Here is a 121,507-nt window from a genome sequence, read left to right on the forward strand (position 1 = left end):
GTTATTGCAGCCATTCCTGCCTGCAACAACGACTAGCTGACACACACACACACACACACACACACACACACACACACACACACACACACACACACACACACACACACACACACACACACACACACAGATGCAGAGCCTCCTCTTCCTGACAGGTGGTATGCTGAAAGGACCTCCATGGCAGAGCATCAACACTCAACGTCTCCCGGGAGGAGGAGAGGAAGCTGAATAATGAGTGGTGATCAGCAATGCAAGTGATGGCGTTTAGGGGATGGTCTGAAATGTGAAATCTGTAATGGTTAATAGTGAGCATAAAGCTACTGTTAACACCTGATGACTCATAAATTCACATTGCAATAACAGTGCTGGGACAGCTATACCCTCTGTCAACCTCTACCATTCACGTAAATTATCAGTTGAGTTATCAGTGTCCTATTCTGTTGACCAAATCAGACATTAATTTTACCAGCAGAATAAATCTATTAAGCGTAAGAAAAGATTAGTTCTTGATAATGGGCAACCTGAACTACTTGCCTTGGCTCGCCTACATACATTTGGGGCTAACAAAATACTGACACCTAGTGATGGAATATCAGAAGTATAACATGTGCGGAACTGAATGTTTCAGAGCCAACCTTCAGTGGGATTTCTTAAAAATAGGACCGGATATTGGCGCGAGTGTTACGTTTTTATTGGTCCTTACATTTGATGACATTTTGTTGAGTTAGCAAATTGGCCTTGTGGGTTGTTGATAAAAATGTATATCACCTAGATTGCGCAAAGATTGCGAACACAGACATTTTGTAATTGGTTAAAGACAGTACAGGGGGTCGCCATGGTGTCTAGTCAACAGAAACGTGTTTTGAGATACGTGGAGGAGGGAAGTTTAATGAAGCTGAAGTCCTACTTGCGTAAACACTCAGACGTCGACCTCAACTTTTCTCTGGGCAAAAAGCAGAGGACCCCCTTGCACTTGGCATGTTCACAGGGTGACGACGCCACCCTGCGGCTTTTGTTGAAGCATGGAGCTGATATTCTTCGGAAGGACCGTAAAGGGGAGACACCTCTACACATTGCAGCTAAGAGGGCTCTCAAATATGGTAAAAGAGGTGAGGATGGTGGTTAGATGTGCGAACGGTACTCTATGATGTGTCTAATCTAAGATAAAGTTGTCGGTATTAGCTAAAATATATTTCTAAACCGTTATCTTCTCTTTATCTTCTCCTGCCACTCAGCATATGATGACCTCGTCGTGCCTCTACGAAAGAGTTGCCCAGATGCCATGGAAGCATCAAATATTGCTGGAGTCACACCTCGGGACCTGCTGCAATGGATGAAAGATGAGAAGGTACTGGTGTCCACTTTGTGTGTGTGTAATATAATTTGTTGGATGGTGTGTCATGATATTGATCTTATTTTATGTCCATGATCTGTATATCTGCATAGAGCTGAGAGGAGAGGTCTATACTTCATCTCAACAATGTGATATGTATGATTACATTAAGATCTGGTGACATTTTATCAAGGTTGGATAATAAGTGGTTTGGTTCATTATAACTAGGCCAAATCAACATTTGTATGCTATTTTGCTCATGTTCCAAAAGCCTGCTACGAACTCAAGCACTTCCCATGACAAAGACCCTGAGAAAGATTGGAGAGACAAGCTCTTTGGTGAATGCCAGGATGAGTTCTTTGAAACCTTTGGACAATATGATGGTAAGGGTGCAGGATTCTCACTCCTAAAGTATGCAATTTGATCATAGCATCATCCAGCACATCCGGTTGTTATATTTGTAACATTGCTGTCTTTCCCTGACAGAAGATGATATCCCTCTGGACGATGATGACGAGGAGGGCTTTGGGGACTGGGCGGATCGAATTAGAAAAGAATATGTTACTAAACAAAATTCTGCTCAGGCTGAAAGACTAGCCTCAGGCTTTGGTGCTAAGAAGAAGAAGAGTAAGAAAGAGGCTGAGGAGGAGGAGAAAAGTCACAGGGAGCTGCATGAGAGGCTGCAGAGGGAGCATGCGGAGTACCTGGCACGTGCCGCACGGAAGGAGGAGGAGACGCGTCAGGGGAGGAAGAAGCGATATGAAGAACGGTGTGCGGCTACTTTCCACAGTGACACTGCGGCCGCCGCCACAAAGCTGAGTTATAGGGACATCCCCTGGCCGGCACCGCAGGGCACGGTGGTGGAGATGGTGGAGGTGATGTTGCATGGCACAGACCGGAAAGACGTGGCAGTGTTCCGGAAACTGCTCCGGAAACAGCAAGCCACCTGGCATCCGGATAGGTTTGCCCAGCGCTGCGGAGCCCGGCTACAGCAGGGAGACAAGCAGAGGATCCTAGACACAGTCACTGCACTGTCACAGGAGCTCAACAAGCTGGCTCAAAGCCTGAGGTGACATATTCAGAATGGCATGTGACATCTGAGAGGTTGTGCTGTCTGTCATCAGCTACTCAGTCAGCACTGGACATGCAAGGCATGTGCTGTTCGATTTACAGGCTCTGTAAAATTAAAACATTAAAATTTAAATGATCTACTCATTTCTTGATCATATTAAAACCATATTTATAGAATAAGACAGAAACTGTAAAGCCTCTCCTTTGGTTGCTCTGGGACTATTTGTGTGTTCACCTCAGCATTAAGACGTGATGTGATAAATGATGGTGTTTGATAGCCTAAATGATAATGTCCACCATATTGCATGTTCACCTGATTCTCTTTTTGTACTCACAAATAAAAGTTGAAACCAGGTTGTATAAAGCCCACTTGAGAGAATTACAAAGCGAAAATCATGCAATGAGAATTCTATTTTGAAGGGAGCTCCACTGTTTTCCCACCTGTGTCTATTTATACGTTTCATTGTAATGACATTGTTTTAACCATGGTTTTTTTCATGATCATGGTACCTTAACAGAATAAAGGGACAACTGTCGGGAAGCAGTGTCTGTTGCCCTTCTCACTCAAACTAGTTAAACATGTTATCCATTTATACAACTCGATGACCTCCATGAGTTAAGCATTGGGAATATTGGCAGGGTACCCACTGGACCGTGATACAAACAAAACAATGACACCCTCTCTCACCCTCTGATCATAAGAACAGAACAGAACAGGAGAGTGCATATGAAGTCAATCTGGATCAGAAAAAGTGCACAGTAATATTTTTTTATGGTCAAGCAAGGTGTTAAAATTAGAAACAAGTGGAGCAGGACAGCAAGTATGAATCTGCCACCTCCTAAAATCCTGCAAATACACAAAGAAAGGGCAGATGGTCGGCCCCAATTTCAGTGATGGAATAGAATAAATAAGATGATACTCTGGTTGCCAGATTGGGTATAAATGCACCTTTCACTTATGGAAGCAGAATATTGTCATGCTTTTCAAAGGAGTTTGCTGAGAAAATGTACACTGTAAATGATATTAAATGTTTATTAAAAAGATTAAACCTATAAAAATATGAGGTAATTGAGCTGGTGATATGATAAAGAGTCTAAGGCATATTTATCTTGCCACTTCTGCTGGCTTTTTGATTTGGCTGCAATTGGCTTTTTAAGTTCAGTGATCTGTAGCCTACGTAATGGATGAAGTCTACCTTTTGTTCGTGGATAGTAAACTACCCTGCTTGAGGTTGGGTTTATTATAGCCTTCAGCCCATTGGCTTCAAGCCTGCCAATTTCATCCCAGAGCATGCCCTATCCGTCAATTCACCGCACAATATATTGTCAGTAATTTGAATGAAGTGGTAGCTCGGCCTATCGTGTTGGACTTTGTTATTTATTTATATTGATTTGTTTATGTATTTAATATTTTAGTAACTCAAAATAATGCACGATCGTATAGGCGTAGGCGACGTCTTCAGTGGTGGGGAGCACAAGGAAAATATCTGGCAACCCTAAATCTGTGTCAATAGCCGGGTGGTAGAGTAGGGCGATTTATAGAAAGGCTGTATTTATGACTAACCCAACTGTATGATGTTCATGGCTCTATTTAGGGGGTGTTATTTTCATTAGGCATTAGCCATAATGCATGTATTACGTTTTGGCATATGAGTCGCTTATTCTTCTACAGCATTTCGCGACCCTGCGACGCCGTCGACTCGTCGTGATAGAGACGACGATAGCGGCAGCAATTAAAGGTACAGGCTGACGCGTTATAATACCGCTCGATAAAATAGGTGCAATTGATTGTCGGCACGTTTCAGGCTATTCTTTGTTTTCTCACAATTCAAGCGACCAGACCACGCGCTGTTATCGATCATATATGACACGAAAGAGGGATATCACAGAAGGCTGCAATACATTATTTCAAATTGAGAGAATCTCATTTGTCGACAATACATTTATTTTCGGGACCTTTTGTGCGTGGCATGAAAGCCACCGAGTTTGCGAGTTGTGGGTTCGTATTGTTAAATAAATGAACTAGGTGCTGCTGCTGCTGCTGGTACTTCAGTCGTCGTAGTGTGAATCAATAGGCCTGAGGAGATTTCGTCAGCAAGGTGGCAGATAAGATGGGGTCGGTGTTCCGAAGTGAGGAGATGTGCTTGGCGCAGTTGTTCCTGCAGTCCGGTTCGGCATACGATTGCATAAGTGAGCTTGGAGAAATGGGTCTGGTCGAGTTTCGAGATGTAAGTATTCCACCTGTCTGTAATGCGCACTTGTATAACCTTCCTACTTATATGACCTGCAATGTAGGCTACATAAAATCACTGTCTGTCTAATTAGTGTAACATTCTGGAGATGGGGGGGGTGTTTGGGGGGGGGGGTGGGTGGGTGGTTGGTTGGGACTGACCAGTGCATCCAGAGGTAAGTATGCCAATCAGTCCAATTGGACTGATGTCCTACTCAGTGATAAATGATTTATCAAATAGTAGAACAAACTGATTAAGCAAAGCTTTTAAAGCCCGGATATGCTCACAGATAATTCCTAGCAGTTGTCCCTACTGTATTAGGGAAATCTCGATTCAGGTCTGTGCATCTGGATTTGCTGGTATTGCAGGCCTTTACCACACAGAACCTCATAAATCAACCTTTTCCCTCAGGTGCTTCTGCCAACATAGTTGTATTGTAAGCCCGGACCTAACCTCATTAAACCATTGGAATCTTACTGTACCTACAGCATGCAACTGTGATAAATCATTTAACTGACTTTTCTTTTGTTTTAAACCATGGATGTGAGCATGGTGTCCTTCTTTGATGGCTCGGTCGCCTCACCTCTGTGCTCCTCTGGTTTCAGCTCAACCCTAGTGTCAGCTCGTTCCAGCGCCGCTTCGTCAGCGAGATCAAGAGGTGTGAGGAGATGGAGAGAATTCTGGGTGAGACAACTGGGAGGCAGCATCTCAACGCACACTCGGCCACAGTAGTCCAGACCGTTGTTATGTGTTGACACTGATTGTTTTATGATTTGACAACTGTATGCTTTTCTCTGTGTGTGCTTTTTCTTTGGACAGGGTACCTTTTGAGGGAGATCAGAAAGGCAAATATTGCTGTTCCAGAAGATGACGCTAGTCCAGTTGCCCCTCCTCCAAAACACGTTCTAGAGATCATGGTAAGTCTGTTGTGTGGTAGGCCAGTTAAGGTCTGCTGTGGTTGATGACATTTATTCACGAATGATTTATGGAACGTCACTGTCTCCTTAAAGGGTTTGTGAAGGCTTCATAAATGCATAAATATGTAATTCATTCAGTGTGTTTGGGGTTTGGGGTGTTGATTGTGCTTTGATAGTTTAGAGGAACTGACTATGGTACAATAGTTATGGTCAAGGAGTGATGACTGTTTGTGGTCTACCTGCTGTGGTCCTCAGGAGCAGCTACAGAGGCTGGAGGTGGAGCTTAGCGAGGTGGCCAGGAACAAAGAGAAGCTGCAGAGGAACCTCCTGGAGCTGACAGAGTACACGCACATGTTGAGGATCACACGCACCTTCATACACCCCCGCTCCCGGGTTAGTCTGCCCACACACACACACAACCTTAACACCAGCTCAACCATCCTCATGCATGCATCCATTTATCAGACAGCATGTGGTCCTCTGTGGCTCAGTTGGTAGAGCATGGCGCTAACAAAGGTTAGGTTGTGGGATTGATTCCCGCTGGGACCATATATATTGAAAAATGTATGCACTCACTGCTTTGGATAAAAGCGTCAGCTAAATGGAGTATATTATTATATTATGCCCAACTCCAATTCATTCTCAGACACAACTGTCTGCTAACATCGTATCATGCTGGCCTCTCTCCTCATGTGGGTTCACCATAGCCTGGAGTCAGACAGGGTGAAGCAGAGGGAGACTGCTGACACTGATTACATGACAGTTACACAATTGGTATTGAGAGTATCACCTGACTCTTACTGGCTGTGGTGCTAAAAGGGGACTCAAACGAACAGACAAAAGTATTTTCAACAATGTCATCTCTGCGGGAGAAGGCACAGTGTTTTCATTTTACAACATCAAAAACATATTTTTACTCCTCAGCTTGATTCTGCTTTGTGGGCTTGTCGCTAGTAGCTTGTCACCTACACTCGGCGACATCATTTTAACTTAAAATTAAATCCAGACATCATATCATGTTTGTGTGTACAATAAATGATTATATATGATTGTCTTCTCCTTGTATTTAGCACGAGGCCCTGGGCCCACAGTATGAGGAGTTCACCACTGTGGAGACCGACTCAGTGTCTGGATGCACCAGTATGCAGAGGCTGGGAGCCAAGCTGGGGTGAGTCTAAGAGACTAGCATGCCTAATACACAATCAGACAATGGTATGCATAGCTAATCCGCAGCGAGTGTTGAACTCTCTCCTCTGGCTGTAGGTTTGTGTCAGGTCTTATCCAGCGGGTGAAAGTGGAGGCATTTGAGCGCATGTTATGGAGGGTGTGTAAGGGCTATACCATCCTCAGCTATGCCGAAATAGACGAGAGCCTCGCTGATCTGGACACGGTGGGTAAAAGAACTTGGAGTAATGGACAGGACAGGAATATTAGGAATAACAGGAATCTATGTACATGTAGTCAGGTCACTGGCACATACTACACTCACCGCTCAATACTTTTACATCAACAAGCAACGCCATTTACAAGACACTCTCGCATTGTGACTGCCAATGGCCCCTGGTCCTAGCATAGATTTGTTTTTCTTATGATGACTGATGTATAGATGATTTGCTTACTTTAGACAAATGCGTCTGCTAAATGTAAAAAATGTAAATGTAAACGTAGTAATGTTACTTACTGTATTATTATACTGTAGTTTATTGTAATGCTATGACAGGAATATTATCTTGTGTTCATTACCTTACCTTACAGGGTGAGATCAGCAAAAATGTGGTGTTCCTTATTTCGTTCTGGGGAGAGCAGATTGGGACGAAGGTTCAGAAAATCTGTGACTGGTAAGTGTGCCTATCATTATGACACTGACATAATAATCCATTGCAAATGCATAGAGTGGCAACATCTCTCACAACCTATCTTAGAGATCTTTATCGGTGATCATTAATCTCTCTTTTTTTATGTCTCTTTCTTGTTGTCCACCAGCTATCATTGTCACATTTACCCCCACCCTGAGAATGACGAAGAGAGAGCAGATGTGATGGATAGCCTAAGGACTCGCATCCAGGACTTGCACAATGTAAGTCTGGGACTTGGGAAGGGCTTAAAACGTGTAAATCTATCTCTGTCCTAACTAGGTTTGATATGTAATGGCGAGATGATATTTGACTGTATGAAGTATGTGCACTTACAGAGACAATAGTAACAACACATTTACTTGTAATGTTCCCTCCTCCAGGTGCTTCACCGCACTGAAGACTACCTGAAGCAGGTGTTGCAGAAGGCCTCTGAGTCAGCCCTCACCTGGGTAGTGCAGGTGAAGAAGATGAAGGCCATCTACCACATCCTCAACCTGTGCAGCTTTGACGTCACAAATAAGTGTCTCATCGCTGAGGTGTGGTGCCCTGTCAACGACCTGACCAACCTGCGGGGGGCGCTAGAGGAAGGCTCGGTGAGTGAGCAGCCACAGAGCCTCCCTGCTGTGGAGGGTAGTCCTACAGAAAGCATGTGGTGCCATTTCTAAGATTAATGTATTTCATGCAGGCTTTTTTTTTCTTTCTTTTTTTTACTAGAGAAAAGGTGACGCCACCGTACCGTCCTTTGTAAACCGTATCCCAAGCAACGACACGCCACCCACCCTCCTCAGAACAAACAAGTTCACCTCTGGGTTTCAGAGCATCGTAGAAGCTTATGGGGTCGGAGACTACAGGGAGGCTAGTCCAGGTGAGTACGCATACAGACAGAGACCTACAGGTGACTGACATGAGATGAAGGAGACATTTCAGAAGCAACATTTAAACTAGTGTAGCTGTCTTGGCAGCACTACTAGAGAACTAGTACGACTAAAGACATCAGATAGCCTGGTCAGGATGAACATACGATGTGGGACTACATGTTACTAGCTGGTACAGACAGATACCACGGACACAGTTCTTCACCTGATAATAGTATACTCTAATTGGCAGCTCCCTACACCATCATCACGTTCCCCTTCCTGTTTGCGGTCATGTTTGGGGACCTTGGTCACGGTGTGGTCATGACCCTCTTTGCCCTGTGGATGGTGCTGACGGAGAAGAGCCATAAGCGCAAACGGTCTGACAATGAGGTAAGAGTCCCTTCCGATGTCATTTCTGTTTTGTCGTAGTGTCGTTTTTCTCGTTTTCCCTTTGTGTTGTTATGGTTTGTCTGGTCTTCCTCAGATCTGGGTGACGTTCTTCGCGGGACGCTATATCATACTGATGATGGGGATTTTCTCGGTGTACACTGGGCTGATCTACAACGACTGCTTCTCCAAGTCACTCAACATATTTGCCTCAGGCTGGAGTGTGAGGGCGATGTTCACCGATCAGCAGTGGACGTGAGTCATCAAAACAAACACTGTCAACACATGCGCCTACGCCTGCATATGCAAATCCTGTATTGTGATTGTATTATGAATATGAATGTTTGGTTTTGCATTCTGCTATGACTGGCTGTGGTAATTGTGTTCATATCCACATGTTCATATCCATCATCTTTTATTACAGAAATGAAACCCTCCAAACAAATGCTTTGCTCACTCTTGATCCCAATGTCAGTGGTGTCTTCAATGGACCCTACCCATTTGGCATTGATCCTGTGAGTATACAGTGTACACACACAGAGGACACACAGATGTTACACACAGAAACACACAATCACACATAGCTTTATATCTTGCCTTTACTGAATAATTGTTTCCAATATTATGTTCCTGTTATGTAATGTTGTTTCACATTCACAGATATGGAACCTGGCTGTGAATCGCCTGTCCTTCCTCAATTCCTACAAGATGAAGATGTCTGTCATTATAGGGGTCGTGCACATGAGCTTTGGAGTGGTGCTCAGTGTCTTTAACCATCTGTGAGTGAGCAGTCCCTAACTATAGTTGAAGAAAACATTGTAGGTTTGATAGAAAGAGGTGACACATCAGTGTGTCTCCATCTCTCTTCCCTCATCCTCTGCCATCCATTCAGGCACTTCCGACAGAAGTTTAATGTCTACCTGCTGTTCCTCCCTGAGCTGCTGTTCCTGCAGTGTCTCTTTGGCTACCTGGTCTTCATGATCCTCTATAAATGGCTGGCATTCAGTGCGCGTGACTCCCGCCTGGCCCCCAGCATCCTCATACACTTCATCAACATGTTCCTTATGCAGGGAGGGGACAACACTCCTCTCTACCCGGGACAGGTGGGTCCTGATCCTGAGTGCCTGACTCTGTGTATCACTGTGATAAGTGAATGTATTTTACCATATTTTCCCACCTAGCTCTTTTTGACCTTGACCCTGTGTTTGCATGCTGCTCCATATTTCAGTCCCATTTAGGAATCTCCTGGTCGTAATCTGAATTAATCCCGCCTGCTAATATGATTGATAAACCAGCTGCTGCCTCTTTTTCCCTGTACTTTCACATCTAATCCACTGTGTGTGTGTGTGTGTGTGTGTGTGTGTGTGTGTGTGTGTGTGTGTGTGTGTGTGTGTGTGTGTGTGTGTGTGTGTATGTTGTGTGTGTGTCCACAGACAGGGCTGCAGGTCTTCCTGTTGGTGGTAGCTCTGCTGTCGGTGCCTGTGATGCTGTTAGGAAAACCTCTCTACCTCTATTGGCAGCATCGTGGAGGAAAGGGCCTGCGAGGGCGCAGGGTGAGTTTTGTGTGTGTGTGTGAGAGAGAGAGAAAGAGAAAGAGAAAGGGGGTGGGGGGGTGATTAGTCTGCCAGTTGTTTGATGTGTGTGTTAAGCTGTCGGAGACCACATGCATTGCCCCCCTGTACTGTGTGTGTGTGTGTGTGTGTGTGTGTGTGTGTGTGTGTGTGTGTGTGTGTGTGTGTATTCAAGTGAGTATATGTGTTTTTGTCTATATTTAGGGCTATGAGAGAGTTCGTCGTGTGAGTGAAGATGACATGTCCACAGCACCATCTTATGATGATGATGAGGAGGAGGGGCTTGATGACCTCATGACCAGCCGAGAGACTGTGCCTAAGGAGGTCAGAACCTCGACAGTAACCACACCCAAAAGCTAACCCATTAAGAGTTGCCTGAATTTCCATAATGTTGTCCATTGTGTGTCTGCTTAATGCTTTTCATTGTTTCTTCATCTGCCAGTTTGACTTTGCGGACGTGTTCCTGAACCAGGCCATTCACACTATAGAGTATTGCCTGGGCTGTATCTCCAACACTGCCTCCTATCTGCGTCTCTGGGCCCTAAGCTTGGCCCATGCTCGTGAGTATAAGACCCACTCCTGGAAACCTAAATGGTCACAGGAGGGAAATTACTTTGCATCTTAAATAAATAATGTAAACTAATTTGTCTCTAGGTTCATAGAGTATATTGATCATTGTGTGTGTGTGTGTCTGTCTCTGTCTCTCTCTCTCTCTCTCTCTCTCCCTCTCCCTCCTCAGAGCTTTCAGAGGTACTGTGGGCCATGGTGATGCGACTGGGCCTGAGGATAACCACCAGACTGGGGGTTCTGTTCTTGGTGCCTGTGTTCAGCCTGTTCGCTGTACTCACTGTGTCCATCCTACTGGTCATGGAGGGGCTGTCAGCCTTCCTCCATGCCCTTCGCCTGCACTGGTTAGTCCCTCTCTATGCATAGTGCTGTCTGACTTACTTGTTCATTAAATCCTTCTCTTACTTACATATTCAGTCGCTCTCGTGCTTGTTCACCAGTGGCTGCCCTCTCATTTGAGTGAAATGATGAATATCTCATTCTCCCCCTCTTTCTTCTTTTTCACTCTTATGGATTATACTGTTAATCTAAGACTGCTTTCATTTCCATTTCTAGGGTGGAGTTCCAAAATAAATTCTACCACGGGACAGGTGTGAAATTTGCCCCCTTCGACTTCTCTCTCCTGCCCTCTGTCTTTGAACAGGATGGCTTACTGTGACAGAGCCAGATTCACTGGGTTTGAGTAGGACAACATTACGTTATTACCTGGATGGATGTTCTGAGTTCAAAAGAATGGTGGCACACTCACTGTGATGATGATGGCAAACCCTCTGCATAACAGATGGAAACTGATGTGGCGGGACGACTTGTAGCAACGTTTTGCACCATTGGACTTTTTACACTATTGGCTGCACTGACTGCCTTACATCAATGCGTTCATATCCAGCTAACCTCTGAGCACAGTGGGGCTCAAGACTCTCAAATAGGTCTGTTAATATTTTGTAGTATTGAGGTATTGCTGCATCTCATGTAATGGCCATGTAATGCCAATTTTGTGAACATTTAATTTGCTTCTTGCGGGATATAATAGTTTTTTATTGCTAATTTATTCTTTAAGATTCATATTTATCTGAGGCAACTTTAATGTGCAAAAATGTTATAGCAACACTTTTAACATGTACAGGAGGTCATATCAATCATCCTGAGTTCTAGTGCCATACATTTCTCCCCAATAATCACAGGTAAATACCACAGGTAAATACCACAGGTAAATACCACATGCAAATATCACAGGCAAATATCACAGGCAAATACCACAGGCAAATATCACAAGTAAATACCACAGGTAAATACCACAGGCAAATAAAAGGTATAAAAGGTGACCACAACAACTTAATTACTTATTTTTGCAAAGAACATTGTCACAGAGCACTTTTCAAAAAGCAATGCAGAAATGATTGTACAATAAGAATCAGCATTTTCACTGATGACATAAATACTGTGGTGATGCCAAATATGATAGGTGCTATACAAACGAAATGTGTGCACAAGCTTTGAGTATTTTTAAATGTTTGATTTGATATTGTTATGATAAATGTCCGTTTATCATGAAAATTAAGTTTTGAGGAGTTAGAGTAAAATGCATCATATCAGGTAACACCTGAAAGCAGGCAACCCCTCGGTTGAGGTTGCTGAAACCTCACCTTCGTTGGGGATGTCTTGGTATTGATCATAATGATAATTGTTTATTCCTGACTGTGAGAAGTAGGTAGTATTTGAATCTTATTTATAGGTCGCATTCTCATGTGATACATAACGAAGAAATTTCAATACATTTCTTCCAAGAAATACCAGCAAATAAAGAGTCCATGCTCAATGAATTATTTGTGAATATTTAATAAACACAGGTCAATGAATTCAGCATTTGGAAATGTCACTTAATCGAATTATTCGGGCTCAAAGGACAATTGTCTAACTGGTTGTCCAATGAATTCAAATGAACGTTCAGAAGTGGTTGGGACCAATGAGTAAAAGGAGGTTGGGACAGTCCGCCCACAGCTCAAGTGTGTTGGTACGCCCTTCACTGCTTCTGAGAAAGCCATTAATTGTGAAGAAGACCCACGAAATGGCGTCAGCCGCTGGTAAGAAAAACGAACCCTCTCAATGTTGTACACATCTATAAACATTATATTGTCTGTTGCGTAAATACAACAGGCTTCATGAAGGTAATTAATTTAACGGTTTAATCTATGGCCGTTAAGTGCGTAACCTAAGTGCAGGGGGAAGGGGTTGGCGAACATCTTAGTAAGATTGTGGGTCTGATTAATACCTGCAACAAAAACATACTTGGAGCGCTCCGTGTTATAAATAACGTCGTATTGGGTATCAAAGTGTTATCGTCTATACATTCTTCAATGGTCTTGAGAAAGAAAAAAAGAATATGTACTGGGAACTTAACCCATTAGCACATACGTTAACACATCTAACCGGAATCTTAATTTATATTCCAGCATTTAGACAGGCCCTTGCGTGATACAGCCAGCTTGCTAGCCACGAGTGATGATGGCAAGATGATTATATGATGGCATTTAAACGGCTTTGAAAACGTAAATCATTTGTTATGGAGGGAATTAAATGATTAGACCCAATGTGCACAGCTGGCTTGCAAATACATTCAAGGAACAGTTACCCGGTGTAGCTAGTAGTGGCTGGCTAACATAGCATGCATAGGAAAAGGTTCAAATGTATCAAATTTAATTTGAAAGACTGCTGGGCGCCAACGGTGGACCTTATTGCGTTTTAACTGAGGCCAGATGTATCATTTGGTATCTATAGCCCTATGCCACTAGATGGGAATACATTTCTTAAATAAATGTTATACATTGCATGTGATTTTTCATGAATTGCATGCCTTACGTAAAACGTTTATTAAAGTCACCCATGGCTTTTGTCACAATTGTCCTCTGACTTGGTTAAAGGTTGGCTTTTTCTTTACTTCTGTAGACTATAACACCTATGGCCAGGCAGGAGGTCAACAGGGGTAAGTGTACCAGTACTGCTGCTGTGATGTATTTATTGTGAAGTTAGAGATTAACATACCCCCTAGTCCACTTGTCTTACATAATGGTAATCATATTATGATTAATTAGTGCTGAAGGTGGATGCATGATGGTTAACCAAGGTTGTGTATGGTTTTTAGGTATGGATCGTATGCAGCCCAGCCCTCTCAAGCTTATGGACAAAACGCACAGGTAGGCTCATCAGCCATCATGGGGTGGGTGATGTTCTGCCCTGCATACCTTAGTAGGCAAATGACACCCCATTGATTACGTTTGTGTTATGTTTTGCAGCAGAGTTACAGCCAACAGCAGGGGTATGGGTCATACAGCCAACCGGCCGAGTCGACCTATTCACAAGGTAGTAACTCTTCGAGCGGCTACTCCCAACAAGGCTATGGGTCCTCCTACAGTCAACAACCTCCAGCTTCAGGTGAGAACCTCTATTCACAGTTAGAAAGTGACAGAGACATTGCTAAGGACGGGAGAGTATTTTCCTTTATTTAAAAAGTCAAGGTGAACATATCCATAGATGGTACAATTTGAGGCACATTTAAATATACGCTAGGTTGCTGTGGAACAGCTGGGACTTTCCAACAAAGGTAAAAAAAAAACAACAACAACTTTGTTTTCTCCTCAGCTGGATACACAGCTCCAGCCGCAGCTCCGAGTTACAGCCAGCCAGTGCAGGGATATGGAGCTGGAGGGTACGATGCCAACCCCACTGCCGCCAGCACCACTGCCAGCAGCAGCCAGGGCTCCTATGGGGGGCAAGCTGGATATGGAGCCCAGCCTTCATACCAGGGATATGGACAGCAGCAGGCTGCTGGACCACCCCCCAGGTACATGTCTATGATGGTTGTATTCTTGTATGAATCTGAACATTGTGTCAATGTCTTTCTGAAGATGCTTTGTGTAGGTTCTGCCTGATCTTGCCTCTGTCTTGAAGAACTCTGCTTTAGAGGTTAAAATGTGTCTCGTAAAGACAAGTTGCACAATACAACTGTTTGAAATGTTTACATTCCTAATTGTATGGTCTTCCTGAAGCTACAGTGCCAGCAGCCAGCAGCCCTCCAGCTATGAACAGAATTCCTACTCCCAGCAGCCTCAGCAGAGTTCATACTCCCAGCAGCCTCAGGGGGGATACCAGAGCCAGCAGGGTGGCTACAGCCAACAGAGCACCTACAGCCAGCAGGGCAGTTACCAGCAGCAACAAGCCCCTCCTCCCCAGCAACAGGCTCCATCCTCAAGCTATGCTCCTCCATCAAGCTCCTATGGTCAGCCACCTGCAAGTCAGTATGGCCAACAGAGTGGTGCTGGAGGCAGCTATGGACAGCAGGGTGAATACAAACCACCAAGCCAGTACAGTAAGTCTGCCTGCCTTTTTGTTTGTGTTTTGACTGTTTTAACTTCATAGTGCAACATTTTGATGGTATATTGGTGGTATAGGTGCTCATTCTAGTCCTTTATTTTGCTTGTGCATGTAGAGTTCTATGGTGTGTTCTCATTATTGTTGCTTCTCTCTCCAGGCAACTACAGGCAGGATAACTCCAATGGTGGCGGAGGCTACTCTGGGCCAGAGTCTGGTGGATATGGGGGCCACGGTGAGGGCCGAGGCATGGGTGGGGGGGAGAGCCGGGGACGAGGCCGTGGGGGGTTTGACCGCGGCGGGATGATACGTGGTGGTGGAGGCATGCGTGGTGGAATGAGCAGAGGAGGAATGGGGTAAGTCCTCGCCCATCCTTTCATGTCATCACCCTTGTTCCCTTACAGGAGCAGTCAGCCAGCACAGGGCTGAGAGCCGCACACCACCCCTCCCTGAGTAGGGCAGGGAGCCAAGTTAAGCTCAGCAGATAGATTATAGACATATTTACAGCTTGAAATGCAATTGAGTTGAAGGCATTGGGATGTCTGTAATATTTTTAAATGGCTTGATGACTACATCCTGTGTATTACTCATATTACAATATGTTGTGCGGCTGGTTGCTGCTCTCAGCCCTGCCACTGCTTGGCCAAAGGTAAGAAGGTAACCTCAATCTAAAGACCATAAGCAAACATCTCCCCTTTGATCCTCTACTCACTGATCAAGTTGTCTTCTCAACTGACCTTTTGTATAATTTAAATACCAGTTTGGTTACCTTTTTAAGTACGCTCAGATTTAATCACATGAGCACAGAAGAGAGAGCCAAGGTCAGTTGAGACATGAGTTGTTGGGAACAGGGTGAAGATTCTGCTTGTTTTGGGAGGCTGTTACTACAGAGCTTTTATGCTACACGACCATTCTATTATGGTGTAGGCACTTTATTTTTTAAATGAGAGCTCTTCTGGTCACATTCAAAATGATCAAATGGGTTTTATTGGTATTGGAGGAATTGCTGTAGCATCTTGAAAAAAAAAAAAAAAACTCAAGCCAGATTTAACCATTTCTCATACGGTGGTATACAGTGGGCCAACATTGCCACAACCTCTATGTATACTATCACTAACACCATCTACTGTATATTTATATTTTTAGGCATGTATAGCTCCAAACATACATGGATACATGGAGTCCAAGTAGCCTGTTTACAGTTAGTGTTAAGTGTAGTAGTTGTTCTGCTAACAGCAACAAATTTCTGTCTAACATGGATGAACCATACAGCTTTGTTGAGGGGTTGTTGTCAAGATTTTGGGGAATGTATTCAACATTTGTTTAAAAAAAAAAAAAAAAAGGTGAATGCATTGCATTGGTGCACTTCAAGGATAGAATTTCCAAAAGTATTCAATGTGCACTTTTTGCATTTGTAGAGTCAAGGCAAGATTGTTTACTTGCAAGCGAGTTGATGGTACGCTTTAAATGACACGGATGGATAATGCTTAGCTCTGTGCTCACAAGTGCATCGCATCCACCTTTATTTATCATATACAAATATGACGGACATAACTGTCAAACTGGTTTAACTTAAAATGTTTTGCTGAAGTGATTTCTGAACACTTTTCTTTAACATGCTTTGTCGCATTTATATGCTACAGGTAACAAAGTGAGAGCCATGTAAACACACCAAAACTTTTACAGTACCGCTACTCAGTTCTGAGTCTGGGCCGGCAGTCTTTTGAAAGGGGACACATGAGATGGTGTCATCATATAACGTGAAGAGGTGTCCAAAAATGACCAAATGTCACCAAGAAATAAACGAGTTGTCTTTTTGAAAGGAAAATGTTACTCTGAATATGAATGGTAGCTTCTTTTTTTTTTAAAAACAAACAAAAAAAAAACTGTGTAATAGCTGCATTAATTTTGTTAAAGAAGAATGTTAAATGGTTGATTTCTTTTACCTGAAATGGCTGCATGCAAGAGATACGTGTAACACGATTGTTTGAGATGCAGCTCAGAACAGTGGAGGCTGCAATGTGTATTAACTGTCATGTCAGTCATGGCATTTTGTGGGTTGAGGGTGAAACTTGTATTATGTATTGACCTTATCCATAAAGGGGTTCATGTGAGTTAATTATGGTTAGGTAGGGTCCTTTTGAGATCCAGCTAGTTCACTGGTATGTAACTCGAGCTGCATCTGAAACAATTTAAACATTTCCCATTGTGTAAAAATCTGGAGTGTTCTACCCCAATGGTAATAAGCCACCCCATTCTACCCAACATGATACTAGAAAGTTAGGCCGACTGATTTTAATAAAGATTTATTCAGCAAGGGAACCCGTAGAGCTGTGTAGACAATGGCCCTTTGCTTGTATAAGATTCAAATAGATGCAAGTTAGTTTCTTTTGGGGGCTTAAGAGCGAGCCAGAGCTGTGCCCCAAGTCTCCCCCCCCGTCCCCATTGTGGTTCAGAAGTGGCTGTTTAAGGGAAATCGTCTTCATATCTCCGCTTATTCCCCCAGCATCGCTGGAGACAGAGGTGGCTTCAGTAAGCCTGGTGGTAAGTTTAATGAGAATTACCAGACAATACATTAGAGTTTTATACATGCATACATTTTCTCTACTTGTCATGTTGTTCAGTCTTTTTTATAGTCAAATGGGGGGAAAACAAAGCAAATATGATATTGCCGGATATTCATTTTGGGGTTTTATTATGGGGTCCCACTGAAATGTTCTGTGACCACACATACACTAAAGATGCTTTAGGGGGATTTTCAATCTATGAATTTCAAGGGTCTGCTCAGTCACTTACAAGTTATACACAAAAGTAAAGTACATGTTCCCACTTTTATTCTATTGGTAAACATTCCGAAGCCATTTGGTTTCTCACCTTTTTGTTTTGAGTAGTAATATTTCTTTGAGCAGTAAAATGGTCGTTACATATAGCTTTCAGATGAGGTGAATTTTCATTGGTGTTTTGGGTGTTCAACGGTAAACCACTTTTTATGACATTGGTTTTCCAAGGATCCAACATTTTTTCCACTTCAATTATTTTCTGAATTATAAGGTTGCAACACCTTTTTGTGTTTTTTATTTTTTATTATTATTTTTTATTTACTCAAAACGGAATGTTCAGAGGATCAAGTGTGCCTGGGGAAAGTGAACCTGTTGCAGCATTTGTAAGGTAGATGACTAGGCAAATGTGCATACTAATGTTGTCTTTCTTCTGTCTTCTCCTTTACCCCTCCTCCTCTGTGGACGGACATAGGACCAGACCCAGACATGGGTAAGTACAGCTTGAATGAAAATAATATATTTGTGTACCTCCTGATACATTGAACCTGTGTTTTAACGAACCTTCAAATCTCGGTAGGCCGCCCAGAGGAGCAGGATGACTCTGAGAACAGCACCATTTACATCACTGGTCTTACTGAGAACGCTAAGCTGGAAGAAGTTGCTGAGTTTTTCAAGCACAGTGGTATAATCAGGGTAGGTACCCCAAGCCTCTTTTTCAACTAAATATTATCGTTATATTAACAGTTCTGGGAAAAAATATGGTATGGCTGGATTAATTAATTAATTAAGTATGTATACTGGCTCTGATCTTTCAGATAAACAAGCGCACAGGTCTGCCTGCCATCAATATCTACACAGACAAAGACACAGGGAAACCAAAGGGTGATGCTACGCTGTCCTATGAGGATCCACCAATTGCCAAAGCTGCAGTGGAGTGGTTTGATGGTGAGTTCCGCAGTTCCCTCTTCAGTTACTAACAAGGACCCTTTTGAATGTCTGTATCTTTAATAATGGCATGAAATGGCCTTGGTGTGAGCTTGATGAGCTGCATCCATAAGCTGGGCAGTGCACCTCAATGACACTGAATAAGTACCTATAAATCATCTTGACCTTGTTCTGTCCAGGCAAAGAGTACCAGGGGAAGAAGCTGAAGGTGTCTATGGCCCGCCGTAAGCCCATGATGGGGATGATGCGTGGAGGCATGCCCATGAGGGACGGCAGGGGAGGCATGATGGGCCGTGGCGGTATGTTCTACAAATCCCATTTCACAGATCAGGAATTTCAATATTTCCATTGAAAGTCATCCTATTGATAGTTTGTTGCAATATTTGAGGATATCTTGTTGACAAGAAAAGGCTGACATGCTACATTGCTACAATCATGGCAGTTAGTGGCTGCTAGTATCTCACACTTATGGTCTGTATGCTGTCTGTCATCCCCTTTCTCACACAGGAATGATGAACCGCGGTGGTATGGGGCGTGGTGGAGAACGTGGAGGCTTTATCCCAAGAGGGGGTCCCAGAGGCATGGGCAGGGGTGGACCTTCGGGGGGCAACATGCAGCAGAGAGCAGGAGACTGGCAGTGCCCTAATGCGTGAGTACTAAATTATTAGGATGTTCTATACCATGTATGAATGACTGTAATACATACTGTTTTGATGCATCTTGATGAATGCTAAGGAAATTGCACATTGATAAGCCTGTGACTCTGATATTCTGGTCTGGCCTTCAGAGCTTACCGACAAAAAACAATTGTAGACTTTGACACTTTTGGATGGTGCTGATTGAGGTGTGTGCTTGTAGGGGCTGTGGAAACCAGAACTTTGCCTGGAGAATGGAGTGTAACCAGTGTAAAGCACCCAAACCAGAAGGTTTTGGACCACCACCGTTCCCCCCTCCAGGTAAATGCCTTGCTAAAATGACGTAATTGCTTAATGGATTTAATGACCCACTTGAAGAATTTTGCATTAATTCCGAAGGACATGCTGTGCACTTGCTTTTGTAACACATTGAGATGCGTTCATCAATTATCATCTCTTGATGAGCAACAGAAACTTGATTACTTCCTGAAAACTGTGATATGTGGATTTTACTGTTCAAACTGTCTGGCTGAAATTGAAGCAAGCGAATGCTGATGTATTCAGAAGGATGAAGTGGTAAGAGTAGTGGGTTGATCCTTGTGTTGTGTCCCCAGGTGGTGACCGTGGTAGGGGTGGCCCAGGCATGCGCGGGGGCAGAGGAATGGACCGCGGAGGAGGAGGAGGAGGGGGCCCTGGGGGACCTGGAGGACCTGGAGGACCTGGAGGCCCAGTAGGCTTCCGTGGAGGAAGAGGTGGTGATCGTGGAGGTGGATTCAGAGGAGGGCGTGGTGGCATGGACAGAGGAGGATTCGGAGGGGGCAGGGGCCGTGGTGGCCCTCCCATGGATGACATGGGCAGTCGAGGCAGGAGGGGCATGGGCCCCCCTGGCAAGATGATGGAAATGAAGTGAGTTAACACCTTTTGGTTTTAACATCCATTACCCCTCACATAGCTGTAGTTTCATTCATGAGATAATCACTCTTAATGCAATTATACTCAATTTAAACTCTACAATGAGTCTAAATTGAGGTTCTGAAAGCTGCCTTGGCTACTGTGTTGACTAACTGATTGCATTTCCTCTCTCTCCAGGGGAGACCATCGCCAGGACCGCAGAGATCGCCCCTACTAAAGGACGAGACTACTGCATAGATTCCCATTTCACACAGGGTTTATTTTTAAAGGACCATTTTAAACTTGTTATTCCATAATTGTTCACGGTTTATGATGGAAAAATGTGATGGCTTTATGACTTTATGTGACAGTTTATTTTTTACCAGTTTTATTAGTTTCTTCAGTTTTAATTTCTGGTCATACACTTGTTACCCAGTTGCAAACGCATGCTGTTTGGTGTACAGACTGATTGTTGAAGGTGTATTTGTGAATCCTTGTGATAAACAATTAAACATGTTTTGTTTTTATAACTATTGCTCCTGTCCTCATTTCACTCCTTTTATGATGTTGAATAAATAAATAAAAATGTCACATCTTGTATTTTTTTTTCAACAGTGGTGAGAGGGGATTGTGTATATTAGTTTTACCAGAGGGGGATGGGCAATAAAGTCAACAATCTTTGGTATTACCACAGCCCTTTCGGGATTGGTTCTTTGGTATTACTACTAAGATTTGGGGAATGATCATTTCACTGAACTATTGTCCTACTCCAGATGTGGAATATTGTGGACATGGCTAATAAAACAAACATGGATGTGGATCAGTAGTGCAGTGATGCTGTTTAATGATTTTTGGTGACCATGGGAAAATAACAGGACAGAGAAGACCAGTGAAGAATCACATGTGGAAAGAGTATGATGAAGGTTAAGTGACCCAGTACCAGTAGTCAATAGTGACCAGTCTTGCCTGTAGAGTAGGAACCTCATTCACGAAAGAAAATGTGGCCATAGTCGCAAAAAGAATCACACTGATTTTCAGTATAATTTTAATTTGGGATTTGATTAAAAAGAAAAATGCCAGTGTGATTTTAGCGTCGATTCATACCATCCACACAGTATGTGTTTTTACCAGACCACTGGCCACTGCCCTGGCATGTTCGCTCCTCTGGCCCTTCCAGGACATAGCCGGGATTGCAGGACAGCTTCACCGTGGCCCCTTGGAGATATGTGGTGCCCTCCTTATTTCCATTTTTGGGCGGAGAAAGCCAGCCGCAGGACACCACTTAAGAGGAAAAAATAGGCTTTTTTATGTTCAGCAATAAGGATTCTTAGAAAACAACTATGTGGTAATCAAACCCCTGATCTCAGTAAATGTTAGGTATTATTATTGTCACAATACTGAAATTCAAATGATATTATGGTTGTGTATGTCCTAGTTTTGTATATATTGTGAGAGTTGCCTACCTGGTTCCAGATGCTTTACTGTAGATCTGTGGCTTTGAAAAGATACTCTGGTAGCATTGCCCATCTGCAGACTGCGAGCCATCAGGGTATCATACCTACAGTATGGATTGAAATGTTGATGTATTCAAATACATGTTATTATTGCAGAATAGGAATGTGCCTGTTTAGTTAGAAATAGCGTTATACTGAAGAGTACATGGTAACAATGAACAGCAAACATTGTAATCCCTGTATCTCTGATCAGTGTTTATCATACCTACAGTACAGAGAGCCCTCTCCAGAGCACAGCTCAGTGGCTGCACTGATGAGAGGATCATCTGGGTCCTCAGGGACAGAAAACACTGGAACAAAACTGACGTCATGTTTGGGAGCATGGAGATATGTGTTCAACAAGTGCTCTGAATCATATGTGAAGAGAGAAGACTCGTTCAAGATAGCCCCTGGAATATATACAAATAACAAATATGTTTTACTCAATAAGAAAAGTATTTGCCCACTGAGGAATGGGGAATAAATAACACTGTCTGCTACAGCTACAGACTATATATATAACTTTGTATGTACTCACAGCTTCCCCCAAATTTGAACAGCTCCTCTGCATTGCTCTGATCAGTTAAAATGTGACCATCACTGGTAGTAAGGTCATTCTTGGGGTCACCGTTCATCTTTCCCAGCAGACCACGTGTGGAATCTTTGAACTCCTCTGGGAGGAGCACTGTGGTTGTCATGGTTCCCTCTCGTAGTCGCAGTTCCACCCCAGCTCCAGAGGGAAACATTACCGTCACATTTGTAGGGATGGGCGAAAATACAAACACACCTGGGAGAGAAAGTTTGATAGGCAACTTAGAATGGCACATTTTTGCATATATCTGGGTGCAGCTTGTGTGCTCCCTGTGTGCTCACCTGTCAGATCCATCCAGCTCTGCTCAGAGAAGGAGAGGGACTTCTGGTTCTGAAGCACCTCCAGGTAGTCCTGTCTGTCGCTAAGTCGCACTTCAATTACATCAGAGACCCTCTCTCTCATGGCAACTGCTGACAGCTTTGTTGATCTTACTGTTGTGCCTGTCAGATTTAATGATTATTATATCAATAGGTTTCATAGTTAATAGTAAATTAATCAATAATGCCCTCGAGGCCATGATTTATTACAATATTGTCACTAGTAGTGGGAGTTGTTAGGCACGACAGGCAAACCGCTACCAAGTGACAATATTGACGATAAATCAAAGCTACGAGGGCATTAGTGCGTTTATACAGTTACACAACAAATCAGAAAATTGTGACGAAAACAATGCTTTAAGTATTTATTTTGTGATAGATTGTGGGGATTTCTGTCCTGCGCTGAGAAATGTACTTCCCAAAACCACAAATGTTATCAAGGGAACGTGATACACAAATCTACTGTGGCGTAGGAATATTACAATAGGTGATTTAATCAATAGGTGATTTAATCACAATGCTTGTTTTCATCAATCCGTTGTATAGTAATAGGATCAATAATCAACCGAAGCCAACGGAAGTCTCTTTCATTCTTCAGTGTTCTTAAGAACTCACCATTTGTCAGTTGTACTGGCTCTGTTCTTCCCTGGATTGTCAGTCCTTTGGTGTCTGAGATCACAAGGGAGTACTCCCCCTTTCCATTGAAGGAGTAGCTCATACCATCAAAAGTTATGAAATGGGGGTCTCCAAACACCATGGCTAGGGAATTAAATCATCACTTAGAAAATTGCACACTTGAACTGAAATGTTATTAAAAATAGAAAAACAAATGGACCTTGCAGACATTAAGGAATAACTCTAGTTGTATTAACACTCTAGACCTACTTAGATTACCAACCTCACCTAGAGCCTTTAGTGAGGTTATCAGCAGTGGCCTACATGATGACTTTAATTAAAACAGCCATACTATTGACCTGCTTTTGGTGCTTGGTAGGTCCTGCAGTCGCTAGAGGGGCGGTGTGTGAAGTAGGACTGACAGTTGTCAGACCACAGGCAGCAATAGTAGAAGCTGAGGACGTCAAATACCCAGTGGGAGAACCCAGGGATCCTGGGGGGCTTTTTGTAGGGGGGTGAGCCCCAGTCATGGCTTCTGTCTGGGCTACTCCCTCCGTTAGAATCCGCTGTCAAGACCTGGGCCCCTGTACTGTCGTAGCAACACTGCTGCCCCGCTGCGTACTTGGGGCTGTCAACAATAAATATGGCAGTGGTTACATACAGTACTTAAAAAGGACCCACTGACGTAAAGCTGATGAGAGTGAGTTGTCAGAGACTCACCTAGCTTGTATGGCCCTCACACAGTGAACACTGCCAGGGTGGTAGGTGCACACACTGCCCTTCTCTATATCACAGCCATAATCTGTCTGAGGGAAGAGATAAAACGCAAACTCCTGTGTGCAAAACTTTGCGCACCAATATTTAGCCAAGTGATCCCCCATTGATTATGTAAAATAAAATGTGCATGTTGTGCTTCCCTGTATCTTGTGGTCGCTCACACACATATTAACCCTAACCCTATTAGCTCAGGTGTTACTGCCCACACTTACATGGAACCTCCCGGTGTCTGCCCTGGCTTGGGCCAGAGTGCAGGGACAGTCAATGATCTCACTGAGGAAGTTGGGCAGCCGCTTCTCCTGCTGGTCCCAAGCCAAGCACTTATCCAGTGCCCAAGCTGCTGAGTCCTGCCTGAACTTGTCCTCCAGATGCCAAGCCAGAGCATGGTCCTCACTCCACACTGCATGGACGTTCCTAGGCCATTCAGACATAGTTGATCAGTTTGTTTACTAGAATAGGTACTATACCTATGGCATGTCTATGTTCTCCAAGTATAGTATGGTGTATATACTGTAAGCAACTGATGTGTTTTCTATCTGTTTACATGTGACTCCTAATTTCTTGACTCCTATGCATTACCAGATCCCATCTGGCTGAGTGCTGGGACTGACTCGCACACATCCAAGCTCCCAGTCTGAGAAAGGCTTCTGTGTTGGCTTGGGAATAAAGCTAAATGAGCCACTATTGGGCAGGTCCTTCGCCAGGGAGTAGAGGTACTTCCACTCAGCCTGCCGGGATGCTGAGTAGGGTTCCCCTAGAAGATAGTATTCGACAGAAATCAATCTATGGAATAAGACTTTTGAACTGATACTCTGAGCTGGCCAACAGCACTACCTGCCGCTCACCTGCTACTTGAATGCACTGACAACACTTGTCAGAGTGCAAATAAGACTGGGCAGCGCTGCTCTACTTACAGGTATAAAAATAACAATAAACAGTATCAAAAGGGTGCTCATTGGAAACAAGGTCTACATAGACTGAGAGCAAAAATATGTTGTAGCTTGAGTAGTATTGTTTCATGTTTTTTCGACTCAAGCTAAAACATATTTTGCTCTAAGACTGGACAGACTGTGTACCGTGACTCACCTTGCTCCATGTATCCCCACAGCTCCACGTTGACCATCTCCGCTCTAACCAAGGAGATGTTCCACGTCATGCTTAGGGAACCTCCAACATTCGGGGTGCCGTAGTATTGCCATTGTGTTGAGTTTCCCAAAGCTACTTTGAAACGCGGATCTACCCTTCCTGGATGAACTGTATAAAACCACATGAATATTAGTGTATTTCAGAGCAAACTGGAATGGTTTAGGAAGGTGTATTGAGATGTGTCTGTTTGGACTGTTGTTGTGCTGAATAGCTACTGTGCATGATCACTTATACTGAAGTACAAGCCCACTGTACCTGATAGCCATGTTCCATGTCTGTTGAATGTGGTGCCATTGTCTGTGGAGATCTGAAGAGGAACAGGTCCTGTCTCATACAGCAAAGGTGAGATGCAGTGGGTTCTGCTATCTGTGTCCACGTACCCCACAGTTTGGATTTCATCATTGAACCTGCCGTTATCAGAGTACAATAAAAACAGCTTATCTGGAAAATGTTTCATGTCTCAATCTCAAACATAAACCCCACATTGTTCAACGAGCACACATTAACTCTAAAGTTGTATGGGTTACATTTCAGATCAAGAGCACAGAATGTCTGTTCGCGGCATAGCATACAGAAACTCAGCAACATGTGATGTTGTGAGGTGACAGTAAATATTGATCCTTCTAGCATTGCGACAGCCAATGGCCCCTGGTCCTAGCATAGATTTCTTTTTTTTTTAATGATGACTGATGTATAGATGATTCACTTACTTTTGACAAATGTACTTTTGATAAAAGCTTCTGCTAAATGTCAAAAAAATAATAATGTAAATCCTACCTACAGATGATATGGGAACTCTGGTTAAAAGCTGTATTGAGGACAACAAAGTCTGTTCCGCCGAACACTGTTCCAGAATAGGGAGAGACCTCCACACAAAATTGTCTGTAGTCTCCACAGCAGTTCTCTAGAGAGAGGCATGTAGGATGGCAAGAGCATGTTTCCAGTTTGTCTCCACATTGTCCCTCACATGTCTGTCCTGTAAGAGATTAATGCATTGAGGGTCGTTGACACATTGAGGGTCATTGACACAGTGGTTAAAATAGATCCCGCAGCACAGTATGACACTTACTGTGACACAACAACGTTTTTACTGTATTACTGTAGACATTCAATGTATTTTTATCTTGTGTGGACCAACTCACAATGAATCGCAATTATAATGTTAGTCGACTCACCTGATATCCAGTTTATGTTTGAAACCAAAAATATGAAAATCACAGCAAGGTGAGAGGCTCTTCCCATCCTGAGCTGGGGCTTTTTATGTAGTAACAGTTTGTCCTTTATTCTGTTATATCATGCTATAAGACGTACATCCAAATATGTGCAATTTCTTGAATGCAGAGTTATGGAACATGCCTAACAGTCCATCAGATGATCCTTGACTGGTCACCAGCATTTATAAACACCTCTACTGGGTAACGGTAGCAAAGATCATTGCGATTTCACAAGCACGCAGCCTGTCATGCTGCCAAATCCACCTCCCAAATCCACCTTCCTCTCTAACCAACTGTCCACCAGACAGTTGGTTAGAGACAGCACGTTCAAGGGTTTTAGATAAGAAGGAGAGAAGGGATACCGGTCTGTAGTTATGGACAGCAGACGGGTCAAGAGTTGGTTTCTTGAGAAGAGGCTTGACTCTGGCTGTCTTGAAGGCAGCTGGGACAGATCCTATGGATAGAGAGGAATTGATTAAGGTGGTAAGGAACGGAAGGAGGTCTTTGGAGATGGATTGGAGAAGGGGGGAGGGGATAGGATTGAGGGGGCAGGTGGTTGCCCGCTTGGATGTGACCAAATCAATTTATTCCAAGCCTTCATTGTCAGCTACCTCCACATCATTGGCAATGGTTTGTGCAGATAGCAGCAGTGACAGCACATTGCCTGCTTTTGGAGATATATTCAACCTTTTGGGAAGTTGTTGCCTTCAGCAAAGAAATATAACCCTAACCCTAATTAACCGTTATTATATGGAAATCTACAATATGTGGATACAGTAATGGAATGGTTACATTAAACAAGTGTGGTTCACAAGTTTAAACAAGTGTGATAGACTTGACAATGTTCTGTAGAAGATGACTTATTTGATATTTTATTCTATTTTATTAATCTATTATGTGTAGTATGTTATTCTGAACTATGATATGAGCATATCAACACAAACTTCAAGGTGTTACCTATCAAATGGCATCCTGCTTTTGCATCTGATCATCATATTTCTAATGTTATAAGCAGTTTAGTTTGGGTATGGTTTTTAGGCGGACATTAGTCAAATAGGGCCTAAAGCTTAAGAGGTTAATACGTTTTGAGAGGGCCTTATTATGGTTATTGAATAAAGGGACCATGACCAAAATTTAAGATCGTTTCCCCAGTTTTACATTCTTTGGTCACAGTTCTGTCCAGTCCTTATCCTCTGGCGACATCATGCGTCGTTGGGGGGAATGACGCACAACTACATTTTCAAGGATGCGCTATCCTTCTCAATTTTACAGAAAAATCAAGACACCGTGAGTTATTATGTGGCTCAGTACATTGAATCGAGTCATAGGTTATAACGTCTTATAAATAGAATTCATCATATATATTTTTTTCTTTACACATAAACCCTGCTCTATCTACGTCACACTTCACCCCTAGCCCTGGTACACTAACATCCCCATCACAGTGCAAGGCACGGCTGGGTATCACTCAGGGGAGTCTGTTTGGAGAGCTAAACGCGCACTACACTTTTCCATAGCTCCCTCTCCGCATTTTTCCGTCTACTTGTGGGGCTACCTTGTTGGTGGTACTTATGGGTGAGGCAGATGCGGCGCCGTTCCATTATCGGGACTGCAAGTGCAAGGCAGCAACATCATCATACCCCAGGCAGCGGTAGCTTAGCTAGCAAGCCAGCTAGGGTAGCTGCTACTACAGCTGTTGAATCCACTGACTCCATTGTACGGCTGACAGTGGGGCAAATGAGCGAACTGGTGAAGACTTTGCCCTCCCCTACTCTGTCAGGGGGCCACGCTCCTGGATCGGACACCTACAAAGGCTGGCTCTTTAAATGGACCAACTACTTGAAGGGCTACCAACGCCGATGGTTTGTCCTTAGCAACGGCCTTCTGTCATATTACAGGTACTGCTATGGGGGGCTAGCAAGCTAGCTAACATTTCTGGCTGTGGTCTACAGCTGATATGTGCTAGCACTGCCTACTAGTGAATGATTTAATCAACCTGTACTGTCATTTCATATGTGTTGTTGACAGTGTTGTTATAGCATGTGTTGACGTTAAAGGCAATCATTTAGTTCAGGGAAGGTAATTGGAATTGTTTTACAGTCGATGAAAATGGGCACAAAGTTGACAACACACACACACACACACACATACACTGCATCTGACTCTTCTTCAGTCTATGTGTCTGTCTGTCTGTCTGTCTGTCTGTCTGTCTGTCTGTCTGTCTGTGTCTGTGAGCAATGGCATGCATCACACTTGGACTCTCTTTCCTTTCCCGACAATCTCTGCTGTTACATCATTCACTCACAGGCACTGAGAGAAACACAGCAATGCACATGACTGATGAGGCTGGTGGCAAATACAAGTCACATCCATTTCCTCTGTAGCTCAGAATGACACACTAGGAGCAGCCATACTAGAGTTGCATCCTCCCCCCGACGCTCCATTAGGGGGTGTACTATTTGAGCACATTGGACTTAAAGCTTAACGGAGGAGCTGTCATGTTCACTGTGTGTTTGTTTAGAACTGGATGGGTTTTATACACTGGTGCTTTGTAGAATTAGCACTACTCTCTCCCCCCCACTCTACATTGTAGAGTGTGTCTTTATGTAACTGTACTCTGGAGTACAAGGACAGAATAAAGAGGACCCTAACCGTGCAAACACGCACATACACAAACACACTTACATAAGCACTCACATCAGCTATGCATAAGTTGATGATGGTGAAACAAACCGGAAGACAGGCCAATTGTACTTCTATGAAATATTAAGTATTGTGTGTGTGTGTGTGTCTGTCGTGTGTGCGTGTGTGTGTATGGGTGTGTTCATTTATGTATGACTGTGCATGTACTGTTTGCATGCATGCCGTGTGTGATGTGTCATACTGTATGTGTCTCTGTAGAACTAGATTTAGCTAGCAGCCTCTTCTCCCCTGTATGTGTGTGTGTGTGTGCGCGTGTGTGTGTGTCTCTGTGTGTGTCTGACTGTCTATACTGTAGGACTCAAGCAGAGATGGCCCATACTTGTCGTGGGACCATCACCCTGGCGACGGCACACATTGAGGTGGGTGACACCTGCCACCTTGTGCTGACCAGTGGAGGGCGGAATTACCACCTGAAGGCTACCTCAGACGCCGAGTGTCATCGCTGGGTCTCTGCTCTCCAGCAGGCAAAGGCCAATGCCACTCACATGATGCACCAATCAGGTGAGGGCCAGAAAGGGGGGCATGTTATTGTGTATGGGATTGTTATGGGAAGAGTGGAGAGAAAGTTACTAACAGGACTGATGCTCCATATAGCTTCAGATAAAGAGTCTGCCAGATATGTTTAGAAATGAGAGAACAGGACCAAACTGTCGGAATTTTTACACCACTGTTTTGTTATTGAGGCCGGACCACAGTGATCTGTTGATAGGAGTGGACCATCTATTATGAAAAGATGTTGGGGACCAATATGCTGGCATATAATAATATTACATCTAGTCTCTATTTCAGCTTTTTATATGCTGTTTTTTTCTTCGTCTTTTTCAAGGTTAATGATACCACAAATAATCATACCAGTGCACAGGAGGTATTTTTATGCCAAGGTTACTGGTGTGTTTCAGACAAAGGACCACAAGAGGGTGCCCTTGTTCAATAAATGCTGGCTCCACTGGACAAGTGTTCTACCTTCTCTACAATTCAGAATTTGAATATCCTCATACTTAATCACCTTTACAGTTATTTTACTGTGTATATATTGGTTGATTCTAATTTTGACAAGCTGCTGCATTGCCTTTGCACACCTGCAAGTGCCCATTGTCTGTTGTGGTGTCCTTGAGAAGCACGAGGCTCCATTGAACTGTGTAGTACTGAACCATGTCTCCACCAGTTCCCACCAGACATTTGCTGGTTCTGAATTGCACTTTGTAGGCGTGTGGAAATGAGGGTGACTGCCAAGGATGGTGCAACTGGGTAGGGCTTGTAATGGCAACCCTGTTTCTCTCTCTCTCTCTCTCTCTCTCTCTCCCCATCTCATTGTCCTTTTCACACCTCCTCATCTGATTTCCATCCTCTCTCATCCACTTGCTCTGATCTTCCTCGCTCTCCCCACTCTCTCTCTGTCTCTCCCCTCCCTCCCCCGTCTCTCCTTCCCGCTCCCTTCTTCTCCTCACTGTATGACGACAGCCAGAGCTGAATGAAGTGACCTTCCAGCATTTAAACTCCTCCTCCCACTCTAGTATCGGGAGGGGGAGAGGGAAAGAGAGGGAGGAAGCAAGAGAGGGTGAAGAAGAGAGAGGTAGGGGGGAGAGAGAAAGAGAGGGAGTGTTTCCATTGAGACAATTTTGTCTCCGTCTGCACTGTAAGGAGAAGAGAAAGGCATTGAGTGCAGCCTCCTTAAAGAGTTTGCCTCTGTAAGTATTTATTACCTGTAATTATACTGAGGAAGGGAGGATCAGTTAGATATAGTGGAGGGGTGTGTTTGTATATGTGTGTTTTCTCTATGTGTTAGTGAGTGTGTGCTCATGTGCAGTACCACAAGGTGTTTTTCCTTTGTCATGACTTTAACAGTCAGTGAGGCAGGCTCATGTCTAAATTTCACAGTAGTATTGTTAGAGACAAACCTTAGTACTAATTGTCCTCATTGGGGCCCTTATTTCACTAGGCAACTGAGCCAATGGGACAAATGTGTTTACCTGCTTATTTGTTATTTGGCATCTTTTGTACTGGCCTCTCTGTAAGGCAATGTTCTGTCAGAAGTCTCTATTTGTATTTATTTGTGTAGTTAACCTGGATATGACAGATGGTGGTTGTAAACACGTTGTAAACAGAGAGGGTTAAGAACTGTCTATGCTGCCAGAAGCTTCATTGGTAGAGGGGTGTGTACCTATAGTGATCTCACCTTCCGGAAGGTTTGTGTCATACAGTGTATAGTGTGAAGCCCCCTGTTTCTGCTTTGGAAGCCAAAAGATACTTTGATCTATGAGTGTGTTTGTTTGTCTCAGTCTGAAGAGGACAGGCCGTAGCCTAGCCTGGCCAAACACATAGTGATTAAAGATAAGTCACTAAACAGGATTTGAAGGTGTGAGCCCATTTGGATGGTTTTATAATGGCTTGTTTCCTTGCTCTTGTCCATGGGTCAGGAAGGCTGCTACTTACAGTAGAGGGGAGTGGTAACTGCATTCTTCTCACTAAAGATGTGGGTTTAATTAAGTAAACTAATGGACTTTGCTCCAATTCCTTGGTTTTGGAGTAATAGCACCATTCCTTGCTTCATCATCTTTAAGGAGCTCTTTTTCTTAAATAGTGGCTAGTATTGTACAGTCCCTTCCAGCTTGAGGAGCTTTACTGATTTATTGTAGGCTATTACACTGTGTGTGTGTGTGTGTGTGTGTGTGTGTGTGTGTGTGTGTGTGTGTGTGTGTGTGTGTGTGTGTGTTTTCATTTATGTATGAATGTGCATGAATGTGTCGTGTGTGATGTGCGTCTCTTTAGAACTAGATTTAGCCAGCAGCCTCTTCTCTCTCGTGTGTGTGTGTGTGTGTGTGTTTGTGTGTTTGTGTGTGTGTGTGTGTGTGTGTGTGTGTGTGTGTGTGTGTGTGTGTGTGTGTCTGTGCTTGTGTGTGTGTGATCAGATTACTGATGATTGTAACAAAAGGATTTGTTAATGAGATTATTGGTGATAATAGCTGGCCACGCTGATTGGCTGAAGTGTATTGTAGTCATGAAGCGAGCCAACATCACTTTCAGTCAGTGACTTATTGTATCCTAGCACCTTGCACAATGTTTTATATTTCCTGACTTTGTTTTCCTGGTGTCCCTTTCTGGCGTTCTACCTTAATGCCCTCTCCATCACCTGTAGGCACGGTTGTGTAAGTCACAGATGAGTCATTCGCAGGGGAGGCTGGTAGAGGTAGAAATCAGAAGACAGGCTCATTGTAATGCATGGAACGGAATCAGGAATGGTATCAAACATACTAATTCCGTTCCATGCATTACAATGGCCGCGTCCTCGGATGTCTACCTCCACCAGCCTCCACTGGTCATTCTCATGTCTCAGGGTCAAGGCCAAGAAGGGGCACGCACATCAATCCATTTTCCTCTGACGTGATTTCCTTCTGACACCTACTCAACATGATGGATAACTCACCCCTTCTCCTTCACCTGCAGATGTCACTCACCGCTCCATATACCTCCTGTAATGTGTTTGTATGTCACTTTGGAGCGATGATGTCCCTCCATGTGGACATCATCTACTGGAGGTAGTTCCATCCCTACCTGGTGTCAGGGTACGGTACCCGCTGTCTGAGCCGGTGTCTGGGTATGAAAGATCTCTCTCTCTCTCTCTCTCTGCTGTATATGGGTCATTAAACCATTGCAAAAGCTTGAAGGAGTTTTCAATCTCTCCTTTTAATCTTCTCCTCCTGGGACCTCACTAATCCAGTTTCCCCTGATTGTTTTTCCCTGTAATACGGCAGGGGAGTCTTTCACAGTGCTCTTGTGCTCCCAAGGCTGGCCTAGATTCAGTGAACCTGCTTGGGTGATTTCAGCCTATCTTCATATGTAGCCTGGACCCGAGAATCTGATGTTGAGAATTTATGATAGCTGGTTTGTGGTGACATTTAGTTTGGACCCCCGTGGAGTCACACAGCAACAGTGTTTACCCAGTGCTGCAGTAATAAACCTCCCTATATGCCTATATTTATTTTATTATATATTTGTTTTTAAATCTTTATTTTGTATGATTCACGGTTAGCAGCCAAGGTGTCAATATTCCAGAATGAAAGGCTCCAGGTGACTAGAGCGCAGGTGGTGGTGTGCCTGAGATCCAGATGGCAGGCTCAGCTTTAGACCACAACACTCAGGTGTGTGTTTCTGCTACCCTGCTCTCTCACTGAGCGGTTGTGTGAGCGGACGGCTCTTCTCCTCTCCTCTCCTCTCCTCTCCTCTCCTCTCTGTGTGTCCCTCTCTCCAGGCACTCCAGGGACCATGTAATGATTATCACTCCCGAGGTGGAATATGTCTCCCCTGGTGTTTGCCTTTTTATTTCCTATCTGTCTCTCTCAGCTGCCTTTGACTGACGACCATGCTCACGCTCACCCGGGAAGGGAGTGAAAGTGAAGTGCGTCATCCTTTTTCTCCCACCGCGGCTAAAAATAACCCAGCCTCCCAATTGCGTGGGCTTGTGTTTCCAGGGCAACCATGTTCATTCACAGCCATCGACTGGTGGAAGGGGGTGGGGGGTGGTATGTATGGGGGGGGGGCGGCATTGTCAGAATGTATGTTGAGTTATTATCTCTCTCTCTCTCTTTCACTTCATCCCCCACTCTCACACTCCCTCAGTCTATGACCATGCATAACTTCACATACTGTAATATCTCTCCCTCTGCTTTCTAGTTTCTCAGACCGCTAGAGATTATTTTTCTGTCATATCCTATCAATCATAAGTGTTTGCAGTGTCTCTGCCTCGCCTTCTTGTAACATGCTGTAATTAACACGTGACTGAGGGCAGTATGATTGTATGTATTACATACAGTATATCATTTGTATTACATACCTAATTATTGGTCAATATTTATAGAGAATAATAGCCGACACCGCTTCTTTTCCTTCCCGTTTAATGACAGATGTAAGAATCATGGTAATCTAAAAAAATTCCCCCCCTCATATCAATCATAATCCCATCAACAGTCTTAATCAATCTCCTGCTTTAACAATCTCACCCTATAAGTAATCATAGTTGATGGGTTCAAATCCAGACCATGCCCTGCTGACATACCCTCCCACTCCAAATATGTGAGTGGGACTGTCCCACTCCAAAAAATAACCAAAAAAACAAAAAAAAAGTAATCACAGTTGAGTCAATCTAACTCCCGGTGCTTCTTTGACCCTCGTAGATGACTCAGGAGACGAGGGTCCCGTGCCCCAGCAGGACCGCGCTCTGACCCAGGGGGCGCTCAAGACCCTGGCCAGTAAGCTGGATGACCTGAGCACCTGCAACGAGCTGATCGGCAAACACGGCGCTGCCCTGCAACGCTCCCTCAGCGAGCTCGAGGACCTGCGCGCCCCCACCGAGGGCACAGACAAACTCAAGACCGTCAACGAGCGCGCCACGCTCTTCCGCATCACCTCCAATGCTATGATCAATGTGAGCGCTAGCGATTTGCTATCCAATATCCCAAGTCACTTTTGATAATGCAACTGATGAGGAAGTACTGATTTAAACAGGGTCGCACTCTTCACCTCCTGGTGTAACTGGAGTTACGTTGGCTGCTTTCATCAATCAATCCTTCACTGTGACCACAGCGAACCACCCTAATACCTACTCAATACAACAATAAGCAGTGTAATGCTATGATCAATACGATTGGTTATTATACACTGTTTGACTGTGTAAGGTAACTAATGTGCTCTGTTGGTCTATTGATGTGTTTTCACCTGGCTGGCTGGCCCCTCTGTGACAGGCATGCCGGGACTTCCTGGACGTAGCAGAGACACACAGCCGGAGGTGGCAGAGGGCCCTGCAGTATGAGAGAGAACAGCGCCACCACCTGGAGGAGACCATCGAGCAGCTAGCCAAGCAGCACAACAGCCTGGAGAGGGCCTGGAAAGAGGCCCCCAGCACACACACAGGTTAGAGGCGCATACAAGCACACACACATACATGAACACAAATAAACACACACACACACACACACACACACACACACACACACACACACACACACACACACACACACAGGGTCAGGGACGGACACACACACACACACACACACACACACACACACACACACACACACACAGACACACACAGACACACACGCACACACAGGTCAGGGACCAATACACATACCAGACACACACTCACTTAACGGTTAGACACACAATACAATATACATCAAGGATTTCTGACAGATTAAAAAAACAAAGGGGCATATTGCATATTTCTTATGCCACTCACAAACATGACCACATTAGAGATATCCAATTTCCCAAGTCACATTTGAATTGAAGTACTGATTTAACCAGGATTCCACTCTTCACCTCCTGGTGTTACTGTACTCTGCTGTGTACTGTGGTACAGTGTGGGGCCTGGTATGGCCCTCCTGTGGTCATTCCTGGCACTGCTGGTCCCTGTGTCTTAGAGGATTGTCTGTTGCAGCAGTAGTAAAACACACACACACACACACACACACACACACACACACACACACACACACACACACACACACACACTGAACTGAACTGAACCTCTAAATGTGTGTGTCTCCAGCTGAGGGGGGTGAGAGGACTCAGGAGGGGGACGCCAGCGATGAGAATGAGGACGCAGAGTTCTTTGACGCCATGGAGGAGTCCCCTGCCTTCATCACAGTGACTGCCACTGACCACACCCAGCACAAGTGAGTCAAGCTCCCTAACTGTACAGACAAGTACAGAACATGCGATTCATAAATGGGATATAACATGTTTTTTTGTTGTTGTGTATAATTGTTTTGTTTTTCTATCAGACGCTCAGGAAGCAATCAGAGTATAATGAGTGGAGGCTTACCCTGTGACTGGAGCCATGATGAGAATGTGAGTCATCTTACCTTGGCCTACTGCACCTGGACATACACCAGAGGAGGTAGAAATCGGAGGACTGATGGTATCCCTCATTCCGTTCCATGCATTACAATGAGCCGGTCCTCTGATTTCTACCTCCACCAGCCTCCACTGATATACACAATACAGTGCCATCCGAGGGTGTCTCAGCTCACCTTAGCCATGTCAACAACTCCCCTGAGGTTGTTTATTCAGAGCTACTGTAGTTAACTTCAGCAACCCTGCTGGGTGTGTCTGTTCTTCAGGACTCCTCTGGCTCCAATCATCTGCAGCTACGCAGGACTAGGCGCAGTCGCATCCCGGACAAGCCCAACTACTCCCTTAACCTGTGGAGCATCATGAAAAACTGCATCGGCAAAGAGCTGTCCAAAATACCCATGCCTGTGAGGACAAATCTTCCACTGTTCATACTGTTCATGCTATTTCTATGTTTACGAGTGTGTGTGTGTGTGTGTGTGTGTGTGTGTGTGTGTGTGTGTGTGTGTGTGTGTGTGTGTGTATTACATGCAACGGTCCTCACAGCTCAAACTTTAAGATGTGTGTGTGTGTGTGTGTCTGACTGTAGGTAAACTTCAATGAGCCGCTGTCAATGCTGCAGCGTCTGACTGAGGATCTGGAGTACAGTGAGCTGCTGGACCGGGCTGCGCGCTGCGACTCGTCCCAGGAGCAGATGTGCCTGGTGGCGGCCTTCTCTGTGTCCTCCTACTCCACCACTGTCCACCGCACTGCCAAGCCCTTCAACCCCCTGCTGGGAGAGACCTACGAGCTGGACCGCCTGGACGAAAGCGGCTACCGCTCCATCTGTGAGCAGGTTAGACATCCAGTACCACACACCCAAACGCACACAGGCACACAGACACATGTACACACATGCACACACACACACTCGAAACACACACACGCACACACACACATACACAGACAAACACACAGACAAACACAGACTAACATAGAATGAGGTTGTGATGATGATGTCTACTGTATTTGAGTGTTAATACATCTTTGTTTAATGTTATGCTCTTGTGTGCAAGACACATTTCCCTTGGGGGCAAACAAGTTTTCATTCATTCAATATAACAGAATAAAATACAATGAGAGTACAACTCAAAGTTACGTCGCACAAATGCTGTTTACATACAGTATAAACAGAGTGACTAAATCTAGCATGTAATCACAAACTGCTGTTGATGCTTCCCCAGGTCAGTCACAAACTGCTGTTGATCCTTCCCCAGGTCAGTCACCACCCCCCGGCCGCTGCCCACCATGTGACATCACAGCGAGGCTGGACCCTGTGGCAGGAGATCACCATCGACAGCAAGTTCCGTGGGAAGTACATCTCAGTCATGCCATTAGGTGAGCCCAGCCTGCCCAGCACATGGACCATTCCAGTATGCACTGACCATTGATGACACTGATGAAAGCAGGACCATAACATATGGCTATATGAAATCCATCATTAGCAGAGAAATGTGAGCATTTAGATGAGTCATTTTGGAGTACGTATTGTGTCATTCAAGGGACCTTGTATGGTGTAGCCAGGTATGGTGTAGACAGGTATGGTGTAGACAGGTATGGTGTAGCCAGGTATGGAGTAGACAGGTATGGTGTAGACAGGTATGGTGTAGCCAGGTATGGAGTAGACAGGTATGGTGTAGACAGGTATGGTGTAGCCAGGTATGGAGTAGACAGGTATGGTGTAGACAGGTATGGTGTAGCCAGGTATGGTGTAGCCAGGTATGGTGTAGACAGGTATGGTGTAGCCAGGTATGGAGTAGACAGGTATGGTGTAGACAGGTATGGTGTAGCCAGGTATGGAGTAGACAGGTATGGTGTAGCCAGGTATGGTGTAGCCAGGTATGGAGTAGACAGGTATGGTGTAGACAGGTATGGTGTAGCCAGGTATGGAGTAGACAGGTATGGTGTAGCCAGGTATGGTGTAGCCAGGTATGGTGTAGCCAGGTATGGTGTAGACAGGTATGGTGTAGCCAGGTATGGAGTAGACAGGTATGGTGTAGCCAGGTATGGAGTAGACAGGTATGGTGTAGACAGGTATGGTGTAGCCAGGTATGGTGTAGACAGGTATGGTGTAGACAGGTATGGTGTAGACAGGTATGGTGTAGCCAGGTATGGAGTAGACAGGTATGGTGTAGACAGGTATGGTGTAGACAGGTATGGTGTAGCCAGGTATGGTGTAGCCAGGTATGGTGTAGACAGGTATGGTGTAGCCAGGTATGGTGTAGACAGGTATGGTGTAGCCAGGTATGGTGTAGACAGGTATGGTGTAGCCAGGTATGGTGTAGACAGGTATGGTGTAGCCAGGTATGGTGTAGCCAGGTATGGTGTAGCCAGGTAGCAGGTTTGTTTTTCCTGACGCTGATTATTGTCTCTCCTTCTCACCTCACTCTAGGCTGCATCCACTTGCAGTTCCACTCCAGTGGGAATCACTATGTGTGGGGCAAGGTCACTTCCACAGTGCACAACATCATTGTGGGCAAACTATGGATTGACCAGGTGTGGCTCTCTCTAATGCGTGCGTGCATGCATGCGTGTGTGTGTGTGTGCGCGTGTGTGTGTGTGTGTGTGTGTCCTGCTGTTTGTCTGTGTCTGGGGCTTGTGTACTGTAGAATTTGTTTGCATAGTTTGCTCCTTATCCTGCCTTCATTATGTGGCATGACTCATCCAAACTCTGTGTTTGCCAAATAAACAACCCAATCTGTTGTCTCCCATCTGTCTCCATCCCTACCCCTGCTGGTGTGCTGTCCTCACACTCCCTGGACTCCTCCCCATAAGCATGATTAATAACCATACAAATGACTTTGACATATACAATATATGCAGCAGTGGACATGCACAAGATGAAAACATCACCACAGGGTTACCCTGACGATGTTGAGATTAATAGTCTTTCTGTCTCTGTCGTCTCTGCAGTCTGGGGACATTGAAATAGTCAACCACAGGACAAAAGACACCTGCCATCTCAAGTTCTCCCCTTACAGTTACTTCTCCCGAGATGCCCCACGCAAGGTAAGTGCTTCTTCCCTTCTGCCCTGTTATGCTAGCAGAGCTATCCTGTTCCCCTTGGGGTTTGTGTTCTCCACATAGCATCACCTTGTCAGTGGCCACAGAAACTGGACCATTTCAAGACTGACAGACTGGTGACCTTTCCTTTCCTTTCCTTTCCTTTCCTCTCCTCTCCTCTCCTCTCCTCTCCTCTCCTCTCGGCTCCTCTCCGCTCCTGTGCGCCCTCCTCTGGTTTCTCCAGGTAACAGGTGTAGTAGTAGACAGCGAGGGAACAGCACACCACATCCTGTCAGGGACCTGGGACGACAAGATGGAGAGTGCCAAGATTGTGGACAGCAGCCGGGGGTGTGGAGGGTCCGAGGGCAAGCAGAAGACTGTCTACCAGACCCTACAACCCAAACTGCTGTGGAAGAAATACCCTCTCCCGTAAGAACAAGCCCGGCCCCCAGCACATTATCATGTCAGCCTTATGTCAGCAGACAATGCTAAACAGATGGCACTTGTTTTTGCCGATGGCACTTGTTTTTATCAAAGGTTTTACTCACAATGACTGTTGTATAGTTGATTCACTTACTAAGACAAATGTACTTATTCTAAGTCACTTTGGATAAAAGTGTCTGCTAAATGACTTAAGTGTAAACGATAATACCTGTGTCATTCCTATTTATCTATTCTTCCGCTTACCTTATTCTTTTCACTTTTTACTCCCTCCTCTCAACCCGTTCCAGCTCTCTCTCTTCCCTCTCCGTCCATCCTCTGTCTCATGATGTGTCTTCTCTCCTCTGCTCCCCAGGGAGAATGCGGAGAACATGCACTTCTTCTCCTCCCTCGCCCTGACCCTGAACGAGCCGGAGGAGGGCGTGGCCCCCACTGACAGCCGCCTGAGGCCCGACCAACGGCTGATGGAGGCGGGGCTGTGGGACGAGGCCAACGCCCACAAACAGCGCCTGGAAGAACGGCAGAGGCTGGAGAGGAGGAGGAGGGAAGCACAGGCCACCCAGGCTCTGGATGAAGGTGAGGGGCAAGGCATGGGAGAGGAGGAGAGGAGGAGGAGGAGGAGAAGGAGGAGGGGGGGTATATTAAGAATGTGTTGTGTCTATTGTCTCCAATAGATTGAAAATGTGACTTTGTGATACAGTGCATGGCAAAATGAGAACAACAGTATTTGTGTGTGTCTGCCTCCTCAGGCCAGGATATTGAAGGCTACCAGCCATTGTGGTTCGAGAGGAGGACAGATGACGCAACAGGGGAGAGCACTTACGTGTACAGGGGTGGCTACTGGGAGGCCAAAGACGGGCAGGACTGGAGCCAATGCCCTGAGATCTTCTAAGAAGGCCACACCCCTAGGACTGTGACATCATCACTGGAGAGCAGAGCTGTGTGGCTGATGGACAAGCAGTGGGAGGGTCCACATGCTGCAAACATATGGAGATGTGGACAGCTCTTTGTCTGTCCGTGTGTGTCCGTGTGTGTCTGTGTGAGAGTGTGTGCCTGTGTCCGTGTGTGTGTGTGTGTGACCACTCAAAAAACTTCAGGCACTGAGATGTACACATTATTTGCACCCTTCTAATGTACCACTCTGATCAAACATGTTCTATATCTTAGCACCTGCGTGTTTCCCAAGCATGGTGTGTGTGTGTGTGTGTGTGTGTGTGTGTGTGTGTGTGTGTGTGTGTGTGTGTGTGTGTGTGTGTGTGTGTGTGTGTGTGTGTGTGTGTGTGTGTGTGTGTGTGTGTGTGTGTGTGCGTGCGCGCGTGCATGCGTGTGTGCGCGTGCGTGCACGTGTGTTTGCGTGTGCACGTGTGCGTGTTCTGAAGAGAGTGAGTGATTGAGAGAGAGAGATATAACTACGTGTGTGAGAGAAGAGAGTGATAGAAAGAAAGGTAGAGACACTGCATGGAAACCCATATTTATTTGAGGAGGTTTGTGTGGTTGTGCCAGGTACCACAATGCTCTGATAAAAAGTACAGAATGTATATTTTCTCTAAGGCAAATGGTGCCGAGGTACAGTTGTATGGAGAAAGGTAAAGAAGCCAGGCCCTGAGCCAAGAGGAAGGGCTAGGAGAGGGGGGAGGTAGAGGGAAGGGGTTGGCTTTGGAGCAAGCATAGGATGTCCTGTTCTTGAGCTGAGTTGGTTTAGAACACAATGTTCGTCCTACTGGAGATTTAGGGATTTTGCATCAATGTTGCACTTTGACTGGCCTCCACCCCACCAATAAGAATCTCAGTACATGAAGTTCCCCTTGGTTTGCATAACCGAAGGTTAACAAAGAGAACACACATGGAAATACTGTATATAGAGAATGGACTGGACTCAAATGTCAATTATCGGATATACTTTCCATTTCTGTACCATTTTGCAGTGTTTAATTACTACCATGGCACAGTGGGTGCTCCCCAGGTTTCTAACAACTTGTGCTCTACTGCAGTGCATGCGAAAGCACAGACAATAGAGGCTGGCATCATTACCATCTGATTAGGAACATGTACAGAGCAAAAGCAGCAGGTTCATATTGTGGACATAATCACTTATGATCATATTGCTAAAAGATATTGCACAGTTATATAGCATAATGTTGCTGAAATATCTTAATTTCAAATTTTGGTCAAATATCAATTATGGCAGAGATTTTACCCCATTTCATGAAATGTTTTAAGTGATATATTTTTTTGAAACAGTATAGAAATCACATTAATGATAGGATGTACAGTATAATGGGGAGTTTGACGGTGCATCTGAGGTGTGTTTAATTACATGCACATCTTTGTGTTTGACTGCAGGCATTTAAACATGCACCATCATTGAACTCAAACTGATTGCAGTTTTGTGGCGCCACATGTAGCTGATGCATGGTTTAGTGTGCTCAGGCACAGCTTAGTGTAAAGCCTCATCAATTAGTTGTTTCTCGACATCCACAGAACATGGTGTGAATTCACCTCTTGTGCCCTAGGGTCCTCAAATATGGACATTTTTGAGTTCAAATAAAAACACAAACCATCTCAGTGTCCTTTTTCAACCACTCCTCTACAGGTTCATACACATATCAAATGGCATAGAAGAGAAACGTACCAGACAAGACCTCAGAAGGGATGTTGTTCTCTGTGGTGGTCCAAAGCCAAGGCGAGACTAATTCCCTCTGGGACTTCACCTCTTAGCGAGGAAGGGTGGATGAGGCAACCCAGGGTCTCATAGGGCAGTGGAAGGACGCTGATGTCACACTCAACATTACTCTTCTGTGTGATATTTATGCATTTAAGGAAACTCAATAAAAAGAAAATACATATCTGTATATATCAGTGTATGAGAATATGTGCATTTTATTGTTTCTCGAGAATTGTAATCTTCATTACCATTTCACTCTCTGAACTGAATGAAAAGTTGACTTTTATAAATTGCTGCAGTAGTACTTACGTCCAGCAGGTGGCACTAGCTGTCTGGATTTTATTAGTGGTGCTTTAATTCTATGTCTTCACTTACAGTGAGGAAACTATGTACCATATGCCTGTGTGATAAGCCAGCTACGATTGCCTGGCCCAATTCCATTTCTAACCCAAATAATTTAGTTAGTGAAATAATAAATAATAAAACTGATCGTAGGATGACACCAGTGGAGGCTGGTGGAGGTAGAAATCGGAGGATGGGCTCATTGTAATGCATTGAATGGAATGAGGAATGGTATGAAATACATTCCAATGAGTCTGTCCTCCGATTTCTACCTCCACCAGCCTCCACTGGATGACACACAAAATCATCACACAGCAGTCAAACTGAATTGGCACAGGGCTTGGATGACTGAATGCCATGTAAGTGTTCAAGCATACTTAAAAGTGGTTTCATGCTATGATAATTGGATAAATGTTGAGACAAGCAAATTTCACTTCAATCAAACAAGTGTGTCATGAGTTATATTTATTACTCTATTATACTGGGAAGAGGAAATACTTGTACTGAAACAGAATCAGTCACTTTCCTTTTTCTTCTGCTGATATTACAGGATATTACCCTGGCTGGCTCTGCAGACAGGTGCTGCATACACAACGCGGCACAGCCCTGAGGGTTATATAATCAATGGTTACTTTAGGTTAGAATTATGCAACTGTTATTCTTTACTATGAATATTTTGCAATTCTGCATATTACTTGTAACAAGTCGTATTGAACACATTAATTGAGTGTGCACAGTTTGTTGCTGATCAATCCAGAGCATACAGAAATGTACTGTCGGGGCAGAGTGGTGCACTCAAACAAACAGAAGTTCCTGACTGGACCCCTTCTCTGTGGTGTACTCTATATTCTACCCAGAGAACAGCATGTTCCACACTGAGGCAGAGTGTCACACATTCCAGTTCAGTTTGCAGTTAAGTTTTTTTCACAGACAACTACTCACGTCTGTGGGACCTATATGGGACCTATATGATTTCTATACGATTTCTGTTTCATAAGCAATGTTTGCAGACATGTCGTCTGTAGCCTAAACGTTGTTCATGTTGTACTTTGAATATACTGTTGACTAGGTTATGTAAGTCATATTTGTGCAGACATGTTTTAACAAGTGTTCTATAAAACATTATGTCTTTTAGACTAGAGGAGGTTCCCTGAGTCTGACACTGCTGAGGTGTTGTAGTAACACGCCTTCTTCCTCTGCTATTGCATTTCAGTATCTTAAGATAGTCATACCATTCAGACATATGTTTTACTGCAGCCCTACCCTTACTACCCTCACACCATATGTCGGTTTTTAGGTGAAGTCTATTTCTAGACATGTAGTCATGGCTCTTAGGTTGACATTTAGACACTGCATGGCCTACAGTATGCAGACTTGTTACACAGGAATAGAACAAGGCCAGGAGTCATTTGTTGATTTACCTTGCTCAATGCCAACTGTCATTCGGCTACTCATTCGGATGGAAATACATTGAAGAGTGTTTAACTATTTCTTTAAAGGGGCAATCAGGGATTGGTACATCAATTGTGGGGCTTTTAAATGAATGATATACACCCATTGATTCTTAAAGAATAAAACTTCTTAACGCCTCGTGAGCTTTAGTTCAACTGTCTAACCCCATCAGAACCCAATATATACTATTGATTTATTCCATTGTTGATAAAACAATGTCATTGTAAACAAACATAGCTTCAAAACCAGTCTCTGCATTCATAGCTCCATCTATGAATTTGAAAGTGGACTGTAAAAAGCTTGTCCTAGCCGAGGTCATATTTTCTTGTGACCCAGTGAATGAAGAACCTATGATGGTGATTGCAGTGACGTAAGAGCGGCACAGCTGATCGGACGAAAGCAGCGGTCTCTTGCTTGATGTGCGGCGGGTATATGTGATGTGACTCACCATTACGAAACCAAAGACACGCAACGAAAGAGGTAAATGTTAGGGCGTTATGTATTGTCGTTCATTACGTTTTGGGGGTAGGATGTATGCCAAATAACGGCTCTTGTGGTTCGCGTCATTGTTTGTTTATACCGTGTAGATGGCGTTGCAGTGGCTGTGGTTTTTAGCATCGCGAGGCCTTGTCAGGGTACCGCACTGACCGATCTGAAAACGACTGTGACGACAAGCTAAAGTTAACAAGTGTTGCTAGGACCTACTGCTGAATTAAATGATTTCCCAAATGTTTGTGGGCCTATTGAACTTGTTTATGACCTGTATAGTCATCATGCGGCATAGGCTCGATGATAATTAAACGAACTGCATCCGCGGTATCATTTCGCTGTAGGCATAGTTATGTCCACGAGACCTAGCCTTTCGCTGTCAATATATATTTATAGCTTAGTGAACACAACAAACCAATGTTGTGAAATATTACTCCCGTTGCTTGTGTGTTGAGTCAGTGGGTGAAACTGAAATGAATCGCTCTAGTTCTCCTGCCTGGAGAAGACCCAGTATGAACGTAAGCTTCTATTATGGAGCTGCAGTTTTTTTTTTTTTCAAGCGACGTCATTCAACAGTCGGGAGTAGGACACGTTTTTTTTTGTAAGGTCAAAAAACTGTTCCGCTACTTTTGGAAACAACTTGGCTCATTAAAAAAAACACGTGGTTTTAAATTTGTTATGGTTACCCAACCTAGTCTCACTGGAGGAAGTAGGAGGAGGAGAGCCGCGGTTTTTTTCCGAGAGATGTGACACAGCCTCCCTCCTTCCCTCGGCCCGCTTCAGCCAGTCAGTCAGCCGCCACTTAGCAAAAGCATCTGTCGTTTTACTTACTGGTGGGTTACACAGCCCGAAATGCTAAATAGTAGCACGTGTCTCGGCGCAGAAAATGTCCTGTTTACCGAACCAGACAAGGAGAAGTTAGTGAACCAGGACGAGTCTTCGTTTGCCAGCTAACTAGTAATTAAACTACTGTACGTTACGTTGGCGAAACTGTTTTTCCAGCTAACGGCGTTATTGTTGTGTGGGAACCTTTTTGTTTGGCTGCGTTAAAAGATTACGCAACTGAGTGAGACGAGTATCGCTGTATCGTGTGCTGGCTGTGATTAACGTTTGGCTGGCTGTTGCTGCCTTACGAAGTCAGGATATGTGTTTGCCTTACAGAGACGAGGATGAAACGAACATGATCAGCACCGATGGCCTCTCTAAATGTGAGGCGACCCGGCGGGCGACCGGGACTGGGAGAAGGCCACCGGCTGAGATGCTGCACCTACTGTCCGCTGTCGTCGTCTGGCTGGTGACGGGAACGACCATCTCCAGTCTTAATAAATGGATCTTTGCCGTGTACAATTTCAGGTACCCTTTATTGCTATCGGCTCTGCACATGCTGACGGCAATAGTGGTGGACTATGGGCTTATCAAGCTGCGAGTGCTCCGCCAGAAAGGAATTGGCGAGCAGCAGGAATTGTCCTCCAGCGCCAAATGTAAGGTGTTCCTCCTGAGCTTGACTTTCTGTGCTAGCATCGCTTTCGGCAACGTGGGTCTGAACTATGTCCAGCTGTCCTTTGCCCAAATGATCTACACCACCACTCCAATCTTCACCCTGGCCATCTCCACGCTAATCCTGGGCAAGCAGCATCATATTCTCAAGTATACGGCCATGATGCCCATATGCCTGGGGGCTTCGTTCAGCATCATGGGCGAGGTCCAGTTCGATCAGACGGGTTGCTTCTTCGTGTTCGCCGCGACCATGTTGAGAGGTGTCAAAACCATCCAGCAAAGTGAGTAATGTGATGCGAATCTGCTGCCTGATACCCAATTGTATTCTATTTTATATTAACCTTCATCTAACATAATAAGGGAACATTAAAATTGTTGTCATCATTAGGTATTTTTTAACCAAGTAGATGTTGCAAATAAACCCATGGGAAATGGTTGCTCTGACTGTTGTCAGAGCAACCATTCATGTGTATAAAAACTTCCCTTCTTTTCAAGAGAGTGGAAAATATGGCTCCTACAACCCAAAGTCTGTGACATCAGTGAGTGTATTTTGGTGTTCTCTGACTTCCCTCCCATGGCCATATTAAACTCACCACAATGCACTCAGAGTCCTGGAACTTTTTAGTGGTGGACTGATTCAGTTCTACGTAATACCCAGTCTAGAGGTGGTGTGTGATTGGCACATTGTCAATGCTTCTCATTTTTGTCCACATACATGAATATTATACTTGAGTGAGGAATGGTGATGTTCTTGTTTTGTTGTAGCCTGGTTGTTTTCATTACCTCTTTGAATTGATGTCAGCTGGGCTGTGTTATGTTAAGTGGAATCCTCACTACAACAATTTAGCCAATGTCGTACGTTCAGAGACGGAACATTTGGTTCAGGAATGTCTGTAGTCAGACCCGGAACGGTGGTCTGACCGCCTGTTTCCACCAATTGGAGGGACAGCAGTGTGTGTGTGTTGTACTGCAGATTATTGAGCCTGTTATCCCACATAATAAGGCAAGTGTTCAGGGAGATGGAGACCTCCCGAAAAGTAATACCCCAAAAAGTTCTTAATTGTCTTACATAACAGATGAACAGGTACTTCATTCCAGCAATATGAAATTGTTCCTGTTATGTGCACCCTACTTTATTTGTTTTCAGTGTATGGAATCATGCTCAAATGATGTGCACTCATGACAATAACTGGTAGTCTGAAACATGCGTAAGCTCCTAACAAATTAATCAGATGCCATTGGAGTTGTGGCCCATCCACAGAACATTTGATTTGAAATGATTAGGGCTACTTAGGGTCTGAATCTGTCTTCTCACTGAGGCCTACCATGCTGAAATACTGAACTAGTTTTAACTGTCGTGCCATATTTCAGCATGCTATTTTCAACCTCCCCCTTGTAGTTGTGAAGGTCTCCCTCCAGTTGTTTACTTTGTATGACACACATCCATGCACGTGTCTTGTTATTCCGGCTCCCACAGGTGGCTCACTCCCTCGGTATGCAACCATGCAATCGTCTGTGCTGCAATCACATTCTTTTTCCTTCTCTCAAAGTGTGCGCTTGCTCTCACTCCCCCTCATGGATTTAAAAGGAATAGGATGGTTGTGTAAGACATGGTGGAAACTCAGCAATAGTGTTGTGTTTTGTGAATATAACACATTGTTATAACATGAATAGAACTGCATTTGAGAGTACTGTAATTTATGATGTTTTATTTGTCTATATCCTCTCTTTGTTTCATACACACGCGTTTACCTACTTGCATTATGTATTGTATAATATTGTATTTTTGTTAGATTGTTTATGACCATTGTAATGATGTTTCTGATATTGAAGAATAAGATGAAATGATGCATGGAAGAAGGGAGATACTCAAATTGAAAGTTGAAGAAAGACAATTTATTAGTCAAGTCGACTTGGGACACCAAACTACTGTCCAAGAGAATGGTCAGCAGGGCAGTGGCAACCACAAAGAGTTTGCAGTCAATTTTATAGTAAACAGGAAACCAGGACATAAGGCTCATCTCAGTTAGGCTTGCCGCCAGTGAGTCTGACATGTTATCAACAGAGATCTTGGGGTCTGGTACCCCTGGTTGTAAACCACTAAGGGTCACTCAGGAAAATACATTCTAACAACCATGTTTATGATTTTGTGTTTTGTATTTTTCTTAGGTATCCTGCTCCAGGAGGAGAAGATCAACTCTGTGTTCCTGCTCTACCTGATGTCCATCCCCAGCTTCTGTATCCTGGCCGTGGCTGCACTGGCCTTGGAGAACTGGGCTGTGTTGGAGTCACCACTCCACTACGACCTCCACCTGTGGCTGTTCATTCTGCTCAGCTGCCTGGGCTCGGTCATGTACAACCTGGCCAGCTGCTGCGTCATCACGCTCACCTCCGCCGTCACCCTGCACATCCTGGGCAACCTGAGCGTGGTGGGCAACCTGCTGCTCTCTCAGCTGCTCTTTGGCAGCGAGCTGTCTGCGCTCAGCTGTGTGGGTGTGGTGCTCACCCTCTCTGGCATGCTCATCTATCAGAACACCGAGTACCTCGCTGGCTACCTGGACGCCCGCCGAGCCAGAGCCAAGATGGCGGGAGACGGGGAGGTCAGCAGCACGGGAAGTGAGGAGGATACAGACAATGTGGCTGGCCCTTCAGAACTGGCGCCCCAAGATCAGCAGGAGAGGACGGATGGCAAACGAGAGGACAAGATGGACTGAAAGAGGGAGAGAAAAAATCTTCAGACTGTTTACAGCAACCCTGTCCATGGGGGTTGGTGTAGTCATATGAGACTGTGGAGAGGTTCAGGAGATGGACTGTGACCTCATGAGGTCTTTGTCGATGAACTTGGGTTTGGTGGTTGTTTTTTTTACCTCTTCACTGTGCCAATAAACTTCAGCCATGGTCTCATGGAATGACAAGTCTGTCCAGGGGACTGACTGAGAAAACAGATGCCTTTTATGAAAGTGACAGTTGATGACTCTCCTTTACCCATACAGTACATGCACTCATACATATACTGGTATATGCATGCATGAGCAGACACAACTATTGGATATCTCATGGAGGTATCATGCACTATCACTCACACTACTCCACTGTGAAAATGTTCTCAATGAGAAAGTGCTCGTTAGATTTTGCGTTTGTGGATATTTTAGGCGAAATGGATGGTCTCCAAACAAAGGCAGGACTGGGAGCACTCTCTTGAAGTATGGCACAAATAAAAAATAAATAAAAAAAAACTCATGGTACTGTTACCCAACCTTCCCCTTGACTTGCTATTGGAGGGAAAGGGGTTTTCTGGCAGCTTTTTGTGGAGGGTGGGGGTGGTCTTTGAAATGGGAGCTGCATTTGTTATCGCGCTATAGCTTTCGTCTGGCTGACGTTTACAACAACGGGAGACATGCAAGTTAACAGGGTCTAGATAGCATTTCTGTTGGCTGTTTGTTGGCATGGCGGATTTTCCTACTGCACCCTGAAGCACAGATCTGAGAGGAGACCTGGGTGCTTGACTTTGTCCAGCCCGATGCCCGCTACAGAACATACAACATACCCAATGAGTGTTTTAGAATCCACTAGAATCAGTCCAATTAGAATAGAAACCACTAGAATCCAACCTGTATTACAGAGTTCTCACTGCAGGCCTCTATTATTAGGCCCTTCCACTCTCTAAGGAGTCCCACTCATCTTTAGCACAGCCCCCCCCCCACCCCCCCACCCCCCACCCCCCCACCCCCGGAGAGAGATCAGAAAAAGGATATTACGATCCTTCCTGTCTCTGCTGGGCCAACCTGAAATGTGCTGCTCCCAGGTCTCATGTCTCCACTCAGAAGGTGCCTCGGTTTTTAATCAGTTTCCATTAGAAGTTTGTTCTTCCTTTCAACTGACCTCTGCTGGACTGTGTTATTGTGACTCCATTTGGATGTTTTGAATTTATTCTTATTGGGTTAAAGCAACACTATTTTTGGTCTATGGTTAAATGTGTTTTTGTTTTGCTACCTGATGTATTGAATTTAGATCACAAGCTATATAACAAAAAGCTTTATATCTGGTCCCAGAATTGACCTTGATCAGAAACTAAAACAATGTAATTGAAGTTTGAAACATCTTGCATCTTTCATAGCACTGACCTATCAGAGGTCAATAGAAGCTAACTGGTATATCTAACAGAATATGTCTGGCTACCTGCTCTCTCTGACTGGAGGTTTTTATGTAACTTTCTGGCCCAGGTGTGAGATTGCATGCAAGGCCAGTGCTATCCAAATGAGCTTAGATGAACCAAGGCATTTCTAATCTTCTTTCCCCAATGAAAGGCCATTCAGGTGTGCCAAACATTGACTTTAGTGAGCCTGAGAACAGGAAAGGAACTTTGGTTATGTCTGGCTCAATCTGTCAAGGCCCAGACCAGCCGCAATGCTCATGCACATTACTTGGTTTGTTAAGCTTCTGTTAGACATTGAAAAACCAAGTTAGTTTTTATCTGGAATTAGTAACTTACCCACCTGCTGTGTTACCCTATATTTTGCCATAAGAACAGCAATAGACACAGAATGATTTGTTGCCAGCCTAAACCTGATAAATGCTAAATGGAATGAAGATAGAATAATTGCCAGTCACCAGTTTTTTACGCTTAGAGTTTTGGAGGATATTGTTATTGGCGTTAGTTGAATACCTCATGCCAACATGGCTTGTGAAACCCTTTGATTAGTGATTGAAGCTGGATAAAGCAGCTGACAGCATGTCTGCCCACAATCAAGGTTTGTCAACTGGTTTGGTCATGTTCTCGCTGGCCTTGCTCCCTAGGCAGTTGTGTATACCTGAAAGGATTTGATGGATATAAGCAAGATGGTAAAAATGTCAAAAAAGCCTTATCAGAAGGCAAGGTGGAGTTACTACCATCTTGCTTGGGCTATACCTATCCAAGCCTTTCAGGTCTATGCAAGTGACCAGGACATAGGAGCAAGGTTTGTTTCTGGACTAGGCCAAAGATTGATCTGAATTCAAATTTGACAGTTCTTAATGCCTACATAGACTGTACCAGTTTCACACATCTGGGGTTGAATTGTCAGGCTGAGAATCAGTTTGACAGCTCTGGGTTTGATTGGTCAGGCTGCTTGTTCACACAGGCGTTTATTTTTACAGGCCTTGACGGCAGGACAAAGCGCATATTGCACTGACGAGTTATGGAGATGCTGCCTTTCTGGCGAATGGCTCCTGTGTATATACTGTTTTGATGTTGTCTGCAAAGGTTAGATGTAAATAATTATTTTATTATATTTATGTATTTTACAATCATGGAAGGCTGGCTCAAATATACTGGTTAAAGAACATATTGTCTCCTGTCAATTTTTGTAAATAACATGTATACATTGACACACTTTGCACACAGAGTAATAAGATGAACATACACCATAACAATTGAAACTGGATTGTCTTTAAAAAGGCCATATGCTTATGCTCACCACTTGGTGGAGCCATTGCTGTAGTTTTTGATATTTTACCTCAAATTGGCCCATTACCAACCTTGTACTGTGAGTTGAGTTTGCTTACTCCATTATGTGTGTGTGTGTGTGTGTGTGTGTGTGTGTGTGTGTGTGAGCGAGAGAGAGAGTGTGACCTGGATGTCCATACAGGGCTGTCTCTGCTCCCTCCAAACAAGCTAATGTCGCTGAGCAAGTCCTCAGCTTTGCCTGAATAAGGCAGTGTTGTTAACCTCCCCTTCCTCTCTACATTTAACCCTTTCCCTTCCTCCCAAATCATTAGTGTGAAGGACTCTCTAAACATAACACTCACGCCTTGAGTTACAACAATGCTTATTGTCAAAATAGTGTCACTACAGAGACAAAGTACTCAGTTTTGCCTCATAAAGCTTCACATGACATCATCCAAGAGTCAATTGAGGAGGAGAGTGTTGAAGGAGGTAGAGTGGGAGGGGAGTACAGACAGTCCCATGAAGTGTGGTCTTACTCCTTCTCCCTGCCCTGAGTGGTTAAGCCAGCTGTACCCCACTCCCCCCTAAACATCCATCCATATCCACCGCTGAAGCAGGGGGTGTGGTGTTAGGGCTGGGCTGGGTTCGAACACTCCCCTGTGCAAGTCCGACGCAGAGGAGAGAGTGGGCCAAGGATACGAAACATATTAGAGAGCAGTAGCACACACATGCACAAATCTACTTGAACATCACTGGGGAGAAGATTCAAACAACCTCTGGATGCACACAGTTGCAGCGTTGTCCATCAACACACAGAGACAGTACCTACGGAACAGGTGGGTGACATTAACTCTGACACCCTTGCTGTCTCTTCCAGTCTCAATTACTATGCAGCCGTAATCTTCATTAATATTTGCCATATTATCTATACAGAAATTTTGTTCTGTACGCTTGTATATATAATTTACCCACACGAAAGGCTATCTGTCAGCTGAAGTGTGTCTCTTTATCTATCTCTTCATCTTTTTCTTTGTGCGTGCACGAACCTCATGCGATGGATAAATGTTCTGTGATAAAAAGAGCTGTGCTACTACAATACTATGTTTGTACGTTTTTCAGGAGTTTCTGTGTGGAGCTCTGAGCCAGTTTCTTAGAGCAAGAGGGGAGCACTTAACAGTGAACGCAAACATGTCACCAGAGCAGCATGGTTTACATCAGACTTTAGACTCACACATTCTGTTTATATTCAGATGACTAAACAGGTTGTACGTGTGGAAGAGATGCCATTTTCCTTCAATATTTTTTGACTCTTACTCTTTCACATTACCGTGCGTTGGTTGAAACCAGTATTTATACTGTGCTGCTTATTAGCTGTTAGATTGATGAAAGTCATTATATAACTATATGAATGATGGTACTGATTATGTTTATCACTCCCGCTCCTCCACTCAAACACACCCACACCCACACCCACACATTCTCTCTCTTTCTAACATAACAGTAACAGTCTCAAACATATATACTGTTCTGTATATTCACATACATTTGTCTTCCTCCTCCCTTGACCATTCCTCTAGCTCTGCCTTTGTTCAGATGTCCCTCAGCTCCACGATGATTGATGATTATCATGAATTTATGTACTGGATGTGTATTTGTGTCTGCTGATAGCTATGCAAGTTCTTGCCATGGCCTTGAGTGATGACAGACACTCAAGCCATTGCTTATTCCTAGTTATTTGCTTTAGCTCTTTGGGCATTTGTGTAGTTTTTTTTTCTTCTCTCAATTGAACCCCCCTATCTCCACCTTATATAGAAGTAATCTTGGAGATGGCAGGAACTTGTGAGGTGGGGGCGGAGTCTGTGACCCCCAGTGAGACCCCATCAGGGCCATTGACCAGTCAGCAGCTGGCTGCTATTGAGGATGAAGAAGTCCTAAATAAGATGGTGAGACTGAGACAGTAATTGCCTAATTTCACACACAGATGAAGGGGTGAGGGATCAACAGTATGTGATACCTTACCTTCTCATCTACTGCACTCTGACAGTTGGATAAAGCGGTGGATTTCGAAGAGAGGCGACTGCTCCGTGCGGCCTTGAGGGAACTGCTCAAGAAGAAGCGGGGTGAGGTCAAAGGGGGCTTCAAAGGGAATGTTGCAGCTCACGCGCACATTTGTTTTGTCGTTTATTATTCCTCTTCTCCTCAGAAAAGCGAGAGAAAGAGCGAGGGTCCAGGCAGCAGGACCTCAGACAGCAGGGCTTAAGCAAGGGAGGAGGCACAGCAGGGACGGCTATGAACAGAGGAGGCCAGAGACAAGCCAGTGGGCCCATGAACAACCAGCAGAAAACACACAGTGGGTATCCCACCGCTGACCAGGACGCTTGCACGCACACACACACACACACACACACACACACACACACACTCACACTCACACTCACACTCACACTCACACTCACACTCACACTCTCTCTCTCTCTCTGTCTAGGTCTCAGAGTCAAAGAGGGACCTGTGGAGATGAACGATTTCCCTTTTAATATTTCTCTTTTTCTCCCTTCTCTTTCTCAGTAGCACCCTCAGGCCTGCTCACTAAGACCGCTGGCAGGTGAGTTATTACCCTTAACTGACAAGCATGCTTTTCAAGTGTAACTGTCGGCCAAATTGTGCATGTTTATAAAAGCGCATGGTGTTCTTCATAGTACAAGTGCTCTCTCCTCAGCATGGTGAACCCCTCTGTAGCCCCTGTTCAGCGTTCTCCTGCCCCTGCTGCACCCAACACTAAAAACGTCAAGCAGATGCTACTGGATTGGTGCAGGGCCAAAACAGAGCCATATGAGGTGTGCCTGCACGGTCTTTCTTCCTCATCCATACAGCTCTGTCCTCTTGAGACATACCCACACCATGCTAGTACTCAATGTTCAATGTCCTCTTGAATCCACTCTATTCCGTCTCTCTTCACCTTTCTCTCTCGCTCTCTCTCTCTCTCTCTCTCTCTCTCTCTCTCTCTCTCTCTCTCTCTCTCTCCTCCCTCATTACATGCAGGGGGTGAACATCAATAATTTCTCCTCCAGTTGGAGTGATGGCATAGCGTTCTGCGCCCTGGTGCACAGGTTCTTCCCAGACGCCTTTGAGTACTCCATCCTCAATCCCAACAAGCGCAAGGACAACTTTGAGCTAGCCTTCAGCACTGCAGAGTAAGTTCTCATGTCTCACTACCTAAAAACAGCCATAAAAACAACAACATTGCGCTAAAGCCGGGTGACATTGGTTTTGGATTGTGGTCACTCATGCCTGTATCTCTCTCCTCACCCCGATCTCTTCATCGTTCTCTCTCTCTCTCTCTCCCTCCCTCTCTTTCTCCCCCTCCCTGCCTTTCTCCCCGCCCTCCTCTCTCTCTCTCTTTCGCTCTCTCTCTCTCTTTCTCTCTCTCTCTCCCTCCCTGCCTTTCTCCCCGCCCTCCTCTCTCTCTCTCTTTCGCTCTCTCTCTCTCTTTCTCTCTCCCTCTCTCTCTCTCTCCCCCTCCCCCCCCTCCTCCCCCGGGATGCAGGAGGCTGGCAGGTTGTCCCCCTCTGCTGGACGTTAATGACATGGTGCGGATGCAGGAGCCAGACTGGAAGTGTGTGTACACATACATCCAGGAGTTCTACCGATGCCTCGTGGAGAAAGGCCTGGTCAAGACCAAAAAGAAGCCCTAGATACAGAGATAGCAGACATCATATCAGATCACATGCTGAGGTGTAGTGTACAAAATAAATGCTCTATGTTTCACAACAGAATGAATATGTTGTGTCCACAAACCATGGGGAATGCAAGGGTTATGATACTTTAATACTGTAATGCTGTGTGTGTTTGTCTTTGTATTGGTTTGTGTGTTAGCTTATCTGTGTGTGTGTGTGTGTGTGTGTGTGTTTTAAGTGGACATCTGGCACTTAGGATCAGTACATTCCACTGAGATTACACATCTGCATTAATCTTAGTCAGAGCCCTAGAGAATCGGGGAATGGCTTTTTATGGTGCTGCTGTGCTGTGCCCTCGCTAAAATAGCATATTGTGTGTATGAGTATCAAAGAGACATTAGGTGAATATCATAGACCTAAACTGTGTGATATGTTTGGGTCTTGTTCTCATCCCATTTATAAATATCTGTTAAAGATATCTATGGCATTTTCAGACAGAGGGATGATTGCCAAATCATTGCTGTATTTGGCCACTATCTAAAAATGGCAAATGCCCCTGAACTCTACACAAACTCCCCTACATACCCACAGGGATGTTGGTCCAGGGCAATGACAGTAGATCACATTAAGACTGCTTCATCATACTGGGGACCTCCATGTGCTCAGGGAAATACTTACTCCACTATACAGAGTTGCAATAACTTATTCCCCATTATTGTAAAATCTTTGGATGTTATTTTGTATTTTAGACGTGCACTGTGTTATTATAGGTAAATACTAAATTGAATATTCTTTGTTGTATAACTCACAGAGTGGAGACTGTCTGACCATGACTACATTTAGTTTCATAACTGGTTCTTTAATCACACTGTTGACACATGTTGTAAACTATATCATTTAGCAAGCTCACGTCAATGACAGCACTGTGTACTGTATCCGTGTATTTGAATAAACATGACTCTCATATAGACCTCATACCTTTCAGGTGTCTTGTCTAAGCATTGGCCCGGTCTGAAACCTGGCAACATTTCAAGCTCTCAACATTTTAGCAGATAACGGAACAATCTCTGTCGATGCTGACAGCGTGATCTTTCTAGTAATATGATTGCTCGGAATGTATGCGCTTTCAAGCATACTGGTCACGCGGGCCTGGAACTCAAGGCGCTTCTGCGCAGTGCCTGCGCTAAAGATTTCATTACACTAGTCGGCCTATATGCACTTTAGGTGAACTATAGATACCAGGTTGACATTTTAATTCTCGGCATGGGGCGGATAAGATCTCGGATTAATGTACGTCATCGATACGACAGATGGATGCTCATTTATTTGTGGTAGCCTAACCAAACTAACCCATCAACTGAGGTCAAGATTCATATGGACACTGCTCTTCTACAATTAAATTTTCACCTCAATTTCAGTTCAAGCTTGCGTGATCGGTGCGTTGCTCTCTAGGAAAAAATCTTTAGTCTTTAGTCACACCGGTCAAGCCAGTAAGCGCACAGCTATCCCGTTAACGTGCATGGGCTGTCTATCACACTCCGTTCTCTTTTGAAGATAACTGAACTACACAGTGTATGGTCCATCCGTTACTATTGTTCTTTCTTGCATCTGGTGGTGGGATCTAAACTCCTGTCGTATAGGCTAGTCAACGACTCCCGGTGGTTTGTTGACGGCTCAACGTTGCGAGCATGACAGACTGTGCCGTCGCTGTCCAAGGTATCGACGTTCTGCATCGCTGACTACTTCTCAGTCTCCTAGACGGTGTGCCCTTTCAGATGAGCCGAAGACTGTTCTATTGATTAGACAATTAATAGCATATTTTGACCACAATCTGGAAAACAAAATCAACGGGATAAGCCAACAATGCTCTGCCTTGCGTCAAATTGATACGGACTCCTTGCTGAAGCGTTTCACCTTGTAGCAAGGTAGGATATTTGTCACAGTGAGTTTGCGCAACCCTGAAAGCAGCACTATACTGTCTAGACTTCTATGTGTGATTATTGCATGTTGGTGATGATAAATTCGTGTGTTCTTATTTTGGTGTAGACTTGTTAGGTCATTAAAATCCTGTGTAACGTGTCTTGGAGACGTGGCGGGTGGGTGTTGTACAATGATCTAGTGAAGCTGTCGATCATATGATGTGTGACAGATGTTGGGCTGTAGGTCACAGCTATAGTAAGTCCGCCTCTGCTGAAACAACAGCCTGATACACCCACTATTGCAACAATTGTGGGGGGCTTTTTCACTTTCAAATGCGTTTGACACACCATGCATGAATGACCACCACAACCACTCAAAGCCTATCTAAAGGAGCTACCCGTGCCTGACGTAGAATGTTGTCACGTGTGCCCTTCAGTTTTCAGAGTCATTCCAATGAATGTCATTAATAAGTTAAGGGGGTATTTCATTTCTGTAGGGAGACAAACAATGTGGTCGGTAAGTGAGCTGGCACTACCTGTCATTGGCCCTCTGTACTTGAGAGGAACTCTGGTTATACACCAATATCATGTGCCCTATCTGTTGACATTGTGTCATGCTGTGTGATGCGCTGTGTGGGGTTGGTGTTCCATCTCATGCAGAGACACTGTGTCTGAAGCCAACCTCTTTGCCACAGAGGGCATAGTATGTGCATGTATCTGGTATCAGATATGTTAAAGAGACTCTATACTTATTCTTTCCGCCATAAGTGAGGCAGAGGCATATGGCATGATCCATTCGTTTTAGGCAACTGACACCCCCAAGCCCGCCCCCGCCCCCCTTCCTCCCCAACACAGGTGAAAGAAGAGATTCACGGAGGTATAGGGGCAGAGTAGGATGGAAGCGGGGGGTTGGGGGAGTGAAAGTCGTTGCTAAGCAACAGGAAATTAGACCAGGATTGGGGTAGAAAGTTGGTCCCCATTGCCTGCCAACAGTATGGCTCAGTATAATGACATCAGCAATGATGTCAGGGGCACATCCTGACATCACTGCCCCCCCCCCCGCACAAAACACACACACACACATAACCCCCTTTGGCCCCATGCCAGTCCCTGTCCCTCGTCCCAGTTGGCCACAGGAGTCAGTGATGGATGCAGACAGTCTGCTACCAAGGGGAGGACAAGGGAAGGACAAACAAACACAGGTCACTCATCTCATTCTGCGTTAGCATCCTTTAACACACTCTGCAGACTGCACATTCCTGTCTCTATCTCACGGTCTGTCTCCCCTTCAGTATGTTCCGTTCCCCTTTGTACCAATGATTTATTTTTTTTACCTTACTATTCAGGTTGGTGGATCAAATGCAGCAGAAACAAAGCAGCACAGATCCAGCTAGACCCTCTGGGCAACATGGGCACAATACATTTCCAGCACCAGGTCGACCCCTGCGCCCAACAACCCAGGTAACCCCTACTATGAGCCCCACAGGGGGGCCTGGGAAACTCCCAAGACTGGTCCCAGCGCAGGCCGCAGGTGTCCCAGCTGACATGCCAGAGCAGGTGAGGCCTGGGTCCAGCCCTGCACCTCCAGTCAACATCAGCCGGCCCAGACCCTCTGCACTGGGGACAAAACCTGCAGTGACACCCTCCAGACTCACAGAGGGCAACACCAAGTACAAAGCTTCCATTCCAGTCCGCATTCCAGGACCTCACAGTCCCATCTCACTGTCTCAGTCCCCCACAGAGTCCCCCCAGAAACGCCGCAGCCCTCAGAGTCCTTACAGTCCTCAGCCTGACACCACTCAGCCTTACCTTGTCCCTCAGCCTAACCTGTCTAAGGCCAGCCTCACCCCGCCGTCCAGCCTCAGCCCTAAGCTGAGCCCCAGCCCACAGCCACAGAGTAGCACCTCACCTGGGGCCGCTGTGGAGAACCAACGACAGACAGACAAGGCAGGAGGAGAAACGGATGACTTCAGGTGAGACAAACATAATGATGATGATGTTGGGTACTGTGTTGATGGCATGCCTACTGAATGTGAGGTTTGTTAAGGGTTTATGCTCACTGAACACGCCTAATAACCAGTTGAGCTGTTGTCTCCATGGAGACTGTTCTCTCCTTCCCTCTCTGGCATAGTAAACGAGCTGAGCAGAACCCAGCATCAGTGATCACAGCCATTTGAAATAAGAAGTAGGTTGACGTCAAACGTCCATAAATATCACTAAGAGCCGTCTGAACCTGACAGAATGGACGCAGGCAATTTTCTCAGAGGCAGCTTTCTCTCAATGTTCCATTCCCTTTGCTTTAAGTGCAGCTAATAGACGACCAAGCTTAAGATCAGATTGCTCAAATAGACACAATGTTTGTAGTCTCAATTTCCCTGAGGATCCTGTCTTATGTAATGTGCCATTCTCCCTTCTGTTTCCCTCTAAAAGGGTGTACATAGTCACATGGAACGTGGGGTCTGCTGTTCCACCCGATGACATCACCTCTCTGTTTGGGCCAAATGCTGGTGATGGGAGCATAGACATGTTTATCATTGGGTGAGAGTTCCCTTGGTGCCAGAGAGATAGCCTTGGCTCCATAATCTCTCTACTCCCATTTCAATCTCTTCTCTACTACCAAACTCAACTTAATCTATCTATCCAATCGTTTTCACTCACTGAGTAATGAGTTTTTCCTTCTCCCCCCCCCCCCCCCCTCAGACTACAGGAAATGAACTCTATGATAAACAAGAGGCTTAAGGATGCTCTCTTCACAGACCAGTGGAGTGAGCTCTGCATGGACACTCTGAGTCGCTTTGGATATGTGCTGGTCAGTAAGGAGTTGACTGTCTAGTTCTATCTCAACACATGCCAAACATGAATGGATACATTAGCTCATGGCATAGCTTTTACTGGAAATAAAAAAACACCACAACCACAGTGGATGCTCTCTCTCTCTCTCTCTCTCTCTCTCTCTCTCTCTCTCTCTCTCTCTCTCTCTCTCTGTAGGTGACGTCCCAGCGTATGCAGGGGGTACTGCTGCTGGTGTTCTCGAAGTTCTGCCACCTTCCATTCCTGAGGGGCGTGCAGACAGAGAAGACGCGCACAGGCCTTGGGGGCTACTGGGTGAGTGTCACCCCAGGAAAACACTGTGCTAAAATATGGGAGGCTATGGATACATTCTAGTTCACTAGTTCACAATTAGCTTTTACACATGACTACACTCATTCAGATATGTCAAAAAGCCAGGTAGAGAGAGAGTGAGCAGGAAAGAGAGAGTGTGTGTGTGTGTGTGTGTGTGTGTGTGTGTGTGTGTGTGTGTGTGTGTGTGTATGTGTGTATGTGTGTGTGTGTGAGCGAGCGAGCGAAAGTGTCGTATGGACCACCTCAAAATCCTCCTGAAGCAGTGTGACATCCAACTATCCACACTGGAGAGCCTGGCTGCTGACCGCCACACCTGGCAGGAGGCGGCCACAGAGACGATAATGCAGCAGCATGCACAGAGACACCAACATGCGCTCGTGTCTGTGTGTGTGTTTGTGTGCGTGCTTGTCTGTGTGTTTATGACCTTCCTGTGTGTGTGTGTGTGTGTGTGTGTGTGTGTGTGTGTGTGTGTGTGTGTGTGTGTGTGTGTGTGTTGATGTCAGCATCGCTACAGGCTGCTGGTGCAGTCTCCTTCTCTCTGAGGTCAGTGCAGCAGGACTGTCTGGTTGTCTGGATCTCTGAAACACGGAGCCTGTCCTCTAGTCCTGAACGCAGTCCCGCTTACTGTTCGGCAGTCTTGGCACATAGCACACGAGCATCCCTTTCACGCTATTCTCTCTCTCTCTCTCCCGCCCCCCCTTAGGGTAATAAAGGGGGTGTCAGTGCAAGGATGACGATGTTTGGCCACCCTGTGTGTTTCTTGAACTGTCACCTTCCGGCTCACATGCGGAACCTGGAGCAGCGCATGGAGGACTTTGAGAGCATCCTGCAGCAGCAGCAGTTTGAGGGCGGAACCGCCACAGGCGTGCTGGACCATGAGTGGGTCACTGGAAGGGGGGGAGGGGTGGGAGGTGGATGTATACATTGGATGATTGGACATCTGATTGTTAGTTATTGGCTCTTGGATTGTTCTTTTGAATGTGTTCTTTTTCCCCCTAGTGTGGTGTTCTGGTTTGGGGATCTTAATTTCCGCATCGAGGACTACGACATTCACGTGGTGAAGAGTGCTATCGACAGCAATAAGCTTCCCTTGCTGTGGGAGAGAGACCAGGTAAGATAGCTGTAGAATCTCATCATTTGCCAAAAACAAGTCCCAAGTGGAATTTTCTGGAAGCCTCCACGAACAGTGGTTGTTGGTTAGTCACTAATGAGAACCAACAGGGGGCGCTATAGCACCACAAAAATGAACACATGCCTGAGATGAGATACTCACTGTGGCTCAAGTCAAACAGCTAATAATGTATGATTAATGTCAATGTGTATCTCTCTTTGTCCTTCTCTTTCTCTCTTCATTCGCATATTCCTCTTCTACAGCTCAACATGGCCAAAAACAGTGAGTCCATCTTAGAGGGCTTCATGGAAGGCCTGCTCAAATTTCCCCCCACATATAAGTTTGACGTGGGGACACATACATATGACACCAGGTATATGTTGCTGTGTGGAGGAATGAATGATGTTTGTGTGTGTGCGTGTGTGTGTGTGTGTCAGTGGAGGCTGGAACTGTTGGCATTGTAGGTATTGTAATGCATGGAACCGTATAAGGAATGTGACCTGAATGTGACCTGACACGTGTTTGATACCGTACCTCATTCCATTCCATGCATTACAATGAGCCCGTCCTCTGATTTCTACCACAACTAGCCTCCCCTGGTGTTTCTGTGTGTGTGTGTGTGTGTGTGTATGTGTGTGTGTGTGTGTGTGTGTGTGTGTGTGTGTGTGTGTGTGTGTACATATATGTGTGCATGTGTGATGCTCTCTCTTGGAGGCATTTCTGATATGACTCTCCCACTACCCTCTGTCACTCTAGTGGTAAGAAGCGGAAGCCTGCATGGACCGACCGAATCCTGTGGCGACTTCGTCGTACTGGTTCCCCAGTTCCTACCCATAATGCTGCTCTGCAGCGTGGCCTAACCTCGTGGCTCGGTGGGGCAACCAGGGTGACGCAGCACACCTACCGCAGTCACATGGGCTACACAATCAGCGACCACAAGCCTGTCTCCGCCCTCTTCTCATTGCATGTGAGTCCCTACGTGACCCCTAAAGTCTTACCTCAGAAATAACACAAGAAACATCACATTAACTATTATATTCTCCTTGGAAATCTCTCTCTCTCTATTTGTCCTTGCTTACAGTATCTATCTCTCTGTCTCTCCATTTACTTGTATCGCTTGCTCTTTCTTGCAGTTCCCTTTCAAGGTTGACTTTCCCCTGGTAACGTTGGAGGCTGAGAAGGAGTGGACTACAGTTTCTGATGCTATAGTCAAATTCACAGTGGCGTCAACCTTCCAGCGCAGCTCCTGGGACTGGGTGGCAATATATAAGGTCAGAGTCCAACTTTAATAACAGTGAGATTTCAGGGTTTTCTCCTTAACAGTAATTAGGTTTTCAGATTTGCTCAATGAGGTTTATGGGTAATACACTATGAATGTCCCTACGTCATAAACTGCAGAATGTAAACATAACAGAGACTTTACTGGCCAGTTAATGAATGGTTTGGCAGTTAAATATTTACAGTCATTGATTGTATTCACCAGCAAATTAACAACCGCTTTGATTCGCTGCTAGCAATCTTAAACCGTTTACAGTACATAGAACCATTTCCCGGTACTTGTGCACACGATGAAATCTGGACTCTGTCTCCGTCCATTCGTATGTTCGTGTGTCATACGTGAGTATGACATAACTGGGACAATTTTGACAAAACTTGGGTGAATGAGATCTGGCATTTACAAAATTACACTGGGAATTCTGTAGTAACAACTGAAATTCCAAACTTTGAATAAGCATCTCCTGTCCTGTTTGAGCTATAGTCAGGAAATTTGGTACATATTTGCACCAATTCACACAAGGCTTCATCATTGGTGGGGGACAACATGTTTACTGTAGACTTGTTTACCTGTATACCGGTGCTGTTGTCTGTGTAACCTGAGCTGAAACTGGGCATACCGCCAAATGTTGTACCTGTTGCAGACCTAGTCATGGTACCAGTAAATTCCCAGTAAGGGGTATGTGTAAATGGGGCAGAGGTAAATGCAGGTATTATCATTTGCAGTGAATTCCACTGTACGTTCTGCAGTTCATGACGAATGGACTTTCATAGCGTATTACTACCCAATGTCAGTGTTCTATGGTCACTCAATTCTATGATTTGTCTACACAGGTTGGATTCAAACACCACAAGGATTATGTAGCCTATGTGTGGGCCAAGGGAGAGCATTTGACACAGGTAGGCCAGAAAAACAGACATAACCATACACAACCTACACAACCATATCTTTCAATTGTCTCTTTATTGCTCTTTACCCTCTCCTTCTCTCACCAACTCTCTCTCTTTCTATCCTCAGGTGACATTTACAGAGGAGGATTTGCCCCGGGATGCAGGGGAATATATTTTGGGTTTCTACAGCAACAACATGAACAGCATTGTCGGAGTGACTTTGCCCTTCCAGGTCATGACCCCTCCTGATGTTTTCCCACCTGTTGTTCAATGAACAGAGAAGCAGCACCTTGCCACACCCAGTTTGCTGAATATTCTTTCCTTTTATCCCTTTCTCTCCATCCCGCCGTGTCTCACTCCCCTCTTCTTGAACCCTCCATCTCCTATAGATCCAGCTCCCTGTACCCAGCCCAACAGTGTGCCGCTCGGACAGTTCTGAGGCCAGTTCGGAGGACGACAGCACGTTGGTCCTGCTGGCTCCTTGCTCCCGCAGCCCCAGTCCCGGAACCGGCAAACAGCACCGGAACCGCCACCGCCGCAGCCGTAGCCCCGCCATGCCCGCTCTCTCCGCCACCCCACTGCCCTCCCTACAGGGACTTAGCCTGTGCCCTCGGCCCCGAGAGGGTCACCCCTGTAGCCGCTCTCCCTGCAGCGCTGCTAAGAAAGAGCGCCTCGTCTCCCCCGACACCCTGCCGTCGCCCTCCATCAGCCCCCTCAGCCCCCGCAGCCCTGGGTCCCCCGGGGGTGGGGTCAGCGCCCCGGAGGCCCTGATCGCTGCTATCCTGGGTGAACACAGGCCAGCTCAGGGCAACCACACAGTGGGCAGGCCGGCAGGCAAGGCTGAGGAGACAAGTTTATGAGGGGCCCTGACAAACAGTCTCTGTCCTCACCAATCTGCACAGACATTGAAATAGAAAGTTGAAATGAGGACATTAAAGCTCATTGGATGAGAGGATCAATTATGGTCCATTATTTGGATGCTGATGTGACCTCACACTGTCACTGTGCTCATAGAAGCAGTGTATTGTATGACTTGTACTGTAGTTTGCAACATTCCATAATGGTAGTCCACCTGTTGTCTGTTTCTGAATCTACTTATCAAGTGACTCCATCCCATACACTGTGTGTACTTTGGAGTCAGAACCTGTCTAAATCTCTGACATTCAAGACTAAATCTTACCCCAACAAGTGCTTTTACAGACTCATATCTATATTATGTATGTATAAATATTAGAGTAAATGTAAAACCAAAGCAAGAGAAAATCTGCAATGTACAGTACTGTTATTATTGTAAGAAAATGATCGATGTAAATATGATCTACCTATCTGGACCGGGACCACTTTGTGGTATGATATAGCACCCCTAATGTCGTAATATTATAGTAGCTCACTAAGTGGTTTGTTTCTGTATCTTCCAGTGGAGGGAGAAATCAGAGGAGGGGCTCATTTTAATGCTTGGAATGGAATAAGGAAATTCTGTTCCATGCATTACAATGAGCCCATCCTCCGATTTCTCCCTCCACAGACTCCAATGGTATCTCCTCATGTTCCCCATGTGCATATGTGTAGTATGTTTGAGAGACATATGTTGGTTTTGTCTAATTTTCATAGATTAAAGAGTTTAGGTATAAAAATCATTATAAAATGGTTGTTTTGGAGGAGGGGAGGGTTATTTTGTTTATGGAAATATTGGTAATGTGAGGGTGTATGAGGAAAATAAAAATGTCAAACCTGACAAATAGTTCAAAGAGTTTTTGTGACTCAGAAATTCAGGCAGGACACTTGAGTCACTTTAAAGTAATTATTCTGATTACCAAAGAGGGGGTACCCTACAAGCTGTGTGCATGCTAACGGTGCAGGCGACGGACAGCTGGTTCTCACATATGCAAAACGAGGTACACAAGGTGCAACAAGGTTTAAAAGAGACGAGTTATGCAACATTCCACCATGGAATGCTTTGGTGGCGCTCAAGGCTGGCGCCACCAAAATCCGTCTACAATGCCAGTGGTTGGTCGACTTTGGACTTGTTGGTCGCCTTGTTGATCGTCCCAGCCTTCATCCGCACGGTCGCTCTATATTTACCTACCTACGGGAGGGTTGAGAAATGATGGGCTGCCTGCCTTATTTCATTGTATTTTATGTTGTTAAACTTCAGGCGGGGAGCTATACAGAGCGGAGCCATCCAGTTACGCCAAACCTAATGTATTAACATTTTCATTAAACAATGTTAAACCGACCTAAGTGTCCTGACTGAAGTAGTGTACACTGAACACATACATGTTACTATATTATACTATAATAATATACTACTATATTATATTACTGTCTGCTTCTGTTAAGCTTCTTATTGTTCACACTGTTAAACTGTGTTTGGTGTATTACTGGTGATACATTACTTACAAATATTTTTATTTATCAGGTCTTTCACCCACTTGTTTGTATCATGAAGATTTAGGAGTAATAAGTATCAAATAGCATCCAGTCTCATTCCTGGGAGTAGAACATTGTGTACATCTCACATCTCTCTCTCTTTCCCATTCTGTGTGTGTGTGTGTGTGTGTGTGTGTGTGTGTGTGTGTGTGTGTGTGTGTGTGTGTGTGTGTGTGTGTGTGTGAATTGAGCGTAAATCTCAAGTCTTAGATTGCCAGAGGAAATGTAGAACGAGTTACAGACGAATTACTCCTTCAAGCGTTGTGGCCACCTACGAGAGCATCTCACTAGACTCTTTTAATGTCATATTAGTCGGGAATCAATTATACAAATAACCAGTTAATAAGAGATCTCTCCTCACATGCTGTATGTCAAGGGTAACTCTCCTAATTATGAGATAAGATTCTAATTGCCGAAATCACAATGCCTCACACGCTGGAAACCTTAACCATATTGTGCGTCGAGCATTGAGTCGTGCAAACACAAACTAATTGATCATAAAGATATATCTAGGCATAACCGGGCCAAAATCATTCAAAGCGAAGTGCTAGCAGATTATCCTAGCATACAGATTCAACTGTTGCATTCTCGGACAAATGAGAGAAGCATAATCATCAATTGAGAAGATGTATTTAGACAGGAGATATATGAGAACTATTCAGCTTAGTTCAAGTCATATAAAAAAATGTGAACATAACATATAAAACATACCGTCGTAGTCGAAGGTTCTAGGAATGTAATCGATTATCTAGAAAGATTGTCTAGTAAGACTATACGTGCTAACTCACGTACGAGATCGGATAAGCAGTCTCCTCGAAGTAAGATTCTGAAAACAATTTATACCATCCCAAGACCAAATGGGATTTCTACCAAGAACATCAAAGGACCTTTTATCAAAAGGGGGATACTCTATAATAACAGATTCTACATTTGGTGTGTAGTGATCACGTGGGTGTGTGTGTCTGTGTGTTTGTGTCTTTGGGGTGAGAGTGTGAGGAAGAAAAGGGTCTTTAGAAGAGGAGGCTTTAAAACAAGGGCTAAAGAAAAGAAGCTTATACTGTTGGAAAGCCCTGAATATGCTGAGTGCTGCTCACAAACACACACACGCACACACGCACACACACACACACACACACACACACACACACACACACACACACACACACACGCACGCACACGCGCACACACACACACACACACACACACACACACACACACAGTAGGCTGCACATTGGAATAGCATAGAGTACAAATGAATATTGACAGTTGTTGCTACCATGGTAGTCATGGTGTCTCAGAACAGATGTAATGCACTGCCAGGAGCATGCACACAGCTTGTAGGGTACCCCCTCTTTGGTAATCAGAATAATTACTTTAAAGATTAGCAGGAGGGTCTGAGACTTAAAGCTCTCTGTAGACAAAGCAACAAGAGGCCTCACAGGGTTTATGTGCAGTAGATAGCAGAGACAGCAGCAAAAATGTGTCCAGGGACTTTCACACACAGAGAGTCTAAGAGGGCACATGACCATAACTTGGGTTGGGGGGTGGTATTGAATGGTACACAGACATAATTTAATCCGCAGTTGCCTACATTACAAAACACAGTGTTAACACAGCACAATGGTGATCCTGTTGTACATGGGCTTAAGGGTAAGGGTTAGGGTTAAGGCTAGGGTTTAGGTTAGGTTAGGAAGGAATCCTACTTTTCGGTACTTTCCCTTTTGGTGGGGTACAGAAAAACAGTTGATGCATTGTCCGTCATTTCAGCTCTCCAGAGTCTTCCTGAAGTATGCCATGGTAGTGGTGGGGTGGAGTTAGGGTTAGGGTTTGGCCATTTTGTTTACATTATGTTTACATTCTGCAGTTTATGCCCAGTGCACACCACCGCGTAGGTGCCCACTACTAGATGTCATTAATCAACTAGTGGCAAAGTAGTAAAACGGAATCCACCCCTGTGCTTTAACTACGCTATGGTTACGCCCAGCCACTGCCATTGGCTGAATAGACAGGACACGGGGGCGCGCTTGAGTGACAACGAGGAGGATAAATATCATCACCACCACCGGCTTGGTTTGTGAACACTGTACCGGGCAAAGAAAACAGGACCAAGAAGCCGTCCCTTGATGCAATTGTTCTTTTTTCTTGGGCATTATACTTCTTAGAACAGAACAACAACTTTCTAATCCACAGCACCGTTGACTTTAACATTCATTAAAATGAACGGGCAATTGAACGGTTTCCACAACTCGCTCATTGACGAAGACTGCTTTCTGTTCACCTCTGAGTCTGTTGGGGAAGGGCACCCCGGTGAGTTTGCTATGTATTCGCCGATAGTATTCAGATGTTTGATTCTGCTAACCTGCGAATTAAGTAGCTAGTTGGTTCTTGTTTAGCAAGCTGTCTTTATTATAGTATCACAAGGTCATTGCGTAGAAACCGTAGAGAAAATGCTTGCAACCGGACCATACTATTACTCATGTGTCTGTGATTGTTTTGTGCCACACACTACTAAACTTGTCAGCAGGCGTTGCCGCAGGGAGTTACTTACCGTGTTATACATTTGCTGGTATTACAGCTGGCTAGTCAACACTGGCCAGAGACCAACAACATTTTGGTCGTTTTCTCGCCTTGTATTATGACCGGTGAACACGCGCCAGGCCACGCGTGGTGCCTGCGCCACGGCACGGAGTTTGCTAATGCTAGCTAATCCAGAAAGTAGGCCACTAAATCACTCATCTGAATGGTCGAGATTCCACATTTGGTGTGTGGTGATCACGTGAAATAAAAGGCCGTACGGAGTGGTTTGTGTATACATTCGTATTTGTTATTTATTCCCACATTTGGCTGCAGCTGAACAATTTTCCGGTGTTGCATCAGTGAACGGCGAGCTCGTGCACGTGATACATGTGATGGCGCTCCTCCAGACTCTGTGCGCGGGCCGAGTAGGTTCTGTTGTTATCCGGTCACCGGGTTAATCAACTACGCTGGCCACAAGCTGTTGGTGAACGTATTGAGTATTAAAAGTAGCTCACAATCATGACCTATTGTGTTGGTTTGCTGTAGGTATTCCAAGTTGATTATGGCAGGTAATATACCACTCTGGATGACGGTATAGCTGTTTGTTTAGTTTAGGTTGCTGTCACCAAGAGTTGAGCTGACTTGTGTGGGAAACTTATTCTCAGCGTAAAACTGGAGGCCCGTGACGGGTGTAGCAAAGGAGCGTGGGTGTACCCCCAACAGGCAAACTAGTCTTGGTCTAGCCAAGTGGCCCTGCAACAGCCCACAATTGCAGGTTTAAGAGCAATGCTCGCTCCCTCCACATATGGGGGAGGGGGCGACTCCATTGCAGCTGATTATCTAGGCTTACCTCTGTCCTATATATAGGTCTTCTCCAGGGGCTGCCGTTCAGCTGTGGGCATGCTCTCAGCTTGTTCATGCACCTGTTGGCACAGTCAGGCCACAACCAGACCAACACTCGGCCAAGGATGCAGGGCATATAACAATATAGTTAGTTATGCTGCCATAGGTCCTAATTGTCTTATTTCTTTAGTTGATAAAGATCCAACATCCATTCAATTGAAGTCAATATTATGCTAGTGTTTTACAGTAGTGGTATGCTTAAGACTTACATTCTCAAAGACACTGCTCCAGAGTGTGTTAGTGTATGTATAAGGTGTCTCTTTAGTGCAGGTCTGTAACTATGACTGGTCACCCCACTCCGTGAGGCATGAGCGAATGTACTGCAGTTAGGAATGTGGCCACTCGAGAACCTTGCAGCTGCTGTCACTTCTATACTTGCCTAGTGTCACTAAGTCATTTAAATGGAGTGTCTGACGGCGCACCAATCGAAAGGTGCTAATGGGAGGTGAATTTCACCAGTGACACGCAGGTTTTTACAGATGAATAGAGGAGTGCTTTAAACTAGAGTTTTTCAAAATAGATAATTGAATGCACACTGTTCATCTGCGAATGCTGGCATCAAACTTCATCAGCTAACTACATGTTTGCGTTTTGTGCAATGCGGGCACATCAGTTAGTAAACAATAGCATGGGCGGAGGAGGAGGGCCATCACGTGCAAATTCAGGTGGAGCATACAGCAAAACATTTTGAGTGGTGTGAACATGCTTACATCTGCCGACAGCACTTTTTACATCCTGCGCCCCCCCAGAATGTAAATCTATAGTTAGTTCCTGCCAAAGGCTGCTGACTTGTGTAACTACTTTGGGCAATAATAAGTGTTTGCTCCTGGGGACGATGGGTCTGGAGAGTGTGGAGTGATTGTTATGAAGTTTCACTACAATAACACTCGCTTGTCTTGTTTGGCAGATAAGATTTGTGACCAGATCAGTGATGCTGTGCTCGATGCTCATCTCAAGCAGGACCCTGATGCCAAAGTGGCATGTGGTAAGGATCAAGTTCCACTTTTCCTCACTTTCTGGTGTGTTTAAAATGCCTAGTTTCTGGATGGTTGCCCTCGCCTTGCACACCTACTGTTAAACTCTTGCTTTTCAAGTCTTGTTTATTTGTCATTACATTGTATACAAGGCAACGAAATGCATAAGGAAGAGCAGCTCTACAACATCAGTCATCACTAAAAAGTAACAAGGATAATAGATCAAATAGAAACAGTAACAATAATAAAACAGTAAAAATAATAAATGCAGAGGTCTGTCAGTTCAACAGTCTAATAGCCTACGGGTAGAAGGTATTACGAAACCTCTTGGTCCGGGACTGGATGCTTCTGTACTGTTTGCCAGATTGAAGCAGAGAGCCAAGCATCTTTCCAATAGAAGTCATCCAGACCTCTTCAAGGAGTTCGAATCATGACAGGTCAGCGAATAGGTCTGATGGCTAAGGATATGAAAATAAGAATTTCCATGTTCTGTTATTTAATAGGACATTCTTTCACTTTGTCTGATGTTGTTTTTTTGGTTGCCGTGGTATTGTTTAAGAATGAAAATCGTGACGCATAAGCTGGTATCGAAGTCAAAATGCTCCCCGTAACAGTACAGGGAGCTTATGGCCCGTGATGGACTGGGCCATTTTCACCGTTCTCTGCAGGGCTTTACAGTCGTGTGCAGCTGCCATGCCAGGTGATGATGCAGCCAGACAGGACGCTCTCAATGGTGCACCTCTGAAAGTTTGTGAGGATCTAGGGGGACATGCCGAATTTTCTCAGCCGCCTGAGGAAAAGATTCAAGATTCAAAGTGTTTATTATCATATGCACAGTAGAAAACACGTTTCCCTGTACAATGAAATTCTTGCTTTGCTGTCTGCAGAATGCCAACCAATGAAAATGTACAATACTAAAAAATATACAATATATACTAAACAAAATGTACAAGATAACAAAATTTAAGGCAGCATGTGATAATAAAAAAGCAACAATAATAATAATAAAACTGTGCAAATGTAAACAGTGCAATTATGCATGTGCAAACTGAAAATGACAGTCGGGTTCAGTTATATGAGGTAGTCAATGATTATACAGGTGCTGACATACAGAGTCAGAGTGGAGGAGGTGGCGCACCCAACCATCACCACCAGGATCCAGTTGCATAGGGAAGTGTTGAGACCTTGGTCCTTGAGCTTGGAGGGGACTATGGTGTTCAATGCTGAGCTATAGTCAATAAAGTATTCTCGCATAGGTGCCCTTCTTGTCCAGGTGAGAGCAGTGTTTAGGGAGAGGACAATGGCGTCATCAATGGATCTGTTGGGACGAAATGCAATTGGAGGGGATCTAGTGTTGCAGGTAGAGAGGAATTTATATGGGATTTAACTAACCTCTTGAAGCACTTCATTATGACTGACGTGAGAACCACAGGGCGATAGTCATTAAGACATGTAGCCTTGGTCTTCTTTGGAACCGGAATGATGGTGGTCAAGTTGAAGCAGGTGGAGATTACTCATCCGGAACACCTAATGTCCTCATTTCATTCCCCACTCACTTTTTTTTCCACTGGTCCTCTTCCTCTCCCTGTTTCCACCCTTCCTCATTGTAAAGATCACTCTGTCCCATGTCTCCCTCTTACACACGGGTCTCTCTGTCTCCCTCTTTTCAGAGACTGTGGCTAAGACTGGGATGATCCTGCTGGCCGGGGAGGTCACCTCTAGGGCCTCCGTCGACTACCAGAAGGTCGTCAGGGACACCATCAAGCACATTGGCTATGACGACTCCTCCAAAGGTATCTTGGTGACGCAGCATGTTTTGTTCACTTTCAGTAAACAAGTTGTTACAACTGTCAAAGTGGAATCGCATGATTAGCTGAGGCTTTACTGCATTCCTTTCCTCTCCCACAGGATTTGACTACAAAACCTGCAATGTGTTGGTAGCTCTGGAGCAGCAGTCCCCTGACATCGCTCAGGGTGTTCATCTGGACCGCAAAGAGGAGGACGTGGGGGCTGGTGACCAGGTCAGAGACCTCCTCAGTATTTTTTTCTTCTCTTTTTTTTTTTTTGTGTACAACGATGTTTGTGTGGCGTTGTCTTTAAATTGGGATATGGCGCTTGATTGTGTTTATTGGTTTGTCTGTCACAGGGTCTGATGTTTGGTTATGCTACCGATGAGACTGAGGAGAGCATGCCCCTCACCATCGTCCTCGCCCACAAGCTCAATGCCAAGATGGCTGAACTGCGCCGCAATGGAACCCTGCCTTGGCTCAGACCAGATTCCAAAACACAGGTCGGGTTCAGCATTGCAGCCTTTGGCCATACACACTTGCACTGCTACATTCACATACCACACAATTAGATATTGTTGATTCTGATTCAAACGAACGACATGCCCAGCGTCAGTGTGCTTGAGATTTCATACCTCTTCCATTCTCCAGGTGACAGTTCAGTACAGGCAGGATCGTGGTGCCATGCTCCCGATGAGAGTGCACACCATCGTGGTGTCTGTGCAGCATGACGAGTTCATCTGCCTGGATGAGATGCGTGACTCTCTGAAGGAGAAGGTGGTGAAAGCTGTGGTGCCCAGCGTTTACCTGGATGATGACACCATCTACCACCTGCAGCCCAGTGGCCGCTTCGTCATCGGAGGACCCCAGGTTAGAGCGCAGCCCCAAAGGTCCCCACCACCTCAAGAGATTCCCTCAGGGCTTTTTTACATACTCTGTAAACGTCCTTAAAGGAGAATTATATGTAAAATTTGCATTTGTTAATTCATTTATAACAGTTTGTCAACATGCACTCCTATCCCCTTAAGCTAGACACTCAGACAGCAGCGAATTAGGGCAGCCTAATCATTTTTTTAATGAATGAACATGCATGTCCCCCAGGACCCAAGTTTAGGAATGATGCCGTCAACCACTTCTGTGATCATGAAGGTTTTTGGCTCTTTCTGGAAAAACATGACCATCGAAATTGTATCAGAGAGGTGTAAGATAATGTTATAGACCAATATTTCCAAGGCTGTCCTTGCTTCTTGGCTTACTCCCCCTCTCTCCCTCACAGGGTGACGCTGGCCTGACTGGGCGAAAGATCATTGTGGACACCTATGGAGGGTGGGGTGCCCATGGTGGAGGGGCATTCTCTGGGAAGGACTACACTAAGGTGGACCGCTCTGCTGCCTATGCGGCCCGCTGGGTGGCCAAGTCCCTGGTGAAGGCTGAGCTTTGTAAGCGCGTACTGGTCCAGGTGAGGAAGCAGTCATCTCCTTTTTACTTTTCAAAATAAAGCAACAGATAGCATAATACAGGGTGCCCGGTTCCTTAAAATCTTAATTGTCTTAACTTAATTTCCCTAAATGTTAGGCCTTATGTCTTAAGTTGTCTTAAATACAGTTTTCAAATTGGGAGATGGCTACGTTTTGTTTGCAGAGAGGTGCAGCGATACGTTAGTTATTTGGAGTGCAGTCAATTAGCAAAGTTGCTAACTAAAAGGATATTGACTGTACAAGAGAGCCATTGGGCATAAGGAGTTTCAGTTTCATTCAGATATTATTTACAAATACTTTTTTCACCAGGTAACATGACTAGCTATCCATTAGTTTACAAGTTCTATCTTTGTCACAAGCTGTTATAGAATATACCATGGCAGGTTCATTGACATTTGTGAGGAAAGGGAATGTACCACTATCCTAAAGTTCGTCTTGGGGAGTGGGAGGTCTGGAATAAACTATTATTGGAAATAGCAGGGATTGGCAACAGTGTGCAAGAGTTATTTGAGCAGTATATTTTCACATTGCATTCGTGTACGTTTTTGTGAATGAAATGTAACTAATATAATTAAGTGGATGATCAGACTGGGCCACAACATGTCACATTGAACAGCAAATCACTGTGTTGTGCACTGAAATTCCCATTTGGCATAGCCTAGAACAAGTAACTGTGCACATAAATTAAGTAAATGTTGCTCTATTTATCAATGGAAATCATTTCAGGAAATTATTCACACATGGATTAATACCTTTAGTGTATTGCCTAGTCTTAATAAAACAGCTAATGAATCAGCAATAAGAGCATCTTTTTGGCACTGTTTCTGAATCCTGTGCTTTTTTGTATATAAAAAAAGGTGTGTTTTTCCTTTCACTACAGAGAAAATGTATTTATGGGAGACAAATTTATATTGGTGAATTTTGTTTTGAATAAATTGGTATCAGACCCAAAAATCCAGTATTGGTTGGGCTCTACTTTTTTGCCTTTTATTTTTGTTGCAATTTTTGGTATTACATTTAATTCCAAATGGCATTAAAAAGTCATTCACTTCCTGAAACCTGCAGATACCCTGGAATAATAATTACCAAGCATTTGTTTACCACATATGTTAATGGTATCGGAGCATGTGATTTGTTTTTTCATGTTTGTTGATAAGAAATGACTGTGCCCCCCAGGTCGCCTATGCCATTGGAGTTGCACACCCCCTTTCCATCTCCATCTTTCATTATGGAACTTCCCAGAAGAGCGAGAGGGAGCTGCTGGACATTGTGAAGAAGAACTTTGACCTCCGTCCTGGTGTTATTGTCAGGTATAGTGTGGGGCCATGTGGCAACATCTGGCAACAACGTTTGAAATGCTGTGATGAGGGTCTGTCTGCATATAGCTCGCTCATTCATTGAATCAACTTGTGATGGAATAATGTAGGTTATGTCATTTGTTGGAACCCATTTCGAGACCCTGGTTGTGCTCTTGTGTGTTTCAGGGAGCTTGACCTGAAAAAGCCCATCTACCAGCGGACCGCTGCTTATGGCCACTTTGGACGGGAGGCCTTCCCCTGGGAGGTCCCCAAAAAGCTGAAATACTAAACCTCCATCCCTCCCACCCGGGGCTGTAGGTGTACTACAGATAAACCTACCAGCCCTGGGAAGGGACAGAAATCCCCAATTCCCTCCCACCTCATCTCCAGACACCTGTGCCCTTGCTTCCATCCATCTGCGAATGCTTGCACAATCCTTAATTATTTTTTCTTTGTCTTTCTTTCTGTCTTTCACTCCCCCCAGTTCTGTGGTTGTGGTTGAGACCTCCGCAGAACTGTTCTTTCTCTTGTGCTCTCTCTCCCCCTTTCCAAACGCCCCCACCCAATGTTTCTCTGTTTTGAGAAATACGTGATGGCACAATTGGGGTTGAAGATTGTTTTGAGTCGCCATGCTTGATGGGATGTAAACCTAGTCCCTTTAAACCATTTTGATTGAGAGTTGAAATATTTGACTAACAAAAACTGAATGGTTTAATAGAATGACACAACTGAATTACCTTAACCACATCCCTGCAGACTATGTTTTCTGACGTGTTACAGAGAAGTCAGAAGCTGCTAATGGTTTCTTGTGGTTCTGCAGGGCTGTAAATCTCCTCTATTACATCCTTTGTCAAATGAAGATTCCATGTGAAGGTTCCAAGTGTTGCTCAGTTTGTCCTGCTTTGATAGACCAAGGTAAAGACAAGGCACTCCCTCTTCTCAGGCAGTGACTGAGGGTGTGGCTACAGAGAAACCCGGCTTCAGTCACTCCTGAGCAGGGGATGTCTTTACCCAACTTAAACCCAATACTTGAAAACAAACTGAAATATTTCATTTTGGCTGCCTTCAGGGACCTGATTTATATAGGTACTTATAAGCATGGTAGGGCAACTTGAAGATAGATAGCGCCACCCTGTGGTTTCTGGAGTGTTATACAGAAAAACTTTGGGTTCTGCCACAGGGTTGCGCTATAAACATGCTGTAAGCATTCTCCTGCATTATTTATGTTTGAGTGACAAGATTTGCTGAGATGACTGACCTCCCAGGAGTTCTTTTTAAATAATTATTTTACTCCTCTTATAGGCCCATAGATGGAAGCAAAAGTCTGGCTGGTGTTGTACAGAGAAACCGGCCTAGTTTACATGCTCTCTCGTGGGCCTGGGAGGATTATTGTTCCTTTTATTTTCTCTACGTTGTTTTAAATCAGTGGTGGGTCTGTCAGTCTGGTTACTGAAAGTGTAAAAGTGCCTTTTCTAATGTCGTCGTCGTCGTCCCCCCCCCATTCCCTGCCTACACCTGCTTCCATCCCTATTCCCTCACCGCAGTTAAACAGTATGTGCCCCCACTTCATACTCGTACACCCCTGTCCAAAAGTTCAATTTCTGAAGGACTTGAAATGCTGTCCCACATGTGAAGTATTTGAATTAAAAGTCTACCCTGCGATGATGTTGTTGATGTTATTGAGGCCTCTTGCAATTGAGATTGAGATCTGTGTTTTTAGTGCTTAACTAGAAGTTCTTGTGATGTAATATTTTGTGTGAAAGCTTTCCAAATGGTAACATCTTATGAGCTGAAGTCCATGTGAGAGGGCATGAAGTGATCATTTTTTTCTTCAGATGTTTGATCTTCCATGTAGCTGTGACCTGTCTCTGGCTTTATACTGGGCAGTTTTTCTTGCTCCTACAGTCTTATCAGTCATTATTTACTGTTACCATGGTGACGAGGGGCGTGTACCTCTGACCCCACCAGTAAGCAGAAATACTTCAATTTTCAGACAGTGAATTTCACAAATCTCTTTGGGACAGGATATCCTCCTTTTTGAATTTTTTTCTGTTCAGATAATTAAGAAGAGAACAGTACGTATTAGATGATGAGAAGATAAGCCTCTGTCACACTGCATAGACAGCCATCAGTAGATACAGGCACTTGTATTTCAGCGCTAGGAAAGTCACCATCATGTCAGTTGATGACAGCTGAAATTCTGAATGACGATACATCAGCTGTTCAACTGACTGATGGGAACTACTGGTGACCTTTGAGCGCCTCTATTTCCTAATAGCTTTTTGTGCAGTGATGGACACATAGCTGCTGTGATATACTGCTCCCAGGGAACATGATAGCTGCTCACTAACATCCAACTGTCCCATGAGTTATTGGTTTGACACTGCTGGATCATAACTGCTTCGGTCCATTTACAGAGTAACAAATAAACTGGGAAACTGAGAAATGCATAGAACAAACATGTTTTAAATTTTGTAATTAGAACAAACATGTTGAGAAGCAGAGTATGTTCCATCACAGGCTACATCCACATGTCTACCAAGCCACTGTCTCCTTGAGGATTTCACATTTACAAAAAAAAAAAAAATCACAATGGTTTATTTTGTTTATATGCATAGAATATACTTGGTTGATTATTAAGCTTTTTATCACAAACAATTGGGATAATATCTGTCAGTAAGATGCGTGAAAAAATATCTCCATGCTTGTGATTTTGTATGCAGATCGAAACATTACATTAAATGCAACCATACTGTACACAGCTTACAAGGTAAAAGAAAATTCACTTTTCATATTGAACTTTAGTCTTGAATCGTTGGTTTTCTTCATCCCCCCATTAGCTCGGTATTATACCACTACCTCTATAAGCCACAGTGCTGCTAGTTTCAGGGTATGCCTTATCATACTTTCTTTTGAATGTATCCCACAGGAATGCATTGGTTTGCTCTGTAAAGTTCATAATGTGTCAGTTATGTGCCACATATAAAAGCACACAAGAGTAGTAGCACAATATCAAGTCTGGCAGAATAATCAGTGAAATGTCATGTATGCAAGAAGAATGATCAGATAGAGATATTGACATTCACATTGTTGAATGCCGGGGGGTTATCCATGGTAGAACACGCCTCTGTCTCAAAGGCTCAGACTGTGAAAAGAGAGAATGGTTGCACAACATATATATTTAATAACCCAGCGTTCAGAGTAAGACAGACAGACAGTGATCTAATAGCTAAGCCTCCCCCTCCCATCTACCCAGACACACAACTCAATTATACAGGATGCTCTGAAGTCTACTCACCAAGTTGTAAGCAGGTTGCCAGGCAAAGGGTAATTTACTTCCAAGCGAATTTCTGGCAGAATGACACAGTCTGTATACAAGACAAATTGGACGTAAGCAATGAGTTCCATACCTTTTAATCATCTGATGAAATTGAAGCACTATTCCATATTGATGTGTTCATTGGCCTTACCCCACATTCTAGGGCAGTCTTGAGGTCTCTGCACCTGTAGCTGCTGCCGAGAGTGCAGGGGTCCCCACCTGGTGCTCCTGCATCTCTCTCTCTCCCACACAAGCCCACTGTCTGAGAATCCAGTAACTAAAGTTACTCTCAGAGACCAGTGACAGGACATGATCACACACACCCCATATATAAAGAAAATAAGAGAACCTGCTGATTCTATTGGACGTTGTGTGGTTTGACTATGTATTTGAGAGAGTCGTAAGCATTCACGTACCCCACACACATCAAGGGCAGGCTCTTGTTTACCCAGGAGCTCCCTGAGCTGGTGCCCGTAGCGCTGGGTGAAGCTTTCACACTGAAATGAGAGGAATAAGGGATTAGATTAGGCCCACAGCCCCCTGGGGAGGATAAGGCTGTAGGGGAGGCGGGGACCCAGGAGGATGCTGACCTTGTAGAGGGCGTTAGGGTGGAGTTTGCAGACAGAGCCCAGGAAGGAGGAGGTCTGGAGCTCTGTGGTGTTGGAGCCCAGTTGGAGACGAGTCAGAACCGCCAGGGTCAGGCAGGAATCACAGTCAGAGATAGGAGCTTTCACTGCCAGAGAGAGAGAAAGAGAGGGTTGGGGGGGGGAGAAGTCAGATAGGTAGGAGATAGAGAGTGGAGGGGATGAGGTGGTTATTACACTGATTATTATTATTATTATTATTATTATTATTAATAATAATAATAATAATAATAATAATAATAATAATAATATTACCTAAAAGAGGGGGGGAATTATGTCAGATTTGGACTGATTCCTTATTGGACAAGAAGGTTCCCTCCCTGGCACAGTGTGGGTTGGTGTATGGTAACTCACTCAGGACAGGCGTCTCCTCCCGGCCCTCACAGATGTGCATGACGGTGCAGATGGCCTGAGGAGTGGCGTAGCCCAGGAGCATGTCCAGTAGCAGCTTCCCGTACTTCTCTATCAGGCCCTCACACTGGTCTCTGACAGAAGAGGGCAAAATGCTACACACATGCCCCAGCACATGAACTATGGTGTCCTGCGAGGTTAGGGAGATACAGGAGGAAAGACAAAGAGTGTGTGAGAGTGAGTGTGAGTGTGTGTGTGTGTGTGTATGTGTGTGTGTGTGTGTGTGTGTGTGTGTGTGTGTGTGTGTGTGTGTGTGTGTGTGTGCGTGTGCGCGTGTGTGAGTGCATGCATGTGTGTGTGTGTGTGTGCTTGTGTCTGTGCGTGCCTGTATGTGTTTGTCTTACCTCAGTCCTCTCTTTGGGCAGCAGGCTCTCCAGAGTCTTGATAAGATAAATGCAAAAGGTACAGTGTGGCGTGGCCTGCACCTGGGAGACAGACAGAAACGGTAGGGGGAGCGAGGGAGGACAAAAGAGATAGTCATACAAAGTAGAAGTCTGAGGAAAAGTAGAGTCATCTCTTTTATTCACTGTCTCACCTCTGGAATGGTCATGGCTGCCTTCAGACCCTCTTGTATGTAACTAATCAGTAGTCTCTGCTGCTTGCTGTCAGACTGGGAGCCACACAGTCCCAACATATGACAGACCTGACCAGGTTTCTGTGGTAGAGGAGAAAGATTCAATGGAGACTTCTACTGTATGTTGACAATGATTGACTCAATAATTCATCTGTTCATGTTTCTTCAATGGCCTATCATTTACTGTGATCTACACCCAAGAGTACAAACAACATGTTTTCTTCCAAACCTCCAACTTTAATCAATGACTTAGTGATCTATGTGGAGAAACACATCAAACAGCGAGTGAACCCCCGCGACCCCACCGACACTTACGACGACACTGGTCAAGAAGGTCATGACTAGAGGGAAGTATTTCTCGATTTGATCATGGCAGAGTTTGGGAATGTCAGGGCCAGGAAGCTGATCACACAGTTTCTCCAGAGTGCTCTTCATCTTGTTCTGGAGAGGAAGAAGATGTGGCGGAGTGGAGGGCGTTAGTTGAAATAATTTTAGGGATGCATTGACATCATTTATCATTTATCATTTATCATCATTTAATTTTATTGTTCTATTTTGTAATTTTGTAAATGTGTAAATTTGTTATTGCTATTTTGTTAATATTTTGCAATGTTTTTGTCAATATTTGCTATTGTTTTTTATGTCCCATGCACCAACCTCACCAAGTTAATTTCCTGTATGTGCAAATATACTTGGCCAAATAAAAGAATTATTGATTCTGATTCTGATCTGATTCTGATTCAAGTGCGTATTTGTTCTGACGCATACAATACAATTTCACCATTTTGCCTTCTCACTAGTTTGGTGTAGATGTGCTACTGTACAGATCAAATCAAATCAAATCAAATTTAATTTGTCACGTACATCGCATACAGCCATAATTGATATCGTGAAATGCTTTGGAATCTGGCTCCTCGATCAACAACAATCAACAAATCAACAATACAATAGAATCTAATAATAATAAACAGTTAAAGACGTAGTGCTACTACCGGGTTGGAGACATCCAGATTAAAACACATGTTACCTTCAGAGGAAAGGGGAACTTAGAGGTCAGAAATACAGTATGAACAACCTCTGAAGTTTCTCTTCACCTTTTACACAAGATAGAAAATGGGAAGTGGATAGATGTAGAACTCAAGGTTGTCAACAGGCAGCGGTGAGGGTGACTAAAAACAGATTAACCTTTTCAGGAACCAACATTTTTTATTCATTAAATAATCAGTGAGTTGAAGGACTCCAGACTGGAACTCAACCCTACTGTACACACAGGTGTTCAATCAAATTAGTGCATGGTCATAGGTGTTCACGTCCTGGGTGCGTGTGCCTTTGGAATGTATGGTTCTGGGGTGCATGTTGGAATGATGTGCTCACCTGTAGGTCTGTGTTGGAGAGCAGGTCAACAAGGAGTTCAAATATTTGTGTACAGTCCTGGCAGCAATCCCCAGTCTGGACAGAAGAAGCAAGGAAAGGATATGAATGCAGTGCTGTGGTGTAGAAAGTGTAAGTCAGTGAATGTATATGATCGTCTTCCCGTCAGAAAAAGGAAGAAATACATTTGCATGCAGTTGTATTTAGTGCTAGCACAAGGAAAGCAGAAGTTACATTTTTGATAGAAATACAGTATGTGGTTTGTATGGCTATGGGGATTAGAGATGTAGAGCTTCCTCATTCTGTGTTTAAAATAGTGATCTTGAAACTCATCTGTGCTCTCAGGTGTCAACTTCTGAAATAAACATTTTGGTGACACCTTGTAAATATTCTACACAGGTTTTGAGTAAAAAAACATTTCTTCCAAGGATTTCCATCATTAATTTTTAAGAAAATAATAAATAAAAACACTTTATGAAGATTCATATAGAGCAAGTGGACGCTGGTGGAGGGAGACATCGAACAACATGCTCATTCTAATGCATGGAATGCCTAAAATGCTATGGACCATGGACCATGCGACGGACCTTGACATTGGTATGGCTACTGGACATGAATAAATTGATATTATGTGGGGGTTGTTTGGAGGGAGGTCAATGTTTGAGAAGAACAATTAGCACTTACTGCCCTCATGTTGTCCCAAGTGTTTGCCATACCCTCCACATCGACACCTCTCGCCAGAGCTGTAGAAAGATGGAAAGATGAATACTCAGATGATGTTTTCTGTTATCAAAATACTTTTCCATTGAAAACTTGCTTCCATTTATGGTTCTAATGTTGTATCGAAACATGCTCAATTACATGGAAAATGTGGGTGTATATCAATAATACAATATTTATGTTGACTTGAAAAACCCACCATATTATATTTATAAAGGCAATTGTGTTCAAAGCAAAATCAATAGCCTTTTCTCATATTTTTCACACAAATAAAATCTTACATCAAAATGGTTCATGAAAAATTTGTCATAACCCAAAATGTTATGACAATGTCTTACCTGAGCTCTGGTAAGCAATGAAGACAATGAATGCAAGCTTGAAAAAAGCCATCATGAGCCAATGTGTCAGAGACTTTACTTAGAGGATGAATACCCGGCTCTCTAGGTAAGGCTTAATGTGCAGACAAGTCGCACAACGTATTTTTGACAGTGGCCACCAAGAAAGCCCTAGCCAATCAGAGCTTGACAGAAAACCACAGGCCAAGTGTTAAAAGCTATTTCTGTTTAATTCAGTTTTCAGGAACCGAGTTATTTAAAAAAAAATAGAGATCTATACTCACTAGTAAATGTTGAACTGGATGCTTGACATTTTCGTGCATGGTTAATCATTTGTTATAGATGTCTCCTGAGAGCATCTTTGTAGTTATTTTAGGGTACAGTATATGACAATTGTGTGAACCTCTCACTGAGCATCCTATCATATCCAATCAATGTAATGAGAAATGTACACGTTGTTTGAGCTTTTATGCCTTATAACATTTGTAATTGACACTGCCAATAAACGTGTGACGTGAGAAGGTTTAAGAGCTATTTCAGTCCATCTAACAGCAGTATGTTATCATACTGTTCAGTGATACAGTGTGATTGTTAATAATCCCTGGGTAGCTATTTGTTTCATCGTGAGGGTGAAGAGGTGAACAAGAGAAGAACTGGACGGAATAGGGATAAATAACTGTACATTTATTCCCTATAGTTGGTCACATGACCTACTGACACAAGTTAACGTTTCGTTATATCTGACTCAAAAAGATATAATATGATTAATGATGATTGATAATGATTTGTTCACCCCTGCGTGACAGACATACCTGAGTCTAGGCTACAGACCAGAATCACAATATGCTTTTGCCGTGCGAGAGTTGCAAGAAATCGTGAAGTTTACCATGCTCTATGATGCAATACCTTAGCCCGATGATTATCAGTTACCAACTATTAGTGTACAGTAGTAGATGCAATACCATAAGTCTGGTGACTATCAACACCAACAAATAACATTCAATTGAATGATTGTGAAAACCTGGTCAGAACTATGCTGTGCCGTTGGGCGCAGCAGAACCGTTGGGCAGAAAATACAAATAAATACATTTTATACATATAATTATATATCTTTTCATGTCCTCCAATTAGGGGAGGGTTGGGGCAGGGGGTAAAAGGGACAAGAAATGACGCGAGCAATGTTATCGGAAAGGCATGGCATTTACAAACAGTGTTATCAACAGGCGAGGCGCGATATGGTCAGGACGTCCACCATGCATGTTCAACTGTAAATAGGTGCTCCGGGCTGAAAGCATTCACAATAGAAGACCAAATAGCACTGTCATTGTATCAGCCACATTTTAACCTCGTTGAGATTCGTCCGGAAAGCCTGGGGAAACTACAAAGGGGTGGAAACCCTTTGGAAATTAGTGACGCTTCGCGACACGTCAAACCAATCAAATACCTTGCTTAGGCAGCGCTCCAAAACAATCGGAATTGTTTTTTTTCCTTCAGGTTATCTTCCATTTTCTTCAATGTTGCAAACTAGCAGAAGCAACAACTATCTGCAAAGTTTGGTACCCAAACACACCCAATCACGTCATGTCTCCTGTCTCCAAAATACTCTACAAGGGTGTTGTCCTGTGAGGGCCAAGTATTGCCCTCTGCAGATCTGCTCCCTCTGGTGATCAATCTAGGTATTACACCAGGAAAACTAGTGGTCAATTATAGTTCCAGTCACTAGTCATAAACAATTGATATGCAGTCATGAATGTCCAATGGTATTGATGATATCTAGGCTTTCAGCCACTAACTATTTAGTTTACCTGTTCATTGTAACATTTTTTTATTGTGGTCTTATTGAAGGCAAAGGGAGTTTGAAGGGTATACAATATTATGTGTGTTGGCTAGTTTACAATATGTCTCAAATGATGTCTAATATTCTGATATTCATGAACGTCTTGATTCATATTTTCTATAAACATACATTGTCTGTTATCCTCCAGAGATAGCAGAATATGATACTATTAATGGTATCACGTTCAGGGACTTTTCACTGGGATTCACCAGTCCTTTTGCACCAACAATGACATATTGAAAACTAACAATAGCATGTGAAAAAAACCAATAGCATTTGAAAACAAAACACTCATTCAACATAGACCTGTACCACTCCTACAACAAACGTAGGCCAACCATAATTTCTGCGGAATGACGTTGGTCCAGAACAAAGCCAAAGGAATTCCTTCCAGTCATACTGTGTCTGTACCTGTATCTTTATGAACAGTGTGGCCTTGACCCTCAGTGTAGCTCTTAATGAATTGTGGATAGGACTATAAAGCAATTGTGTATCAGTAAGCAGTGTGATGTGTCTTGTTCAGTTTTACAACCAATAGTAATAATAATAGTAATATGGCTTGATCTCAACTGTACTTATTTCCAAGATCCATTTGAGTTTGTGTTGAATTTATAAAATGAGGGACACTTCCTCAATTAATGCATACAGTATACTGCTTTTCCTTATTGTGTGGGGGAAAATCCTAAAATTAAGTATCGGTATGCTGTGAGCAACAATGGACAGTAATTTAATATAAATAAAAGAAAGAGGGGACATAAAAGTAGGCATGGTCAAGAAAAAATACCAATATGTTATGTAATAGAATTTTATGTTGACTACGAGTAATCACTGATTAATCTATTTCCAGTGTTTTATTGTAGCAACCAACCCGTTTAAGATGGAGGGATCATCCCAGGGGCTATCAAACTATAGTAGTTTGCAGGACACCCTTAGATGATGCCTCATAGACAACATTGTGGCAATTTTTTGCTGTGTCAAGGTGTTCGCCAATGATAAACCAAGTCTTGCTAAATTCTCCGAGTCAACTTGCAACGCATGTTAGCGGCTAAATTGCGGTAACTTCCTCCAAATAGAAGTTTCAGCTGCTTTAGTATAACCCACTGCCCTGGTATGTATCCCACTTGCAACGAAGATAAGGGCATGAGATAAGTTAAACCGAGTATTTCGCAGTGTTTGCTCAATTTTAAAATATGTAGCTCCTATCGGCCCGTTCGTACACCTTGAATTCCCAAGTCTAATTTGTTTCACAAGTTAGCGGGACATACCCCTCAGCCATTACCAGAAAGTGGTACTTTGCAAATGAGATTAAACCTTCATCATTGCTGCACAGGTGCATCCAATTACACCTGAGTTAGACCCTGACATATTTTCGTTGCAAGTGGGTTTAGTCTTAAACTATCCAGGCAACACTGCCGTGGTAATAAACCAATTAATTTTCGAACCCTAACCCTAACACACGTTCATTGCAAGTGGCCCCATTTCAGTTGTTCTTTTTGTGGCGAACTACTAGTCCTGACTGGTGAAACACTTTCTGAATGTTTTAATGTATTTTCATCATTTTCATCATTTATATCTTTGTTTGTGGATGTGTAAATAAAACGTCTTAAGATATCAAATCCAACGATGGCACACATGATGACTCAGTAAAGGGAATCTGCTTTATTTCATTTACATGGTTTATTTCAAATAAAAGAGACAAAAACCCACAAGCAGCTTGTCCCCATCAGCCCCCCCCCCCACCTGGGACTTTTCTTTTCCTTTTCCTCATTGCGCAAATCACATTACACGGAATGATATACTTTATAGTCATATACAAGGAAATTCTTGGTGCAAATGCATTCCACCCTCCTTAAGATCCATGAATATGAACATTATCAATAAAGTGTCACCCTGACTGATACAAGAATAAATAATGGACATTTTCTAATAAACTCATTTGATCTGTGTGACTTTTTATCTCAAGTTATGATAAGAGAAATTCACCTTGGTCTTTTTTCAGCTCAGTAACTTCCCCCTGGGTGTTGTTTTCCCAAGCTCAACAGTATCAGTGTGGTAACAATGTATTGCAAGGGCATGACAACATACATGCAACAGCAGAAAGACAAATTTCAACAGAGACTATAGCTAGTGCACAAGGTCTATTCTGCATGTACTACAACTGTGCATGTATTGAACTATAACCAATATTGACAGAGGTTTCAAATGAACAGTATCATATAATTCAGCTTGTATACCACAAAGACCACCATACAATTAACAAAACCCCAAAAAGTGTTCCAAAGTAATGATTAACTGTATCAAACAAGGCCTAACTGTCAGGAGAAGGAAGAAGGAACTGCTATTTTTGATTTGTGATGTTTGTAACAGGTATCACATGCCTGAAAGCTGTACAATTTCCTGAATAATCATAATATTACAATAATGTGTGTCAATATTGAGGGGATCTCAATACACAGACCAACAATTCCTCTATACCTGCATAAAAATTATGTAGTTACTCTAGTAGCAACAACATTGTATTAACATGTTACTCAGTGCATTAGTAATGACTATGTATAGCACAGTAATGGAGTGCATGTTATACAATGGTGTTACCAGAGTAATTACTCTCTACAACTGTCAGCCTTGCACATCTTGCACATGTAAAGTGTTATAGAAACAGCTGACCACTCTGACTCAATGACAATGACAAGAAAGTGTAAACCTTTGCCATGCCAAATGCCATGCCAAAAATAAAAAATAAACTGCAAATTAACAAATATTTTCCCAGCTGCGCAAATGACAAAAAGGACATGGGCGCGGCCAGTTATTACATCAGAGATAATAAATAAATAATCATCACGATAAGGCAATATAGTTTAGCAATATACTACAACTGGGCATGTATTAAACTATAACCAATATCAATTTATGTTTCAAATGAACAGTAAAAAAGTGAAACAAAAAAAAGTAAAAAATAATCAATGATTAATTGTAGGGAGAAGGAAGAAGGAACTACTGTAGTTACTGTCACACACCCAACCAGAGAAAACAAGTGGGGGCGAGGCCTTGCATTGACTATAAATTAGCACCTACTGTGAGAGAATACAGTACATTTTCATCCTAGCAGTCCTGAAAGACACAGGTAAGAAGACTCTTTATTCTGTTTTGCAGTCTTGTTTCAGTATTCTCTAGTAAGCAAAACAATATATATGTTTTATCCATATTCTGACATTCAAATTAATTTATGAATTAAAATGTTATAAATATTATGCATTGGTACAGATGGTGCTGTGAGAAAAGTTGTGTGTCGATATTTATAGGAATTTCAATTTGATCACAAACATTTAATTGTTGTTCCTGTGGAGGGAAACAGCTTAGACCCAAGATAAACACATTCTTCATGCATAACATAACGTATGCCCTCTGATCCCCTCTCTGTTTGTTTTTCAGAGATGAACTTATGTCTGTCACTCCTCCTGGCTACGGGGTTGCACCTGACGCTCAGCCTCCCAGCCCCAACAGGTGAGGGAAACTACACAACCGTGCTTGTGAGAGTTAGGACAAAATGTGGTACATGTGCTTGTCAAAAAAATGTTTTACAATGCCTTTTGCTAGTAAACGTTGTTACTTTGACTGGTTATGACGCAATTGTAACATTTGTAAAAGCTCCTCTGACTCGTGCAATACAGAATCACAAGGAAAAGACCCAAGTGAAATATTTTGTCATGCACTTTTCTTTCACACTGTTACAGTGAGTGACTGAGATAACGTATTGTCTTGTGTGGTTTTTGGGTGGGAGACTCCAAATACATTTTTTTTTACAAGACAAGAATAGCAAGTTTATCAAGCTCATTCACTCAAATTACACATCTAGGACACTTGGAAATAGGATATACGTATGTTAACGTGTTGCTTATGTTGGTCTGTAGGGGAAAGTTTGGGCAGTTCTTTCATTAAAAGTGCAGTGGAAGAGGCCAAGAGAATCGTAGATGAAGCCTACAAGTATTCCCGAGAAAAGTGAGTGAAAAAAAAGAAAAATACATTTTCCTTCTTCTAGCATTGTGCCTGCCTATGGCCCCTGGTCCGAGCATTGATTACTTTATCTTATGATGACTGATGGATAGATGATTCAAATTTAAACAAATGTATTTGTTGTAAGTCGCTTTGGATAAAGGTGTCTGCTAAATGCCATAAATGTAAATGTAAATGTAAACTTGACAGTTGACAACAGCTATGACCCCTCTAGTCCTTTTTCCTTCTCTTCACTATTTCATTAACATTGTTGAAGGACTCCTCGGGGTGGTCAATAATTAAACAATCTCATACGATTTGCTGAGTATATATGATGTTTATGGATCAAACAGGCCCGGAAAAACTTTTGACAAGATCTTTTCCCTGTGCATTACTTTTTGTAGTTAGATTTACGTCAGAATGTGCCAGAATTGGTTCTCCTTATCAAATTCATCATATTTACCACCTTGGTGTAAGATTTCAATTGACCAGTTCATCCATATTTGGCCATACTTCCTGGTGACGACCTCACATTCATAAAACAACACATAAAAAGCAACAACTTGGTTCTATCGGGGAGTGCAAGATTAATTATTTCCATGATAAGAGACAAAGATCAATTTTCCAAGCAAACTATGGTCCATTACTGCGGCTATTGTGACCTATTACAAATCATTATTAGCGTGTGGCCTATTGCTCAGAATCACCACGACCGCGCTTCTATGTCCAGGCCTTTATTTCTAATTCAATGGCTGCGAGGGCACCAAACTTTTAAGATGACCTATGACCTCTGTAGCCCGACCCTTCAATGTTCATACTTCAAACCTAATACTACCGTGCAAACCAGTTAATCTGTGAAATCCTTTTTTATTATCGTTCCTTTGGTATTCAACAGCAGAAGCTTGTTTCGCTCCATAACTGTGCGTGTGTTTCCTCATGCCTCAGGAGCATGGCCAGAGTGCGTAGGCAGGACGCTAAGCCCTCAGACATCCTGCGTCTCTTGAAACAGCCTGCCAGGGACACACGCAATGCCGTGCGAGCTGCAGACTACTTGGAGAACACCCTGAGACTTATACATGACAAAGTCCACCGTATTCACAAACGCTCGCTCAACGCAACAGGTCAGACACACACACACACACACACACGCACAGACACACACACACACACACACACATAGACACACATGCACACACAGACTGACTCACAGTGTAGACTAGTGTATGCTATTTTACAGTATGTTGGAGCCTAAGTAGCTAACAACTGTTTAATTCCAAACTTCAGATCCAGACTGCATCACTGCTGTTGAGCACCATTTATTCAATGCAATTCACACACAGTTCAGTCTCATTTACTCTACATATTCACCCTATAAATACTGTATAGACACACACTCATATTTGGGACACATTCTTGGATGTCCTGCTGATCCCCCTTTTTGTTTGTTTCTCAGACCTGCTCACTAAAGAGGAGATTGAGACCATCGTCAGGGTAACCGGCTGTGAGGCTCGAACCCGGCTTCCATCGTGCGTCACCACACCTAACCTTAACAAGTTTCGCACGATCACCAGCGTCTGCAACAACCTGTAAGAGCAATCGGCTACACAACAATAACACCATTGTTTACCTAATTATCACCCACTGCATGGTAATTAAAAGCCATTATATTGGTTAACATCTGCAGGTTTGACAGTATAACAGCCATTTTGAGAGCCTTGAGCAGAGTGACTGTTAGGTGTAAAACATAAAGAGAAGTACAGTGCAATGTTTCTGAGGTCTGGCAATGGAGAACAGAGGCCGCAGGCAATGTGAACATTTCCTGAATTTCTCAAGTGAAGTTGCTAAATGTTTATTGGTTTGTATTTTATGCTTGTTTTAAGGAAGGACCCTCTTCGTGGAGCCTCAAACACGCCCTTCGTTCGCTGGCTGGCTGCTAAGTATGACGATGGGGTCTCTGAGCCCATAGGCTGGGACAGAACAAGGACTTTCAACAACTTCGTGCTCCCACTGGTATATGATGACCATAAATACAGTTGGAATGACTGCAGTTCTGTCACCGCAAGTCATATAAAGTTTGATATGAAAAAGTAACATCGTACCATCCCTCTCCCTCTGTCCACCTCCCCTCCCCTCCCCCTGTGTCCAGGTAAGACAAGTCTCTAACCGTATCTTGCGCGCGACAGATGCGGGCGTGGTCAACGATACAGAGTTCTCCCACTTTGTGACCCTCTTTGGCCAGTGGAACGACCATGACCTGACCTTCACGCCCTTCTCCCCCAGCATCCGCTCCTTCAGCAACGGCCTGGACTGTGATGAGAGCTGCGAGCGCTCCGAGCCCTGCTTCCCCATCCCGGTCAGTCACCCCCCCCGCCCCTCCCCTCAACTCCCCCCCTCACACCTCAACTCTTCTCCTCACACCCCAACACCCCTCCTCACACCCCAACTCCCCTCCTCACACCCCAACACCCCCCCTTACACCCCAACACCCCAACTCCCCTCCTCACACCCCAACTCCCCCCCTTACACTCCGACACCCCCCCTCACACCCCAACTCCCCTCCTCACACCCCAACTCCCCTCCTCACACCCCAACTCCAACACTTACAGCTAGAGAGAGGCCCCTCCTGTAAACATCAAGCACTTTCTCAGTCCATGGATATGGCTGTTAACCTCTAAACCCCTCTCTGTCTTATTCCGCCACAACCAGATTCCTCGCGGGGATCCACGCTTTCCCAGTGGGCCAGACGAATGCATCCCGGTCTTCAGATCAGCGCCTGTCTGCGGTACAGGAAACTCCGCTTTCCTGTTTGGAGGTGAGCCCAACCGGAGGGAGCAGATCAACGCTCTGACGGCCTTCCTGGACCTGAGCCAGGTGTACGGCTCTGAAGACAAGCTGGCACTCGAACTCCGGAACCTCACTGACGACGGAGGTCTGATGCGCGTCAACAAGATGTTCAGGGACAACGGGCGTGAGCTGCTGCCCTTCACCAGCGCGACGAAGCCCAACATGTGTGCTACGCGCCAGAGGGTCACAAACGACACCAATGCCAAGGAGGTTCCATGCTTCATCGCAGGTTAGCCTCAACTGTCTGTCTGTCTGAGAAGTAAACGGAGCAAGAGAGTGATTTGTTGACCTAATTTTTCATGTTTAACAGGTGACTGAATGCAGACTGGCTTTGCATTGGTTGTGCCAGTCACTGGTTGGCCTCATCTCTACGTCTCTGTCCTCTAGGTGATACCCGTGTGGATGAGAATATAGCCCTGACGTCTATTCATACACTGTTCTTGCGAGAGCACAACCGCTTGGCCCGTGCTCTGCGCCAACTCAACCCACAATGGGACAGTGAGACACTCTACCAGGAGGCCCGCAAGATCATGGGCGCCTACACCCAGGTACCACAAACACACACTCACACTCACTCACACACTTACTTTCATCTCTCACACACCCTTTCCTGCTCCCCCTCTAAATCTACATTTTGACACTCTCGTATTGATGCTTGATACCTTCCCCATCAATGATGTACACACCTACATATAGTCTACTCTCCCCCCCCCTAGGTGTTTGTGTTCCGGGACTATCTACCACACATTGTGGGTGATGTCGCAATCAGACAACAGCTAGGAAAATACCCTGGTTACAATAAGAATATCGATCCCAGCATTGCCAACGTGTTTGCTACGGCAGCGTATCGCTTCGCCCACCTGGCCATCCAGCCTCGCCTGTTCCGCCTGGATGAAAACTGCAGGGAAAACAGAAGGTTTCCCAGCGTCCCCCTCTTTAAGGCCTTCTTCACCCCCTGGAGAATCATATTTGAGGGTGAGTGGTGGGTCATTGGGATGCCTTGTGAAGTATCTGCCAGGTGGGGTAATGTTTTTTTCCCATAAGGATAAACATTTTCTCTCTCTCTCTCTCTCTCTCTCTCTCCCTCTCTCTCTCTCTCTCTCTCTCTCTCTCTCTCTCTCTCTCTCTCTCTCTCTCTTTACTCTCTCTTTCCCCCTCCCTCTGTCCTCTCTTTCTCCTCCTCTCTGTCCCCCCCCCCTCCAGGTGGTATTGACCCTCTGATCCGGGGTCTGATTCGCCGGCCAGCCAAGCTGAACACTCAGGACAACATGTTGGTGACGGCCCTGAGAGACAGACTCTTTGAGTTTGTCATGGAAATGGCACTAGACCTGGGCTCCCTCAACATGCAGCGTGGACGTGACCATGGCATTCCTGGTACACAGCTCCCTTATCCCATACTCGGCCTAAAACCATCAAACATACAAGACAGTCTGTGCATACATGGCTGATACCTGACACATCCTTCTACCCATCTACACACCTGCCTGTTTGAAACAACTCTGACATCTAAACCCTTGAACAATGCCTAAGTTCCATCATTCTCATTTCTTTCTCTGTACTTCATTTCTATTCACCTCACTCAGACTTCTGTTTCCACCCTAGGCTACAACGCGTGGCGCAAGTTCTGTGGGCTCTCAGAGGTTAGGAACCAGAATCAGCTGGCGCAGGTTCTGAACAACCCAACCCTGGCCAGAAACCTGCTGCAGCTCTACGGCACGGCGGACAACATTGACGTGTGGCTAGGGGGCGTGGCTGAGCCCTTCGTAAGGGGGGGCCGCGTGGGGCCTCTCTTCTCTTGTCTCATTGCCACCCAATTCCAAAGGATCCGCCTGGGAGACAGGTACGGGTGCGTGCATGCGTGCATGCGTGCGTGCGTGCGTGTGTGTGTGCATGTGTGCTTATCTATGTGATTGTCAGTTTGTGTATGTATGTGAATCTCATGTTTTTACTTTGATATCTCTACTCCCCAGACTGTGGTATGAGAACCCAGGTGTCTTTACACCCCAACAGATGGCTGCCCTAAAAACTGCCTCTCTGAACCGGATCATCTGTGACAACACTGGCCTCACCAGTGTTCCGCGTGACCCCTTTAGCATCACCTCTTCTGGGACTATGCTCATCAACTGCTCCAGTGTCCAGAAATTAGACCTCAGAGCCTGGAGAGAGACAACCACCTCAAAGTGTGGTGAGTGGCCACTGGAAGAGGCACCTCTCTCTATGAGAATGCCTACACACACACACACACACACACACAGACACACACACACACACACACACACACACACACACACACACACACAGACACACACACACAAACACACACACACACACACACACACACACACACACACACTATCATATCCTCAATCTCACTGGGAAATTCTGCGTTTACAATTACATCAAGTAATATAACAAGTTATATGAACTATGGAATTGGTACCATGCCTTTGAAATTAATAACAGGTATGTCTTGCATCAGAGAAATCTCAATGAAACAAATAGGGTAATAACTTTTATGAGATAAATGAATGTATGTGTGCTTCTACCATTGCATAATATGTGGCTTCTGATCTTACAGGCTCGGGTGAGGCCTGCGGTGATGGCAACGAGGATGATGATGGCAAATCATTGAAAAATGAGGTCAGATATATTTTTTATGACATAAGTGCCTGCACAATTGCACAAAAACACAAACTTACAAAATCACACAGTTTGTCCAATACCACGGTGGTCAAATCAAGCTAGTGCCTCAATTTTCTGGGTGGAATGGCTCTTTGCTACCATCTCAGTTTTGATACATTTCATTGTTCCTTTATTTCTTTTGTCCATTTGATGAATAAACCCCATTCTAAAAACCGATCCAATAGTGTAAGGGTTGATGTTAAACTGTCCTTCTCCTCTAAACATTCAGATAGTGGACCAATTCCAAGACCTGTCAGACCCCAGAGACCCCCTGGACAATGAGGTAATCAGTGAACATTGAATATCAGTTAATGATTCTATCTTTATTTGCGTAGTGCTTCACAAAGTGTGAACTCTAAGGCTGAACCCCCTAAAAAGTACAATGACAAGCAAAAATTCCCTCGGTGGGAGGAAACCTTGAGAGGAACCACACATCCTTTTCTGGTTGGCGGGGTAGAAGGTCTTGGCCAATACTTTACACTACTACTAGCATGGTGTAGTAGTCGTAAATACTAGTCTTAAACCAGTTCTACATTGAGTGAGTATTTAACCCATTACATCATCCACTTCTCCTGTGTTCCTCCTCTTCAGGTCCTGCAGGGCCCTGTGGTTTGAGAGGCCCACCAGGACAGCAAGGACCCAGCAGCAATGCCAGACAGCAGCTCTCCGCTTTCTCTGTCCAGCTGGGCAACTTTAAACCCTCCCTAAACAACAAAGTCATAGTTTTCCGACTTGCCTCATATTTGCTGAACAGAGGTTTGTAGTGCAGTCTCATCTGAAAATTGGTGATGCAAATTGTGTTTTTTACTTCAAACTCTTGAGGCAATTAATTTCTCTGTTGTCCGGGAATTTACCAGTATTACCAGTATGTGGAATTGTCATTTATCAGACATTTATTGATTCTTTTGATTTAAAATTCTGTGCACCTCCTGAATTTGTTTTAAATGTTTTGTACTGCACATAGGCCTATTGTACACCTTATTCACAAGTGCTTTTTATGTCTTGTTTTGCACATCGCTGCACATATAAATGTGTTATATTGCATTATGCATTGCATTAAAAAAAAAAGCTTAAAAATGTGTTTGTTTATTACACATCACCCTTGTGAAAGAGGTCTTTCAATCTCTAAAATGTATTTAAAAATAAAGCAATGGCTCTCATCTATTCTACGAGGGTTTGGGATTGTGAGGTTAATACAGCACACATAACTGCCTTGAGATGTCTCTATCCAAGAGCAAGCAGCATATGCATCACTGAATAGTTGAAATTGGACCGATTGTTGTTGGAAAACCACAGACTTATTGGAAAACAGACCCAAAGTAAAAAGCAACCTTAAAGCCTCAAGTAATTACATTTTGGGAATGTTGGTGAAGAGCATAAATTAATTATTGTTCATCAATATCAATCATCTTTATATAACCCTAAACAATTATGTTGAGGTAGCTATTAATTGAAAATAAATCTGACATATGGCTCATATGTGGCTTAAGGTTTGGTGTAGTTCAGTAGGGGTTTATTTTCCTTTTTTTCACGGTGTGCCAAGTTCCTTTCCCATGTCAGTCCAGTCGGTGGCGATAATGCACCATTAAATTGGAAGAAGAAGAAGAAGAAACGATCACATACATCAAACGCATGCGCGGTTGGTGTGTTTTGTTTCTGCTGTAGCTTAGCTTACATGTGCCGGTAGTGCAGGAAGCGAAGTTCAACAAGCAACGAACCAATGCTTGATTATTCCTCTCAGTTTGTCTCATTGTTGGGCTAAAAAAACAATGAAAGGGAAGAGCAAAGCGAAAGAAAAGAGCCTATCTGGCCGGACTGGCCTTGTATTCCCAATCGGCAAAATTCACAGACTTTTGCGGGCAGGGAACTATGCTGAGCAGATTGGGTGTAGGGCGTCCGTGTTTTTGGCTGGGGTGCTGGAGTACTTGGTCAGTGAGATCCTCAAACTAGCTGGAGACACCGCCAGGGATGCAGAGTCGCAGCATATCAGCCTTTATCACCTGCCAGGGCTGCATGGTCGTAAAACCTCTACGAGACTCTGTAGTCAACTGTCTGACTCCCATGGAGTTGACGGCGTTTCGGCTCTCCAGACATGAAGTGCCTGATCCTTATGTAAAAAGTTTTTTATTGACCAGACTTTGATTGGGACTTTTCTGAGTATTGCAGAAGTGACATCACCGGAGGTTTTAAATACTCGTTTTTTTGTGATGATATGATATTATAGTGAACAGCATCGCTGTTTGCAAATGTCTGGTTAAGGGGGACGCCCACGTGAACCTTTTGCACAAACGAGCCAACATGTTATGGGCTCGAAACTTGAAATAGCCTGTGATATGTGACATGATTTAATCATGTATGTGTAGTCTATCGTTTGCCAGACATTGTTGGCCATCTCACTTACTATTTAGAGTGTTCCTCTTTGGCCATCAATTCCTTCATAATGTATTTCGATTGCATTTTGTATAAGTTATTGAGTCACCTCAGTGATGTGAAGGGTATTATGTATCAGCGCCTGAACTGAAGGATGATCCTCTTTTCATCTGCTGTCTCAATATTTCTCGAAGGCACTTGAATTGAATTCATTGCTTGAAGGACAATCGTGTGCACATGTTACACATACTAGCTGTTCAGTACCACTTGACTTGATTGAGGGGTAAGAGGGATGTGTTGCAGCTTGTAACAATTAAAGACACAGTTTGGTTGACTTTCGGTGTCTTTAATGTTGTTCTAGGCCTGATTTCTCTCAGGATAAAGTGGACGGAATTACTTGAATGTCCCACTTACTGCAGGTTATAGTGAAACACTTCCGCATAAATGTAATCTGTCCTATGCACAGACGGGACACCCAGGCAACACTACCCTGTCTCGCAGGGACAGTGTATGACATTTGTTGAACTGTCTGCTCACACTAAATCTAGTATTTATGCTGACAATGATATTAATCGCCTGCCTGCAACTTCTGTGTATGAGGGCATTATGCCTAAATGCATCCACAAGGAACTAAGTCCACATCTCCCACTACAGCCTGTTTGTATTATGAGTTGTTAGCTGCAATTAACCGTACCTCCAACAGATGGCGCCAGTGATGTTCCTATTCACTTTGGTCTTGTGTCATATGTCTGCATTAGGTTGACAATGCACATCGGCGCACAATGTGTCACTTATGAAACGGTAACCACTTGAAATGAATTCAACTGTTTGCTTTTAACAACGTTCATAGTTATTGTCCAATCTGTATTATTCCCACAAGACATTGTCACATCTCTTTCAGTTAAGCTATGTCCCCTAACATTTGTCAGTCCCTGAAGCCTTTATTGAATCTTCATTTCTACAAGTATTTTTTTTTTCTTTCTTTTTTTTTTTTTTCTGGTGATTTTCTGGGGAAAGCAGATAAAGGAATGCGTCACACCACATGATCATTACAATATGTGTTTGGATTGTGTAAAGTTCAAACATTCGAAAGTCCAAGGTTCATTTGATTCAACTTCACAGGTTGCCTCCTCCCATGCATTTGAAATGCCAGGATGTGAGAGGTTGTTGTGTCAGGGTCCTAGTGAAGTGGGAGTAGAACTAGCTAAAGTGGTTGTGGAGCAGCAGTTCAGTGTAAGGGTCTCTGGAGTGCGGCCTGAGTGAGGGGCTCCTCCTTCTGGTCACTGTGTTTAGTGCTATGCTTGCAGCCGGCCTACACGTGCAGAGTGCCACGTAGCCTGTGTGTGTGTGTGTGTGTGTGCGTGCGCGCGCACCCCAACTCAAGCTCCACTCTTTACTTTCTTCCAGACTGAGTAATGGAAACCTGGTGTTTATGAAAGAAAGAAAATCCATTAGTAGTCAAATAGTCTAGGTTTGTGATGGTTTTGTGTGCAGTGTAGAACTGGTGGCCTGATTTTAAATGCTTTTTGGGGGCTGATATGTTGGAAATTGTAATTATGAGATGTGATTGTAAAGAATGTAGAACTGATCTGATAAGAGACTGGTTTAGGATGGTTTAAAAGGTTGAGAAGGTGTTTTGTACAGCAAAAATAAATGAGTGATTAGGGATGGAGAGGGTGATTGTGTAGGCCTACTAGTGTTTGGGTGGTATGAGAGGGATAGGAGGCATAAGATATGACCACCAACAGTCTCAGATGGGAGCATGTTGTGTAGAGTTTATCATAAAGATTATTTTGATGTGAGTAGGTACATATTTTTCAAGTGTCTAAGTTATGTCCATGGAAATATTCTCTGAATATTTAGTTTTGATGAGTATTTATAGTGCAGAGGAAACACTTTCTGCCAAATATCCTAACAAAGATGGCGCTGATGTACCAGTGCACCTAATGTATTTGTCATGAGAGATTAAAGATGACCATTGACTCCAAATCCTTCCTCAGTTCCTTCTGCTGATTGAAGTTTCTTGGTGTTTTTGTAAAAAAAAAAAAAAACTCGTGGAAGGATTTGAATAACTCAATATAGCCCAATAGGCTGCTCCAGAGTCAGAAGGAGAGAATTCCAGCAACGTGGACAAAGGAACTGGGTTAAATGCTTGCAGATGTGGCTCCACTGTATGGGAAACACTGCATTGCACTCCCCTTGCTGGACAGAATAGATTATGCATGAAGAAAATTTCAGTGAATTACGAGCACAAAACAACAGTGACCCTGTACAGCTGTTTCTGCCTGTCTGCTGTTCCATGGATCTACGTGGAACCAGCCCACAGATATTTGCACTTTCACCGATCGGTATGCAAAGTTGTGTAACTTTGATGCAATCAAACATGTTATAACACAATCAACATGGTTTTGAGATAATTATTTTCTCCTATACTGGAAAGATGGTTCCGCTGTACATGAAATTAGAACTTTTCAGTACATGTTTTAACAGATGGATGGTCAACCACATTCATGAGAGTACTCCAACTCCAGAGAGAAACCAGCAAACTTATGAATAATAGCAGTCATGGCTTTCAGAGCTGGTTTTGTTTGTGCATTTAAGTTAACAATGTACTTTCTGATGCACATAAAAAGACAGGGTAAAGTAGTAGGGCTGAAGCTAGAGTTCTGGTTGGAGTTAGGGTTAGAGCTGGAGCTAGAGTAAGGGCTGAAGCTAGGGCTCGGGCTGGAGCTAGGTTCAGGTTGGAGTAAAGATTAGGGTTGGAGCTAGGGCTGAAGCTATGGTTATGGTTAGGGCTGGAGTTAGGGTAGGGGACTTAACATGTGATCCTGCCAGATAGGAATTGCTAATTGTATTTTAAAGGTTATTTTAAAGGTTATTTTGTGATTGAAGTGTGTGACTAGACCAGGAGCCCATGGTTACTCAAACCCACCGGATCAAATGCAATATCTGCCATCTCTCAGTCTCAGACACTTCCAAGAGATTTAGTGGGAGGACACATTTTTCGGGGATCAACGAATGCTTCTTGGCTCTGATTCGCCTTTGGAGCTTACACAATCGGAGATGTGAAGTCATGTGACTCGGGTATGAAACGTGCAAAATAAGCTGTTCTACAATACTAATACTGGCTCCCTGACCCTTTTTATGTTTGGTATATGCAGGTGATCATTACTTTGTCTGATTTGATAAACACAATATGGTCATTCATTATTATTTAAGATGCAGTTTTGTGGTTTGCTGCCATCTGCCTCCTAGTGTGAGGTTATGATATAGATTGAATATGATTTAATCAATTGTTACTTGATTGTTAATTGTTACTCTGATTACAATGATCCGTCTATCAGGTGTTTGTGGCAACTGCTGTCAGAGTGAAATAGATTAAATATGGTTTGAGCCTGCTTTTGAACTTGAAACATATCCCATGACATCCTCGAGGTGTCTTTCAACCAGTAATTAATACAAAATATGTTGTAGGCTAAGTATTAGTAGTAAGGTACGTTTTTTTTTTTTATTTGTCTTATGTTTATTATGCTTGTTATAATGTTACATTTTCAGTAGTCCAACAGCTGAACCACCTTTCTATAGAAAGACTATGCATTCAAATTGTGTTTGTGCGCTGATGATTGTAAGGTTGTGGGCTTACCAGGACTTACCAGACGGCTAGACAGAGGAAAATGAAAACCATTGATTACGTTTTCGTAACTATAAATTATGTCCCTAGTGTTAACAACAGGGCGGTGTTTTCATGAGAGTACTGCAAGAGAAGGGTAAAGGTTCAAATTTGTCAGAGGCTTGGGGTCAGTGTGGTCAAACGGCCAGCAGATGCAACAATGAAAGACTCCATAATGTCAGAAAACACATATTTAACTGGAAGATAAGAGAAGCACGAGATAATTGCAAGAGAAGTGCAACACCTTGCCAAAAAAAAGGCGAAAGGAAAGAGAAGTTTGGAAAGGGATCTGGAAAAAAATGTTATATTTGTTTTATGGGAGTTGACGTCCCAGAAATTACATGTTGTAAACCCATCATACAATTGTGTTTACGTTTCTGAGCTCCTCCTGTGAGAAAGTTGGTGTGTGGAAACCATTCTGGCACAGTGTGTGGCACTTTGGTTTGAGTTCATCCAACAGCCGGATTGGATTCCTGTTGATCTGGCTAACAAACTTGTTATATGTTATCGCAAATATCAAACAACATCAATCTAGTTTCGGTGGAATTTAAAACACATAACTGGCCTATCTCTTTTGGGTGGGGTAATTACAGCAAGTTATGTCAGTGCTGTGATGTGCTATAGTACTGTGGTTTCATGAAATATCACAGATCCAACCGTATAAGTCAGAGCCAATCATCTGTCCACTCAACTTTTGGAGTGATGCCACTGATCATACACAGGCATACAGTGCTTTTTAATATAAAAATATTAAATATTAAATTATATATATAATTGTACATACATTGAAAGTCTACTGTTTGTTAATATTCTTAATAGATTTAATGTCAAGGCAGAAAAAAACACAGTGCAAGAAAAACACAAACGGTGTTCAACACTCCGCATTCCCATTAATAGTCCGGCTAGACCTCACGTATCCAATTGTTGAGCACCAATACCATTCATGGCTTGTAGGCCTATAACAACGGAATCAGAAACTTCAAATTCAACTCCTCCTCCTCCCCACACGAGCGCATCTGCAAGCCCAGAACAGAATGATGTGAGGGTTACGCAGAGAGCATAGCCGCCTTACAAATGCAAGTTTTTCATCATCCATATTTTTGGTTGTTGAAAGTGTTTAAAAATTATTTGGAGCACGAAATACTAATTATCTTAGCGGGGAATCAATTAGTTTAATTCATCTTATTATGGGGGCATGTACATTTGGCACGCTTATTTACGCGTGTGCGCACGTCTGTTTATTTGTTTGCACTCTACAAACGGTCAATTCTCAGCGGCATCCAGAGACAAGGCCAGGAAGTCAAGGAGCAGGTACTTTAAGGCAGACAATACAATGGGCTCACAATGGCAAAGTCTTTAGCCTTCTAAGTCATGGCTCGGAATATCAGCCACCGAGGCAGAGAGGTGCCAATAAAGAGCAAGCGCAAGCAAGACCTATTACCATCATTAGCGATGGAGACACGACCGGAGCAGCAAACAAAGCCTCCGATTCCTCGAGACAGGCTCCATTACAAAGTTCTACCCAGACAGTCTCCGGCGCAGGAGCGCGCACAGACGGCTCGCGCTGGCTGCCATCTCAAGTTCGAGGGCGCACGAGGGGACAGGGGCACCAGCATCAGGGTGTCCTTCCAAGTGGCCTCGCAGAAACGAAGGCAAATGCCACGAAGAATGAGACCCACGATAAACCTTCTGTCAGTCCCTCCCAGCCAAGACGGGAGGACATGATGGTTGGCGATGATCCTTATGATCCATACAAGTCCACTGATCCAGATAATCCTTACTACAATTACTATGACCGTTATGAGAGACCGAGGGCTAGACAGAGACCTGGATATGGCACAAGGTACCATCAGCACGGTAAGAATGTGTCATGCGGATTTAAACAGCAAAGAGTCACAATTTGAAATGTGTTACTGTGTCAGAATGATTTACTGTCGCTCAAGGATGCTTGGCTTTAAAAATATATGGTTTGGAATGTACTCCTACATTGTTTTGTGCTTTACCTTGATAAACAGTAGCACTTTATTTGGTTTTAGATGGTTTATAGATGTGCAACTAACACTCAACAAACTATTTAACTAATTGTCCACTATCCCTTACCAGACACTCAAACTATCAACAATGTTAGTGGACTGTCTGAACTGGGACTGTAATTTGCCTCTTTAGGTCTGCCTGATCTTGTGCCAGACCCATACTACATTCAAGCCTCTGCATATGTCCAGAGAGTTCCTATGTACAATCTCAGATGTGCATCTGAAGAGAACTGCTTGGCAAGGTACTAACTAACCCTATCAATCATTTGGGACTTGGAGGGGTGGTTTTTGTCAAACTTCAATATGTCAGAATATGTGAGTCATAAATTCAAAGTGTTTGTGGTTCTGGGTTGTTCAGTGGTACAGACAGATGCATTTGTGAATAAATAGGATCCTGCCACCAATTGAAAGGGTGGAGTGGTAGAATTCTGCAAACAGTTTAACCATCCAGCAGTTTACAAGGAAAAAACATTACCAGACTGTTAAACTCATTAGCAAAACTAAACCCAACAACCATCCTCCACAAAATGATTACTCCTCCTTCTGCCGAACCTTGCCTAGAAATCTACGATTATTTTGCTCTCTCGACAAGGAGGTATTTGACATGCTGACAACATTTGTTGATGGACATTTGCACTTTTCCCAGTGTACCAATACAGCCAATGTATGGTGACTGTTATTTTGTTTGGACAGTTCGGCCTACAGCCAGAGTATGAGAGACTATGACACCCGCATGCTGCTGAGGTTCCCACAGCGGGTGAAGAACCAGGGGACCTCTGACTTTCTGCCCAGCAGACCACGCTACTCATGGGAATGGCACAGTTGTCACCAGTGAGTCTCTCTGGCTGTCTGTCCATGTACCAGACTAAACCTAACCCTCTCTCTGGCTGTCTGTCTTTCTAGCCTCAGTCTGCCTTTCTGGCCTCAGTCTGCTTGTTCCAACCCATTACACATTATACATTATACACGGTTATTATAAACTCTCTCTCTCTCCTATCTGTTCTATTCTTTCTTCCTTCCTGACTTATTTTCTTGCCAAATGTATTGATGTTATTTTCTTTCTCACTGATGTAATGGTCTCATCAGTCTGATTTATTTGGAAAAACATATAATGGAAAAATAAGGTAATATCTTACTCCACCTCATAATATCTCCTGCATATGAGGAATGTGGTGCTGGATATGCAGCCAGAACTTTCAGAGAGAAAAGTCGGTGACCTTACCTTAATGAACAGTGGCCAGTTTAAAAGTGGCCAATTGTCTTGATTCCACAGAAGTCTGCATGTTGCACTACCTCAGTCCATAGTTATGCCCTGTGTAAGTGACATACTGTATCAACACCAAGTATGGAGTACATTTGGCAGAGTTCCAATGAACATATTGACATACATCCTGTAGTTTGTTTTTGTAGTTTAAGTCAACTGGTTTGAGTAAGCTGACTCTTTTGGTCTCATTGACTGACCTTAGCTACAACTGAGACTATTCTAGATTAACTATGGATCGCGTTCAATGTAGTTCATAATGGAATAGAGTTACACAGTCTGTGCGTGTCGGTGCGTGTGTATGGGGATTCTACTGAACCCAAGCCACAGGCATGCAAGCCAAACCTAGAAACCAAAAGGGTCTGTCTAAGTGCCTCAAAATATTGTTGTTGATCAACTAGGGGTTCTGTGGCTGAATGAGGTAAAACTGTGATTCACTTCGATAGATTATATTTGTACAAACTATACATTCACCATCCAGGCCTAAAACAAGAGTTTTAAAAAATATAGACATTGTCGCAAAGACCCTGTGATCCCATCTCTTTAAGTAGATTTTCCACAGTGTATGTTTGATTGAATACCAGCTCAAATCATTACAATGAATCAGTGCTGTAAACACTGATCAAACTACTGAACTATCTTGTTGCTGTTGTTCAGGCATTTCCACAGCATGGATGAGTTCAGCCACTATGAACTGCTGGAGTCCGACTCTCAAAGGAGTGTGGCAGAGGGACACAAGGCCAGCTTCTGTCTGGAGGACACCTCCTGTGACTACGGCTACTACAGACGCTTCGCCTGCACCTCACACACCCAGGTTACCAAGACAACACTTGACAACAGTCGACCATGTAGACCAACAGCAAGAATGTCTGTCCATTGATATTTTGTTCTACTCTATCGCAGTCTACACTATCACAATCTCTGTATAGCTGTTCAATTCAAAGATCTGTTAGCCCTGTGCAAGACCTCCAACACTGATATACATAATCTGTGTCTGTAATGGCCTGTTATTTGCTGCTTGCTGTGGTTTTATGTTGTTGTTGTCATGTTTATAGGGGCTGAGCCCAGGATGTTATGATACCTATAACGCAGACATTGACTGCCAGTGGATCGATATTACAGATGTGAAACCTGGAAACTACGTCCTCAAGGTTTGTTACCAAAACAGATAGCACAAATTATAGTTTATGTGTGCCCAAGGTATTCTCATATCATCTCTCGTTATTATTCTGAAATGCTATAGGATATTCATTTTTGCTATTTTTGTCTTATAGATCAGTGTAAACCCCAACTATCATGTCCCAGAGTCTGACTACAGCAACAATATTGTGCGCTGTGATGTTCGCTACACTGGCAACTACGCTTATGTGTCAGGATGTCACATTTCACAGTGAGTGTTGACTCATCAGTTCAATGTACATACTGTAGTATTACATGATAATCTATACACTTATGATTCCTACATAATGTTATGTACATGTTACTACTTATTTGATTTCAACATCATATTCACTGTAGTGTGTCAGCAATTCAGCCCTACTGCAACCCATTGGGAGCAACTGTTAATAACACATATTATAGGCTACAAAAGATGATGCTGTATGATTGGTGGTTTGACTAAATACATGTTTTTTCATTTACTTCTCAGCTATTAAGAGAGGACTGTCATTCTCCAAACCACTGAGGAGCAGATCTGTGAAAATATCACGACTACCTAAGTGATCTATGCAAGTTCAAAGATAACTGAAACTAGTTATGAATGGTTCTACTAACTGTCAAGATGACTTAGTCATTTTCCAGGCAAACATAAAGTCACATGCAGAGATTCAAACTATTCCTAAGTGATACATGTTTTTGTAAAGCTATATAAGTGCAGAGGAGGTAACAAAATATTGATTGATCCGTTTAGAATTTATAGATATAGACCTATTGCTCTGTTTTAAATTTGTGACTATGTGAAGTTAAGCTCACATATTAGAAATTGCCTATTAACAAATTGACATATCTAGTAGGCTACAGAGACTAATCAACACTAGAATCAACACAGAATCCATCTTCAGTTTGCTTGAAAGAATAAAGAAGAAAAAAAATGTAGCAGTTTATAAATTGAGATTTTTTTCCACAATTGCCTTTTTATTACGTGTCTGATGTCATAGCCTACAGTATATCACTTAGTCACCCTTTCTTGCTCTCATTATCATCATTATTATTTACATTTGCTTTAATTTCTTGACATTTGATTTAAAATCTTGTTGTTTATAACTCTTGTTGTTTTTAAACTCAAAAGTTTAATAGTGCCTTATTATATGAACCATAGAGGGGTTGAGAATAAGTTGAGATAAATCAGAGTGAAAATCAGGTAAAGTACAGCCCATATGCTACTGCACAATAATGCTCCCATCTAATTAAGGAAATATTCAAACTGAACAGACCTTCAACATCATGTTGAAAAGTACATTTGTTTTGTGATTAAGTGCTTGTAAGTTGATTTTGCCCTATAACTGTTGATTGATATTTATGTCATGAAGCTCATATTACTGCAATACTTATTTGATATAGTCCAGGAAATCTACTTGAATAAATGTTCACACAGCTGACATGTGGTGTGATACACTAGTGTGTTTGATTAGTTGATTGAATGATCTCAGGGTGTGATCTCATTGGGTGTGATAGGCAAATACGTTAAGCTCTACTCCGCCGCTGTAGGTGGCAGCAATGAGACTATTGTCAATGTCAGTGTAATGTTTATACATTAAAAGCAAGAAGTATCTCATGTCACTTGTCTGTAAACCTCGCTTATGTGGTTGGAAGTTATTTACACTCAGGTTTTTATGCAGATCTAATTCGTTTAGCTAAAATGCATCCCGTCAGGATTTCCATTCCATCGTTCCGTTCAGAGGACAATTCGGTGGACTCGAAAGGATACACGGTAAGACCGTTCGAATGCCCTCTGCACCACTACTCCAAAACCAGTAAGCGAAAAGATACTGTTATCATAGTCACACCGAATAACGTTTTTATATATATGATTTTATTGAAAGTAGCTAGAGACCTAAATGAGGTGAAATGTCAACTAGTTGTGTTTATTTGACTTGTCGATCAGCGGGAGGATTTGTCCCAGCTTCCATTCAAGGAATGTTGACTGTCAAATCCTTTCACAGGATGTGAAACCTGGAGTTCAAAAGCAATGTGCCTCCTCGACATTCTTATTTATGATCTAGAGCACTCTAATGAAAACAGCGTTGTTTGCTTTGATTTAATTTACCAATTGATGAAATTTCTGATTGATTCATTTTCATTTCACGTGCTCATTGAAATTATGTTGCCTGCGTTCATCTTACTCTAAAGTTATGTACCTGCACAGTAAATTCTGCATGCAGAAGACTCTGGACAGACAGTTGCAGAGGGCCTCAATCCTCTAAATTGAAATACACTACCATTGACTGCATCATCTGTGAAGTGTTGGAATAGGCCTACAAATAAGAAAAGGTATTTTATGTCTCCAGGTTTTCAAAATTGAAGTGCTGATGAACGGCAGACAACACACTGTGGAGAAGCGCTACAGTGAATTCCATGCCCTACATAAAATGGTGAGATTGTGTGCCGCCCTTTATTTAATTTTCCCTAGGCATGACAGTTAACAACATAACCACAAACGGATTCCACTACTTCTTTAGAAACACATACACATAGTCACACACACAGTCACCATAGTCAAGATAAAGATGGGGCTAGGGTGTTTCCCTTCCAACAAACCTAATCTACAGAGTATCCTGTAAGCATGCTCCATTTTGCTTCCTGCCGTCTTTCAGATGAAGAAGAGCATAAAACCGCCTGAGATCCCTTCTAAGCATGTGAGGAACTGGGTTCCTAAGGTTCTAGAACAGAGGAGACATGGTCTGGAGCTGTACCTACAGGTAACAAGCGTACCCCCGACATGGTCACAATAATCACTGATCACAGTACAGAGCCGAACAAAGATGGGCTGTGCTGGCCTGGTTACACATCCACAATAGTTGCTCTAGCAGTGATGGAAAGAACAATGAAAAACAGGCATTTATGAGCCAGCAAAGCACGGTTCGGGTACAGTAGCCCCTGTAGTTAGACCCATACTGTACACCAGACATGGAAAGGGCAATAATAATTTCCTGTTATTCCACTTTTCTTTTCTTTTGTTGTATCAATTCAACCTTTTCAAATGGTTACTGTGATTTTTACTTCTCCCTCTCCCTCTTGCATTTCATTGTGTCCATTTTATGACAGACTATAATCATGGAGAACGATGTTCTTCCAAAGATATTCCTGGATTTCCTCAACATCCGCCATTTTCCCTCACTGCCAAAAACAGAAAGTTGCGGGTGAGATTTATACCATGTGTGCTCTATAAAGAGCGAGGATACCAGTATACCATTATTCCCTTGTGCATGGAACTTCTCAATGACATTCAAATTTAAGTGGCATTGGCATTGCATGAGCTGAATGACATTTTAATTCATTGTGTGGTAAGATATTTCTGTGATTATAAACCTTCTCTCTTCTTTCTCCTGCTAAGGTCATTTGAAACGGAATCTGAGGAATCAAGGTTTGTTTCTTTAGATTTTATGATGGTGTATAAGTTCATAGTTTGAAATGTCAAAATCCAAAGTGTTGCAAAAATAACTCTGGACTGCTTGTTATTCTGCACTACCTGAACTTTATCTAGTTTGGGATACGTTCCTCTCCACTTTATTTGGTCCAACAATCTGTGCTATGATGTCCTACCCACCACTGTCATTTGCATTGGACTGTTTTCACTATGACTATAACACCTTGATTAAGAGTTGCTCCGATTGTCAGAACATGTTGACAGGCTGGTGACTGTGATGCTTCACCTACTGATCTCTCTCTCCTTGATGGGTTCTCTCTAGTAAACTGACCCATCAGCCAGCGTTGCTGTTCTTGAGAGACCCCTACCTGCTCCCATCCACCCATGGTAATATATCTTAGATATCCTCAGATTCATCTTCCCCATGAAAATTATGTTGTTTCAGTTTAGTTGCATGGGGTGAAGTGAGTGCTTTGTGTATTAACCATATGATGTAAATACATCAATATTGAGGGGTAAAATTAATGAATTTTATCAACTCATTTGTTCAACAAAATCTTATTAATTAGCATTTTTTCCTCCACTAGATTCATTTGCAAATGTTGTCATTGAGGGTGTGATACATGGAATATTCTACCCAGACCTTCAACCAAGGTAGAATGACCTATTCAGCTTTGAGGACTCCTGAAGACTCGTGAAAACAAAGGGATGATTCAGAAATGTACAGTTTGTGAGACAGTCTCAATTTTGTAACTATTAATCTGATTAATTATTGTGTGTGGATAGATGTGGAGCTGTGTGTGGATTTTCATGGTGATGATTTTGTAGTTGATTTTGTGTTTGATCAGTGTTCACATATGTTGAGATGAATGTCTCACACGTCAGGAAGGTAGAGGAGGCCGAGTGAGCCTCAAAGAAAATGCATTAACACTATCAATAATGTTATGACACATTTTTATTTACAGATGTATGCATAGAGTCAGCCTTATGGGCCAACAGGCTGCATGTATCTAATTACACTAATTTCTTGGGAGTACAACCAAGGTGAAACCTCTAACACAATTCACTGATCTGTTGGTGAAATAACATTTCCAGATCAAACACTTAACTCTAATATTAGCTGTGAAACAATTGAAGGACAACTGGTCTAACAAATCAAACTAGTCAAAGCTGAAATATAAAAAAGGGAAACTGATCTTTTACTGACTCTGTGTGTATAATGACTTGTCTGATGTTTATCTGCCTTATCTACATGTTGATGGGATCTCTACTTGTGAAGCAGAGCAATGTGGTTCATTGTTGCTGTCCTCTGTTTTAAATGCGGGGGGGGGGGGTAATTAACACACTAGTCACAGGTTTGACCTCACTTAAATGACTAAAGCACTACAGATGTAAACCTCTAGGGATGCTTTCCCAGGCACAGATTAAGCCTAATCCTAGACTAAAAAGCATCTTCAATGGAGATTTCATTTGAAAGTGTGATTTAGTCCAGCACTAGCTTTAATTTGTGTCCAGGAACCCCCCACCACAGTAGATACTTTTTTCAATGTAGGGCTTAGTTGGTCAAATGTTTCTTTGCACTTGTCATTGGACAAGAATGGATAGGTACAGTAATACTTATGATCGTCCATAAGGTATGACCATGGTCTGGCCTTTCTATCCACTCTGCCGACACTTCTGTCCAGTGTGGTCTCTGAGATGAGATTGGACAGACACTACCGCACTTCAAGTGAAGGAAGGAAAGTTTAGTTACTTGAGCCACCGTGAACATAACTGTCCACCTCAGCTGAGATCAAATGATGCTCTTGTGTTATTAATGAATCAAGTGATTGTTTTGTATATTTACCTTATGTATATAGCTTGTGTAGCCTTTTCTGTACGTCCTGTACAGCACTGTATGTATCATGTGCCATGACACCCTACCACAAATGACACAGTAGAGTTGTACTGTAGCACTTTAAGCAGGGCACAGTAATAGGTAAAATATGATTATGATTGACAGCAATAAAACATGACATTTCCCAATGTCTCCTTAATTGATTTCTCAGATAATGACTGAAACTTGCAGAGATGTATATATGAACTATATTTTATAGGGGTTATTCATAAAACCCTTGGTTAGATGTCTTGTAAAGAGTCTTAAATAACCCCCCACCATATCTGCTCAGAATAAGAGAACAACAGAATTCACTGAAAAGATGACTTTTCAAGTTTAATGATTGCTGAAAAGGCTGTATTTCACTCTCACTTTATTAGAAAAGTACCAACTGTGCATTTCCATTTACAAATGGTCACCAGGTGGGTGCTTGATTGGCTACCAATGGTTTGATAAAACAATCTGTCATAATTTGCTCTGACAGTGTAAGGCTTAAAGGCTTGCATTGTAAGTTCTGCTTTGATATTTCTCATAAGTGGAGATACCATCTCTGAAAAAAATTACCTTTTGAAATGTGTGTACTTCTTTTTAAAGCAAAGAAATACATTTGCAAAGGTGCATATTGGATTCATTTGAATCATCTAAAAATTACAGCTAAAACACTTTGGATAATACACAAACAGGACAAAAAACTTATTTCACAAAAACCTCTTTCACAACATAGGAATGTCATCAAAACGCTCATCAGTGTTGGTTGTAGTAACAGTCTAGCAACATTCTCACTCTCATCAGTCCAACATATTAATTTATAGATTAATCCATATCCATACACACACACACACTTGCATACTCAAACACTAACAACCCTCCTAGAGCTCCCCATGGCCAACTTCATCTGTGAGTTGTTGGGTAGTCTCTGCCTCTGGTTCTTTCATGTTGGCGTAGGCCACCTCCCTGGTCAGCTGATCCAGAGGTGGGAGGCCCACAGCCAGGTTACGCATAGCGATGGAAGTCATCAGGAATCTACAAGACAGAGATCATGCAACACTCACAGACATGCTTACTCTCACGGCTGGTTATGTTATTTAGTCCAGGACTAGGCTTAATCTGTGTCAAGGAAAACAGCCCTCAAAGTTTCAATGTGTACTGTACAACAACATTAACCCACATTGCAGCTGGATATTAGCATAAAATGGAAAAATCTAATGTTTTTTTTCATTGATTTTGGTTGTCACACTCACCCCCGCCGCAACATGTAGTACTTTTTCACAGCAAACCGATCCAGCTTCTCCAACACGTTGGCTTCCCTACGCTTCTTCACTTCCTTCATACGTTGCTGCCGCCGCAGGAACAGCCGGACGACAGGGTCTATAATGTCGACCTCTGACCCCTCGTCATCGACACCAGTGATGAGTGGCTGAAGCTCTGGGGGGAGGGGCTCTGTTTCTGTGGGATGAGATACTGTGTTGGTGTCCGTGTATATAAGGTAATGTATAGGGTTGCCCTTTGTTTTACAGCAGAAATACAGGTATTTACCTAGTAGCTGCACAATAACATAGCAATTAAACAATAATAACCTTACTGTACTTGTTTGTTTCTCTGGGATACATCATAACAAGAACCATTTGATACCAGGTTGTATTAAATTATGAATTTGTATTGTACTGAATTATTTTAAGAAATTGTTACCACCTTATTTCCTAGAATCAAGGTAAATACCAGTGGTGGAACCAGTACCATAAAATAAAGAACTACCATTCCATAAGCACTTCCTCTTTGTGTGTTAGTGTTTATCAAGTGTTACACGGCTCGAGGCCTGACCTGTTCCGTTGCGAACCCGCTCCTGCAGTTCGAACAGTTTGGTGAAGTTCTCCTGTAGTGCTGCCTCTGTGGTGTTGACGTAGATGTACATGTAGCAGGATGGTCCATCGGACACCGTATACACCTTATGGTAGGCCCCAGCAGGAAGCTACTCACACACACAAAGATACACATGGATGACAGATACTCTACATGCAGCCACATCATTGTAACTGGAATGTGTGAACCTCATGTTTAGCAGTGAATTCCTGCACAAGATCATGACTAGACTAGAGCTGTCATCTGTGTGAAGGGTGTGATTACTGGCTGGTTGCAGCTGCTGCAAAAGGTGAGTGATCATACCTTCATCTGCTCCCCAGGTTGTAAGGTGTAGTTCTTCTTTTCCTCCACAATCTCAACATTCAGCTGGCCCTGCAGAACCTGAACACTGGTGTTTCCCAAGTCTTCACTGACAAAGTTCTCTAGATGGAGACCTGCAGGAGACATGCCCTCAGTCAGTCAAAATGAATCAACCAGGGGAGGCTGGTGGAGGGTAGAAATCGGAGGACAGGCTCATTGTTATGCATCGATTGGAATGAGGAATGATACCAAATACGTGTTTGACACCATTCTTCATTTCATTCCATTCCATGCATAACAATGAGCCTGTCCTCTGATTTCTACCTCCAATAGAATCAACACATCCATGGGCCAGTGTGAGGAATCAGTAGGTGCACTTGATTTAGTTTTCATGGCACAATGGATAGGCAGATTAATTTTAGGACCAATGGAATGGCATTATTGGAATCTTAAATCAAGTACATTGAAAGATCACCCTCAATGAATCGCCCTCAATGAAAGACATTGAAGCAAAGGGAATGACTTTGAACCTGGGAAGTCAGCGATGAAGACTATCTCCGTCTGGTTGTCCAAGGTTCCCTCGATCTCCTGGAACTTTGTCCTCCAGGGAGAGAGGTCCACCAGCAATGGCATGAGCCAGGGATTCGGGCGGAAAGGTGACCAATCTGCCTTCACAATGTCCACACGGGGATCAAAGATCCTAGCAAAGGAGAACACCAACACCAAACAGTGTGTATTCATCTTTTTGTTGGATAGAGGTGAAATACATGATTATTAGCAGTCATGAAAAGGCCACATACCTTTGCTGGAAGCGGTCATTGATGGACACCCAGATGTCAAAGTAGATCTCGGGTTCAGAGATGTTGTAGTGTGGCAGGTGGCGGTTCAGACAGGTAGCATACTGCTTCAGCATGTCTCCATGGTCCTTCCAGCGCCGGCTCTGAGTGAACACCTAGAGTACATGCACGCCATACAATACTGTCAAATGAACTAGCTGAATAAATACGATATAATGCTCATACTGTCTTTATTACTATGGTGCCCATTGTGCATAAATGCCTCAGTTTGTGTGCTAATTACATTCAGTTCAACGAGACACTATCATGACAGAAAATGTCATTATCGTTAAATTGTGACAAATAACTATTGTATGCTGTCCATTATTCTATTGACTTAAGTTTCATTACCCTGCATTGTCACGTTCCTCATGTCTCCGATGTGGCACTCCCTGCTAAACATCCCCCATGTGTTTCCTAACACTTCCACCCACTATGAGTCTGAATTTGTATTTGTTCAGTGACTCACCCCAGGGTTGAGATATCCGACCTCTCCTGTTTTGCCATCTCTGTAGGTGATCTTGACATGCTGGTGGCTGCGGGAGTGGACCATCATGTCCCAGGAGTAGCCATACAGGCCATTGGTCCAGTTGTTGTAGCCCTAGGAAACATTTAATGCAGCAAAATATATGTATTTTGACATCATAATATTGACATTGGCATGTAGAATATCTAAAATGACAGCATACGGCTTTTAATTTGACATCAACCTCAAAACTGGCCTTTATTCAAATCTAAGTCCAGCAGGATTTATGGACCAGTATTTCCTACTGTTAAGTCATCTTCCTCCCTCCACTGAAGCCCTATCCGTTCTGCTGAAACAGCTTATCTGAGCTACTGTTTGCTGCAGGCTGATAGCTATGTTGACACTGATTGAGCAATTATCTGTCTGGTAATCGGCGGGGTTGGAAAATAACTTTTGGCTGACAGCAGTGCAAAGACCTTCTAAAGCAGAAAAGGAAAGGAAATGGAAGGACATGCTGAGGGGATGTATCCTAATTCAGTGTATGAAAAGACAACAGATCTGCAACTATCATCATTGACTTCCAACGCAGCCGTACCTGTGTGATGAAGTGGGAGTAGGGCAGGAACAACTGTTCGGTCACGTACAGAATGGTGAAGAGAGCCGCCAGCTTGTGTTTTAACTTGGGTTTAGAGACCTTGGTGATCAAAGGGGTGTCCTGTGGTGCTGTGGCTGTGCTCTTGGCCTCGGGGTAAACACAGGAAGTGCTGGGTTGTGGGGGAGGAGACGTGAAAGGGAGAACGACCCTGAAGAATCCAGGGAAATGGGCAAAAAAGCGTCTGGGCCAGTCGGGGTAGCAGAAGAGAGGACTCGTGGCCAACATGGTGTAGGCAAACATTCCTGGACAATGGTAGCATGTGCGATCAATAGGTGGTTATCGATTAACATAAACAGTGTATCATTACAAACAAATAGGCTTTGAAAATGCTCTCTGGTAGAGCAAGGGGCCACAGGGTTCTGCTTGTATTATACTGCCCTCAGAACAGAACTGACATTAGTTGTTATGCTTACTAACAGCCCTCAATGATCAACCCCCTCAGTGCAGATAGACATGCAGGCTAAGATAATAATGTTTGCATTTGATCTTCTCTCTGTGTGGTTAATCAACAGGTTCTCACCAATGCTGAAGAGTTGAGAGTTCATGGAGTGGAAGTAGCTGACAAAGATGATGCCTGCAGGACGTGTGGCATCAAAAAACAGCAGGTAGCCGGCAGACAGATCCAGACAGAGACCACCTCCATGGACAACCAGCACATTCACCATATCTACAGGCAAAATCATCCTGCAGAACACAAACAGAAGGTTATATACAGTCACACGGGACATTTTGCTAAGAGTCATATAAAAGAAAAGTAAGAATGAGCATGGCCCTCACATTATCACTGCTCTGTTGAACTTACTTGAAAGGGTCAAAAAGCCAGTGGTTAGCCAAGTAGGACATAGAGTATCCCTCCACCCAGTCTGCATCCAGTTTCTTGATTCCAGCAATGAAGTATACAATGAAGATCTGCCAAGGACAATAGATAGACTTTGTCATGATAATACTTGACATACAGAACAGTTCTGTCTCTCTGATAGAGTTAGCAGATGTATGACAAAGTAGCATAGAAAACACTGTTTATTAGGGCTAAACACTTGGTACAGTAGACATTTTGCAGAGACTGACCTGAATCCTGAGAAGGGTGTAGTTCCAAAGTGGCACATGGGCATTTCTTTTCTTGGGATTCCGTAATCCATCTATTGACCTGCAAATAGTTCCGTACATGAAAGCATGCATACATTTAGTCCCACAGACACAGAGACAGACACACAGACACACACACACACACAGACACACACACACCCTGCCACTCACCAGTATCTGTTGGCATCCATGAGTGTGAGCTGGAAGCCAATGAGGCCATAGAGGTAAGAGTGATTGTTCCACGCCGTCTTGTCCAGGAAGAAGATGTACCAGTAGGTGGATATGAACATGAGGCAGCAGAGACGGTAGAAACAGCCCAGCATGATGCCCACAGCACCTGTGCAAATTTAAAAGACCCACAGGAATTCAACTATAGGGACAGCGGACACCATCATACACACTCACACACAAAATTCGGAATTCGCTCCATCAGATCTTAACCTACCAAAAAACATCACCACATAGACCAGGTACATCCAATCAAGCGGCATTGGTGTCAGGAAGTTGAAGAGGGGAAAGCGGCAGACGGGAGCCCCATCCAGGTATTTGTAGTCCAGGTGGCTGAGTCCCCGCTCCTGGGTGATATCCACCGCCATCAGCATACCTGACAGGCAGAGACAGGCGGACGGCAAACAGAGAGGGTGAGCACATAGAGAGGGGTGGCAGGCACAACATCGCCATTTGATTTAGCGTTCCACCTTTTAACACTCATGTCTAAACATTCTAACCAAGGGCATCTGAGCTTTAGGTGAATGTTTGACAGGTGACAGCTCACCAAACAGGAAGCGGAAGATTCCCAGTGACGCAGGGTCAGTCGGACGGTTTAGCAGGCACACCAGGCAATGCCAAGAGGACAGGTCCTCCTTCTCAAACCCAAAGAGACGTTTCATTCTGCTCTCCGCTGGCTTTTCTGCTGCAAGCGCTTCCTCCTGGTCTGGGATCCCTTCCCCTTCATCACAGCTCCCAGCTGGTTCTCCCTGTCCTGAGGACTCGTCAACATAAGGCGCACCTGGAAGAGTGGGGAAAATAATGCCTGCTTACTCACACCTTTAGTTTACTGCTCATAGGAATAAGATATTTATCCATGTTGCTAAATAAGCCACAAATAGCCTACTGCACTGGAGTTAATTTTCTGTTGCATGTTGATCTGCTGCACTTCAATTACTATGATGGAGCATTTGCATATCAAAATCAATGTATCATCCAGAGGTCTACGTGAGCTACAATGTAACACTTCCCTTAAAGCAGAGCTGGCCATATCCACACTGGTTACAAAACATCAACAATACATACACATACTAGCCTACTGTAGCCTACCTGAGTCGCACGCCCCTGCCTCCATGCTTCAGTAATGCAACAGATCACTAGATGTCAACCTTATAACAGAGGTCCCCTTTCCCCTAACTCCAGTGGAGTTATTCCAGACACGTAAACAGTTGGATACGTGTCACGATCCTCGGACTAGCTAAACAGAAGGACGGCTGTCTGGAAAATCAGGATGGAAGCAAAACTGGTGCTATGCGCCCATTGGATTGTTTTTTTCCTGAGCCACACCTCCAGGATCATGAGCTCTGCCCCCAGTGGTCGGGAATCAGATTTCTCTTTCACCTGAAATCATTATGGCATCGTTTATTCATCACAATGCATTTCTTAAAAGTACACAGACGGTAATGTGGACACAGTTCATTATTTGCTTGCTCCCCGGGAACTGGCATACATCACAATATTTCTACATAACTACCTATCTTTGAGAGTCTGCAAATCACCGCTAGATCGTTAGGTGGCGGTAATGAGCATAGTTGTGGAACACACATAGTAGAAGAAGAACCTGCATCATTGTTGTTCTAGCTAGCGACCCTGAAAACTGTTCAAAGAGGTAGGAGTGCCACTGCTGAATGTTTAGGCTTATTTGTTGGATATTCTGTAAAATATGCATGATACTTTACTTGTCAGTTTAGGAGAATAGCATTTTTAGCTCAAGGATAGGCAAGTATCCTGCTGGTTTAACGAGTCGGCTAGCCGGCTAGGAACTAAGACTGATTTGTTTACGTCTGATAAACTGTCACACCTGGAGACCGAGTCTGAGAGCACTAGCTATTTGACATAGGTATCCAGCACCTGGATTTGCTGTGTGTAGCTATATATCAACAGGTAAGTTTCGGTCATAGCTAGTTAGAATCAGTACCTATGTAGTAGGTTTCAAGTCATCACAACATGTTCAGCCAGCAGCTGCTGTAATTTATTATTAGAGTCAAGAAGGCTGTGAATGTGTAAGCGTAACAAGCTAGGAAGCATGTTGATGCATTGACCAATATGTGAATGGTTTGTAGAGCGACAGGGCGGATGATCATAATCCTCTGAAATTGTCCCACAGTAAACAAATGTCCTCCTTTTGATTCCTGTACACCAGAGCTCACTATCATAACATGAATACTTATTGCAATACTTCTAGCTTTGTATGTTGATAGTTGTGATGACCCTGTGACCCTGTGTTTTGTTCAGGGGAGAAATGGGCACCCTGGGCAGCCGGTTCCAGGCCACCTCCCAGGGACAAGAGGAGGTTTTATTCTATTATTCTAGTCACTTTATTTTGTTGTTGTTGTTGTTGTTTGTGATGTGAGCTGTTGTAACACCTTAAATTCCCCTCGGGGATCAATAAAGTATCTATCTATCTATCTATCTATCTATCTATCTAGGTAGTGGAGGGTGTATGCAGCACCAGCAACAAGCATGGGTGTGAATGCAAAAAGAGGAAACGGAGCGCACACTGCGACTGTGACAGTGAGCCTGAGGAGGAGGATGCCCTGCTGGACACACCTCGCAGGTGAGAACACACACATACATACACACACATGCGCACACACACACACACACACACACATGCACACATAGTAGCAACAGTGTTTTTTGCAATTTGTATCATTTTGATCCTGATATGTTCTTACCTTCTGGTCTGGAATCTCGCACACACATACATTATGCAGACCAATAAGATACACATACTGTACACCAATTACTGTAGGTGAGAGACTGTAGCAGTTAGTTTTATTGTGTCTTTTTCTAAATCCTTGCTTTTGCCTGCCCTCTGCTTATTTGTTTTGGAACTATTACAGGAAGAAATTAAAGAGCACCTCGAAGTACATCTATCAGACCTTGTTCCTGAACGGAGAGAACAGTGACATTCGCATCTGTGCCTTGGGGCAGGAGTGGAACCTGCACAAAGTCTACCTGTGCCAGGTAAGTACACACACAGACACACACACTATCTCTCCAATGCCTGTTACTCACTCCACTCCATCCGTTTTGTCTCTGTCTGTCTCTCTCCTCCCCCCTTTCTTGTGTAGTCGGGGTATTTCTCTAGCATGTTCAGTGGCTCCTGGAAGGAGTCAAACATGATGGTCATTGAGTTGGAGATTCCAGATCAGAATATTGACACAGAAGGTAAGAACATATCAGGATCAAAATAATACAAATTGCAAAAGACACTGTTGCTACTATACAAGTTGATCTATGTTTCCTGTGTGTGTGTGTGTGTGTGTGTGTGTGTGTGTGTTTAGCTCTGCAGGTAGTGTTTGGGTCTCTGTACCGGGACGATGTTCTGATCAAGCCCAGCAGGGTCGTCAGTGTCCTAGCAGCCGCTTGTATGCTCCAGCTGGTCAGTAGCTTAACCACCAAAATCAATACAACCACCCACTTATGCCTCAAACGTTACATAATGGTAAAGCTAGTCATTAACAACAACATTTGTTCGATGATGATGTGAGTAAGACTGGAATGCACTCAGTGGAATGTAATGTACTGTATGAGAACAGATGATCAGAAACTGTGTGTGTGTGTGTGTGTGTGTGTGTGTGTGTGTGTGTGTGTGTGTGTGTGTGTGTGTGTGTGTGTGTGTGTGTGTGTGTGTGTTGTAGGATGGGCTGATCCAGCAGTGCGGTGAGACCATGAAGGAAAATGTCAGTGTGAAGACTGTGTGTGGCTACTACTCCTCTGCCAGTATCTACGGCCTGGACTCTGTCATGAAAAGGTCAGCAGCACCATCACACAGATATTTAATGGTACCGATAGAAACAAAATCATATTTTTCTCACTCCACATACTTGTCTGTCTCTCTGTCTCTCTGTCTCTCTCCTGCAGGTGCCTTGAATGGCTTCTCAATAACCTTATGACCCACCAGAATGTTGACCTTATGAAGGAGCTTGGGTGTGTATCTTCAATGTTTCCTGCCACAGAGCTTATACATCATACAGTCCAAGTCCTTCTGTAGTAGCTGAGTGTTGTGGAGTCAGTGTGATCAGTGTGTCTCTGTGCTCCGCCTGTCTGTAGAGTGGAAGTGATGGAACAGCTGATCCAGTCATCTGACCTGTTCGTCATGCAGGTGGAGATGGATGTCTACACTGCCCTGAAAAAGGTACTCCTTCCCTGCAGCCATTTGAGATATCAACACTGCTTGGAAAGCAGTGTATGTCTCTCTTCATCCCCTCACATGTATTAAACACTCATTTCTGTAATTCTCTCTCTCTCTCTCCATAGTGGATGTTTCTGCAGCTCAATCCATCCTGGGACGGTCCCATCAAGCAGCTGCTGGCTGATGCTGACGCCTGGCTTTGCAAACGTAGGACTGGTAAGTTCTCCTCTAGGTACACACCTATCTAAACACCACGTTTCAGTACACACACACACACACACAAACACACACACACACACAGACACTAACTAACCATTGCTATTACTGTATGTGCAGAGTTGGGAGAGGAGGAACCCTTCCTAAAAACAGAGGGAGGTGAACCCTTTGCTCCTGTCTTCAAACATGTGCGTCTTCAGTACATTATCAATGACCTCGCTTCCGCACGCATCTTAGAGAGAGACAACATCCTCGCGCCCGGTAAGATGTACAGTATTTCCGTTGTCTGTGGAAGTGTCCAATGGTCAATCTTGAACAGCATCGCTTAATATTAAAAAACAACAATTGTTTGAGTCAAATGATATTTAGTGTTTAATCAAAGTGATAGTATTAATTTATATATTTGCTGTGTGACACTCCTCTTATCCCAGATTGGCTCACCTCAGTGTACAAGAACCAGTGGTTCGCCATGCTACGGACAGAGCACGATAATGACAATGGGTGAGGCCCTGAGCTCCCAACCTTTAACACCAGTCACATAGGGACCGACGGCTATGAATGCTTTATGGCCCTTGATTGAGAAGCGTCTATAAAATGCAATAAATGCTGCCTTATATCAAATTTATAAATCTTTGCTTTCCTAATGAGTGTCATTTGTGTGTTTGTGTCCGTAGTCCGCAGGAAGCCAACAAGGAGGAGTTTGAGTTGAGCAGCATGAGGTGTGGCAGGAAACTTACCAAAGATGGAGATGTGAGTCAGACCATCAGTCTCTCCCGAGGCATGAGAACATGGGTTTTGATCGGCTTATCTCTTTCTTATGTATGTAATGTGAATGTGTCTTCTCCCAGTACTGTTGGCGGTGGACAGGCTTCAACTTTGGCTTTGACCTGCTGGTGACCTACACAAACCGCTTTATCGTCTTCAAAAGAAATACGCTCAGCCAGCCATGTGGGGGTGCTGTGAGTCTGCAGGCTCGGAGGCATCTGGCCTACAGGTCAGTGTTACTCCCAGCGGAGGGTAGCTGAGCTGTGCTCAATTCATCGCGGAGAACCATTGAATTTAGAATTGATTCATGTGTGGGAAATGTAATGATATTCTATTGTTATCATTGAAATAAGCTTTACCTGTGCTCTTCTAGGTATGACTACCCTATCACTCAATTCATTCACCATATGTCCCTCTCTGTCCAGGTTACGCCTGGCCTCATTTGATACCAGTGGAAAGCTGGTTTGCAGCCGATCCACAGGTTACCAGCTTCTCACCCTGGAGAAAGACCAGGTCAGGGAGTGAAGTGTTTCAACCACACATAATCTATACTTTGCCACCCAAGTTTAGTTACAATATTGTACGATGCCTTGTGATCTGAAGTGATATGTATATTTCTGTGGCTTCAGCAACTGACATTCAGTGCTCCCCTGTTCCTCTCTGTCACTCTTTTTTTTTCCACTCTCTCTCCCTCTTTCTTTTCACTCTCTCTCCCTCTCAGGAGTATGTGGTCATGAACCTGGACAGCCGGCTCCTGTCCTTCCCCCTCTATGTGTGCTGTAACTTCCTGTACACATCGCCTCAGTTGGACCGCCGCCCTGACGCCCCGGAACCAGAGAGCAGCACGCGCAGCGTATCTTGATGCCCGTTTCACAACTCTGACCTAAACTAGAGCCCTCTACCATTCCCATTGTAATACAACCGTGTCCACAACAGCTTCCTCAAGTCTATGGTCCCTCGCTAATACAACTGAGCCCCAAGTTGTCCCCTACAGCTGCCCCTCATTGACCAACCCTGACATCTGACATCTGCATGCTCTTCAGCCCAGTCTAGTTCAGCCCAGTCTAATTTTTTTCTAAATATTTATCATTCTGCAGCTTCCTTTTTCTATAACACTTTCATTTCCTTTTAAATTAACATTTTATTTCATTCATTTGAGATGCCTTTTTTTGTACTATTTATTTTTTACTTTTTGAATGAAAAAAAATAAATCTACAAAGACTTCTAACTGCCAATGAAGTGTCCACATCAGTGGGTAATGGTGCTATCAGAAGTGTGTGATCATGGTCATCACTTATTTCCCAAAACTCACAGGGAAGTTATCGCTATTTTGTATATTCATTATTGTCTTAATGCCTCTGTTTAATGACTTAAAGAATATGTTGGCCGCTATAGTCCGTCTAAAAGTTTGAGAAGGAGGCAATGGTATATTAAGTCGCAATAAAATTTTAATTTCAACTGACAAGATTAAAAAACAAAAAGTATTTTTAGTTTTTGTTTAATTTTCACTTTGGTTACAGTTCCAGTCTCAATTTCAGATCTGTA

At 43.7% G+C, this 121,507-nt stretch overlaps 14 protein-coding genes across 18 annotated transcripts; 11 read left to right on the plus strand and 3 right to left on the minus strand.

Annotated features, from left to right (window-relative positions):
• Positions 1–724: 724 nt before the first annotated feature.
• Positions 725–2,564, plus strand: nfkbil1 (nuclear factor of kappa light polypeptide gene enhancer in B-cells inhibitor-like 1). Of its 2 annotated transcripts, none has more exons than XM_083670889.1 (4): positions 725–1,106; positions 1,233–1,345; positions 1,602–1,713; positions 1,817–2,564. In XM_083670889.1, exons 1-4 carry the CDS (start codon positions 833–835, stop codon positions 2,401–2,403), a joined length of 1,086 nt encoding a protein of 361 aa, XP_083527015.1. In that variant the 5' UTR covers positions 725–832; the 3' UTR covers positions 2,404–2,564. The 2 variants fall into 2 exon arrangements, with proteins under 2 accessions (XP_083527015.1, XP_083527016.1); XM_083670890.1 differs by having other exon boundaries at positions 725–1,097.
• Positions 2,565–4,512: 1,948 nt separating this feature from the next.
• On the plus strand, positions 4,513–12,576 carry atp6v0a2a (ATPase H+ transporting V0 subunit a2a; the record flags this gene model as incomplete). The annotated part of the gene is made up of 20 exons (XM_083670808.1): positions 4,513–4,629; positions 5,238–5,316; positions 5,452–5,549; positions 5,805–5,942; positions 6,620–6,717; positions 6,813–6,939; positions 7,305–7,387; positions 7,533–7,626; positions 7,786–7,998; positions 8,120–8,270; positions 8,513–8,652; positions 8,747–8,904; positions 9,074–9,164; positions 9,310–9,428; positions 9,542–9,752; positions 10,083–10,202; positions 10,425–10,544; positions 10,663–10,780; positions 10,960–11,131; positions 11,343–12,576. The coding sequence occupies 20 exons, from the start codon at positions 4,513–4,515 to the stop codon at positions 11,443–11,445; spliced, it is 2,550 nt and encodes an 849-aa protein (XP_083526934.1). The 3' UTR covers positions 11,446–12,576.
• Positions 12,577–12,806: 230 nt separating this feature from the next.
• Positions 12,807–20,994, plus strand: ewsr1a (EWS RNA-binding protein 1a). 2 transcript variants are annotated; one of them, XM_083670532.1, is made up of 16 exons: positions 12,807–12,868; positions 13,731–13,767; positions 13,927–13,978; positions 14,078–14,216; positions 14,424–14,625; positions 14,831–15,150; positions 15,313–15,508; positions 17,659–17,696; positions 18,405–18,422; positions 18,510–18,625; positions 18,748–18,877; positions 19,057–19,176; positions 19,385–19,526; positions 19,736–19,833; positions 20,127–20,418; positions 20,602–20,994. In XM_083670532.1, exons 1-16 carry the CDS (start codon positions 12,853–12,855, stop codon positions 20,639–20,641), a joined length of 1,956 nt encoding a protein of 651 aa, XP_083526658.1. In that variant the 5' UTR covers positions 12,807–12,852; the 3' UTR covers positions 20,642–20,994. The 2 variants fall into 2 exon arrangements, with proteins under 2 accessions (XP_083526658.1, XP_083526659.1); XM_083670533.1 differs by having other exon boundaries at positions 14,837–15,150.
• A 496-nt stretch (positions 20,995–21,490) lies between these two features.
• Positions 21,491–26,585, minus strand: LOC310804694 (sushi domain-containing protein 2-like; the record flags this gene model as incomplete). Its single annotated transcript, XM_083670012.1, has 14 exons — positions 21,491–21,684; positions 21,867–21,961; positions 22,123–22,306; positions 22,435–22,683; positions 22,770–22,928; positions 23,421–23,564; positions 23,780–24,048; positions 24,141–24,226; positions 24,410–24,611; positions 24,777–24,951; positions 25,284–25,451; positions 25,599–25,750; positions 26,121–26,319; positions 26,519–26,585. 14 exons carry the CDS (start codon positions 26,583–26,585, stop codon positions 21,491–21,493), a joined length of 2,343 nt encoding a protein of 780 aa, XP_083526138.1.
• A 1,709-nt stretch (positions 26,586–28,294) lies between these two features.
• On the plus strand, positions 28,295–40,487 carry osbp2a (oxysterol binding protein 2a; the record flags this gene model as incomplete). Its single annotated transcript, XM_083670562.1, has 14 exons — positions 28,295–28,455; positions 29,556–29,761; positions 34,432–34,682; positions 34,999–35,167; positions 35,808–35,934; positions 36,043–36,109; positions 36,382–36,519; positions 36,702–36,947; positions 37,369–37,489; positions 38,544–38,647; positions 39,065–39,160; positions 39,399–39,583; positions 39,951–40,171; positions 40,345–40,487. 14 exons carry the CDS (start codon positions 28,295–28,297, stop codon positions 40,485–40,487), a joined length of 2,235 nt encoding a protein of 744 aa, XP_083526688.1.
• Positions 40,488–44,472: 3,985 nt separating this feature from the next.
• On the plus strand, positions 44,473–51,341 carry slc35e4 (solute carrier family 35 member E4; the record flags this gene model as incomplete). 2 transcript variants are annotated; one of them, XM_083670579.1, is made up of 3 exons in its annotated part: positions 44,473–44,534; positions 45,705–46,321; positions 48,210–51,341. In XM_083670579.1, the coding sequence occupies 2 exons, from the start codon at positions 45,724–45,726 to the stop codon at positions 48,752–48,754; spliced, it is 1,143 nt and encodes a 380-aa protein (XP_083526705.1). In that variant the 3' UTR covers positions 48,755–51,341. The 2 variants fall into 2 exon arrangements, with proteins under 2 accessions (XP_083526705.1, XP_083526704.1); XM_083670578.1 differs by lacking the exon at positions 44,473–44,534 and having other exon boundaries at positions 45,688–46,321.
• Positions 51,342–56,827: 5,486 nt separating this feature from the next.
• On the plus strand, positions 56,828–64,318 carry inpp5ja (inositol polyphosphate-5-phosphatase Ja; the record flags this gene model as incomplete). The annotated part of the gene is made up of 14 exons (XM_083670013.1): positions 56,828–56,855; positions 57,061–57,064; positions 58,405–59,031; positions 59,489–59,596; positions 59,759–59,867; positions 60,047–60,163; positions 60,885–61,060; positions 61,181–61,292; positions 61,556–61,665; positions 62,049–62,259; positions 62,426–62,563; positions 63,402–63,467; positions 63,586–63,690; positions 63,848–64,318. The coding sequence occupies 14 exons, from the start codon at positions 56,828–56,830 to the stop codon at positions 64,316–64,318; spliced, it is 2,382 nt and encodes a 793-aa protein (XP_083526139.1).
• Positions 64,319–67,982: 3,664 nt separating this feature from the next.
• mat2aa (methionine adenosyltransferase 2Aa) lies at positions 67,983–76,769 on the plus strand. The gene is made up of 9 exons (XM_083670577.1): positions 67,983–68,195; positions 70,216–70,293; positions 71,953–72,075; positions 72,191–72,303; positions 72,429–72,572; positions 72,721–72,939; positions 73,346–73,528; positions 74,724–74,857; positions 75,032–76,769. Exons 1-9 carry the CDS (start codon positions 68,105–68,107, stop codon positions 75,132–75,134), a joined length of 1,188 nt encoding a protein of 395 aa, XP_083526703.1. The 5' UTR covers positions 67,983–68,104; the 3' UTR covers positions 75,135–76,769.
• A 522-nt stretch (positions 76,770–77,291) lies between these two features.
• Positions 77,292–83,805, minus strand: sftpba (surfactant protein Ba). 2 transcript variants are annotated; one of them, XM_083670584.1, is made up of 12 exons: positions 83,664–83,805; positions 81,849–81,907; positions 81,168–81,242; positions 80,109–80,234; positions 79,755–79,874; positions 79,564–79,644; positions 79,163–79,349; positions 78,755–78,897; positions 78,581–78,661; positions 78,316–78,426; positions 78,144–78,213; positions 77,292–77,990 (listed from the first exon to the last, which is right to left on the minus strand). In XM_083670584.1, the coding sequence occupies exons 2-11, from the start codon at positions 81,876–81,878 to the stop codon at positions 78,178–78,180; spliced, it is 990 nt and encodes a 329-aa protein (XP_083526710.1). In that variant the 5' UTR covers positions 81,879–81,907; positions 83,664–83,805; the 3' UTR covers positions 77,292–77,990; positions 78,144–78,177. The 2 variants fall into 2 exon arrangements, with proteins under 2 accessions (XP_083526710.1, XP_083526709.1); XM_083670583.1 differs by lacking the exon at positions 83,664–83,805 and adding an exon at positions 82,223–82,334.
• Positions 83,806–87,161: 3,356 nt separating this feature from the next.
• On the plus strand, positions 87,162–94,736 carry mpx (myeloid-specific peroxidase). The gene is made up of 16 exons (XM_083670559.1): positions 87,162–87,180; positions 87,489–87,560; positions 87,968–88,055; positions 88,995–89,170; positions 89,503–89,635; positions 89,930–90,059; positions 90,196–90,402; positions 90,756–91,122; positions 91,281–91,441; positions 91,610–91,868; positions 92,097–92,267; positions 92,496–92,733; positions 92,864–93,078; positions 93,472–93,533; positions 93,805–93,858; positions 94,167–94,736. The coding sequence occupies exons 2-16, from the start codon at positions 87,491–87,493 to the stop codon at positions 94,188–94,190; spliced, it is 2,355 nt and encodes a 784-aa protein (XP_083526685.1). The 5' UTR covers positions 87,162–87,180; positions 87,489–87,490; the 3' UTR covers positions 94,191–94,736.
• A 5,905-nt stretch (positions 94,737–100,641) lies between these two features.
• loxa (lysyl oxidase a) lies at positions 100,642–105,632 on the plus strand. The gene is made up of 7 exons (XM_083670574.1): positions 100,642–101,472; positions 101,782–101,890; positions 102,342–102,479; positions 103,567–103,723; positions 103,965–104,060; positions 104,184–104,299; positions 104,558–105,632. The coding sequence occupies exons 1-7, from the start codon at positions 100,803–100,805 to the stop codon at positions 104,562–104,564; spliced, it is 1,293 nt and encodes a 430-aa protein (XP_083526700.1). The 5' UTR covers positions 100,642–100,802; the 3' UTR covers positions 104,565–105,632.
• Positions 105,633–105,729: 97 nt separating this feature from the next.
• snx24 (sorting nexin 24) lies at positions 105,730–109,510 on the plus strand. Its single transcript, XM_083670592.1, has 7 exons — positions 105,730–105,838; positions 106,416–106,499; positions 106,722–106,826; positions 107,173–107,267; positions 107,462–107,491; positions 107,817–107,881; positions 108,082–109,510. Exons 1-7 carry the CDS (start codon positions 105,767–105,769, stop codon positions 108,150–108,152), a joined length of 522 nt encoding a protein of 173 aa, XP_083526718.1. The 5' UTR covers positions 105,730–105,766; the 3' UTR covers positions 108,153–109,510.
• A 181-nt stretch (positions 109,511–109,691) lies between these two features.
• ggcx (gamma-glutamyl carboxylase) lies at positions 109,692–116,031 on the minus strand. Its single transcript, XM_083670560.1, has 15 exons — positions 115,891–116,031; positions 115,349–115,582; positions 115,019–115,177; positions 114,745–114,910; positions 114,556–114,634; positions 114,290–114,396; positions 114,008–114,171; positions 113,428–113,729; positions 112,836–112,967; positions 112,331–112,482; positions 112,061–112,230; positions 111,534–111,664; positions 111,192–111,339; positions 110,612–110,816; positions 109,692–110,393 (listed from the first exon to the last, which is right to left on the minus strand). Exons 1-15 carry the CDS (start codon positions 115,913–115,915, stop codon positions 110,240–110,242), a joined length of 2,328 nt encoding a protein of 775 aa, XP_083526686.1. The 5' UTR covers positions 115,916–116,031; the 3' UTR covers positions 109,692–110,239.
• Positions 116,032–116,389: 358 nt separating this feature from the next.
• gmcl1 (germ cell-less, spermatogenesis associated) lies at positions 116,390–120,824 on the plus strand (the record flags this gene model as incomplete). Its single annotated transcript, XM_083670573.1, has 16 exons — positions 116,390–116,449; positions 117,076–117,133; positions 117,270–117,397; positions 117,687–117,810; positions 117,918–118,014; positions 118,131–118,228; positions 118,488–118,600; positions 118,711–118,776; positions 118,900–118,984; positions 119,107–119,197; positions 119,318–119,458; positions 119,629–119,698; positions 119,872–119,947; positions 120,046–120,191; positions 120,388–120,475; positions 120,684–120,824. Exons 2-16 carry the CDS (start codon positions 117,083–117,085, stop codon positions 120,822–120,824), a joined length of 1,515 nt encoding a protein of 504 aa, XP_083526699.1. The 5' UTR covers positions 116,390–116,449; positions 117,076–117,082.
• Positions 120,825–121,507: the final 683 nt, after the last annotated feature.

Source organism: Argentina silus (assembly GCF_951799395.1).
Source record: "Argentina silus genome assembly, chromosome: 5".
In the NCBI taxonomy this organism is placed as follows: domain Eukaryota; kingdom Metazoa; phylum Chordata; class Actinopteri; order Argentiniformes; family Argentinidae; genus Argentina; species Argentina silus.

Excerpts from the sequence above, each read along its gene's own strand:
- nfkbil1 (XM_083670889.1), top strand. The coding sequence starts at position 833 with ATGGTGTCTAGTCAACAGAAACGTGTTTTGAGATACGTGGAGGAGGGA. Across the intron at positions 1,107-1,232 it reads TCTCAAATATGGTAAAAGAG|CATATGATGACCTCGTCGTG; the intron begins GTGAGGATGGTG and ends CCTGCCACTCAG. Across the intron at positions 1,346-1,601 it reads AATGGATGAAAGATGAGAAG|CCTGCTACGAACTCAAGCAC; the intron begins GTACTGGTGTCC and ends ATGTTCCAAAAG.
- ewsr1a (XM_083670532.1), top strand. Across the intron at positions 14,626-14,830 it reads GCTGCTGGACCACCCCCCAG|CTACAGTGCCAGCAGCCAGC; the intron begins GTACATGTCTAT and ends GTCTTCCTGAAG. Across the intron at positions 19,527-19,735 it reads GACTGGCAGTGCCCTAATGC|GGGCTGTGGAAACCAGAACT; the intron begins GTGAGTACTAAA and ends GTGTGCTTGTAG.
- mat2aa (XM_083670577.1), top strand. The coding sequence starts at position 68,105 with ATGAACGGGCAATTGAACGGTTTCCACAACTCGCTCATTGACGAAGAC. Across the intron at positions 72,573-72,720 it reads GACCAGATTCCAAAACACAG|GTGACAGTTCAGTACAGGCA; the intron begins GTCGGGTTCAGC and ends TCCATTCTCCAG. Across the intron at positions 74,858-75,031 it reads CGTCCTGGTGTTATTGTCAG|GGAGCTTGACCTGAAAAAGC; the intron begins GTATAGTGTGGG and ends TGTGTGTTTCAG.
- sftpba (XM_083670583.1), bottom strand. The coding sequence starts at position 82,277 with ATGATGGCTTTTTTCAAGCTTGCATTCATTGTCTTCATTGCTTACCAG. Across the intron at positions 80,235-81,167 it reads TCTCCAACACAGACCTACAG|AACAAGATGAAGAGCACTCT; the intron begins GTGAGCACATCA and ends CTTCCTCTCCAG. Across the intron at positions 78,898-79,162 it reads GGAGGAGACGCCTGTCCTGA|TGAAAGCTCCTATCTCTGAC; the intron begins GTGAGTTACCAT and ends TCTCTCTGGCAG.
- mpx (XM_083670559.1), top strand. The coding sequence starts at position 87,491 with ATGAACTTATGTCTGTCACTCCTCCTGGCTACGGGGTTGCACCTGACG. Across the intron at positions 89,636-89,929 it reads ACCAGCGTCTGCAACAACCT|GAAGGACCCTCTTCGTGGAG; the intron begins GTAAGAGCAATC and ends GCTTGTTTTAAG. Across the intron at positions 93,859-94,166 it reads GAGACCCCCTGGACAATGAG|GTCCTGCAGGGCCCTGTGGT; the intron begins GTAATCAGTGAA and ends CCTCCTCTTCAG.
- loxa (XM_083670574.1), top strand. The coding sequence starts at position 100,803 with ATGGGGGCATGTACATTTGGCACGCTTATTTACGCGTGTGCGCACGTC. Across the intron at positions 102,480-103,566 it reads GAATGGCACAGTTGTCACCA|GCATTTCCACAGCATGGATG; the intron begins GTGAGTCTCTCT and ends GCTGTTGTTCAG. Across the intron at positions 103,724-103,964 it reads CCTGCACCTCACACACCCAG|GGGCTGAGCCCAGGATGTTA; the intron begins GTTACCAAGACA and ends TCATGTTTATAG.
- snx24 (XM_083670592.1), top strand. The coding sequence starts at position 105,767 with ATGCATCCCGTCAGGATTTCCATTCCATCGTTCCGTTCAGAGGACAAT. Across the intron at positions 106,827-107,172 it reads GTCTGGAGCTGTACCTACAG|ACTATAATCATGGAGAACGA; the intron begins GTAACAAGCGTA and ends ATTTTATGACAG. Across the intron at positions 107,492-107,816 it reads ACGGAATCTGAGGAATCAAG|TAAACTGACCCATCAGCCAG; the intron begins GTTTGTTTCTTT and ends GGTTCTCTCTAG.
- ggcx (XM_083670560.1), bottom strand. The coding sequence starts at position 115,915 with ATGGAGGCAGGGGCGTGCGACTCAG. Across the intron at positions 112,483-112,835 it reads TCGGATATCTCAACCCTGGG|GTGTTCACTCAGAGCCGGCG; the intron begins GTGAGTCACTGA and ends CATGTACTCTAG. Across the intron at positions 111,340-111,533 it reads AACCTGGGGAGCAGATGAAG|CTTCCTGCTGGGGCCTACCA; the intron begins GTATGATCACTC and ends GTGTGTGAGTAG.